Source organism: Panthera leo, chromosome E2 (genome assembly GCF_018350215.1).
Source record: "Panthera leo isolate Ple1 chromosome E2, P.leo_Ple1_pat1.1, whole genome shotgun sequence".
Classification (NCBI taxonomy): domain Eukaryota; kingdom Metazoa; phylum Chordata; class Mammalia; order Carnivora; family Felidae; genus Panthera; species Panthera leo.
The window spans coordinates 3462486-3579900 of record NC_056693.1 but is presented as its reverse complement, the minus strand read 5'-3'; the positions used below and the strand labels follow the sequence as shown (position 1 = coordinate 3579900).

Sequence of the window (117415 nt, the reverse complement as noted above, 5' to 3'; positions counted from 1 at the left end):
CTGACATCCCCCTGTATTTTTGCAACTTACTCTTAAGTTCTGACTGAATATTTTTATTTGACTCCTGCGTGGAGACTATATAGGAGGACCAAAGATAGGGGCTCAGTAAGCCAAGCTTGCCAACTGAGGTATCAGAATTTGGCAAATTTGTGCCCCCCGCCCCCAATAGACTCTGGCCATGGTGCTGAAACGTACCGAATAGGGAAGTCCCGATCAGCACCATGGACAGCAAAGACAGAACCCACCCATTGGAGGTTGGGTCCTGATGGGTGAAATAGGGAGGGTGCTTATACACAGGTCCAGGGTGCTGGGGACACCCAAAGAAGGAGACAGAATTTTGCAGGAGAGAGGGAAGCTCAACATGTAGATGCGGATCACATTGACCACAGAATGCTGTCGTCTGGGGAACATAATTTCTACTCTACACTGGGGCAGGCAGAGAGACAGCAATAAAGAAAGTACTCTGGACTTTGGTCGTAATGTTGTCTTTTCTGGATACGTGTACAATCTGAGTACACGCACCCATAAAGTGTCAAGGCTGTTCTGCCTGCTTTAAAAACAAACATTAATTACATCATAGCTGTTTCTTCCTGTTGCAAGAAAGTTCATATAGCATAGAATTGACCATTAACCATTTAAAAGTGTACAATTCGGTGGCATTTGGTACATTCACAATCTTGTGCAGCTGTCACCTCTAATTAGTTTCAGGGTGTTTTCATCATCTCAAAAGGAAGCCCTGTTCCCACTGTTATCAGTCAGAGTTTGTCCCAGAAACAGAACCAAATAAGATGTGTGTATATATATAAACAGCTTTATTATAAGGAATTGGCTTATACCATTATGGAGGCTAGTAAGTCCACAATGTGAAGGGTGGGCTGGCGGGCTGGAGACTCAGGAAGGCTGATGTTCAGGTCCAAAGGCTGTCTGCTGGCAAAATTCCTTCTTGCTCAGAGGAGATCAGTTTTTGTTCTATTAACTGATTGGATGAGATCCACTCACATTATGGAGAGCAACCTGCTTTACTCAAAGTTCATCAAATAATTTTTTTTTATTTCAAGTTTTTATTTAAATTTTAGTTAGATAACATATATGGAATTGGTTTCAGGAGTGGAATTCAGTGACTCATTACTTCCAACACCCAGAGCTCATCAAAAGTACCCTCCTTAATCCCCATCACTCATCCAGCCCATCTCCCACCCACCTCCATCTATTAACCCTCACTTTCTTCTCTACTGTTAAGAGTCTCTTATGGTCTGCTTCCCTCTCTCATTGCCCCCCTTCCCCTTTGTTCATCTGTTTTGTTTCTTAAATTCCACATATGAGTGAAATCATATGGTATTTGTCTCTCTCTCACTGACATATTTTACTTAGCATAATGCTTCCTAGCTCCACACATGTTGTTGCAAATGGCAAGATTTCATTCTTTTTGATGGCTGAGTAATATTACATTGGATATATACACGACATTTTCTTTATCCATTCATCATTCGATGGAAACTTACCAAATAAATGTTAAAGCATCCAAAAACACCCTCACAGAAACATCCAGAATAATGTTTTACTACACATCCGACCATGGGCCCAGCTAAGTTGACACACAAAATTAACTTTCACAAAGTCCTTTGTCAACTTGCCACCCATATGCATCTCAAACTATAATTAATCTCCAGATAAACATGATGATGAGGTCATACTTCCACCCGATATGATACAACCACCCTTCATACAGCTGGAAACACACCAACCCTTTCCTCAGAATAGGATCAAAGTCCTTGGGTGATATTCACTCTTTTCCTTGTATCTCATAACTCATTACTATGGTGTAAAGTTGATAGTACTTAAATAAATACAATGATATAAACTAATACATTTTATGTTAGATGTTAAGAGACAGGAGAGGGAAGAAAATAGAAAACAAAGATACGTATAAAGATATAATATAATATAATAATATAATTTAAAATAAAATTAGGAGGAAATGCTAATGACAATTGCAGGCTTCATGTCTGTAACTGGTCACGTGGTCATAGCTGGTATCTATAACTACCTTTTCTACCACCCATTCCATATTTTCTTTGTCCTGGGTAAACACCTCAACTGGTTGTGGTTCTTTGCCTGGTATGATGACTCAAATCTACCCTGCTGAAGGGACTGGGCTGTTTAGTAGTCCTGTCTGGATTAGATTGTTGTGATTTCTCATTGATCTTATTCACAGGGCAAATGGTATTAAGAGACACCCTAAGGGATCTGCTGTGTTCCAGACATACTCTTTCTCACCTCTGTCACAACAGAGCAGCAATCCAGTCTCCCGTTGGTAATCAATAATTCCTTTCTGTGCCTGTGGATTCAGAGGCAGGAGGAGCCCAAAGTGGCCTGGAGGCATTCTTCGCTTCCAGGTGAATAGAATCATGGTTGCATCTCCTAGTGGACGCATTTGGAATAAGAGCTCTAGGCCAGTAAAGCGTAAGGTCACAGGAAGGAAAGCATAAGGCAGGAAGGAACAGTTTAGCTAGTGTGTCATTAGGAATAATAGTGTCATTCCCATTTGTAGCCCTCGATTGCTGGAGTCTTGAATCCTGGCTACTGGAGAAACAGAACCATACATTAGACACTGATTCAGAGCATATACAGCGTCCTGGAAAACAATGCCTCAGCCCTGTGATGTATTGCCATTTAGCTGATGCCGTAGCTGAATCTTCAAAGGCCTTTCCAGCGTTCTATCAAGCCAGGTGCTTCAGGATGGTGGGGAACATGGTAAGACCAGTGAATTCCCTTTTTTCCTCTTTATTGCACAGCTTTTTACTATTGCTGGAGTTAATAGTCTTTTTTTTTTTTTTTTTTTTTTTTTTTTTTTTAGTAATTTATTGTCATGTTAGCTAACATACAGTGTACACAATGTAGTCTTGGCTTTGGGAGTAGATTCCCGTGATTCATCACATACATACAACACCCACTGCTCATCCCAACAAGTGCCCTCCTCAATGCCCATCTCCCATTTTCTCCACCCCAAGCCCCCACCCTCATAAACCCTCAGTTTGTTCTCTGTACTTAAGAGTCCCTTATGGTTTCCCTCCCTCTCTGTTTTTATCTTATTTTTCCTTCCCTTCTCCTATGGTCCTCAAGCACGAGGCCATTGCCACACCTCTTTGACTGTGAAGTGAGTTCCTTGGTCAGATGCAAGGATAGCATGATAGCAGTCAAGACATTCTGTAAATCCACCAATGGTAGTTTCAACAGAAGCATTGTGTGCATGGAAGGCAAATTTGAATCCAGAGTAAGGCTCTACTGAAGTAAGGACAAAATACAGCCCCTTCCATGATGGGAGAGTCTCAGTGCAATCATCCTGACACCAGGTGGCTGGCTGATCACCCCGAGGAATGATTCCCTATCAGTGTTGGTCTCTGCTGCTGGCAGATTGGGCACTCAGCAATGACCAAAACCAGGTCAGCTTTATTGAGTGTCAGTCCTTGTTCCTGAGCCCATGCACAACCCTCATTCCTGCCACTGTGGCCACTTTGTTCATGCACCCAATGACAGGGGTGGCTGGGGAAAGAGGCTGACTGGTATCCACAGAACGGGGCATCCCATTCACGTGATTATCAAAATTCTCCTCCACTGAGGTCACTCTTTTGTGAGCACTCAGATGGGACACAATTATCTTCATGGTCTTTTTTCTTTGCCCCTACTTCTTCCCTAGGCTTCTTTGTCACCAATTTCCTAATTGCGTTGCTTCCAAGTGCCCGACCATCCAGCCAAACCATTGGCCACAGCCCACGAATTGGTATATAATCCTATTTTTGGTCATTTCCTTTTCCAAGCACAGTGGACAACCACGTGCACTGCTCAAAATTCTGTCCACTGGGAGGATTTCCTTCACCATGTCCTTCAGGGGTGTCCCAGGGAGGGGCTACAGTGGTGCAGCATCCACTTTCAGGTGCTGCACGCATATTGTGCAAGACCATCGTTAAACATGTCCAAGCTTTCCCGTCCTCTGTAAGCTGATCATACGGAGCACCCCATGAGCATAAGTGCAGGCTGTGAGACAGATAGTGTAGCAGGAGTGGAGACCGTGTGCATCTGGGCCACTTCTTCATGTAACTTGCTCTGCCTGTGGGGCCGCTGGACCTCTCTCTCTCTTCATCTTTCTCTCAATTGATCCATCACTGCCAATAGCTATGAATAGCCTTCAGTAATCTGAACATCCCACACATGTTTTTCTGAGATCATGTCGAACCCCCATGCAGACACTGTCTCTGTATTTACAGTTGAAATGATAATCACTTCCCAGCAAGGAGGTGACCTTGCTAAGTGTCCCAAGCTTAAAAATTTTTTCTTTTAAATGTTTATTTATTTTTGAAAGAGAGACAGAGACAGAGACAGAGTGTGACTGGGAGAGGGGCAGAGAGAGAGACATACACAGAATCCAAATTGGGCTCCAGGCTCTCAGCTGTCAACACAGACCCCAATGCGGGGCTCAAACTTGTGAACTGTGAGATCATGACCTGAGCCGAAGTTGGATGCTTAACCAACTGAGCCACCCAGGCACCCCCCTCATTGTGGTTTGATTTGTATTTCCCGGATGATGAGTGATGTTGAGCATTTTTTTCATATGTTGGTTGGTCATCTGGATGTCTTCTTTGGAGAAGTGTCTATTCATGTCTTTTGCCCATTTCTTCAGTGGACTATTTGTTTTTTGGGTGTTGAGTTTGGTAAGTTCTCTATAGATTTTGGATACTAACCCTTTATCTGATATGTCGTTTGCAAATATCTTCTCCCATTCTGTCGGTTGCCTTTCAGTTTTGCTGATTGTTTCCTTCGCTCTGCAGAAGCTTTTTATTTTGACGAGGTCCCAGTAGTTCCTTTTTGCTTTTGTTTCCCTTGCCTCCAGAGACGTGTTGAGTAAGAAGTTGCTGCGGCCAAGATCAAAGTCCATTTGAGTTTATTTTTGTGTATGGTGTAAGAAAGTGGTCCAGGTTCATTCTTCTGCATGTCGCTGTCCAGTTTTCCCAGCACCACTTGCTGAAGAGACTGTCTTTTTCCATTGGATATTCTTTCCTGCTTTGTCAAAATTAGTTGGCCATATACTTGTGGGTCCATTTCTGGGCTCTCCATTCCATTCCGTTGATCTATGTGTCTGTTTTTTGTGCCAGTACCATATTGTCTTTGATGATTACAGCTTTGTAATACATCTTGAAGTCCAGAATTGTGATGCCTCCAGGTTTGGTTTTCTTTTTCAACATTCCTTTGGCTATTCAGAGTCTTTTCTAGTTCCATACAAATTTTAGGATTGTTTGTTCTAGCTCTGTGAAGAATGATGGTGTTATTTTGATAGGGATTGCATTGAATATGTAGATTGCTTGGGATAATATTGACATTTTAACAACATTTGTTTTTCCTATCCAGGAGCATGGAATCTTTTTCCATTTTTTTGTGTCTTCTTCAATTTCTTTCATTAGCTTTCTATAGTTTTCAGTGTATAGATTTTTCACTCTTTGGTTGGATTTATTCCTAGGTATTTTATGGTTTTTGGTGCAATTGTAAATGGTATCGATGCCTTGATTTCTCTTTCTGTTGCTTCATTACTGGTGTATAGGAATGCAACCAATTTCTGTGCATTGATTTTATATCCTGCAACATTGCTGAATTCATGGATCCATTCTAGCAGGGTGTGTGTGTGTGTGTGTGTGTGTGTGTGTGTGTGTAATCTTTTGGCTTTTCCATAAAGAGTATCATGTCATCTGCAAAGAGTGAAAGTTTGACTTCCTCCTGGCTGATTTGGATGCCTTTTATTTCTTTGCGTTGTCTGATTGCAGAGGCTAAGGCCTCCAATACTATGCTAAATAACAGTGGTGACAGCGTACATCCCTGTCTTGTTCCTGATCCCAGGGGGAAAGCTCTCAGTTTTTCCCCATTGAGGAAGATATTAGCAGTGGGTCTTTCCTATATGGCTTTTATGATCTTGAGGTATGATCCTTCTTTCTTGAGTTGTTTTTTTTTTTTTTTTTTATCAAGAAAGGATGCTGTATTTTGTCAAATGCTTTCTCTGCATCTATTGAGAGGATAATATGGTTCTTGTCCTTTCTTTTATTGATGTGATGAATCACATTGATTGTTTTGCGGATATTGAACCAGTCCTGCATCTGACGTATAAATCCCACTTGGTTGTGGTGAATAATTTTTTTCATGTATTGTTGGACCCAGTTGGCTAATATCTTGTTGAGGATTTTTGCATCCATGTTTATCAGGGAAACTGGTCTATAGTTCTCCTTTTTAGTGGGGTCTCTGTCTGGTTTTGGAATCAAGGTAATTCTGGCTTTATAGAAAGACTTTGGAAGTTTTCCTTCCATTTCTATTTTTTTTTTTTTGAACAGCTTCTAGAGAATAGGTGTTAACTCTTCCTTAAATGTTTGGTAGAATTACCCTGGAAAGCCATCTGGCTCTGGACTCTTGTTTTTTGGGAGATTTTTGATTACTAATTCGATTTCTTTACTGGTTATGGGTCTGTTCAAATTTTCTGTTTCTTCCTGTTTCAGTTTTGGTAGTTTATATGTTTCTAGGAATTTGTCCATTTCTTCCAGATTGCCCATTTTATTGGCGTATAATTGCTCATAATATTCTCTCATTACTGTTTTTATTTCTGCTGTGTTGGTTGTGATCTCTCCTCTTTCATTCTTGATTTTATTCGGGTCCTTCCTTTTTTCTTTTTGATCAAACTAGCTAGGGATTTATCAATTTTCTTAATTCTTTCAAAGAACTAGCTTCTGGTTTCATTGATCTGTTCTACTGTTGTTGTTGGTTTTTTTAATAGCATTGATTTCTGCTCTGATCTTTATTATTTCCTGTCTTCTGCCTGTTTTGGGCTTTATTTTCTATTCTTTCTCCAGCTCTTCAAGGTGTAAGGTTAGGTTGTGTATCTGAGACCTTTCTTCCTTCTTTAGGAAAGCCTGGTTTGCTATATATTTCACTCATGACTGCCTTTGCTGCATCTCAGAGGTTTTGGGCTGTAGTGTTATCATTTTCATTGGCTTCTATGTGCTTTTTAATTTCCTCTTTAACTTCTTGGTTATCCCATTCATTCTTTAGTAAGATGGTCATTAGTCTCCAAGTATTTGTTATCTTTCCACATTTTTTCTTGTGGTTGATTTCGAGTTTCATAGCGTTGTGGTCTGAAAATATGCATGGTATAATCTCGATCTTTTTGTACTTGTTGAGGGCTTATTTGTATGTTATCTATTCTGGAGACTGTCCCATGTGCACTGGAGAAGAATGTGTATTCTGTTGCTTTAGGATGAAATGTTCTGAATATATCTGTTAAGTCCATCCAGTCCAGTGTGTCTTTCAAAGCCATTGTTTCCTTGTTGATTTTCTGTTTAGATGATCTGTCCATTTCTGTAAGTGGGATGTTGAAGCCCCCTACCATTATGGTATTATTATCAATGAGTTTCTTTATGTTTGTGATCAATTGATTTATATATTTGGGTGCTGTCACATTTGGAGCATAAATGTTTAAAATTGATAGATCTTCTTGGTGGACAGACCCCTGAATTATAATATCAAAAAATATAATTTTTTGTCAAATTGGTTTCCAGTGCTTACCCAACAGGTGCTCTCCTCAATGCTCATCACCCACTTTCCCCTCTCCCTCACCCCGCATCAACCCTCAGTTTGTTCTCAGTATTTTTTTAATGTTTATTTTTGAGAGAGAGAGAGAGAGAGAGAGAGAGAGAGAGAGAGAGAGAGACCATGAGCAGAGGAGGAACAGAGAGAGAGGGAGACACAGAATCTGAAGCAGGCTCCAGGCTCTGAGCTGTTAGCACAGAGCCTTATGCGGGGCTCAAACTCACAGACCGCGAGATCATGACCTGAGCTGAAGTTGGATGCTTAACTGACTGAGCCACCCAGGTGCCCCTGTTCCCAGTATTTAAGAGTCTCTTATGGTTTGCCTCCTTCCCTCTCTGTAACTTTTTCCCCTACCCCTTCCCCTTCCCCATGGTCTTCTGTTAAGTTTCTCAGGACCCACATATGAGTGAAAACATATGGTATCTGTCTTTCTCTGCCTGACTTATTTCACTTAGCATAATACCCCCCAGTTCCATCCACGTTGCTGCAAATGGCCAAATTTCATTCTTTCTCATTGCGAAGTAGTATTCCACTGTATATATAAACCACATCTTCTTTATCCATTTGTCAGTTGATGGGCATTTAGGTTCTTTCCATAATTTGGCTATTGTTGAAAGTGCTGCTATAAACATTGGGGTACAGTGGAGGTTCTTCAAAACAAATTTTTTCTTGGCAACGAGAAAGAATGAAATCTGGCCATTTGCAGCAACGTGGATGGAACTGGGGGGTATTATGCTAAGTGAAATAAGTCAGGCAGAGGAAGACAGATACCATGTTTTCTCTCATATGTGGATCCTGAGAAACTTAACGGAAGACCATGGTGGAGGGGAAGAGGAAAAAAAAGTTACAGGGAGGGAGGGAGGCATAAGAGACTCTTAAGTACTGAAGACAAACTGAGGGTTGATGGGGGGTGAGGGAGAGGGGAAAGTGGGTGATGGGCACTGAGGAGGGCACCTATTGGGATGAGCACTGGGTGTTGTATGGAAACCAATTTGACAATAAACTATATTTAATATTAAAAAAAGAAAAGAAAAAAGGAAAATGTTTGAAAATTTTAAAAAATGAATACAATGAAAGAGAATAAAATGAAATGATGGAAGTAAAAAAATAGAATTTGAAAAATTTACAAAAAAGTAAAAAACATAGTAGAAAAAATTAAAGAAAAATATTTTTAGTAGAAGTGGAAAATAAAAATAATTTTTTTCTCTTTCTGTATTGAAGAATAAGAAAAGAAGAAAAATTGAATAGATGGACCAGCAAACAGACTGAAGTACGATTGAAATTACATCAGTTTCCCCTAGAAGTTGAACTATGAAGCACTTTGTAGTCCATAAACTAAACAGGTGGAGAGACTAGTGTTGTTCCTGAAGAGCGTGATTGGCAGTTGGGTGGGGCTTAGTGTAACAGCCTGGTTCTCCACTAGATGGCGCTGCTTAGCTTACTGGGGTGGATGTTGCCGCGCACCTAGGAGTGTGTGCGCATGCGCGGAGGGGCAAAAATGGCGTCACCCAGGTAGCGGGTCTCTTGTATCGGAACTCTGTTCTCTCCCGCCAGCAATCGCGCACTCATTCTCTGTGTCCGGCTTCCGTCCACTCCCCGCTTCCACACTGTCCGTGAGCAAGCTGTCAGGTTGCCAGGCGGCTCCTCCCTCCTGAATTTTATCTCAGACGCGGCTGTTTCCCGCCGGTCACTTCTGAGGGACTGCGGCTTTGTCCCCGCTCAGACCTTCTGCAGGAGGGTCTCACCTGCCGGCCGCCCCGGGAACGTTCTCGAGACTGTGCTGCTGCCAACGCCCATAGACCGCAGCCGGGTGCCAGCCCGCCCCAGAAAAAGTTCACGGGGGCATGTAGCAGCAGCGTTTCAGGGATTCTGGAAAATCACAACTCACATCTGGCGCCAGGCTTCACCCCCAACGGCCCTGTTCCAGCACCAGCGAATGTGGTTGTTTTCCAAGATCCGCTGGGACCTTTGCCCGTGGGGATTCCTCCCAGAAGGGGAACAGCGTCCCATGTGGCCTGAGGACCTCGCTCTCTGCTCCTGGGGATTCGCCCCTCCCAAAAGAGCTCCACCAGGTATGCAGCTGCGGAGTTTTGGACTCTGTGCCCCCCCCCCCCCCTTTACAGAGTTTAATGGAATTTAAACCCTCTCCTTCTCCTTTCTCCCTTTTTTGTTCAGCCCCTTACGTACACTTTCTTTTCTCTCCAGCCGCTTTCGGGCATTGGGGGTGGGGGGAAGCGTCCTGTACTCTCCCCTAACTCCGTCCTCTCTCCGCAAGCACAAACAGCTCCCTGCCCTCGGTGACTTTCTCCCCCAGTTCAGCTCTCCCCGCCGCGTACCTGCTGAATTCTGTGATTCAGGCTGTGCAGATTGTTGTGTTAATCCTCAGATCAGTTTTCTAGGTGTGCAGGATGGTTCAGTGTTGATCTGGCTGTATTTCGGGGTTGCACAAAAACCTTCCATGCTGTTCCGCCATCTTGCCTCTGCCCCCTCCCCCCCCCCCTTCACAAGAGACACTTCAGGATAGAGAACAAACAGAGTTGATGGAGGGAAGTGGGTGGGGGATGGGCTAGGTGGGTAATGGGTACTGAGGAGGGCACTTGTGATGAGCTTTCTTCTTCCTCTTAACGTCACTTAATTCCTATAATATCAATTCATGCTTGGCATTTAGCTGTAACTTAAATAATTTTCCCTCATCACCTTCAATCTGGAATCCATAAAACAGGTTATCTCTTTACCTTATGTTGTCCTATTGCTTTAAAACTTTCCACCATGGGACTAATCCTGGTTCCTACATTAGACTTATTTGTGTAATTGTTTTATTAATTGGGCTTTCTCAGTGACACCAGATCTTCCACGAGGGCAGAGAATATATCCACTTTGCTCAACATTATCTCTTCATTTGGTGGCTGTGGGTTGACATGTTTCGATATTTCTGAAATGAACAGGAGTAAGACTTACTGAATGGTGAATGGGTGAATAAATCAGTAAGAAGACGTCTTGGGCTAGTTATGGTGAGGAATCTTGAGCAATTAGAGAAGCAGTCATGTCACTGGGGGGAGAAACCTCATGGAATTTTCTAGTTCTTGAATTAGTGTTAGTGATTCTAAAATCAGCGCCTAAGGCAAATATGTTAGTGCAGGTAGTTTCTTTGGCATCAAGGATGATGGGGCACCTGAATGGCTTAGTCAGTTAAACATACAACTTCAGCTCAGGTCATGATCTCATGGTTCGTGGGTTCGAGCCCCATGTCAGGCCCTGTGCTGATAGCTCAGAGCCTGGAACCTGCTTCAGGTTCTGTGTCTCCTTCTCACACACACTCTCTTTCTCCCTCTCAAAAAAATAAACATTTAAAAATAATAAAAATAAGTAAATAAGAAAGAAAGAAAAAAGAAAGAAAGAATAAGATGGGGAAAGGGGTTCCTGAATTAGGGATTCTTTCCTAAGGTTGCTACAGTAGGTCATGTGGACCAGACTTTATCAGCATCTCCAAGAGAGAACAGAATACCATCCAGAGTTTTCCTTCCAAATGATGAGACACTTGGGAATATATTTATGGGCTCCCAGCCCCTATTGCTTTAAGGTTCTCCCCAGCTAGGGATTGGGGTTGACATTGCTTCAGAGGAAGTCCCCACACCAAATGTGAAGATTCATGAGTATCCTTGGGATGGGGTACCCATGGACATGCTTCTAAAACCTGCAGATCTAATATGAAGTCAGCAGTCAACCAGAGGGAAATGAAATAGGGCTGCTTTAACATGTAAATTCAGGGGATTTCATGCAGTGTCTGCTCATTGGACTCCTGGACCTTCTACAAATTTCCTTTTTTTATTCATACATTTGTATCTTATTATTATTATATAAACAGTTCGTTCATCACAGAACACTCAGGAATCACAGAAAAGTAGGAAGAAGAAATAAAAACCTGATAATCTTACAATTCAAACCAACCTGTATTAATCCTGGTATTTGTTGCTAGTCTTTTCTCTCCATGGGAGTAATACAAAATTGAGATGACCCATAAATGCACATCCCTCTCTGTTCCCTCACCTCTTTGCTCAGTATGGTGTGTTTCTTCCCAGATGCTTAAATGTCCTTAATTCTGGTTTTAACTGGCTGGAGGTTGTCTCTAACCAGAGCTGACTTGACCATATCTTCACTGAAAGATGAGTATTGAGGGCATTTCCACTTTTCGGGGTTCATAAACAGTCACCTCAGGCTGCACTGAGCTCACTGGTCAATTGTTCCCTTTACTTTGAATGTCTTCAGAGACCCAGTCATTTCACCAAAGACGTTGGAATTTGCTCCCATAATCCTAGAAAGCTAAACCCTCGATTTCCACAGCCTTCTGAACCCAAAGATAGAATTTATTTCATTTTTGTTTTGAGCTCTGCTTCCTCTTCCCCCCCCCCCCCCCCAACTTCTGTTTCGGTTCTGAAATGGGAAATTCCCATCATCCTTTAGGGAGAATAGAGCTGAACGGTAGCCTGGAACAGACCACAACACCACATCATTTGAAGCTATCCCCGTTGGAACCCACATTCATCTGGCTAAGAATTTTCTGGAAGGCCAAGGTAAAGAAAGGGTCATACCCAAAGGGCCTCCTGCCTCAGCATGTTATTGGGTTCTATCAGCTCTTAAAGAAACTTTCACAGGGGCATCTGGGTGGCTCAGGTGGAGGAGCATGTGACTCTCAATCTTGAGGTCATGAGTGTGAGCCCCACGTTGGGTGTAGAGATTACTTAAAAAAAAGAAAGAGAGAGAAAGCACGTATTCTTATCATTTCTTACTATTTTGTACTTTTGGATTCCTATTTTGCAACATCACTGTCCAGATTAGACATGTATTTACAATTCTTGCATTTCCACAAATTTTTCATTGCATTCTGTGAGCCCGGAAACCAGGCTGGTTGCCAACAAAAACCAAGGGGGTGGGTATTAAAACACTTAGAATGGACTCTAGCCATTTTTTCTTGTTTTTTTTGTTTGTTTGTTTGTTTGTTTTTTACTGAAATTCTTTGCATTGCAAGACCTTGCCCTCACATGAATTATGGTGGTTCTACTCTGGTGGGGATATCAAGTGGAAAACAGAGTTGGAAAGGCGGGATGAGCCAGTTCTTTGAAGAATTTGAGGAGCAGGGAGAATTTGAGTGCGTAATTCTTAGGGAATTGGACAGCAAGGATGTGGGTGAGGAGGGCAAGATATTGAGCGAGAGTGCACAGCTAGAAGTGAAGTGACCTGGAAAGCCCTAGAGACCCGATAGTGAAAGTCACCCAGCAGTAAAAAATATCAAATGTGTTAGCTGTTATGAAATTAATTTGCAGGAACCAACAGCTTTCATACACACAAATAAATCCCAACTTTACCCTAAAGACCAATGACAGCAAGATGAGAAAATTCTAAGGAATGGATGTTTTACACCATGTGCATAACTTGAAACACACACAAATATATACCTTTCAGACATTTCTGAATGGTACCAGAAATTGACTTGCACAAAAAGAGAGACGTGCCTTTATCACTGGATGGAAGGACTGGGCATGGTAAGGGTGTGAGTTCCCTGTAAGCGAATTTATAAATGTGACTGAGTCCCCAAAATATACCCAGGAGCTCTCCTCAAACTAAGCAAGTTGATACGAAAGTTCACACAGATAAACGAAAACGGAAGAAGAGCGAGGAAAAAAGCAAAGTGCAGGTATGGACGTAGGAGTGGGCTGGCTCAACCAAAGTGACCACGTGATTAAAACAAGTTGCTGTCGACACAATGATAAACAGAAAAAAGCAACGTGATATAAAGTTCAGATGTAGACTCCAGGGCATATGGAAATTTAGTATGTGATAGATACTAACGAGATGGTGTATCAACTCACTGGGGCAAAGATGGGATTGGGCAGAAAGGAATGAAATTAGACCCATAGGTCACACGGTACACAGATTAAACTCCAGATAAAACAGAGATCTAAATGCAAACTAGGCGGCACCTGGGGGTCTCAGTCGATGAAGCATCAGACTCTTGATTTCTTTTCCGGTCATGATTCCAGGGTCGTGTGGGTTGCACGCTGACAACACAGAGCCTGCTTGGGATTCTCTCTCTCCCTCTCTGCCTCTCCCGTGCTCACGTACTTTCTCTCACTCACTCTCTCTCTCTCTTTCAAAATAAATAACAAACATAAAAAAAAACCCTAAACATAAAATAGGTGAACAAATGACCCACAAAGGCATGTGAAGTAAACATGACTTTCAAGATGTAATTCAGTTATATGCCAATTCTCAATAAAGCTGAGAAAAATAGAAAAGAAATATTAAAAAAAATAAAACATAACTCAAAATGCAGATGTAGTGCCAAGAAAATAATGGAAATAGAACTACATAAAAATAAACATATCTTAGGGCACCTGGATGGCTCAGTAGGTTAAGTGTCTGACTTCGGCTCAGGTCATGATCTCACGGCTTGTGGGTTCAAGCCCCGCATCGGGCTCTGTGCTGACAGCTCAGAGGCTGGAGCCTGCTTCAGATTCTGTGTCTCCCTCTCTCTCTTCCCTTCCCCTGCTTGTGCTCTGTCTCTGTCTCTCTCAAAAATAAGTAAACATTAAAAAAACTTTTTTAATTAAAATAAACTTCTTTTCATGATACAAAAAATAAAAAATCAAAACATAGGTGGAAAATCAAATATGTATAACATATATCAAAAATTCTGCATATATTTATATGTATATGCATACACATGTATATGAACATTATATATGTGGATGTCAATTATTGAAGAAAAATAGACACATGGCAAACTATGTGAATAGGAAATTAATAAAAAAGATTAAAATGGCACTTACTATGATGAGCACTGGGTAATGTATAGTAGTGTTGAATCACTATATTGTATACCTGAGACTAGTATAACACTGTATGTTAACTATTATGGAATTTTTAAAAATACCAAAATAAAAATAAAAATAACTTAAAAAAATAAATAATAAAAATAAATATTCAGAATATTTCACAACAACAAAAGGAATAATCCAATGCCTGTGCTCTATTCTTTTCCAAATTAATTTTAATATTTTCCATGAAAATGAACACTCTTTTACAGCACAAAAATTTAAAAAAAAGAAAATGGCACTTTAACACAAAAGTCTGTTCAGATTTACTTCTATAAAAAATGCAAATTTAAACTAAGCCGAAATGTTATTTTTTTCTATTTGGCAAAAAATAGAAACTTGCCAACTTGGTTTTACAAATCTGAGAAGGAACAGAAATGCTTTCATATTGTTGGTAGGAATGCAAAATTGAACCCAGACCCTCAAAGTTCTATATCTTTGGGAAATACCAATTTCCTTAAAATAAAGGGATTGTTGGGGCGCCTGGGTGGCTCAGTCGGTTAAGCGTCCGACTTCAGCTCAGGTCACGATCTCGCGGTCCGTGAGTTCGAGCCCCATGTCAGGCTCTGGGCTGACGGCTCAGAGCCTGGAGCCTGTTTCGGATTCTGTGTCTCCCTCTCTCTCTGACCCTCCCCCGTTCATGCTCTGTCTCTCTCTGTCTCAAAAATAAATAAATGTTAAAATTTTTTTTTTTTTTAAATAAAGGGATTGCTTTTTTGTGGAAAAAGAAATTGGACAGTTCACATTTAGGGGAAATTGTCATTATTTACCAAAACACCATATGCAAATTACGCTTTTGCCCAGGAAATGCCCTCCAAAATATGAGAAGATATATCCCAAGGTTACCAATTGAAGCATTATTTGTACTGGTGAGCTAGTGGGAAATCGAGCTAGATAAACTGTAAAGGTAAAAGACAATAGAAAATTATCTTCTTCTTTTATTTTTTTAGAGTATAGTTGACCCAGAACGTTATATTAGTGTCAGGTGCACAAGAGAGTGATTCAACTCCTCTGTATGATAGGCTGTGTTCATCACAAGTGTAGCTGCCCTCTGTCACCACATGATGCCATCACAACATCATTGACCAGATTCCCTACGTTGTACCTTTTATTCTATGACTTACTCGTTCCACAGCTGGAAGCCTGTGCCTCCCTCTCCCCTTCACCCCTTTTGCCCACCCCCCACCCCCATTCCCTTCCCCTCTGGCAACCACCAGTTTGTTTTCTGTATTTATAGATCTGATTCTGCTTTTTGTCTGTTTGCTTATTCATTTCTTTTGGGTTGTTTTTGTTTTTGTTTTTGTTTTGATTCTGCATATACGTGAAAGCATATGGCATTTGGCTTTCTCTATCTGACTTATTTTACTTTGCACAATACACTCTAGGTCCAACCATGTTGTGGCAAATGGTAAGATTTCATCCTTTTCATGGCTGAGTAACATCCCATTGTGTGTATCTGTCTATGTACACATCACAGCTTCCTTATCCATGATTGGGTTGCTTCCGTATCTTGGCCTTTGTAGATAATGCTGCAGTAAACATAGGGATAAATATGTCTTTTCAAATTAGTGTTTTTATTTTCTTTGGGCAGATACCCAGGAGCAGAATCACTGGATCATATGGTAATTCTATTTTAACTTTTTGAGGAACCTCCATACTGTTTTTCACGTGACTGCACGAGTTTGCCTTCCCACCAATAGTGCGTGAGGATTCCTTTTTCTCTGCATCGTCGCCAACGTTTGTTGTTTCTTGTGTTGTTGATTTTAGCCATTCTGACAGGTGTGAGGTGGTATCTCATTGTGGTTTGGATCCGTGTTTCCCTGATGATGAGTGATGTGGAGCATTTTTTCATGTGTCAGTTGGCCATCTGGATGTCGTCTTTGGAAAAGTGTCTACCCATGTCTTCTGCCCATTTTAATCAGATTATTTGTGTTTTTGGTGTTGAATTGTGTAAATTCTTTTTTTTCCCAATATATGAAATTTATTGTCAAATTGGTTTCCATACAACACCCAGTGCTCATCCCAAAAGGTGCCCTCCTCAATACCCATCACCCACCCTCCCCTCCCTCCCACCCCCCATCAACCCTCAGTTTGTTTATATATCTTGGATATTAACCCTTTATCAGAGACATTATTTGCAAATATCTTTTCCCATTCAGTAGGTTGCCTTTTTATTTTGTTGATGGTTTCTTTTGCTATGAGAGCTTGTTACTGTGATGTGGTCCCAACGATTTAACTTTCCTCTTGCCTGAGGAGACATAGCTAGAAAAATGTTGTTATGGCCAATTTTAGAGAAATTACTGCTTGCGTTCTCTTCTAGGATTTTTATGGTTTCAGGTCTCACAATGAGGTCTTTAATCCATTTTGAGTGTGTTTTTGTGCATGGTGTTAAGAAAGTGGTCCAACTTCACCCTTTTGCAAGAAAGTTATCTTTACATAAACTGAATTTTAGGGTGAACTGTTAAATGAAAAGAACATACTAGTAAAGAGAAGAAAAAATGGTGCTGTAAGAACATCAGATATCAATATGAAGATATGGGGGAATCAGAAAGCCCAGATGCCGCTGCTTATTGTGGAATATTAGGAGCGGCCCCTGGGTGGCTCAGTCCATTAAGTGGCCGACTCTTGATTTTGACTCAGGTCATGATCTCATGCATGGTTCATGAGTTCAAGCCCCACATCAGGCTCTGTGCTGACAGTGTGGAGCCTGCTTGGGTTCCTCTCTCTCCCTCTCTCTCTCTCTCTCTCTCTCTCTCTGTCTCTCACTGCCCCTACCCTGCTTGGGCTCTCTCTCAAAAATAAATAAATACACATTTTTAAAAAGAAAGAAATACCAGTAGCTCCAGCTATGTTTCATAGGCATTTAAAAACAGTGAAATCCACAATATTATTTATATAAAAATGAATACCTCTGGGAGAAGAGAAGGCATTTGCTTCAGCATGATGGTCAGTGGCTGACAGAATCAGCTGGTGGAAATTTCATGGGGGAACGTGATATGTACCTAGTCTCAAACTAGCTCCCCACAAATCAGTGACTGATTACAAAGGGCTAATGGCAGCTTCACTGTGGACAAACCTGGGGGGTGCCAAAGTTAAGCAAGTTCTGAAAGCAAAAATCCCAAGAAAAAATGAGGACAACGTCGCTGGAGTGGTACTCCACCCCAAAATGTACATCCCGAATCTAAATGTGAGGTGCCGTCCGACAAACTTCTTCTTTCGTGTGCACCATGGTTTCTTCCTCTGCAGAGCCTACCCCTTCTCATCAGCCCTCGGTCTTCTCCATTCACCACCCCAGCCGTGACCAGCAGCTGTGAGGAAAGGTACTCAACGTCTACCACCAAAGTGCAGGGGGAGCCGGTCACCTGGGCAGGAACCACAAACCTTCGGACCGTCCAGCTCTGAACCTGGCTCCGGGCACTCTTCACTTGATGGCACATTTGGACAGCGCCTGCAATGCACAACTGTGTGCTTATGACACGTAGAAATGGTTACCTGAGAAAGGAGAAGTCCACATCACATTTGGGACCACTATAGGGACTGACAAATGGGGAAATAGCTGTTCTGCTTCCTGTAAAATTTCAGTGTCAAAATGTGGACAGAGGCGGAGGGTAATGATGCCTACTCATGCACCCTCTTGCTCAGTGTGGCCTTCCAGGCTCTGTCCCCTGGCCCCTCCACACAGCCCGGGGCCGGCAGGAAAGTCACTGAGGTTGTGAAACTCACTGCTGTACTCTGTGGGGAAGGAAAGTGAGTCGTATTTATGATATCACTTTGTACTTTTAGAATGAGCCTTGAATTCCACTTTATTTTTTTTTTAACATTTTTATTTATTTTTAAGAGACCCAGAGAGACAGAGCATGAACAGGGGGAGTGCAGACAGAGAGGGAGACATAGAATCCAAAGCAGGCTCCAGGCTCCGAGCTGTCAGCACAGAGCCTGACGTGGGGCTCGAACCCACAAACCGTGAGATCATGACCTGAGCCGAAGTCAGATGCTTAACTGACTGAGCCACCCAGGTGCCCCCTTGAATTCTACTTTAAAATTCCCCTCAAATTTATCTTCTTGGTGGTGTGTTACCAATTTACTATTCATTCACAAATAGTCTTAACTAAGCATTGGCGATCACCTAAGCAAATATTATCCAAGCATTAATAATGTGTTTGTTTGCTATATAAACGTTCACGTATTATCTTTCACATGTTGGAGCACAGTGTGAGGTCTGCTGATGATTCAGCACTGAGAAGATGTGGCTTAGAATTCCGTGGCGGGGGTGGGGTGGGGCGCCTGCGTGGCTCAGTCGGTTAAGCATCCGACTTCGGCTCAGGTCACAATCTCACAGTCCACAGTCTGTGGGTTCGAGCCTTGCGTCAGGCTCTGTGCTGACAGCTCGGAGCCTGGACCCTGCTTCGGATTCTGTGACTCCCTCTCCCTGACTCTCCTCTACTCGTGCTCTGTCTCTCTCTCTCAAAAATAAATAAAGATTACCAAAAATTTAAAAACCAAGATTTCCACGGGGCAGTTTGTTGCTGAATTCCTTTTGTTTGTCTACAGAGTCATTATAACAAATTCTGAAATGCACCCGCTACCCTGTCAGGGACAATTATTTACGAGGCAGGGAGAGACAATCTATGTGTTAATAGCATAAAACACATAAAAAAAATCTATGTGTTAATAGCATGTTAATAGCATGAAGTGCAAAATTAGTCACTTCCATGAAAGTCCTAGACACCAGGTGAGATTATATTGGATCTGTAGGTGAAGGGGAGCCTAGCGGGGAGGGATTCAGGAGACCGTTAGGCCGAGATACGAGTGGAGAGTCACCAAGAGAGGCAGATTCAGATCTGGTATCTACCCTGAAATGGGAAGTAACAGTAAGAATTTCTGCGTAGGAGAAATGGGGATGAAGAGCTCTTCCCAGGAGAATCTGTTTCTCCAGAGAGGAGGAAGTTAGGACCCGCGCCTCATGCACATTCACGTTTTGGAACGTGTGTTGGAAGTTGAGAGCGGATGGTATCGCCATGCCCTACGTGCAAGCTTTTCAGTTTCTGAGCATTTTGTCTCCCCTCACTTAAGAACAATGCCATTGCCTTCTTTACTGGTAAAATAGTAACCTCTAGTCTCCTGCGGATTTTTTTTTTTTCCTAAAAATGCATTGTTGACCTTACCATTTGGTTATAAATATTCAATTACTTCTGGAGACCCCCAAACTACTGATGTCTGAGTGGGCCAGTGAGAGTAAAGGCATAAAGAGGAGGTGTGATTAGTGGGTCCCTGAACCCACCCTTGTAGTTAGTTTTCTAGTTCTGGAATCTTTTTTTTTTTTTTTTTTAATTTTTTTTTTAAACGTTTATTTATTTTTGAGACAGAGAGAGACAGAGCATGAACGGGGGAGGGTCAGAGAGAGAGGGAGACACAGAATCTGAAGCAGGCTCCAGGCTCTGAGCGGTCAGCACAGAGCCCAACGCAGGGCTTGAACTCACATACTGTGAGATCGTGACCTGAGCCGAAGTCGGACGCTTAACCGACTGAGCCACCCAGGCGCCCCTAGTTCTGGAATCTTTAGGCGGCACAGATATCCTCAACAACGGGCAGTGGTTTTCTGACACGTGGAGTAAGAGATTTGGCAAAGGAAAGGCCATGTGGAAGGCTCTGGAAACACGTCTCCCTACCGAAATAGTGGAACGAAGGTAATTCTGCACTCTTTTTTAAAAAATATTTATTTATTTTTGGGGGGAAAGCACAAGCGGGGGGAGGGGCAGAGGATCTGAAGCGGGCTCTGTGCTGACAGGCTGACAGCAGTGAGCCCAACGTGGGGCTCGAACTCATGAACTGCGTGATCATGACCTGAGCTGAAATCAGACGCTCAACCACCTGAGCCACCCAGGGACCCTGGTAATTCTGCACTCTTGAAGAGATTGCACAGAGTTGCACCGCTATCGAGGACTCAAAAAGATACAGAGGTAGGTGTCTCAGACATCCCCACTCAACTTGCCTACTTGGTTTTCACGGAAGGCATAGACGGGCCTTGGAGAAGCAGGCTCTTGTGTGTCAGGTCATTCCAGTTTCCACTTCTACTCCATCTGAAGACCCATAGAAAAAACCCACCAATCCCCTTGGCACCTGCTGTGCAGCTCCTGATTGGTGGGTTTATTTTCTTGGCTCTTTCTGTAAAAGCCATCAGGTTCAGTGTGTGGTTAGCCGTCAGGGCCAGTTGTACGCTGTCACTGTCCACATTCGGGGCCACGTTATGTCTCCAGCCCTGTGTTATCAAGGCTGTGGGGACCGCGACTGCCCCTCCATTACACAAGACATCACACAGGAACGCACCATGCTGATTGGATCTGTGAAACAGGGAGTAGCAACTCTTCTAGGTGCTTTGTAAGAGTTTGGGAAAGAAATCTCCCCAAATCTCAGGTTCCTGCTGCCTCGGTGAAATCTCTAGGAGGACAGCTGCCTGAGGCATGTTGAGAGATACCCCATCCAAGGTGAAGACTCATTGCTCTGTCTCATCCTCCTGCTAATGAGACAAAAATTCACTCCCTAGTGGGCCAACTTGGGAACGTGGAGACCACATACAGCTCCCTGGGCTTGCGACCTGCACCCACTTACTGAGTGTCTTGAGAGGCTGTTGGCTTTGAGTGGTGAGAAACAAGAGAAACCCTTGCAGTGGGCCCTGGCCTGAGTTGCATGACTGAAGACATGCAGTGGGGTTTGGAGCACCTGTGGCAGATGAGGTCAACATCCTTCAGCAGAGAACTATATGGAAGAAAGAGGGCATAGATATTAGAGATTTTGGAACCACACTATGCCATTTCCATAGAGAACTAGTCTCCTTTGTGAAAGACCTTCTGGGGTGCTCCTGGACTCCAGTAGACACAGAATGTCTGGACATGAGTCATCATAAAGGTCCTAATGAGTGAAAGAAGGAGGCAGGGGGTCAGAGCCAAAGAAGTGACCCCAGAGCAGGTGGAGTGATGTGATGTCCTGAAGATGGCAGGGAAGATGTGAATGGATTCACTCCTGGGGCCTCTAGAAGGAACACGGTCTGGGGCGCCTGGGTGGCACAGTCGGTTGGGCGTCCGACTTTGGCTCAGGTCATGACTCATAGCTCGTGAGTTCAGGCCCCGCGTCGGGTTCTGTGCTGACAGCTCAGAGCCTGGAGCCTGCTTCCGATTCTGTGTCTCCCTCTTTCTCTGCCCCTCCTCTGCGCTCTCTCTCTCTCTCTCTCTCTCTCTCTCTCAAAAATATACATTAAAAAAATAAGGAGCACAGCCTGAGGACCCCCAGATTTTAGCTCAGGGGTGTCCATTTCGGACTTCAACCCTCCAAAACTGTACCATTGTAAATCTTCACAGTTTTACCCACTAGCTTGTAGTGACTGGTTATGGTAACAACACAACAGGAAAATAATACACCAGATACTCCGTTTTAAATTATGTTTCTTTTTTAGTCTGGGGGTTTTGTTTTGGTAGTCTGAGCTCTGCAAACTAGTTTGAATCAGTCCTGTCCAGTGATGTATTTCTGGGCCAGATACATTGCAAATACTTAATAAATACGTGTTGAAGCTTGGGTCACAAGGGGGTGACCAGGAAGACAGGCCAGGAAGACAACAGTTTATGGATCAGGTGAGGCCTCGGATGTGGTCAAAATATCTGCAAAGCCTGCTGCCTTCTCCAGCCTCAGCCCTGGGGAAATGACAGCCAGGCTGTTCCCCTTCCTGCCTGGCTGCTGATGTGACAACCCCATGACCAGGCAGACCAGCCTCCGAGTGGCCACGCCCTGTGCTTCTGTCTGTCCTCCAAGCACCAAGGTCCCTCCATCTGCACAACAGGGACAGAGGCAGGAGACGCCATGACCCCCACCCTCACGACCCTGCTTCTCCTCGGTGAGATCTCAGGAGGGGAGAGGACGCCCTAGTCTGGGAGGAACCTGCGTCACAGCCAGGCCCTGGGCTGTTAGAGACCCCAAGCACAGGAAGCTCTGGGAAGGAGGGGTTCTGCTCAGGATTTGGGGCAACCCTCTCACAGGAACTCTTTTCCAGGGCTGAGTGTGGGACCCAGGACCCGAGCTCAGGCAGGTGAGTGTGTCCCCAGGTGTCCCATCCCACCTCCTCACTGAGGACAGGGGTCACCCACCAGGCAGCTGGGAATGGAGAACAGCAGTTCTGGGCGGATGGAGAGGGGACGTCTGGGGTTTGGGGCTGAGCTGGGAACTGGGGATGGGGAAGGTCTTGTGACCCAGCCTCTGTTTCCTTCCAGGGGCCCTCCCTGCACCCTCCCTCTGGGCTGAGCCAGGCTCTGTGGTCCCTTGGGGTAGCGCTGTGACCATCTGGTGTCAGGGAATCCTGGAGGCCCACGAGTTCCATCTGGATAAAGACGGACACTCAATGCCCTGGGACAGACAGAGGCCACTGGAGCCTGGGAACAAAGCCAAGTTCTCCATCACATACGTGAGAGAGCAGTATGCAGGCCGATATCACTGTTCCTATCGAAGCCCCGCTGGCTCGTCAGAGCGCAGTGACCCCCTGGAGCTGGTGGTGACAGGTGCGAGCCCCCTCAGGGTCCCCGCCCCAGGCTCTGCCCTCAGGGAGGGGGTCTGCTCCCAGAGCGTCTCCCTTTCAGAGTCCAGCGCTGGGCATACTGTGGGGGGATCTGGGTCCTATTTAACGTGTCCCTTCCTCCTCTCCTAGGTTTCCATGCTGAACCCACTCTCTCAGCCCTGCCCAACCCCATGGTGACTTCAGGAGGGAAGGTGACCCTCCAGTGCACCTCATGGATGGGATTCCATAGGTTCGTCCTGATGAAGGAAGGAGAACCCAGGCCCGTCTGGACCCTGGACTCCCAGGAACCCACCAGTAGACAGTTCCAGGCCCTGTTTCTTGTGGGCCCTGTGACCCCCCGCGCCAGGTGGACATTCAGATGCCATGGCTATTTCAACAACACTCCCCAGTTGTGGTCACAGCCCAGTGACCCCCTAGAACTGCTGGTCTCAGGTGAGGGAGTCTGATTTTTGTTGCATCCATGTTTTGACCACCAGACAGGTTATGGAGGCTCTGCTTCCAGGGGAGCCCCAGATCAGAGGGTGGGGGGAGGAGACACGGGGATCTCACAGGTCAGAGAGACAGAATGTGAGAGACACTGAGACCTGGGGGTCAGGACAGGAGAAGAGAGGTTTGGGGAGAATCTGCTCCTCAATCCACGACTGGTTGTCTCCCAGGTGTGTCCAGGAAGCCCTCCCTCCTGACCCAGCAGAGCCCTGTCGTGACCCCTGGACAGAGGCTGACCCTCCAGTGTCGCTCTGACATCGGCTATGACAGATTCGCTCTATACAAGGAGGCGGCACGTGACCTTCCCCAGCACCTTAGCCTGCAGCCCCAGGCTGGGCTCTCGGGGGCCGACTTCCCCCTGGGCCCAGTGAACAGCTCCCACGGGGGCCGGTACACATGCTATGGTGGACACAACCTCTCCTCCGAGTGGTCGGCCCCCAGTGACCCCCTGGACATCCTGGTCACAGGTGAGGGGACACGGGTTCAGTCAGGGCCCCAGACTCTGCACAGGACCTGCTGGGGGTGTCCCAGGTGGTGGTGGCTGGGATCAGGGGGTGTGGGGTCCCCAGGGAGGGAGAGAGACAGAGAGACAGGGGATGGGGAAGGGGAGAGACTCAGAGGACAGACAGACTCAGTTCAGAGCAAGGATGGACAGCCCTTCACCCGCCTTCCTCTCTCCAGGACAGCTCCTCTCCACGCCCTCCCTCTCGGTGCAGCCGGGACCCATGGTGGCCTCAGGAGAGAATGTGACCCTGCTGTGTCAGTCCTGGAGCTTTGTGGACACTTTCCTTCTGTCCAAGGAGGGGGCAGCCGACCCTCCCCTGCGTCTTAAATCAAAGTACCGAGTTGGATATTACCAGGCCAAATTCTCCATGAGTCCTGTGACCTCAGCCCAGGGGGGGACCTACAGGTGCTACGGCTCATATAGCACCTCCCCCCACCTGTTGTCACACCCCAGTGACCCCCTGGAGCTCCAGGTCTCAGGTGAGGGGCCCCAGCCCTGTCCCCTCTGTGTCCCAATGTTGTCTTCAGGGCCCTGTGCCCAAGAGAGCCCTGGGCTGAGACATAATGGAAGGGGCTCAGGGGAAGTGTCACCCGAGGGGTCCGCCCCTCAGAGCACAGGAGGGAAACACGCCCCTCCCTCCCTGCCCCTTCCCTTGTCCCCGTCACCACAATTCTCCAGGTGGAGGAGGAGGGCCCTGGGGGCCGCAGGGCACATGAGGGAGAAGACTATAAGCAGAGACAGGGTCTTGAAGGGAAACTCCAGCCCCCTCCTCTACTACTGCCTTTCCCCCAGGATCCTCTGGAGAGCCCGGCCCCCCAGCCACAGATCCCAGCTCAACAGCTGGTGAGTCACGGTGACTTCTGTCCAGGGCTTTCCTTCCTGTGTTTCAGAGATGCCAGGGCGGCCACCAGGCTCCAGGGGCTCTGAGGCCAGGGGGAGGAGGGCTGGGGTGGTCATGGCAGAGGGAGAGGGTGGGGGCCCAGCTGGGGAAGAGGCAGCCCCCTCTGCCCCCCCGCCCCCGACCCCAGGAGCCTCTGCGGGCAAGTGAAGGTCTCTGTCAGGAGGAGGCAGGTGGGTCCATGGGAGCAGGGATTGGTTACACCGTCAGTTCAGGCACCTCTGGAGACGCTGGCTTGGACACGCCCCTCCCCTGCCTGGGCCTCAGTTTCCCCAGGTGTAAAGGAGAGAGTCGTGGCCCAGATTAGATTTCCCCTCAGTTCTGGCCGTGGCTCTGGCCCCCTCCAGGGGGAGAGGAGGGCTCACGGGGAAGCCCCTCTGGGTCGGGATTCTATGGGGACCTGGCCCTCTGCAGCGATGGGATGACCCTGGAGGGGGAGGGACGGGAGGACAATGGCTGGGGGCCTTCAGGTAGTGAGGGGAATCTGGAAGGACCCTCGGCCCCAGACAAAGATGCTGGGACAGACCCGCCTGCAGATAAGGAGCCCAGAGCCCCAAGCTGGTGTCGGCCTGGGGGGGCAGCATGAGGAGAGCGCAGGGAACCCACAGCCTGGGTTCCAGTCCCAGCCCTGCCGCCTCCACGCTGGGCCACCTGGGACACGTGGTCAGCCTCCCTGTGCCTCACTTTCCTGTCTGTGGAGTGGGGGGGGCGGGGCGGCAGTCCCCTGCTGCGTGACCCTTGACAGGGTCAGAGGTGAATGCCCAGAGCCCAGCATGTGCCTGGCACACAGCAGGCGCCCAGTTAAATGGCATCACTGGCTCCTTCACGGTGTGGCTCTGCCCAAGGTCCCAACCGGTACCTGTACGTCCTCATCGGGGCCGCGGGGGCCTTCGTCCTGCTGCTCTGCCTCCTCGTCGTCCTCCTCGTCCGTCGCCGGCGTCAGGGCAAAGGCAGGAAGCCGGGTGAGAAGGGACGGGGGTGACCAGCCCCAGGGGGTGGTGGCTCTCCCGTGGGTGAATGGAGAGTGGCTCAGGGCACCAGCCAGAGGGAAACCAGATGTCGGAAAGGCCAGCGTAGAAAGACACTTCTGCAGAGTCTCATGTCGGAGAGGCTAGAAAGAAAACACGTAAGGTCGGCACCCATGTGCCAGTTGAAGGTGTTTTCCTCTTTTCCGTCTCGAGAGATGTTGAAACACGGGCAATATGTGTGAAGGGTTCCTTTCCTCTGGGATTATGTGGCGGGGGTCGTAACCTCCCAGCCCGGGGGAGGCTGATTTCCAACTTCCTGCAGGGGCCGCAGACCCAGAGCCCCAGGACAGAGGCCTGCAGGACAGGTAACTCGTGCCCGCAGACCCCCGGGCCCCCACCCGCCTGCCCGTCTATGCCCCCTAACACCCCATCTCCTCCCCAGCTCCGGGCCAGCTGCCGCCACCCAGGAGGAGACCCTCTGTGAGAGGAGTGGGGGCGCCCCGGGGGGTGGGGGCTGGGAGGGGCTGGTGGCTGGGAGTGAGGACCGCGTTCCTGCACGCGTGGCCTCGGCCCCTCACCCGCCACTGGAGCCCCTGGACCGCGGGGTGGGGTGTGAGCCCAGGGGACCTTGCCAAGAGACACGCCCCCCTTTCCGCCCCAGCAGATGCCGCCGTGCAAGACGCACAGCCCGAGGAGGGGGTGGAGCTGGACCAGCGGGTGAGACCCCTGCTCCCGTGCAGACCCCGAGGGCCCTCCTGGTGCCAAACGTAAACCAACGGACACTCCTGTGTCCTCACACCACCCGGTCGTGGCGGTGTCCCACGGGTGCCCTCTCCCTCCTTGGGCACCCCGGGGCCTCTTGCCGTGACCTCGCGGGACCTCCCGCATGCCCCCCGTGACTGGTCCTCACCCGCCGTCGGACTTCCGGTTGTTGGGGTGCTCGCTCAGGTCTCAAGAGGGTGCGTGAGCACCCGCAGGTCTCTAGGCCCCGTTCGTTCATTTGCCCGGCAAATGTGCACGGAGAGCCCACCGTTTACCAGGCCCCACCTAGTGCTGCAGGCACGACAGTGAGCAAACCTGACCCACGCTCGGCGAGCTCACCTTGTGGGCGACAGACCATATGCGAGGAAGTGGGCAGTGTCCTGGAGTGCAAAGCGTGGCTGGGGAAAATAAGGCAGGAGGTGGGGGTAGCAGGCGCAAAGGTCCTTAGGCAGCAACGTGCGTTTTCAGGAAGGTGGGGTGACGGCCATGTGGTTGGAGCCAAATGAGCAAGAAACAGTGTCAGGAACAGATTCAGAGCCGTAGGAAGCACCCAGATGCCCCAAGGCTCAGGAAGTCCCTGAGGAGTCCACCAGGAGATTGACCTAAGCTGCCTAAAAGTTCGAAAGCATCACTCTGGCAATAGTGTGGAAAACTCACCGAGGCTGTCGAGTGGGATCAAGGAGACGAATCTCCCCCTCACTGTCTGTCTCCAGCAGGACGCGGAGGATGGGGACCCCCAAGGAACGACGTATGCCCAGGTGAGCCACTCAAGATCAAGACTCAGTCGGGGACCGGCCACTTCTCCTTCCCCCCTGTCGGGGGGATTGCCGGACACAGAAGACAAACAAGCAGAGGAAGACAGGCAGATGGACAGTCAGGTGGGTCCTCTCTTCTCCAGGCTCCCAGGCTCCCCCCACGCTAACCACACACCTCCCCTCTCCCTCCGCCCACTGCAGGCTGCCGCATCTGACGCCCCCCCAGATGTGACCTACGCCCAGCTGAACCGCTTGACGCTCAGACGGGAGACGAGTGCACCCCATTCCTCCCAAGCCGGGGAGCCTCCAGCAGAGCCCAGCGTGTATGCTGCTCTGGCCATCCGCTAGCCCAGCAAGGACCCACACCCCACACTCCAGGGAGGGGACCGCGGGGACCCCAGGAGGCGCGGGAGCTGCCCACAGAGGCCGCCTAATGGCCCCAGCCAGCCTGGACTCCTAACATAGACCAGTAAGAACTCCTGGGACCCTCTGGGAGTGACCGGATTCTGCCATCAAAGATAGCTAGAGCCCCTACATTTTGGAAATAAAGCAACAGACTTCTCGATAATCCGTGAGCGAAATGAGAAACCCAAAATGGAAATGGGAGAATGCTTACGCTGAATAATGTAAATGTTACACATCAGACCTATGGCGCAGGAAAATTAACAACCAGGAACGAATATATTAGAAAAGAAAAAGCCTAAAATTAACAACTCAGGCAACAAGAGATGTTGGCAAGGATGCGGAGAAAGAGGATCTCTTTTGCGCTGCTGGTGGGAATGCAAACTGGTGCAGCCACTCTGGAAAACAGTATGGAGGTTCCTTAAAAAACTAAAAATAGAACTAACCTACGACCCAGCAATTGTGCTAGTTAGGTATTTAGCCAAGGGACAGAGGTATGCTGTTTCAAAGGGACACATGCGCCCCAATGTTTACAGCAGCACTATCAACAATAGCCAAAGTATGTAAAGAGCCCAAACGTCCATTGATAGATGAATGGATAAAGAAGATGTGGGGTGTGTGTTTGTGTGTGTGTGTGTATATATATATATATATATATATATATATATGTATATATATGTGTGTGTGTGTATATATATATATATATATATATATATATATATATATATATATATATATATATAATGGAGTATTACTCGGCAATCAAAAAGAATGAAATCTTGCCATTTGCAACTATGTGGATGGAACTGGAGGGTATTATGCTAAGCGACCTAAGTCAGTCAGAAAGACAAATATATTATTTCACTCATGTGGAATTTTAAGATACAAAACAGATTAACATAAAGGAAGGGAAGCAAAAATAATAATAAACAGGGAGGGAGACAAACCATAAGAGACTCTTAAATACAGGGAACAAACTGAGGGTTGCTGGAGGGGAGGAGGTGGGGGGCTAAATGGGCAAGGGACATTAAGGAGGACACTTGTTGGGATGAGCACTGGGTGTTATATGTAAGTGATGAATCACTAAATTCTATTCCTGAAATCATTTTTACACTATATGTTAACTAACTTGGATGTAATTTTTAAAAAAGAAGAAGAAAGGAAAAGAAAAAAGCCTAAAAAGTCAATGATCCAAGTTATCATACCAAGAATTTAGAGGAGGAAAGAAGCAAATTATTCCAAATGAAGATAGAAGGAAGGAAATTACAGTGATAAGAGTAGCTACTAATGAGGACAAACAAAAAATAAAGAAGAATCAATAAAGCCCAAAATGTTCATTTTTTAAAACATTAATCACATTTATAAATCCTAGTCAAAATGGCCAAGAGTGGGGGGCACCCATTATCATTTTCAGGAGGGCATCACATCCTACAGACTTTAAATCAATAATAGAACATGATGATCGATTGTATGCCAATATATTAGAAAATGTAGATGAAATGAACACAATCCCCAAAAATACAAGTTTCCAAAATGATGAAGGATAAGCAGAAAATATGTATCACCTTATGTATACATTAAATGCATTGACTCTGTGATCAAAAATCACCCCCCAACTGAAGTGTGAGGAAACTGACAGAAATGGAGAGCAGAATGGTGGCTGTCAGGTCTGGGGGTGCAGAAATGGTGAAGTGTTGGTCAAGATTATAGGTATAAGATTAAGAGATATATAGTTAGTTCTAAGATTATACATTCTGGGGATCTAATGTACAGCATGGTGACCATAGATATACTGTATCATCTTGAATGTGGCAAAGAGAGTAGATCTAAGATGTTCTCATCATATAAAAAAGGCAGCTATGTTATGGGATGGAAGTGTTAGCTAATCCCATAGTGATAATCATCTTGTAATATATACATGTGTCTGTTGAGGAGGCTTCATTGGCAATTTCCTCCAAACACTTACAAAACACACACACACACACCAGAATTACACAAGCCTTTCTTGAGAATAATAATAAAAAAAGGAAGTAATATTTTATCAGGCTAGGAAAATATTGACACCAAAGCCTGGAAAGGAATTTATAGAATGGGAAAGGCACGGAACGATGTCTCACATAAACTTAGATGTAAATCTCTAAACAAAACATTCACAAATAAGATTCAGCAGTATATAAAAAGGACAATACATCATGACCATACTGGATTTTGCAGGGGAGAGGAAGAACAGAGTAGCTTAAAGTATTAAAAATCAATCAATATAATCCAATACATTAACAGAATAAGTTAAAAAAAATGACCATCTCACAAACTAGTGGTTGCCAGAGGGGAAGAGGGTGGGGATGGGTGAAGCAAATGAAAGAGCTTAAAAGGCATAAACTTCGAGCTATAAAATAAATGAGCCACAGGGATGAAAAATACAGCATAGGGAATATAGTCAATAATATTGTAATAATTTTGTTCTGACACTAAATAACTACACTTCATATAGTGAGCATTTCATAATGCATGTAATTGTTGAATCACTATACTGTTCACCTGAAACTAATATGTCAACTGTACTTTAGTTAAAAATTAAAAAATGAAGAAATCTCAAAGGTGCAGACACAGCTTTTGATAAAATACACCAACAATTCATCATGAAAATAAAAACTCATCAGATATAAAAGGTTGTTTCTTAGAACTTACAGAGGCATATTTAGCAATCACCACTTAGCCAATCATTTTTAAAGGTGAGAACTTGAAGTCGTCTCTCTGATTGGAAATGATGCAAGTATGTTTCCTATGACCATTTGTATTCAGCGTGGCATTGAATTTATTTAATTGGAGGTACCAACCAATTAAATGAAGCAAAACAAAGTGATAAGCACTGAAATGGATAAGAATAATAATTGTATTGCTTCAAGATTATACAGGTGTGTGCACAGAAGATAAAAAGTAATATAAAGATGCATTATCCAAATTAAAAAGTTTCCTTGCCATTTGCAGTGACGTGGATGGAGTTAGAATGCATTATGCTAAGTGAAATAAGGCAATCAGAGAAGACAAATATCATATGATTTCCCTCATATGTGAAATTTAAGAAAGAAAACAGATGAACATATAGGAAGTAGAGGGGGGAGAGAGAAGAGAGGGAAACAAACCATAAAGACTCTTTAGAGAACAAACAGGGTTGATGGAGGGAGGTGGGTGGGGGATGGGCTAGATGGGTGATGGGTATTAAGGAGGACACTTGTTGGGATGACCACTGGGTGTCGTACGTAGGTGATGAATCACTAAATTCTACTCCTGAAAACAAGATTGCACTGTATGTTAACTAAATTTTTTTTTTTTTTAAATTCCAGATTTACTGGATACATGGTCAATATTTAGACATCAGTTGCATTCAGAGTTCCAGTTCTGGATGAAGATAGAGTAGGTGGATGCCCCCCTATTTCTTTATACCGGTGAGACTGATTATTTACTTCTGACCTCCAGAATTATAATAAATCTATGTTATCTTAAGACACCAAGTTTGTGGTCATTTATGACAACAGCAATTAGAAACTAATACAACCCCTTAAATTTTCTTTTGATTAATGTTTGCATAGTACATTTTTCATTCTTCTACTTTTTTATGTTTTTATTTATTTTTTGAGAGAGAGAAATAGAGTGTGAGTGGGGGAGGGACAGAGAGAGAGAGAAGGAAACACAGAATCTGAAGCAGGCTCCAGGCTCTGCACTGTCAGCACAGACCACGATGTGGGACTTGTACTCACAAACTGTGAAATCATGACCTGAGCTGAAGTCAGATGCTCAACTAATTGAGCCACCCAGGCACCCCTCTTCTACCTTTTCATGTGGTTACATTACATAAAATTCACCATTTTAACCATCACTAAAGCATATAATTCAGTGGCATGAAGTATATTTACCATCTTAGATAATCATCACCACTATCCATTTCCAGAACACTGTTATTATACCAAATGGAAACTCCCTACACATTAAATAATTACTCCCATGTCCCTTTGCCACCAGCCCTTGTCAATCTCTGTTCCAATTCCTATGTCTGTGAATTTGTCTACTTAGTACATCTAAGTGGAATCATACAATATGCGACTTTTTGTGTCTGGATTTTTTACTTAGCACAATGTTTTCAAGATTCATCCACATTGTTCATTCTTTTGCTTTTCACCCATTTACACCATTATATTTGAAGTGAATTTCTTATAGACTGCAAATAGAGTTTTGCTTATAGTTGTTTTCTTTTTTTCATCTTTAATTAATTTTTTAAAAATTTACATCCAAGTTAGTTAGCATATAGTGCAACAATGATTTCAGGAGTAGATTCCTTAATGCCTCTTACTCATTTAGCCCATCCCCCCATCCCACAACCCCTCCAGTAACCCTCTGTTTGTTCTCCATATCTAAGAGTCTCTTATGTTTTGTCCCTCTCCCAGTGTTTATATTGGGAAGCAAAACTAATATAGTTGTTTTTCTTAAACCCATCTTAAAATCTTTGTCTTTTAAGTGTTGTATTTAGATCATTTACATATAGTGTAATTCCTGATAAGATTGTTATTAGATTTCCCATTTTATTTTTGTTTGTCCCCTCTTTTGTTTGTTCTTCTATTTTTCCTCTTCTGCCTTTAAAAATATTTTATTGACATTTTAACAATATTTATTCTTCTAATCCATGATCATGGAGTGTTTTTTCCATTTCTTTGTATTTTCTTCAATTTCCTTCATAAGCTTTCTATAGTTTTCAGCATACAGATCTTTTACATCTTTGTTTAGGTTTATTCCTAGGTATTTTATGGTTCTTAGTGCAATTGTGAATAGGATCGGTTTCTTTATTTCTCTTTCCGTTGCTTTATTATTGGTGTATAAAAATGCAACTGATTTCTTTACATTAATTTTCTACCCTGCGACTTTGCTGAATTCATGTATCAGTTCTAGCAGACTTTTGGTGGAGTCTGTCAGGTTTTCCATGTGCAGTATCATGTCGTCTGCAAAAAGTGAAAGCTTGACTTCATCTTTGCCAATTTTGATGCCTTTGATTTCTTTTTGTTGTCTGATTGCTGATGCTAGAACTTCCAGCACTATGTTAAACAACAGCGGTGAGAGTGGGCATCCCTGTCGTGTTCCTGATCTCAGGGGGAAAGCTCTCAGTTTTTCCCCATTGAGGATGATATTAGCTGTGGGCTTTTCATAAATGGCTTTTATGATGTTCCTTCTATCTCGACTTTCTCGAGGGTTTTTATTAAGAAAGGATGCTGTATTTTGTCAAATGCTTTTTCTGCATCTATTGACAGGATCATATGGTTCTTTTCTTTTATTAATGTGATGTATCACATTGATTGATGTGAGAATATTGAAGCAACCCTGCAGCCCAGAAATGAATCCCGCTTGATCATGGTGAATAATTCCTTTTATATGGTGTTGAATTCGATTTGCTAGTATCTTGTTGAGAATTTTTGCATCCGTATTCATCAGGGATATTGGCCTGTAGTTCTCTTTCTTTGCTGGATCTCTGTCTGGTTTGGGAATCAAAGTAATGCTGGCCTCATAGTATGAATCTGGAAGCTTTCCTTCCCTTTCTATTTTTGGGAACAGCCTGAGAAGGATAGGTATTATCTCTGCTTTAAATGTCTGGTAGAATTCCCCAGGGAAGCCATCTGGTCCAGGACTTATTTGTTGGGAGATTTTTGATAACTGATTCCATTTCTTCACTGGTTATGCATCTGTTCAAATTTTCTATTTCTTCCCTTTGAGTTTTGGAAGTGTGTGGCATTCAATGCAATAGCAATCAAAATTGCACCAGCATTCTTCTCAAAGCTAGAACAGGCGATCCTAAAATTTGTATGGAATTACAAAAGACCCCGAATAGCTAAAGTATTATTAAATTTAAAAAGTTTTTAATGTTTATTTATTTTTGCAGAGAGAGAGACAGACAGAGCATGAGTGGGGGAGGGGCAGAGAGAGAGGGAGACACAGAATCTGAAACAGGCCCCAGGCTCTGAGCTGTCAGCACAGAGCCTGATGCTTGAACTCACAGACAGCGAGATCATGACCTGAGCCGAAGTCAGACCCTCAACCAACTGAGCCACACAGGTGCCCCACCAAAGTAATATTGAAGAAGAAAACCAAAGTGGGAGGCATCACAATCCCAGACTTTAGCCTGTAATCATCAAGACAGTATGGTGTTGGCACAAAAACAGACACACAGACCAATGGAATAGAATAGAGACCCCAGAATTGGACCCACAAATATATGGCCAACTAATCTTTGACAAAGCAGGAAAGAGTATCCAATGGAAAAAAGACAGTCTTCTAACAAATGGTGCTGGGAGAACTGGACAGCAACATGCAGAAGAATGAAACTAGACCACTTTCTTACACCATTCACAAAAATAAACTCAAAATGGATGAAGGACCTGAATGTGAGACAGGAAACCATTAAAACCCTAGAGGAGAAAGCAGGAAAAGACCTCTTTGACCTCAGCCGCAGCAATTTCTTACTCGACACATCTCCAAAGGCAAGGGAATTAAAAGCAAAAATGAACTATTGGGACCTCATCAAGATAAAAAGTTTCTGCACTGCAAAGGAAACAATCAACAAAACTAAAAGGCAACTGACAGAATGGGAAAAGATATTTGCCAATGACATATCGGATAAAGGGCTAGTATCCAAAATCTATAAGGAACTCACCAAACTCCACACCTTAAAAACAAAAAAAAATCCAGTGAAGAAATGAGCAGAAGACATGAATAGACACTTTTCTAAAGAAGACATCCAGATGGCCAACAGACACATGAAAAGAAGCTCAACGTCATTCCTCATCAGGGAAATACAAATCAAAACCACACTGAGATAACACCTTACACTGGTCAGAGTGGCTAAAATGAACAAATCAGGAGACTATAGATGTTGGCGAGGATGTGGAGAAACAGGAACCCTCTTCCACAGTTGGTGGGAATGCAAACTGGTGCAGCTGCTCTGGAAAACAGTGTGGAGGTTCCTCAAAAAATTAAAAATAGATCTACCCTATGACCCAGCAATAGCACTGCTAGGAATTTACCCAGGGGATATAGGAGTGCTGATGCATAGGGGCACTTCTACCCCAATGTTTACAGCAGCACTTTCAACAATAGCCAAATTATGGGAAGAGCCCAAATGCCCATCAACTGACAAATGGATAAAGAAGATGTGGTTTATATATACAATGGAATACTACTTGGCAATGAGAAAGAATGAAATCCGGCCATTTGCGGCAATGTGGATGGAACTGGGGGGTATTATGCTAAGTGAAATAAGTCAGGCAGAGAAAGATAGATAACGTATGTTTTCACTCATATGTGGATCCTGAGAAACTTAACAGAAGACCATGGGGGGAGGGGTGGGGGAAAATGTTACAGAGAGGGAAGGAGGCAAACCATAAGAGACTCTTAAATACTGAGAACAAAGCGAGAGTTGATGGAGGGTGGGGGAGAGGGGAAAATGGGTGATGAGCATTGAGGAGGGCACCTGTTGGGATGGGCACTGGGTGTTGTATGGAAACCAATTTGACAATAAATTACATTTAATATATAAAAAAGAAAGTAGGGGTAGAAGGAACATACCTCAAGATCATAAAGGCCATATGCAAAAGACACGCAACTAATATCATCCTCAATGAGGAAAAACTGAGAAATTTCCCACTATGAACTCCACCACGAAATATCAAGACACAGATGTCATGGATATACTGTGCACACCAGCAGTCTCCTGTCTCCATCTCTGCAAAATTCCCAGCCAGTGACCCCTTGATGGCTGCCCAATATCCTCCTCACTGCTCTCCTTCCAGAACTCACCATATCCACCAGACTCCCTGTTCCCCAAGTACTTCAGTCTGTGCATTGCACCTGACAAAGTGTCCTCAACATTGTTTTCCCATTTTATATTCTGTGTCTTTATATTCATCTGTGTCTTCTCAATGATGGTAAAAATAGTTTGAGACTGTTCCATCTAGTCTTTTTTTTTTAAGTTAAATTCAAGTTAATTAACATACAGTGCCGTTTTGGTTTCAGGAGAGGAACCCAGTGATTCATCTCTTACATATGACACCCAGTGCTCATCTGAAAAGTGCCCTTCTTAATACCCATCACCCACTCAGCCCATTACCCCACCCACCTGCCCTCCAGCAACCTTCAGTTTGTTCTTGGTTTTTAACAGTCTCATGGTTTGCCTCCCTCTGTTTTTATCTTGTTTTTCCTTCCCTTTTGCCATGTTCATCTGTTGTCTTTTTAAAATTTCACATATGAGTGAAATTATTTGATATCTGTCTTTCTCGGACTGACATAATTCACTTCGCGTAATGCTCTCTAGTTCCATCCACATTGTGGCAAATGGCAAGATTTAATCTTTTTTGTTCCCTGAGTAGTATTCCATTGAGTACATCTTTATCCATTCTTCTGTCAGTGGATATTTGGACTCTTTCCATACTTTGGCTATTGTTGATAGTACTGCTAGAAACATTGGGGTACATGTGCCCCTTTGAATCAGCATTTTTGTATCCTTTGATTAAATACCTATTAATGCAATTGCTGGGTTGTAGGGTAGTTCTATTTTTAATTTTTTGAGGAACCTCTACACTGTTCTCCAGAGTGGCCACACTGGTTTGCATTCCCCCCAGCAGTGCACCAGGGTTCCCTTTTCTCCACATCCTCTACAACATTTGTTATTTCCTGAGTTGTTAATTTTAGGCATTCAGACAGGTGTGAGATGGTATCTCATTGTGGTTTTGATTTGTATTTTCTTGATGATGAGTGATGTTGAGCATCTTTTCATGTGTCTGTTGGCCATCTGGATGTCTTCTTTGGAGAAGTGTCTATTCATGTCTTCTGCCCATTTCTTCACTGGAGTATTTGTTTTTTGGGTGTTGAGTTTGAGAAGTTCTTTACAGATTTTGGATATGAGCCATTTATCCAATATGTCATTTGAGAATTTCTTCTTCCATTCTGTCGGTTGCCTTTTAGTTTTGTTGATTGTTTGCTTTGCTGTGCAGAAGCTTTCTATATTGATGAGGTCCCAATAGTTCATTTTTGCTTTTATTTCCCTTGCCTCTGGAGAAATGTTCAATAAGAAGTGGCTGCATCCTAGGTCAAAGAAGTTGCTGTCTATTTTCTCCTGTAGAATTTTGATGGTTTCCTGTCTCACATTTAGGTCTTTCATCCATTTTCAATCTATTTTTGTGTATGGGGTAAGAAAGGGTCCAGGTTCATTCTTCTGTACGTCGCTGTCCAGTTGTCCTAACACCATTTGCTGAAGAAACTCTTTTTCCATTGGATATTCTTTCCTGCTTTGTCAAAATTAGTTGGCCATAGACTTGTGGGTCCATTTCTGAGCTCCCCATTACATTCCATTGATCTATGTGTCCGTTTTTTTTGTGCCAGTACCATACCGTCTTGATGACTACAGCTTTGTAATGCATCTTGAAGTCCAGAATTGTGATGCCTCCAGGTTTGGTTTTCTTTTTCAACATTCCTTTGGCCATTCAGAGTCTTTTCTGTTTCCACACAAATTTTAGAACTCTTTATTCTAGCTCTGTGAAGAATGCTGGTATTATTTTGATAGGGTTGCATTAAATGAGTAGATTGCTTTGGGCAGTATGAACATATTTGTTCTTCCAATCCATGAACATGGAATAATTTTCTATTTCTTTGTTTCCTCTTCAATTTTTTCATAAGCTTTCTATAGTTAAGCAAACAGATCTTTTTATCTCTTTGCTTAGGTTCATTTCTAGATATCTTAAGGGTTTTGGTGCAGTTTCTAAATGGGATCAATTCCTTGATATCTCTTTTGCTGCTTCATTATTGGTGTAAAGAAATGCAGCTGATTTCTGTAGATTGATTTTATATCCTGCACTTTGCAGATGACATGATAGTCTTCATGAAAAACCTGAAAGTCTCCACCAAAAACAGCTAGAGCTGATCTATAGGTTTTTACCTCCAGCGTATTCACTAATGCATTTCTAAATTTATGTATCTTCTATAATATAATCTCTGTTATGGCTTCAAAACTTCAGTTTTCTTCTCTACTCTTTCAGATGTGTAACATGGATAACATAATGAGTTTCCTATATTCTTACTGTTCTATAATCTCAGCTATGATAAATGACTTATAGAGAGTCTGACGTCCATTCATATTGTACACTCACCTCCACACACCTATTTCCAGAGACAGTTGCTCCCAGGGCTGTCTTGAAGCTGTAAGGGGTGGATAGTCATGGAAACCTTGTCCTGTGGCCTCCACTCTCCCAACATAGCATCTGATGAGGGAAATTTGGGCACTGATGGCTCCCATGGGAGCCACACATTCACACATGCACTGACACCCATGTGGGGCTCCAACGGAAGGAAGCACTTTACACACAGACAGAGGGAACATGGCTCAGTGCTGACCTTGGGCTGGATCAGTGGGCAGAGACATGTCAGGTCCCACCCCAAACATGGTGGAGGGTCATGAAGCTTCCACAGTCACCCAGAAAGCACATGCCCTTCCTGCCTGTGAACACCTGGCTGCCCCTCCTGGCCACACAGAGGCAGAAGTCAAATTGGATGACCCCCAGCTGGATCCCAGGGACTGGTGGTCACTTGGCTTTGGCCTCTTTTTCCTCTTGTGGTCCTGTCAATTGTAGAAACGTTTGTTTCCCCTTTCTTGCAGTTGATGGATGCCAGCTACTTCAGAAACATCATAAATAGCATTTCTCCACGTTAGAAGCAGATGGGTCCTCTAGAGAGGGTGTATCCCTGGTCCAACCTGACTGTGGGGTCCAACACCTGGTCCTCTCCTGTCCCAACCACACCCCTCTTATTCAGGTTGGGAAACTAACAATGATTGACTCTGCCATGTTCTGGGTACCCCTGACCCCACACCCATTGTGAGGAGTGGGGTTAAGGACAAAGTGCTACAGACCAGGTCCCTCTGCTAAGGTCACATGGGCAGCAGATGATGGAGTAATATTTACATTAGAATTAGCTTTGTCCCCCAGATCAGGGCACTCACCCATGCATTGTCCCCTACGTCTTGCATGCAGGGTCCCAGAATGGAAAGGAGGACTCTGCCCCAGACACAAGGGGCACTGAGAGACAGGAGGGACTCATGGGCGTGTTCCCAGGAAGTGGAGGTGGATGATGACACAGGAAAATAGAGAAGTCCATGAAGGCTGTGACAGAAAGAAAGCCCACACTCTAAGGCCAGGAGAGGGTTGTGTTTCCTTCCCTATTTCCCTGTATTTCTCCTCTGTGTGCATTGCCATGGTGACCTTGACCTGAATCATGCAGAAATGCCACAGGTATGTCTGCACTGACATGAGGCCACAGAAGATCTAGAACCCTCATCACCTACAGCATCTCCGGAGCCTGGGAACCCCATGTGTGGTGGCACCCCCAGGATGTGGTGAGAATGACGGAGAACCCATAGGGGAGTCTCTGGGAGGGAAGGACGTGCCCTGGTCTCCTCACCTAGACAGGGCATCTCAGGAAAACTCGGGGGCCACTTACTGCACCTTCATGGACACCAGAGTCACCCCCTGGGGACAGGCTGTTCTCCTTCCTGTGGGGCTGCTGACGTGACAACCCCATGACCAGGCGGACCAGCCCCCAAGTGGCCACACCCTGTGCTTCTCTCTGTCCTGCGGGCACTGAGATCCCTCCATCTGCACAACCAGGGACAGAAGCAGGAGACGCCATGACCCCCACCCTCACAGCCCTGCTTCTCCTCGGTGAGATCTCAGGAGGGGAGGGGACGCCCTAGTCTGGGAGGGGCCCGCAGTCACAGCCAGGCCCTGGGGTTTCAGAGACCCCAGGCACAGGAGGCTCATGGGGAGGAGGGGTTCTGCTCAGGATTTGGGGCCATCCTCTCACAGGAACTCTCTTCCAGGACTGAGTGTGGGCCCCAGGACCCGAGGGCAGGCAGGTAAGTGTGTCCCTAGGGGTCCCTAGGAGCATGTCCCCTCCTCACTGGAGACAGGGGTCACCCACCAGGCAGCTGCAAATGGAGAACAGCAGTTCTGGGCAGATGGAGAGGGGACGTCTGGGGGATTGGGTCTGAGCTGAGAACTGGGGGTGGGGAAGGTCTTGTGATTTTGCCTCTGTTTCCTTCCAGGCGCCCTCCCCAAACCCACCATCTGGGCTGAGCCAGGCCTTGTGGTCCCCTGGGGGACACCTGTGACCATCTGCTGTCAGGGGACTCTGGAGTCCCAAGTGTTCCTTCTGGATGAAGAGGGAAGATTAGGGCTTCAGGATGTTCATATCCCAAAGAAGCCTGGGAACACGGCCAAGTTCTCCATCGCACACATGACAGATAGACATGCAGGACGGTATCACTGTTCCTATCGAAGCCCCGCTGGCTTGTCAGAGCGCAGTGACCCCCTGGAGCTGGTGGTGACAGGTGCGAGCCCCCTCAGGGTCCCCGCCCCAGGCTCTGCCCTCAGGGAGGGGGTCTGCTCCCAGAGCGTCTCCCTCTCACAGTCCAGCCCTGGGGGTATTGTGGGGGGTGGAATCTGAGCCCCATTTAACACGCCCCCTCCTCCTCTCCTAGGATTCCATGGCAAACCCCGTCTCTCAGCCCTGCCCAGCCCCGTCGTGACCTCAGGAGGGAAGGTGACCCTCCAGTGCACCTCATGGATGGGATTCCATAGGTTCGTCCTGATGAAGGAAGGAGAACCCAAACCCGCCTGGACCCTCGACTCCCAGCGACACACCAGTGGACAGTTCCAGGCCCTGTTTCCTGTGGGCCCTGTGACCCCCCGCGCCAGGTGGACATTCAGGTGCCATGGCTATTTCAACAACACTCCCCAGTTGTGGTCACAGCCCAGTGACCCCCTAGAACTGCTGGTCTCAGGTGAGGGAGTCTGATTTTTGTTGCATCCATGTTTTGACCACCAGACAGGTTATGGAGGCTCTGCTTCCAGGGGAGCCCCAGATCAGAGGGTGGGGGGAGGAGACACGGGGATCTCACAGGTCAGAGAGACAGAATGTGAGAAACACTGAGACCTGGGGGTCAGGACAGGAGAAGAGAGGTTTGGGGAGAATCTGCTCCTCAATCCACGACTGGTTGTCTCCCAGGTATGTCCAGGAAGCCCTCCCTCCTGACCCAGCAGAGCCCTTTCTTGACCCCTGGACAGAGGCTGACCCTCCAGTGTCGCTCTGACGTCGGCTATGACAGATTCGCTCTGTACAAGGAGGCGGCACATGACCTTCCCCAGCACCTTAGCCTGCAGCCCCAGGCTGGGCTCTCGGGGGCCGACTTCCCCCTGGGCCCAGTGAGCAGCTCCCACGGGGGCCGGTACACATGCTATGGTGGACACAACCTCTCCTCCGAGTGGTCGGCCCCCAGTGACCCCCTGGACATCCTGGTCACAGGTGAGGGGACACGGGTTCAGTCAGGGCCCCAGACTCTGCACAGGCCCTGCTGGGGGTGTCCCAGGTGGTGGTGGCTGGGATCAGGGGTGTGGGGTCCCCAGGGAGGGAGGGAGACAGAGACACAGGGGATGGGGAAGGGGAGAGACTCAGAGGACAGACAGACAGACTCAGTTCAGGGCAAGGATGGACAGCCCCTCACCTGCCTTCCTCTCTCTAGGGCAGCTCTCCTACACACCCTCCCTCTCAGTGCAGCCAGGACCCACGGTGGCCTCAGGAGAGAACGTGACCCTGCTGTGTCAGTCCTGGAGCTCTGTGAACACTTTCTTTCTGTCCAAGGAGGGGGCAGCCGACCCTCCCCTGCGTCTTAGATCAAAGTACCGAGCTGGACATTACCAGGCCAAATTCTCCATGAGTCCTGTGACCTCAGCCCAGGGGGGGACCTACAGGTGCTACGGCTCATATAGCAACTTCCCCTACCTGTTGTCACACCCCAGTGACGCCCTGGAGCTCCTGGTCTCAGGTGAGGGAAGCTGATTTTTGTTCCATCCGTGTTTTGACCACCAGACAGGTTATGGAGGCTCTGCTCCCAGGGGAGCCCCAGATCAGAGGGTGAGGGGAGGAGACACGGGGATCTCACAGGTCAGAGAGACAGAATGTGAGAGACACTGAGACCTGGGGGCCAGGATAGGAGAAGAGACGTTTGGGGAGAATCTGCTCCTCAATCCACGACTGGTTGTCTCCCAAGTGTGTCCAGGAAGCCTTCCCTCCTGACCCAGCAGAGCCCTTTCTTGACCCCTGGACAGAGGTTGACCCTCCAGTGTCGCTCTGATGTTGGCTATGACAGATTCACTCTGTACAAGGAGGGGGCACGTGACCTTCCCCAGCACCTTAGCCTGCAGCCCCAGGCTGGGCTCTCGGGGGCCGACTTCCCCCTGGGCCCAGTGAGCAGCTCCCACGGGGGCCGGTACACATGCTATGGTGGACACAACCTCTCCTCCGAGTGGTCGGCCCCCAGTGACCCCCTGGACATCCTGGTCACAGGTGAGGGGACACGGGTTCAGTCAGGGCCCCAGACTCTGCACAGGCCCTGCTGGGGGCATCCCAGGTGGTGGTGGCTGGGATCAGGGGTGTGGGGTCCCCAGGGAGGGAGGGAGACAGAGACACAGGGGATGGGGAAGGGGAGAGACTCAGAGGACAGACAGACAGACAGTCAGAGCAAGGATGGACAGCCCCTCACCTGCCTTCCTCTCTCCAGGACAGCTCCCCTCCACACCCTCCCTCTCAGTGCAGCCAGGACCCATGGTGGCCTCAGGAGAGAATGTGACCCTGCTGTGTCAGTCCTGGAGCTCTGTGGACACTTTCCTTCTGTCCAAGGAGGGGGAAGCCAATCCCCCCCTGCGTCTTAGATCAGAGTACCGAGATGGGCATTACCAGGCCAAATTCTCCATGATCCTGTGACCTCAGCCCAGGTTGGGACCTACAGGTGCTATGGCTCATACAGCACCTCCCCCCACCTGTTGTCACACCCCAGTGACCCTGGAGCTCCAGGTCTCAGGTGAGGGGTCCCCAACCCTGTCCTTACTGACTCCATCAGCTCAGGGCCCAATCCTCAGGAAAACCTGAGACAGTGACAAATGAAGGGTTCAGGGGACTCCGTAGAGTAGGGTCCAGCCCAGGAGAAGTTGGAAAGAGCAGGGACCTCCACCCAGGCTCCCCCATCCTTCAGTCTCAGCAGAGATGAGAGGTAGGGTGTGGGTGAGGGGTGGGTGAAGGATTCTGAGTAGACAGAGGCCTCCTACTCTCTTCCTGATGCCTCCATATCAGAATCTGAACTGTGGTGTCAGGCCCCATGGACTCTCCCCTAGAGGGAAGTCTCTATACCTGTGGGCTCTGCTCTGCTGCCCCCTATGCTTACCTGGGGGCCCCACTGCCACTGGGTGCACACCTGATACCAGGTTCAAAGCTTTTCAACTTTATTCGTAAAAATGGTGTCAATTCATAGCTTGTTTTAAGAATTGGTTAACTACTTTAATACCACAAAGTAAGTTGTCTGAATAATAGCTAAGTATGCCTAAGGGAGCTATTGGTTTGGGCATATTTTTATGTGCCGTTAACTCACTATGCAGTCTCTGACTTCCCATTGCTTTTTTTTTTTTTTAATTAATTTATTTATTGGGGCACCTGGGTGGCTCAATCAGTTGAGCGTCCAAATTCAGCACAGGTCATGATCTTGTGGTTCGTGGGTGTGAGCCCCACATTGGGCTCTGTGCTGATGGCTCAGAGCCTGGAACGTGCTCTGGATTCTGTCTCTCCTCCTCTCTCTGCCCCTCCCCTGCTTGCACTCTGTCTCTCCTTCTCTCTCAAAAATAAGTAAACATTAAAAATATTTTTTAATTCAAGCTAGTTAACACACTATGTAGTATTGGCTTCAGTAGCATAACCCAGTGATGTATCACTTAAAATCATTCTCTATTTTTATCTTATTTTCCTTCCCTTCCCCTATGTTCATCTGTTGTCTGTCTTAAGTTTCACATGTGAGTGAAATTATATGATATTTGTTTTTCTCTGACTCACTTATTTAGCCTTAGCATAATACACTCTAGCTCCATCCACATTGTTGCAAATGGCAAGATTTTATTCTTTTCCATCGCAGAGTAGTATTTCGTGTGTGTGTGTGTGTGTGTGTGTGTGTGTGTGTGTATCCTACACACACACACATACACACCACATCTTCTTTATCCATTCATCAGAAAATGGACATTGGGCTTTTTTCATAATTTGGCTATTGTTGATAGTGCTGCTATAAACCTTGGAGTGCATGTTCCCCTTTGAATCAACATTTTTCTATTCTTTGGATAACACCTACAATTACAATTTCTGGGTCTAACATACTTCTATTTTTAGTTTTTTGAGGACCCTCCATACTGTTTTCCAGAGTGGGTACAACAGTTTGCATTCCCACCAGCAGTGTAAAGGGTTCCCCCTTCTCCCCATCCTGGCCAACATCTGTTGTTTCTTGAGGTGTTAACATTAGCAATTCTGACAGGTGTGAGGTGGTTATCATTCTGGTTTTGATTTATATTTCTCTGAAATGAGAGATGTTGAGGATCTTTTCAAGTGTCTGTTAGCCATCTGGATGTCTTCTTTGGAAAATTGCCTATTCATGGTTTCTGCCCATTTCTTCACTGGATTATTTGGTTTCGTGGGATTGAGTGTGATGCGTTCTTTATAGGTTTTAGATACTATTCTTTATCTGATATATCATTTGAAAATACTTCTCCCAGTCCATTGGTTGCCTTTTAGTTTTGTTGACTGTTTCCTTCATTGTGCAGAAGCTTTTCATCTTAATGAGGTCCTTACAGTTCATTTTTGTTTTTGTTTCCCTTGCCTCCAGACATGTCTAGTAAGAAGTTGCTGTGGCGAAGGTCAAAGAGGCTACTTCCTGTGTTTTCCTCTGGGATTTTGATGGTTTCCTGTCTTATCTTTAGGTCTTTTATTCATTTTGAATTTATTTATCTGTATGGTGTAAGAAAGTGGTCCAGTTTCATTCTTCTGTATGTAGCTGTCCAGTTTTCCCAGCACCATTTGCTGAAAAGACTGTCTCTTTTGCATTGGATACTCTTTCCTATATTGTTGAAGATTAGTTGGCCATAAATGTGTCAGTCCATTACTGGGTTCAACTGATCTATGTGTCTGTTTCTGTGCCAGTACCATACTGTCTTGTTGATTATAGCTTTGTAGTACAGCTAGAAGTCCAGAATTGTGATGCCTCCTGCTTTGTTTTCTTTTTCAACATTACTTTCAGTATTTGGGGTCTGTAATTTTTATCTCTCTCTCTCTTTTTTTTTTTTTTTTGCTACTTTGATTTTCATATTAAAATGAGGTAATAGCTTTTCATGATTTCCTTGTCTTTGTGTTCACTCGATATTATAATTCCACTGAACTTCTCTGTTCCTTGAAGTTGAAAACCATACATAGGGACTTCCTCAGTTTGACCCTGTGAAATAGTGGGAGCAAAGTTTGTCTTTGACAATGTAAATAAAATGATTAGCTATCCTTACTGGAAACATCACCAGATTTCTAGAGTTTGTCCCAAAACACCAAGATGATGATGGAGCCTCCCATTATGGGCATGCCTCCCTGAATTGTCTCCATTCACCAAGCCTGAGACCAGGTGTTCCTGTCGTCTTCCTGCCCCCAGGCCACAGACGTGACTGCAGTTCTGTTGAGGAACAGACAGACCACACCTCTCTGTCTCTCCCTTTCTCTAGACAGGAAGATCTATATATCTATACAAATACATGTGATTATGTATTCATATATCTATAATATTTCTGTTAATATAAATATATATGGTTATATATGTATATACAAATGATCTATGAATATATAACATATATATACAGATATTCATCTTCATGGCCATACTCTTCATTCAATAGCTTTTCACGATAGGATCTCCCTGCCTAGACCCACACACAAGCAAGGAATAATGGTGTTTATGTGACCCAGTAAATGCACATCACCTTTGGGAAATACATACTAATGTGTTTTGTATAGATGTGTGCACCTATCTATGTGTATATCTATCAGCCAGTGTGGGCATTTCTAATTATATGAAAAATGAATTAATGGAAGCACACGAGGATGTAAAGTTCCAGGTACAGATTAAAATGCAGTCCCAGAAAGATGGGAGCTGGCTGAGATGGAGGGAAGGAGACCCTGCCCCGGAATATCCGGTCCCTCTGTGCTCCTAACCTTCAGGAGCCCCTGATACCAACCCCTCATCCATGGATGCTGGATCCTTGGCTGTTGAATAAATGGGAACTCTCAGCTGTGGGGACATGAGCACATGGGGTTTTGTATCCCAGACTGAACAAGGGACGTATAAGGACACAATTATTTCTGTGTTGGGAGGATATTTTTCTCCCCAACCCTGAGCTCCTAGGGCACAGGTAGCATCTACTCCAGAGTGACTCATAAGCAAAGTCTGAATTCAAAGAAGACATGGATATGGAAGAAATCCAATGAGTATGCCAGAGGAAACCCCATTACTGCAGAGAAGGGGTTGTTCAGGAACTGTATAAAAACTATGTAATGAGGAAATGACGGATATAGAACACAAAGTCAGAAGACAGGCTGGACAGTGGTCTCAGGCTCCTGAGCATCTGCTTCTATTTTCCCCACAGTAGGAGCTGACACCATCAGCCCACCCCAAAACAAGTCAGACCCCAACATTGGTGAGTAGAAGAAAATCTCAGTTTTGGGACTGGCATGGAGGGTAAAGTCCTATCAAGAGGAGGTGGGTGACTTTGGTGGACATCCAGGATCCGGGGTGATTTGGGTCTCCCCTGACCTCTGTAACCTCTTGGTCCTCATTCCTAGCCTCCAACCCCAAAGATTACACGATGGAGAATCTCATCCGCATGGGTGTGGCAGGCTTGATCCTGGTGGTCCTCGGGATTCTGCTATTTCAGCCTCGACACAGCCACAGAAGAACCCCAGATGCAACCAGGAGACAAACACAATGAGAAAATGGAGGCAACCCACCACTCTTTGTGGCAGAGCTCTGGGAATGAACCTAATGGTCCAGGGGGTTCTGGAAGAAAATCTGCAGCTTTGCCAGCAGAACTGTCTGCTGAAAAACTGTCTGGGCTGTTGCCTGGCCAGGACTCTTCGTCCATGAACTGTGGTACTTTCCCTCCTGCCATTGATGGATTCCCTTCACTGCCACCCTGTCTTTTTTCATCCCTGTGACAGGAGGGTACATCTCACACTGGTTTAGGTTCATACCTTCCTACAGTGTCATGTTCTGGTCCACTTTATTGGGATACATTTTCCTTTATTTTCAATTTTCACATTCCCTAATGTGTGCTGTCTACTTCCATTCCTTCAGCACCAAAAAAAAAAAAATATCTGTTTTAATAAGTGAGTAAGTGGGTGAAAATCAGATCCACTTTGTGACAGAGAAATCCAAAACTAATGCCTTAACTCCCTCCGGACTCATAAAGCTCTTTGCTCCTCATCCAATGATTCCTGGGGTATTTTCCAGAAATACCTGTAGTTGGACTGAGCACAGGGTTGTCTGAAGTGACAGCCTGGTGCTGTGCTGTTACACTGGTTCACGAAATAACCATTTTTTAGAAAGCTGCTTCCCACGGCATTTGCCCATTTCTTCTGTGTAAACACGCCCTTCATGGCCAACATCAAGATGTCATGTGAATGCACTGTGTGCCCAGCATGGACACAGTCGTCTTTCACAGGTGAGTGTGATCCAGCTGTGGGACACCTCACTGGTAACCCCAGCATGTACATATGCTTCCTTCTATTTGTAAGATCCTTGGATTTACCACCTCAGTGTAATGCCACAGTTTCAGTGAATTGTAATCTCCATTCCTAGTACATTCACATGAGAGGCAAGAGAACACAATTGCAAAATCGATTGTTGGAGAAAATACCGTGTACTTAGAATTCCAATACATTACTGGTAGGAGTATAAATTGTTCCATTCAATTTGGGGAGTAGGTCAGATTCACCTGGTCAAAGGAAGAGACACAGCTCTGTCCCACAACTCTATGCCCTAGAGGAAACCGTGTGCATATGCATGCTGATATATGCATGAGAATATTGACAAGGGTGTCATTTAGTGTAGATAAAACCATACAAACAAATCAACAGTTTCAAACACCACATTAAATAAAATGAAAGAAAACATCAAGAAGCCTGTATGTAGGATTATTCCATCACATACTTAATGTCAAGAAGAGACCACAGTTATTATTTAAGCAGGCATGACTAACTTCAGCCCTATAAAGAATGGAAGGAAAAGCTTCCTATGCAATCCATTATGGTGGTAACCATATAAATGCCTGAGCTTCATATAGGTCTGTCCTTAAGAGTCTGCCTGTTCCACCTCACTACCTCCCCCTCTGCCCTATCCAAGCACTTTCCTGAGCAGCTGGCTCAGCTGGACCATCACTCCCAGCTCATTTGTGGACTGTCTTTCCCTCAGTCTCAGTAATTTTAGGGCAGGCAGCTGTGTTCAGGGATGCTGGCATATGGGGACAGGGTCTCTGCACTCCATTCCCAGCAGAAACTTACTGGAGGCTTGACCTTGAAAACAGAGGCAGATTCCCTCAGCCTTAGTGTTGTCATGAAAAGTGGAAATGATATTTTGGTGGTGGAGAGTTTCTGACATAAGGAAATCTCCAATGACAGGCTTTTGAAATAATTTATGCTCCACAGACAGTAGTCCTTCCTTTATTGACCTTCCTTGTGGAGAAGAGAAAAAAATTAGGGCCCCTTGAAGAGAGGCTCCCATTCCTTCCTGGGCTTTCCTTGCAGCAGGGTCCCAGATGTGCTGGTCCCTTTCTATGGCAGTGATCATGTGACCCTCCACACCTATGGAAAGAGCGATGCTCTGAGCTCCAGAATAACCAGGTTCTCTGAGGTCCCAGAACAAGACAGTAGACCCCAATCAATAACTGTGGGCATTGCAAATGCCGTGAACAAAACAGCTCTGGGAGACTGTAGAGTCCACTTAGGAAGTTTTAGCGACACAGCAGAACAGAAAGACTGAGAACAGTCTTACAAGAAAGGAAGGACAATATCGTCATCAAATTTAGTTGCTTTGATTCAGTGAGCCACAATAGTTGGAAACAAGGATTATCAGAAAATTTTTGGATGATATCTATGTTTCTGAAAAAGGAACAGTTCAGCAGGCTGATGAACAATATCTAAGTTGTCCAGCTACAGAAACAGCAAGATACCAGATTATTTTTCAGACTTTTTTTGTGATATTTTAAAGATTCAATAAAAGCTGTACTGATGAGAGGAAAAAAAGAAAATAATTTCATTTACAATGACATAAAAATAATAAAATAGTTGGGAACAAATTTAACCCAAAAGGTGAAAGAGCTGTACTCTGGAAACTGTGAGACTTTGATGAAAAAAAATGAAGATGAAAACACATGGAAAGATATCCCATGTTCATGGACTGGAAGAATATTATTGTTCAGATACCTATATCACCCATATTACCCAGATGTCCATGTTAGCCAGATGTCTATAATAATGAGAATGGATAAATACATGTTGATATATTTATGCAAGAAATCTTATATTGCAATCCAATGAAATAGAGCTAAAAAAATCATTATGTGTATATCATAGCAATATAAACTGAAGTACAAAAAAGATAGATGCGAAGCCGGTAATTTATTTTTTATTTATTTATTTTTTTTTGTAGAGCTGTTTTAATGTTTATTTATTTTTATTTATTTTTATTTATTTTTATTTTTTTTATTTTTTAATATATGAAATTTACTGTCAAATTGGTTTCCATACAACACCCAGTGCTCATCCCAAAAGGTTCCCTCCTCAATACCCATCACCCACCCTGCCCTCCCTCCCACCCCCCATCAACCCTCAGTTTGTTCTCAGTTTTTAACAGTCTCTTATGCTTTGGGCGAAGCCGGTAATTTAAAAAATTTGAAAGAATTATGTATTTGGGTGCATATATGTATGTGTGTGAAAATATATATGTTTACATTTATTACAATTACATATTTTACAAAGAGAGATAAGTGCCTTAAAACCATATTCACAATTACATATTTTACAAGGAGAGGTGAGTGCCTTAAAACTGTATTTCCAACAAATATCAAGATATGAAGTTAAAGGAGGAGATGGGATAAGAGAAAATATGTAGATGGATTAGGTTATGTGGTCATTGCAACCTTCTTGTTTTAAGTTGGAGAGTATTGCTGTTTTGGGTTTTTGATCATAAAATGTTTTAGGGTGAGTTTTTTGACATTCTTAATTGGCTATTAGAAAGTGAATTTCCTATAGCATCATGTTAATGGATATTTATATATTTATATAAAATTTACAGAGAGATACAGATAGATGAATCTCTGAGTTTGGATTTCTGGGTCATAAGATGAATTTCAGATAAAACCATAAGATCCAGAATTTACATGCATTATTCTTTGCTAATAAAGTGAAACTCTATGACTCTAAATAACTGCATATTCCTTCTACAGGGAAATTAAATAATTTTTGACAAGTATTAGCTCAATACTAAAAATATCAGCTTAGAACATCATTTTGATTTATACAGTGTAATTCTTTTTTTTAATTTTTTTTAATTTTAATGTTTATTTATTTTTGGGACAGAGAGACAGACAGAGTGCAAGCAGGGGAGGGACAGACAGAGGGAGACACAGAATCTGAAGCAGGTTCCAGGCTCTGAGCTGTCAGCACAGAGCCTAACGTGGGGCTCGAACTCACCGACCGTGAGATCATGACCTGAGCCAAAGTCGGACACTTAACCGACTGAGCCACCCAGGGGCCATAATTCTTTTTATGATAGTATCTACTACAAATGTTTCACATTACATATGAAAGTTTTGCAGCTTAGATTAAAAAAAAACTATCATTTCATCATTCTGAGTATGAGGGATTGTGTCTGTGTTTCAAGTCTGACCACAGTAAATGATGCGACACAACAGCTCTGAACAATTTCCAGGAAGCCTGGCTTTACCCTAAGCTGAACCACCCCACCCCATCCCACCCCCCCGCCCTGCACCACCCATAGGCAAAGCAAAAAGAGCCTGTATGCATCACCTTCCCTTATTGCAGTCAACTTATAAACATGAGCTGGGCCCCATTTCATGGCATCCTGTGTACTTCTCAACTTTGCTGGGTCACCGCTCAGCAGAAGCAGCGTCATACCACCCATAGTCATCAGCCTGGCATGTCTTGGTGAGTCCTGGAAGGGGATGAAGGGAGGGGACACTATGGTGGAAATATTGGCCTGGAAGGCTGGGCATCCCCACAGCAGACTGCTCCCTTGGAGGCAAGGTGGACCTTGATGGTAAGGCTCAGGCCAGGCAGGGGAAAGAGAGGGAGGCCAAGTCTTCTATCGAGATGGACCACCTATCATGAGTCTTTCTTTCCAGAGTTCTTCATCCAAAGGATCTGGACACAAGTGGGTGAGTCTTTCCCTCCAAAACTTGGGTTGCCATGCACTCAGGATAAGAGTATCCCTATAACAGGAGGGCAGATGGCACAGGAGGCTGGGTGATGGGTTGACTGCAGGAGGCCTGATGGGAGAATCTCTTGTGAAATAGAAAGTGGGGGCCCAGGGAAACCTTAGTCTTAGTTCTGGTCCAGAGACCCTTCCTAGACTCTCTTCTCCTTGGCTGAGCCATGCTCTAAAGCCATCTGGAAGACACTGCTGCTCAGAGCTGAGATGTCTGGGAGAAGCCATCTGTAGAGCAGGGGATGCAAAAGGTGCCAGGAACAACAGAATGTCTGAGGACAAGACAGCCACTAAAGCTCCTCAGCACGCCCATGAGAGTAGGAGCCCCATGCTGCTGCTGACATTGTTCCATGGCAGAGGTACAAAATCCACATGCCAGAACCCCTGGAATTCCAGCATGTTCTGACATGGCTCTGTCGTGTAACATGCCTCATGTGTTCGCTGACGTGGCATTCACATAGGTCATTACTCTCCTCTTCAGTGTCTACTTTGTCTTCTTTTACGTAACAAACTTCACACTATCAACACCTACTAAGAGCCCACTATTCAGTGCTCACTCAGAATTCTCGGTCAACAGGTTACTTGTAAGAGATGCCGTGTCTCTGTGGTGTGGGGAGTCTTTGTGTGGCATGGGCACCCTTGGATTGGAAAGGAGACTTAGAGACATGGAAGGAGGGGGAGCCTCTGAGCTTAGGGAGAGGAGACCAATGCTGTGCTTCCTTCTCCCCCAGGTGGTCCTCCTGTGCTGTGCTCCTCCCTGTCTGCCTGGCCAAGCCCAGTGGTTCCTCAAGGACAATGTGTGACTCTTCAGTGCCACTCTCATTGCAGGTTTGGCATGTTCAGACTGTACAAGGTCACTGGTGCCCTCATTCCTGAACTCCACAGCATAATTTTACAGGACAGCTTCCTCGCTGGCCCTGTAACCCCAGCACATGCAGGAACTTACAGATGTTGTGGATCCTACCTTGGCTCCTCCTCTGTGTGGTCACCACCCAGTGACCCCCTATTGATTGTGGTCACAGGTCAGAGAGTGCTTCTCTAGAGGAACTATTTCCTGACCTGATCTTCCTAATCTCAGAGTTTCCTGGTGGGAGTGTCAGTCAGGTCCAATTATAACAATAGGAGCTGCTCCAAGGGCATTTAATGTATGTGGGCAGAATAATGGCCCCCAATGATGTCTACACCATAATACTCCAAATCTATGAATAGTCCAAGGCCAATTAAGGTTGAATATGGAATGAAGGTCATTAAGCAGATGACCTGGAGATGGAGAGATTATCCTGGATTATCCAGGAGGATTTACTGTAATTATAAGGGTAGAAGGAAGCAGAAGAATGAGCTTCAGAGTCATGCAGCATGAAAAAGACTCCACCAGCCATTGCTAGCTCTGACGTTGGAGGAAGGGGTCATAAGACAAGGAATACAGGCAGCTCCTAGGAGCTGGAAAAGACACAGGAGCAGATTCTCCCCTTGAGCCTTCAGAAGGAAACAGTCCTGTCCACGCTGTCCTTGATCCCAGCCCATAAGACCCATGTTGGACTTCTGACATCCAGAACTATAAGACAACAGATTGGTGCTCTTTTGAGCCATTATGTTTGTAACAATTTATTACAGCAACAACAGGTAACCAATAAAGATACCTAGGTGAGGAACAAATTAGGAAGCCAAACAGGGAAAGTGAAGCTACTCCCAGTGATAGGTAAGGGCAGGATGTTGATGCCACCACTAGACTGCAGTGACATAATGGGGGGAGTGTTCCCAAAGCCAGGCTCAGGGGTGCCCTGTGGAAGCTGGGGCCTTGGAGAAGTCACAGACATGGCAGAAGATGTGCCCATCCCCACTAGGCACAGGCTTGGTAGGCACTGGGAGTTACTGTGGTACCTGCTTTACTGCTTAATTCCTGTCTCCTACCAGGGATTCCAACTCGTCAAACAGAGCAGGAACTGGTCTGATAAAAGAGCCTGGAAATGCACCCTGCAGTGTCATTCTCCCACCCCCACCATACAAAGCAGAAAAGGGGTCTGTGGGAAACAGGTGCAACAGTTAATGTGTCAAGGATGAGAACGGTGGTAATGGAATCTGGTGCTGTTTCTTCTGATGGAGAAGCAGAGCAAAGGAGGGGCAGAGACAGAGGGGGACATGCAGACAGAAAAAGACACAGAGACACAAAGAAGGAGGCGAAAGACAGACACAGGGGCACCCTCACTCATTTAGGGTCCCAGGGAATGGGGTGAGGCAGCGTCGCTCTTTGTAAACTTACAATGTCCATGTTCTTAGGAGTCTACAGAAAACCTTCCCTCTCAGCTCAGCCAGGTCCCCTGGTGAAATCAGAAGGGAACATGACCTTGCATTGTCGCTCAGAGATCTAGTTTGAAAGCTTCGTTCTTCACAGTGAGGAGCTATCCAAGGCCCCTTGGCACCTTCCCGGGCAGCCCCATCGTGAGGGTTCCCATGCTAACTTCATCATGGGTCCTGTGACAGCTGCCCATGCAGGGACCTACAGGTGCTTCGGTTTTCTGAATCACTCCTTCTATGAGTGGTCTACCCCAGCGACCTCCTGGACATCATGATCACAGGTGAGAATGTCCTGCTCCCATCCTCTTTGGGATACAGACAGGGTGTTCTAAGACTTGGAATCCCCGGGTGGTGATGAGGGACACGCACACAGGTTTTTATGCAGAGAGATAGCCTTGGCAAGAGCTACACCAAGAGAGACAATGACAGAAGGGTGACAGTACAAACCATTAGTTATAACATAAAGGACAGATAAGGGGCAGAAATAGGGAGTCAGTAGTGGACACAAAGAGTGAAGGAAGGGACACAGATGGGTACATTCACATCAGAGACAGGTGCCCTTCCACTCTGACTTTGTTCAGAAACCTGGGACAGTTTAGAACGTGGTTTCCAGTTAATCTCCACACCCTCTTCTCTACCAGGAGAACCTAAAGACATAGCACGTATATGACCAAGTTTTGAGGCCAGGTTGGCCTTTCTCAGGCTGATTCCCCATGGGCCCTAGGTCCTCTCCTCACGTGGCACCCACAGGTGTGGTATTCCCTCCTACATGACTTCATCCCATGTAGTTGAACCACAATGTGACCCTGGATACTATGGTCCCAGGTGGAGGAGACAGTCACTAGCTCCTATATGTGGTATGTTTTATGGGTTCCCAAAGCTGTTTCTTGGGCCAATGTTCAAGGTTGCTCGAGATGCTACAGGATTACTGAGGTCAAAGCCCACAGAAAGATGCAATCAGAGAGAAAGCAGAGTCAATGTACATCAATGGCCATATAAAGTCTTTCATGTAAAGAGACACAGAAATGCAATGTGTACACATGCACACACACACAGACACACAATGGAGGGGAGACAGAGAGAGACTGACAGATTGATAGACAGACACTGGCTCAGTGACACATAAAACAGAAGAAAGAAAAAGGGATAGAGAAGTAGACATAAAGATGGAGGGGACAGATAAAAGCCCTAAAAGACAGAGACCTGAGCGGGAGCACAAAGATAGAGAAAGACGATAATGTGGGGTAGATAACAGAGATCCCAAAAGAGAACTAGGGATATAGAAGCGGAGAAAGTCACCAAGACGGTGGTAATAGAGACAGACAGGTAGATAGATGATAGATAGATAGATAGATAGATAGATGATAGAAAGATAGATAGATAGATAGATAGATAGATAGATAATAGATAATAAACAGATGGTAGATAGATGATAGATAGATAGATAGATAGATAGATAGATAGATATGGTTTCACTCTTATGTGGATCCTGAGAAACTTAACAGAAACCCATGGGGGAGGGGAAGGAAAAAAAAAAAGAGGTTAGAGTGGGAGAGAGCCAAAGCATAAGAGACTGTTAAAAACTGAGAACAAACTGAGGGTTGATGGGGGGTGGGAGGGAGGGGAGGGTGGGTGATGGGTATTGAGGAGGGCACCTTTTGGGATGAGCACTGGGTGTTGTATGGGAACCAATTTGACAATAAATTTCATATATTAAAAAAAATAAAGGATAAATCATAGGAAAAAAAGATATATAGATAGATAGATAATGCAGAAAGAGACAAGATGAAATAAGAGACTCATGAAAGAAAAAGACAGATCAAACCGACAGATCCCACAGAGGCAGAGAGAGTAAGCCAACACAAAAAGGGAAAAGATGGAGGAAGGCAAGAACAGGAAATAGAGAGGTGGACACGAGGGGACAAAGTGGACATTAGGCTCTGGGAACAGGAAAGAGAATTCTCAGTCCAGGTGTGAAGTACCCTGTGAGCAAGGAAAAGCCTCTCTAACTGAACTGCCTCCGTTTCCTCCACGTCTACATAAGAAACTTTCTCTCTGGGCCCAGCTGGGTGCCGTGCTGTGTTCAGGAGAGAACATGACCCTGTCCTGCTGCTCAGAGAGCAACTTTGACGTGTACCATCTACCCAGGGACGGGCAGCTCCGTGGGCACCAGCTGGCTGAGGGGCTGAGGGGCAGAGGCGCGATGGTGCATCCTGGGCCCACTTCCTTCTGGGTCCCGCAAAACCAGCCCTGGGCGGGACCTACATATGCCATGGCTCTTTCAACTCCTCTCCCTGTGAATGGTCAGGCCCAAGTGACCCACTGTACCTTTCTGTCACAGGTGAGGAAGCACACAACCTGCTCTGTGCCCAGTGATTCAGGATATATCTGAAGGCTATATGTGAAGGGTGTTCTACTGATAATGGGAGGATGCTTAGGAGTTCTGGAGAGAGAGAAACATAGATAAAGAAACAGGAAAGGAGAGACTGAGGACTCACCTCCAGCCTCCTCCTGTGCATCTTGCACAGAGACCCACACTGGGGGGTCTGTGTACAGAGGAAGATGGAAAGGGGTCAAGGCGGGCCCAGGAGGGGGAGAAAAGGGGCTCAGTTTGGGGATATCATAGCTTACATTGGCCCCTCACCACTACTCATTTCCCAGGAGCCCCTCCTGACCTCCCACCCACAGAGAGATCTCCAAGGTGGTACAGGTGACTTTGGGGAAAGATCAAGAAACCTCCTCTTAAGTAGAGAGGCCCCTTTCATCCCCAACCTCTCCTGTTTTCTCTCTGCATCTTGAAGTCTCAGGGATTCAGTCCCCAGGGATTATGGGGAGGGGTCCCAGGAGCTCCCAGGAACTCAGCGTTAGATGACAATGAGCTTCAGTGGGTAGAATATGGGCAACTCCACATCCCCACCTCTCTCCTGACTTGTCTTCTAGGAAACCTGTCAAGTAGTTGCCTTCCATACAGAGAACCAAACTCCAAAACTGGTAAGTGAAGGATCTCTTTTATCCTTGTTTGTAGACAAAGAGAAGCCTTGGGTTTGAGTGTTGGCTCAGCCACCTTCCAGCTCTGTGATCTTGGGCTCATTACCATGCTTTTCTGATCCCCAGACTCTACAATGGCAGAAGGGGTTGGGGTCAGCATGAGGCCAGTGAGGACTCTTAAACTCTAATTTTCTGCAGCAGAGACCTCCTCCAAAAGAAGAGAGTGAAAATAAACCTGATCCGCTTGCCAGGAATAACGCCATACCTGCTCTTTCCCCATTCCTAAGTAGAGATGAGAATCTGTTGCGACCGGCACAACAAACACCGAGATCAGGGTCCTGAGGGTAGGGGAATGTAAGAAAAAAAGAGAGAAGAGAAAGTTTGGGAACAGGAGTGTCCCCTGGGCTGATGGCCCAAGTGATGGCTTTATTGTTGCTGTACACAATCTTTTATAATATAAGACTCTTATGGATCAGGTCATTCTAAGAATAATCAGGTTTCACATAATCGCTGTCAACCAAAACATTTAGTTCTGTGTTTCTTGTGAATTTTCTAGACGGGTCACAACAAGACCTTGTTGATAAGATTGCTAGCAAAACACAATTCCCATGTTTGTTTCTATCTGACTCGGGGTAGAAAAAGGGAGGTAGCATTACTGCCAACACCTGCAGACCACAGGCTTCAGGAATTAACTTTCTCAGCCTTGATGAGGCTTTCGTATGCCATTGAAAGTGGGGGAATGGGAGGGGGAACCACCGGGTTGGCTGAGTCAACAGGGAACCGTTGCTCGACCCGGTCTCAGCCTGGCACCGGGGCCCGGCCCCCCACAAGAATCATGGGATCTTGGAGGAGAGAAAGGAAGAGAACAGCTGGTGGGGGTAGGTAGTGCTTAGAGAAGTTCCATTTGCCAAGAAATGAGCTCCTGTCTGTCAGGATGCAACACGGATATGCTTAGTAGAGTGAGGGAGAACTCAGAACCCAGTCTCCCACCCATACATGTGATTCCTTCATTTATTTGTTCATGCACTGTTCCAGTGCACATGTATGTCCATGTGCTGGATATGCCATAGGTAGTCATTTCCTATTGGTGCTATAACAAATTTCCACAAGCTCAGTACATTAAAACAACACAGTTTTGTTTTTTTTTTAGAAAGAGAGAGAGAGAGGGAGAGAGAGAGAGTGAGTGAGCATGAACAGGGGAGGGGCAGAGAGAGGGACACAGAGGGACCAAAGTGGGCTCTGCACTGATAGCAGAGAGACCAATGTGGGGCTTGAACTCACAAACCATGAGATCATGACCTGAGCCCAAATCAAGAGTTGGATGCTTAACCAATTGAGCCACCCAGGTGCCCCAAAACAACACAGTTGATAAAATGATCTCATAGTTCTATAGTTCATAGTTCTGAAATGGGTCTCATGAGGCTGAAACCAAGATGGCAGCAGGCTGCGTGCCTTCTGGAGGCTCTGGGGGACAGTCCACTTCCTTGCCTTTCCAGCTTTTAGAGCCTGTGTTCCTCTGCTCATGGTCCCTTTCCATCTTCAAAGCCAACAATGATTGGTCAAGTCTAACTGACATTGAACCACTTAGACCCCCCCCCTTCCTTCATCACATCTTCTCTATTAAGGACTCTTGTGATTACATTGGGGCCATCCAGATAATGTGGGATAACCTCTCAATTTTAAAGCCAGTGGATTAGCAACCTTAATTACATCTGCAACCATATTCCTCCTTGTCATGTAACATGACATAATTGCAAGTTATGGGAATTAGCACATGGAACTTTTGAGGGATGCATTCTTCTGCCTACTACCAATAGTAAACAGGATACCTTGGGAATGCATCTTGGGAAGCTGGTATTGCAGCTTAAGTGGAAGGGAAGAAAATGAGAGCATGAATGGATGAATGATCAATTATAAGGAAACTATACATGAAAATTTAAATAAAGTGATAGATAGTGCTTTGTGGATGGTTTAGAGTGAGTGGCAGAGACTCACTTTTGGGCAGTATTAGGTCATGACCTTAATGACAAGAAGCGTTTAATTCTTTGAAGATTGTTGGAAAGATATCCCAGAGCTATCACCCAAGAAGACACTAAGGTGAGAATAATCTTATGCTCAAGGAAGAGTCTAAATGCTGCAGGGGAGGTGGAGAGAGTGACAAGATCAATGGAAGGAGACAGAGAGGAACCAGATTGTATAAAGGAGCTGAGTAAGAACAAGGAATGTGTGCTACATGTTCAGTCCCATTGCAAATCGTCTAAGCATCTACTGGGAATCCATATATGATTAATAGTGACTTATATGAAAATGGGTTGTAAGGCATATAACTGGGAGCCGAGAGACCACAGAAAATGCAATTGCCACCCTCCTGGTGAAGTGTGGTGCCAAGTTAGACACCAAATGAATGAAGTAGATAAATACAAGACATGTTCTTGAGGTAGAACCATTTGGAGGAGGTTCTGTTGGATCTGGTTTTTCCTAGTTGCTTGCTCTTGGATTCATTCATTCCTTTGTGCAATTAATTTTCACTGCAACTAAGCCTATACTTGTCAGGAGAGAGGAATCATGTGGGGGGAAGTGTGTGCAAATGAGGATGCTTAGTGTGACAGTATAGTATACCAGAAAGACAAAGGCACTTGGCTTCAAATAGTCATTTTTCTACTTCTGTATGATAAGCTCATTTATCTTCTATTTTATCCACGATAAAATGAGGTTAAATCTCCCCGTTTTAGGTTCTCTGTGTGGATGAGGTCAGGACAAAAACGTGAAAGCATTTCACATGCTTCTGCAACAGAGAAAGTGCTGTATACATGATGTAAATTGCCCCCACTCCATTCCGCTCACCTCAAACCTCTACCTCACCCCTACTTCCAGTCATCTGTGAACATATGATAGATCCCTTGGAGGTGAATACCAATACCCTTTTGAGTCAGTTCAAATCTTAGAGACAGGAACAACCACTACTTAATTAAGACTGCTTAATTAAGAGTCAACTTTCCTCTTAATTCCCAAAAGGACTGGTTTTGTTGGATGAATGTACAACAAAATATGTTCAGTAATAGCTGGTAGAGAGGATCAGATGAGCAGTAACCTAATATATGACTCATGAGACCACGCAAAGCAAACACATCGCACTGTGCAGCCCTTGCTCACCCATTTTGTTATCATTTCCTGCCTGTACAACATAAAATAACTCTACTTACTTTTACTTTGGTTTCAACTTTTTCTTTTGTTAAAGAATTTAGTCTTTCTTTTGTTAAAGAACGTTGTTCAATTCAGGGTTGAGGTAGAGATACTGTATGTATTTATCCAACAATCAATAGATGGGAGGCAATCAATAAAGGAGAGCTACTGTGATTTTCTCCTTCTTAGATTCACATCTTCCTGCAGGTAACCCCAGACACTTGCATGCTCTGGCTGGGCCCTTTAGTGGCCATCATCTTCCTCACCATCCTTCTTTTTTTCCTCACTCATCGCTGGAGCCATGCCACAAAGAGTGAGTCTTGGGAAGAAGAGGCCAGTTTCCATCTAAGCAGAGCAGGGAGCTAGGATGAGAGTGCTCAGGTGTGAGTTCTCTGTTTGCAGGCTGATGCCTGGTTCAAGGCAGGAGCCACAGAGGTCAGGTTTTCTAGAGAGAACACCAGTGCCCTCCATCCTTATCAATGGAATGGAAATAGGGAGATATTAATGGGATGGGTCTGTGAACCTTTCGAGAGGTAGAATTTCTTTTTTTTTTTAACGTTTATTGATCTTTGAGAGACAGAGAGAGAGAGAGAGAGAGAGCATGAGTGGGGGAGGGGCAGAGACAGAGGGAGACATAGAATCTGAAGCAGGCTCCAGGCTCTGAGCTGTCAGCACAGAGCCCGATGCTGGGCTCAAAGTCACGAAATGTGAGACCATGACCTGAGCTGAAGTTGGATGCTCAACTGACTGAGCCACCCAGGCGCCCCTAGAGAGGTAGAATTTCTGACTCTACTTTTTGGTAGTAATTCCAGGCAATACTGCACCTCTCTGGTTCCATCCATGTTGCTGAAAATGGCATGATTTCATTCTTTCTCATTGCCAGGTGGTATTCCATTGTGTATGCTGAGTGAAATAAGTCAGTCAGAGAAGGACAGATATCATATGTTTTCACTCATGTGGATCTTGAGAAACTTAACAGAAGTCCATGGGGGAAGGGAAGGGGAAAAAATAGTTACAAACAGAGAGAGAGGGAGGCAAACCACAAGAGACTCTTAAATACAGAGAACAAACTGAGGGTGGATGGGGGAGTGGAGGAGAGGAGAAAATGGGTGATGGGCATTGAGGAGGGCACTTGTTGGGATGAACACTGGGTATTTTTTGTAAGCCAGTTTGACAATAAATTATATTTAAAAAAAATACTGCACCTCTGTGCATGGGTATCTGTATCTATTAAATGAAGACCCAAAAATGCCCTTCCATGTGTTTTTGATGACTTCTATTCCCTACAGATGCTGCTATAATGAACAGAGAGCCTGAGGTGGACATAATGGTGAGTAGGGAGGTAGGTCCTCCTCAGCTCACCCTCTTCAGTGCAGTCTCACTTCCTCCTACTGCCCACAAATGTGTGCACACCGTCCTTCCCATTTACCATTATGCAGGATCCTCCAGCAGAAGACCCACAGGAGGTGACATACACAGAGTTGGGTCATTGCATTTTCACACAGCAAAAAACCACCCCCACTTCCCAGGGGCCCAAGGAACACTCGAGTGATGCCAGTGTATACATGGAATTTGTAAGGCCAATCAAGGCTTGAATCCTATGCCTGAGCACACCCAGAAAGACCCTGAGGAGGCTTTAGACCCATGGACGCCATAGCTCTTTCTGAAACCTCGCTTGACAACTCCGTCCTAACAACAAATTATGTCTTCAGATTCATCTCACCCTAAGATGAGATAAAAACCTCAGGACCCCCTAGAAAACATTCGTAGGATTGTTGTCCTTGTTATTCTCATCTCTACCATCTATTCCCTAAGTTCTCTGCCCTGCTCTGTGCTATGGTTGTGTTATGGTAAAGGGTAGGAGCTGATCCCTATTGATTTTGACTTTGGCTTCCTTGCTGTCTGGCTCCATTGGACCCTGTCAATAGAGACCTCCCTGTAATTATGCTGAGTCAATTTCTTACTTAGTGCTATCTTTAACTGCTACCATTTATATAACTCCACCTTAAAGTGAATTATCTACATACTGCCAAAATCAAGAATTATGATATTAAGAATTCTCCAAGACCATTTGCCTGTGACAGGACCAAATATCTTACCCATGAATTAAGACACGATGTATAGTGTGAAGTAATGTGTCCCCAGGCTAAGACTGTAAATAATTTTGTTCTTCATTGTTTACAGGGTAAACAACTGTATTGCTCTCACAGGCTAAAATGTGAAACACACTAGGGGGTCAGAGATGTGTTGTTTTTTTTAATGTTGATGGTCTTTTCTCATTACAGAAAAGACATTCATTCTTTGTATAAAAGTTGGAAAATAGATACAGAAAAAAGAAAAATCACCAATAAATTTATCATCAGATAATCATTTTAAACACTTGTTGCTTTAATTTTGGCTTAAAGTACTCATGTGTGTGGTTCGACAGAATTTTACGCATTTGCACCTTTGCAACCACTACCTGTGCCAAAATGTAGAATATTCTTAACACCCCAGAAAACTTTCTTGGCCCTTTTTGTGGGTAAGTTCTGACTTCCGTTACTATGCTACTATAAACAAATAAACAAAGCTATCATCTATCTACTATTAATCATCTTTCTTCCTAGCTATTACTGAATTTCACCTACATGGAATCATATACTATGTATTTTTGTGACTGGCACCTTTCGTTCAACATTATATGTTTGATATTTCATCACATCTTTGCATGTGAAAAATTATTTTCCATCCTGTGTAAGAATCCATTGTGTGACTATGTCACAATTAGGTATCTAGTTGTGGTGAGTGTCCCAAACTCTGATGCCTTAATTTCTCACACTCTTACGTCCTTCCAGAACCATCCAGATAGATCTACCCAATCTTACTGGAATCCGGGAAGCCATGCTGGGGCAGGTCCAGGCATCCTCAAGTGAGAGATACTGGAAGCTCTGGTGGCCAGAGAGCACCTGGCTGGTGTCCTCAGCATGGAGTCTGGCTCTCGCCCATCACCTTTGCAGCTAACTCCTTCAGGGCACATTAGGGAGTCCCACGCACCCCATGTTTCAATTTAGTATAGACGATTGCCCCCAAGGCTCAATCAAGGAAATCCAGTAGCAGGATGTGGATCTATCAGGATAATTCTGGAAAAAACAAAACAGTGCAAGAAATTAAGACATCAGAGTTTGGGAGACTTGGCAATATTTTGGATGCAGAACTAGCATCAAAGTTAACCTTGTTAGAGATCAACAGTGAAAATGACAGTTTCTGTGCAGCAATGACAGGAATTCACATTTTTGAGCACCTCTTCAACAAAATCTGTTTCACATATATTTCTTCAATGAATCTTTCTGTAAAATTTATCAGGGCTCCTTGTTATCTGTACTTTGCTAAGTAGGGAAATTCAAAGAGATTAAGTACCTTGTCAAAGGTCACACAACATGGCATGTTTGTTGACCATGATGGGGCCCCAAAAAGAAGACCCCTGAACCCAACCACTGTCTGGTGAAACCACCTCCTGTAAACATATATCATACCTTGGATTTAGGGGATTGGTCCAGGTATGGACTTTAAGACACACTTGGGTTTTGGAACCAGGGGAGACCTTGGGCTTGGCTCAAAAATATTTCCAGGAAGTCAGATATTTTTGTTCAGCACATGTTGCAGGGAAACCAAAGCTATTATTGAGAAAGGAAGTTGTTCAGCTTTCTCTATCAACAGTTTGTAGAGGGACCTAAACAAGGATGAGAGGACCTAACAGACAGACAGCACCCGTGCATGGGTCAGTTCTGTGGGGCTCCTGGTTTCTGCACAACAGAGGCGTACAATAGCCAAGGAAGGAAAGTAAGTGTATTAGGTCCTACTGAGATCTACAAGGGGAGGCATGGGGGAGTTACCTGGAACTCCCCAGAGACTGGGGCATGGACCCATAGCAATCACATGGACATCTGAGGTTTTCCACAACCTCAGTTTGAACACAAGGTTTCAGCTTGGATGCTAGGGTTAAGGCAAGAATTTGGAAAAGAGTTTAAGTCTCCATGTGACTTCTCTTACAGTGTTATGAATGAATATGAGAAGGCGAATCCTTCTCTCAGACCACAATGTCCTCTTTCTCAGTAGAGAAGTAAGAGGCTCCTTCCAGGGCACCTGGGAGGCAAAAAAAAAAAAAAAAAAAAAGGTGTTTAGGGATAAGTTTGATTCTGAGAACAAGTTGGCTGTTGAGATCCCAGGGAAGAGAAGATTAAAGAAAGGTTTTGGGGATTTGTGCCTAGAAAGATGTTTTAGAGACCTTCCCACTGGAATGATCTAGGTTCTGTGACCCTAAATGGGGTCTACATTCTGTAGAGCCTGAATTCCTCAAGGAAAGGATGCTGTGGAATGCATGAAGTTCAGTAATGTCCCAAAGCAAGTTCTGGTTCCTCAGCCTACACATGCCAGCAGACAACACAGGACACTTGTTCTCAGCTGGGGCAACATGGCTGTGTCCACACATGGACCATTATAATAGTGTCTGGAGACATTTTTAGTTGTCACGACTGTGGAGGGGGTTCTACTGGCATCTAGTGGACAGAAGCCAGGGATGCTTGTCAACATCCTGCAATGCCCAGGATGGTGCTCCCTGCCCCCCACCCCCGCACACACAGCAGAGAATCACTATCTAACCCTGTCAATAATGTTAAAGTTGAAAAAAAACCCCAAAACCTTGTCTAGGATGCAATGCTGGTCACCATTTCAAAAAACTAGCTGAAAAATGTGCCATGAACCCCTGGAAAATGTGTTATACCCTGAGATAAACTCATTTTTTACAGCGATAAAGCCATGTTTTATTAGACAGTGACTCTGTGTGTGTGTGTGTGTGTGTGTGTGTGTGTGTATAGTAACATTTCCATATACCCTCTGATATACAATATCAAATATTTCACATATCAGAATATACTAAGAAAAGTAGGTTTTGCCATTTATCAAAACATATCCCTCATCTCTTTTCAGTTCCGCATTTCCCTCAAGAGTAAGTTCTATTGCAGAGGGCATCTGTTGGGATGAACACTGGGTGTTGTATGGAAACCAATTTGACAATAAATTTCATATTTAAAAATAAAATAATTTTTTAAGAAAGAGTAAGTTCTGACTTCTGTCGCTATGTTACTACAGACAAATAAGCAAATTCACCATCTGTCTATCACTGGAATATAACGTGTTTGTCATGTTCATTTTGTTCCAGGATGAAGTGACCAAGTAACCCTAGCATCTCCCCTGAAGGGTCCAAAACATGCTTCAGAGATGGATATTTTTTGGAGGTTTAGCATTCAGATTTTGCTTTGTGCTTTCTTAGGTGCAGTGTCTTTGGCAAAGTCACTTCTCTTAAAGACTCATTTTCACTATTTTTAAAATCTGTCAGTGGTGTCTTCCAAAAGATGGGAGAAGCCCAGGACACTTGGTGTATTGAAAGGCAAGAGTGATGTATTACAGTTAAAATGAAGTGTACTTGGTAGAGAATTTGATTTGGAATATTTGGCTTCCCATTCTTGAAGAATTAGTGATGCCAGGAGTCTACAGCTAACTACAGCTAGTCTACATCTAACTATCTATATACCCCACTATCTGTATCTACATGTATAGATAGATGGAGATATGGATATACGGATAAGTATAGGCATAGGAGTTTCTTTCTTTACAGATGATGAATAGCTCCTGAAAAGATTCCCCTACATGCTGGCATTGAGAAAATCCCAGTGCAAGAGTATACTCTCTTGCTAGTCAAGCCCAGGTGGATATACTCAGTCCCTGAATTCCAGAGAAGGTACATGGGTCCATAACAGGCAAGGCCACATGGCTGTTGACTAATGGTCCAATGGAGAAGAACCTCTGTCTCTATGGCACCATCTTACATTCTGCCCCAGAGCCTTCCACTTGGTTGTGGGATCTGGTTTGAATAAGGATTTGAGCCCATTAGACATTGGTCAAGGAAAACACTCACTTCTCATCGGAAATTTAAACAGGACGTTTGGTCTCCTTCAGACCCCACCCAAGAGCTATCCAGAGCTAAGTTCTTTAGGAAGGAACCATTACTTGTGAGGCAATAGATGTAGGAATTCTCCGACAAGGAACTCTTACCTCATACTTCCTGCTGATTTATCTTACTGTTTTATGAGGATCTGTCATTCTGCTAATGTGCCCCAACAAGAGACTAACTGGGCTGAGGTTCTGACAGAATCAGGGCCCCCAGAGACACCATCCATCTCTGTCTCGGTGAGTCCTGTAATGCAAGTGGGTCAGGGGGGGAAGATGTCCCAAAACTGTCCATGTCCTCTTACTATGAGGACTCAGTGACTTTAGTGGCTGCCAAGGAGATTCTGGCCTCCTTAGTAGAGAGTTGGGCCTTGTTCAGATGTCTGTAACTGTGTCTGTTCAAGTCCAAGTGGCTTGTGGGGCCTGTTCAACCCACATCATGCTGTCTAGAGATCCATGGTGGGTCCAGGGTTCCTATAGATGAGAGCCTTGTGTCCTGGAATCTAGGAGGTAAAACTAAAAGATGAACCTGAAAACTATCCTTTCTGTGGGGGGAAAAAATTGACACCCTGCATGTCATTAGTCAGCATGAATTGGAACAAGGACTACTGTTGAAACTGGAAAACTGATCTTTTGTGAATCTCTCTCTTCCAGTGCTCTGTCTGAGCCAGAATCTTTGGGCACAGGAAGGTAAGTGTTCCCCTAAATCTTTCCCAGACACCTTCTACTTTGGAACAGAAGGGTTGAAAAGACAGTCAAAAGCCCAAATGAATTCCAATTTTATTCCCTATTTAAGCCATCTCTGATGTGCCCCCCTCTCCAGACCCCTCAAAAGCATCATACTCAGCCCTGGGTTTAGTGTTTGCTTCCATGAGGCTGTCTGTTCCATATCTAAGACATGTATTTCACTGAATGTTCACAACTCCAAGGGTGAGGAAGTTGGGAGCCATCAGTGATTGCCCAATATCTGTCCCTATGTCAGACCTACTTGTTTTCACAACCTGATTCTCTCCACTCTCTCCACTTTGCTTCACTCAGCAAGATGTTGCCTTAGTCCTGCCCTCCTGTGCAGTCTGTGTACTAGTATGAAGTAGCTCTCAATTACAACTGTATAGTCAGTCACCTCTGTTACTGCCTTGGATGGAATCCCATGTCTATCCATGTCTTTTCTCTTCCAGTTCCTTCTAAAGACTGTAGTCTGAATTACTTGTGTGTTTAAAACACAAGTATGTTTATCACCTTCATAGAACCCATCAGGGGTCTAACTTCAGATAAACCTACTGACATGGCCATGGCCGTGGCTCCCTAGCTGTGCTGGGCTGCTTCTGCTCCCCCAAGCCCATTTTCCATTCTCCCACCGAGTCTCTGCTTCTCAATCACTCTGACCTTATTTTCATGTGTCCCATACTTATTTGTACTTTATTATCCAGGACCTTCTCCTGTTGTTCCTGTGATCCACAATGCTCCTAACCTGTCTGTCCACATCGCCTAGGCTACTCATCTTCATGTATCAGCTGAACCCTCACATCTGTTATCAGATTTCCAAGATCTGTGTCTCTGTACTGCAGACTGTGTGTCATGACCTGTGATTATATACTTGCCTATTTTTTTAATGTTTATTTTTGAGAGAGAAACAGAGCACAATGGGAGAGGAGCAGAGAGACAGGGAGACACAGAATCCGAAGCCTCCAGGCTCTGGGCTGTCAGCACAGAGCCCGACGCAGGGCTTGAACTCACAGACTGCGAGATCGTGACCTGAGCTGAAGTCGGACGCTCAACCAACTGAACCACAAGTGCCCCTACACTTGTCTATTTTTAAGAGTAGTACCTGACATTTCCCATATTATCATTCCCCTAAAGGTCTTAACCAGGTTGTTTTGGTCAGGGTTTCCCAACCTCAGTCCTATTGACATTTGGGAGCCGGTGTTGTTTGGAGGGAAGTCCTGTGCATTGTAAGATCCCTGGCCTTTACCCAGAAGATGCCAACAGTGCCTTCTGCCCCCATGTGACAAACAAAAATGTCCCTAGGCATTACCGAATTGTCCCCTGGGAGGCAAAATTGCCTCCTGTTGAGAACCACTGGTTTAGGTCATTATATTAAATAAACATTGTATCTGCATTAATGGAGATATCCATGATCTCTTCATCTGTTTTGGAAGAACAAAAGCATGGAGGTATTGGTGAGTGAATACTGTTAAATAAAAGGAAGTCCTGCAATTTTTGGTAAATACAGTCAACACCTTCCACAGCCACCTATAGCAAGTTGGTCTTCCTTCACAGCAATCCTCATGGGAATGGCAAATTCCCTTTCTACCCCCCCAACCCCTCCTCACAGAGCTGCAGTTGAGCACACCACTATCAGGTCTAAAAGAGATGATACACCTTGATAAAGGAACCAGCAGGCTTGGAGTTGTTCATGAGGGTTGCCATGGCAACGGAACACCAAACAGACTTTGTGGCAGACTAGTGGTTGCTAAGGGCTGTGGGAAGGTAGAGTGGGGAGTGACCTCTTGGTGTATACAGGGTCTCCTTCGGGGTGATAAAAATGCAAGAAGATAGAGGTGATGATTGGACAACATTGTGAATGCGCCAAATGCCACCGAATCATACACTTTAAAAATGGTTAATTGTATGTTATGTGAACTTAATCTCAAAAAGAAAATGAACATGTGAAAAGGAAGGGGTTCAGTTCCTCAAAAGGCTAAACATAGAATTATCATGTGATCTAACAATTCCACTCCTACATATACAACCAAAGGAATTGAAAACAGGAACTTGAACAGAGATTTGTACACCAATGGTCACAGCAGCATTATTCACAATAGCGAAAGATAGAAACAATCCAAATATTCATTGGCATGAGTGGATAATCAAAATGTGGTCTACACATACAAGGGAATGTGACTTGGCCATCAAAAAGAAGGGTATTCTGACACGTGGTACACACGCATGAACCTCGAAGATATTATGCTAAGTGCAGTACACCAGACATGGAAAAACAAATACTGTATTTGATACGGGGTACCTTGAATGGGCAAATTCATAGACAGGAAGTAGATCAGATGTGGAAAGAGGGAGTTATTGCCTAATAATTACAGAGTTTCTGTTTGGAGTCATGAAAAAATTCTGAAAATAGAGGTCATGGTTGTGCAATATGATGAATGTAATTAATTCCACTGAACTGTACATTTAAAAAATGGTCGAGAGGCACCTGGGTGGCCCCGTGCATTGAGCAGCTGACTCGATTTCAGCTCAGGTCATGATCCCAGGGCCATGGGATTGAGCCCCGGGTTGGGCTCCATGATGAGCATGAAGCCTCCTTGGGATTCTCTTTCTCTCTCCTTCTGCCCCTCTGTCCCACTCGTGCTCTCACTTTCTCTAAAATAAAAAAAAAAATTAATGGTTGAAATGGTGAATTTTATGTTATATATATTTTACTACAATTGAAATATACCAAAAAAAGGAAAAGATTTTAAAAAGGAAGGAATCCTGGGTCTTTCAGACCTTAACTTATTTGCATTTCCCCCACAGATAAGAAAAGCACTATAGTTTCTCCATGGCCAGCACCTGACTCTGGGCTCTATTTTCTTCCAGGGTGTTTTCCCATTCCTATTATATCTGCCACACCTGGTTCTGTGATTCCCTGGAATGAGTCTGTGAAGATCCTGTGTTGGGGGACTCCTGAGTCTTACTTGTACCAACTGGAAATCCTGAGAAACTCCACATTTGAGGTGGTAGAGAAGAAATTGGGATTTCAGGAGAAGGCTGAATTCCTCATTAGCCACATGAATACCAACACTGCAGGGCGTTATCAGTGCCAATATAGGAAAGAGTACAAATTATCGGAGCACAACAAAACCCTGGAGCTGGTGGTGACAGGTGAGGACACATCCAGCGTCTCCAGCCCTTGGGTGTTGTTTCTTTCTTATTCTTTCAAAGGCTTTACTTTTAGAACAGTTTGGGTTTACAGAAAAGTTGAGAAGATAAGACAGAGGCATTCCCATAGACCTGTCACCCACTCTCCCCTGCTGTTAACATCTTCCATTAGTACGGACTTTTCTTCCTATTAATGAACCAATATGGATAACTTAGCATGCACTGAAGTCCACAGTTTATTTAGATTTCCTTAGCTTTTATCCAGTGTCCTTCATCTGTCCCAGGATCCTATCCCACGCTGCATAGAGTTATCATGTCTGCTTAGGTTCCCCTAGGATGTGGAAGTTTTAAGGAGTGCTGGTCAGGTATTTTGTACAATGCCCCAATATTGGAAGTTGTCTGGTGTTTGTTTTGTTTTTTTTTTTAATCTTAGTTTTTTTTTAAACCTAAGTTTACTTACTTTTTTTTTAATGTTTTATTTATTTTTGAGACAGAGACAGAGCATGAGCAGGGGAGGGGCAGAGAGAGAGACACACACAGTATCCAAAGCAGGCCCCAGGCTCTGAGCTGTCAGCACAGAGCCCGACGCGGGGCTTGAACTCAAGAACTGTGAGATCATGACCTGAGCCGAAGTCGGACGCTTAACCGACTGAGCCACCCAGGTGCCCCGTTGTCTGGTGTTTTAAGACAAGGGTCATTAGATCACTGTGAGGGAGACCACAGAAGCACAGTAACATTTTCACCACATCACACTGAGGGTACATACCATGCAAATGAATATGGCTGTTGATGCTGAGATTGAGCACCTGGCTGAGGTGGCATAGGCAGGTTTCTCTCCCAACCCTTTCCATATGGAAGGAAATCATTATATGCAGCCTGTACCTGAGGCGGGTGAGGTAGTTATGCTCCCTATGCTCCCTGCATGAATCCAGCCCTTGGTTTTAAGCCCTCTCTATTCAAGGTGGCTTGACCCCGTGCTTCTAGAAGCATCTTTTTTCTAGAAGAGTCCACCCTGAATTTCTACCTGCTGACATTCTTTTTACATAATGTCGACTCTCTCTGTCCCTGACATAGCTCCTCAAATTCTTTGGATACTATCCGCCCTTTTCCTTAACATGTGGCTTGTGATATTGTGATTTATAGTAAGAACTATATATATGGTCTTCATTCCTGTTCCTGGCACAGAGCTCCTAAATCCCTTGGAATTTCCTGAGTTATATGAATGACAAAGATGTTTTGATATTCCTAACAACCCCTTTTTGACCACTCCTGAGGTTATGTCAAAGAGATAACTTTTGGACTACCTCCAAGGAGAGGAGAGGGGGTGGAGATTGAATCAATCACCAATGGCCAAAGGTTCAATCAATCATGCCTATGTAATGAAGCCTCCATAAGAACCCAAAAGGAAAGAATCCAGGTTGGTAAGCACAAGGAGGTACTGGTAGAGCAGGGAACAAGGATATGGCACCTGGGCCTTATTTACCTCTACCATTTGGCTGTCCCTGATTTCATCCTTTAGAATAAACCAGTGATCTAGCGGGTAAACTGATTTCTTGAGTCCTATAAGCCATTCTAGCAAATTAAGCGAACCCAAGGAAGGAGTTCTGGGAACTTCTGATTTATAGCCATTCCGTCAGAAGCACAGGTGACAGCAAGGGCTTGTGATTGGCATCTGAAGTGGGGGTGGTCTCATAGGACTGAGCTCCTAACCTATGGGATCTGAGGTTATCTCCAGGGAGATAATGTCAGAATTAAGTTGAATTATGGGATGCCCATTGGGTGTCTCAGAATTTCCTGGTGGTGTGGGGGAAAGCCCCACAGGTTGTAATTGGGAACAGAATCATGTGGGTCTTGTGGCTTTAGAAACAAGATCTCTATCTCTTGAAAATGGTATCTCACCCAAGTCTCACAGGCTGCTTGTTTGCTCAGCCCTGTCTGCAATAATTTGGGACAGAGTATATGTCCTGGGGTAGGAAAATGGGAAGTTCCCAGCTCCCATTCCTTTGAATCAAGGAATATCAGCACCTTGCCTTCCCTTAGGATGGACCCAACATGAGTGTTGAGGATAAAGGGAAAAGGATGAAAAATCTTGCTAATAGCTCACTCTCTTTTCTTTAAGGCTTGTACGACAAACCCTCCCTCTCAGCGGTGCAGGGCATGGTGGTGATGCTGGGAGAGAATATTTCCCTGCAGTGCAGCTCAACAGACATCCCATTTGATAGATTTTTACTGACCAAAGAAGGAGGAGCCACCCTGTCACAGCACCAAAATGGGGTACACCAAGGCAACTTTATTCTAGGCCCTGTGAACCACAACTTCTCAGGGAACTAAAGGTATTATGGTTGGTACAGTGGCAGCCCTTATGTGTGGTCAGCCCCCAGTGATGCCCTGGGGCTTGTGGTCACAGGTAGGTGCACCCCAGCCCAGCCCTGAATCCTCCTCTTGGGGCCTTGGCATTAGGCAGGAATATGGAAAAGTACACTGAGAAAAAACAGTGGGGTACTAGAGGGCCATTAAGCAGAGGACTGTGAAGAGAAAAAGACTTTCATCCACATCCCATTCAACATTCACATCCTCTCCTAGAGTTCTGTAGACAGCGCCCTTTAAAAACGTGGTCTGGGGGCACTTGGGTGGCTCAGTCAGTTGAGTGTCTGACTTCGGCTCAGGTCATGATTTCACAGTTCATGAGTTTGAGCTCCAAGTCTGGCTCTGTGCTGACATCTCAGAGCCTGCAGCCTGCTAAGGATTCTGTGTTTCCCTCTCTCTCTTTCTGCCCCTCTCCCACTCATGCTCTCTCTCTCTCTCTCTCTCTCTCTCTCTCTCTCTCTCTCTCTCTCAAAAATAAATAAACATTAAAGAACAATTAAAAAAAAAACATGTGGTCTGTTGAGAATGGAGAGTCCAACGTTTAGAATCATGTTAAGGGGTGTGGTTGAGACATAGATCCCAGACACCACCTTAGACTAACCCACTTCTCTTTTTTCATATGCTTAGCTGCATCTGGGAACCCTTAAACTGACCTTCAGTACTAGACTCCACTCTGAGTGATTGGCTAGAAACTCTAGCATAAGCCAAATTATTATACTGTTTGCATTACTCAGCTCAGCGAGAGAAGACAAGTTCGAGCAAAAGAAAGTAACTGCAGACCACTGAGTGGGGCGACCGCATTCATCTCCTGTGGCCACTTTGTCCAATCACTCCACAAGCTGAGCAGATACAGTAGTCATGGCTCTGTAAGATCATGCAGGCTAGAGTGCTCTTTTCATTTAACAGTGCATGGATAGTTGGGCATCGATGGAGGAGGAGCGAATCAATTAGCCTTTTTCTTTAGATAGTCACCTTGTCTTGTTTTAAAAATCATCTGTCCCAGTGTTGGGATGATACTATCTTGTATTATCTTCTAATCTGAAAATCCAAATCCGTTTGAAATTAATTTCTGTATTTATTAATGTCTATTTATTTTTGAGAGAGGGAGAGGGAGAGCACGAGTGGGGGAGGGGCAGAGAGAGAAGGGGACAGAGGGTTTGAAGCAGACCCTGCTCTGACAGCGGGGCTTGAACTCACGAACCATGAAATCATGACCTGAGCTAAAGTCGGACTTAACCGACTGAGCCACCCAGGTGCCCCTAATTTCTGTATTTTAACCAGAGAGAGTTACTACAATTTATGAGCACTGTAATCTCACAGTACTTTATTAATTCCTGGCACATAGGCCTATGAAGCCCATATAACAAATGAAGAAAATTTTCTTAAAGTTTCAGTGAACAGCAATGTCTAGTGAACAGTCACACAAGAGTGGAGATAAATTTTACCAAAGATTATATGAAGACTTTCTCCTAGCTACTTCCCAGATACCAACAGTACCATATCCTTTGTCACGCATGGAAGAGGAACACCAATTGTTATGTGGGGTGAGGAAAGTATAGAGAAAAATGTACTATTCTGAATACATGAAGGTGTTGCAAGGCTGTGGGTTTTTAAATTTAATTTATTTATTTAAATTCAAGGTAGTTAACATACATTGTAGTCTTGGCTTCAGGAGTAGAACCCAATGATTCATCACTTACATATGATACCCAATACTCATCCCAACAAGCGTTCTCCTTAATGTCTATCACCCATTTGGCTCACCACCCCACCCCACAACCTCCTCTCCAGCAACACTCAGGTTGTTCTCTGTATCTAAGAGTCTCTTATAGTTTGCCTCCTCTCTGTTTTTATCTTATTTTTCCTTTCCTTCCTATATGTTCATCTTTTGTGTTTCTTAAATTCCATATATGAATGAAATCATACGATATTTGTCTTTCTCTGACGGACTCATTTCGCTTAGCATAATACACTTTGGTTGGATCTATGTTGTTGCAAATGGCAAGATTTCATTCTTTTTTATCACTGAGTAATATTCTATTGTATATACATACCACATCTTTGTATCCATTCACCAGTCAATGGGCATTTGGGCTCTTTCCATACTTTGGCTATTATTGATTGTGCTTCTATAAACATTGGAGTGCATGTAGGGGATATAGCTCAGGAGCAGAACATTTGACTGCAAGGCTTTGACTAGACTTTGAGGGAAATTACTACATGAAGAGGGATTCAAGAGCCAACACAACATCCCCATAATCACCTCCTTTCCTGTTCACAAGATGCCCCTTGGATCCAGGCTCACAGACTAAGTATGGCACTCGTGAATGCATGAGCTTATTGGGCGGGGGGGGGGGGGGGGGGGGGGGGGGTAGGGTTAGTGGAAGCACAAATAGGGAAATGAGCTCCTTTTCAGGGCTCTGTGTTGGGATGAAATGGAACATGACCAATGATTGCTCATCTCCTTTGAATTATGTCCACAGATATAATGAACCAAGATTACACAATGGAGAATTTGATCCGTATGGGCATGGCAGGACTGGTCCTTGTGGTTCTCTTGGCCATAGTCATTGGAAATTGGCACAGCCATAAGGTTCCAAACAAGGAAGACTGGCCAGATTTTCCTGAACTGAGCCAGAGTAAACACAAATGTCAGACTGGACCTTTGCACAAAGCCTTAAGAGACACCAGGTAGCCACCTGTCACTGGAATAGAAATGAGTCAGCACTTGTGGAGCCCTGCAGAACTACTGGGAGAACATAAGGGAGAAAGAGGCACTGACAATTTTGGATCCATTTTCAAACCAATCCAATCGTATTCTCTTATATGTATCTAATACAGTTGTACACCACTTTTCTAGATTTGGTGATAAAATCCTTGGTACAGTCTTGTCTGTGATAAAAATTATTCAACGTATTCCTAGTTCTCAATCCTGACTTTTTTTCCAGCCTCTACAGAAGGTCTGGCTCAAGACTTTAATCTGTCTTAAATTTATCAGCCAAACCAGGTACCCTTACATCCTCCTAGGTAAGACCTTAACATTCAGAATGCCATTAATTATTAATACCACCAATTAATTATTAATACTGTCCATTCAACATACCATATTTCCCATGACATGAGTGCTTCTAGTTTTCCCTACGATGACATCTGCGTATTAACACATGCTTTCCCTGTTGTTAAAAAGACTTTCCTGTTCTTATGAAACTAACATTTCAAGATGTCTCATGCCTCCAATGCAAAGTTGATAGACTTGTGAAAACAGCCCCAACAAGCATCTCCTCTGGGTTATCTCAGTCCTTTGAGCTGCTTAGTCTATGGAATCATCTCTTTGTAGTATCTATCATGAGGTATGCAAAACATAAAATACTGGAAATATTTATTGAGATTATGAACAAATAAGTTGATGAAGGACATGTTAGATATTGGGCCAGATAAAACCATGAGGAAGTGCCACAGTTTCAGAGGAAGGCTAATCAGAGACTTTACATCAGAGCCAGGATTTGGACCTGAGAGATGCAATGAGATTTGATTCCACAGAGAGATAGGATCAACCTCACACACTTGGTTGTGTCCACACCAGGGCCTTGTGTGGAAAAGCATACTGTAAACCTGGGAATAAAAAGACCCTCCCCTCCTAGAAAAAGACTACGTTGTCTGGTAGCCATGATGACAAAAAGCCGCCGGAGCCAGTTTTTCACCCATCAGCAATGACCACTCCCCTCAATGAAAAACGCCCTGGTGATTCAACCAATCAGCTCCTTGCTTCTAAATGTCAGCCAATCAGAAACGGATTTACTTCAGTAACTGCACCTGTGAGTGACAGCCAACCCTTCAGAAGGGAAACAAAAATAATATAAAAACAGGGAGGGGGACAAAACATAAGAGACTCTTAAATACAGAGAACAAAGAGTTACTGGAGGGATTGTGGGAGCAGGGATGGGCTAAATAAGTAAGGGGCATTAAGGAATCTACTCCTGAAATCATTGTTTCACTACATGCTAACTAATTTGGATGTAAATTTTACAAAATAAAAGATAAAAAATAAAATAAAATAAAGTCCCCCTTCAAGAAACATCTTTTACAGATGATGCCAATCCACAAGAGGCCCTGAGAATCCATATTTCCCAAAAACCCTGTAGGCTCTGCTCAGAGACTCAGAGGCATCATGTCTAGCCAGCGTAACTCCCTTAACAGAGTAAAAATAAATTCTGCTTTGCCTTTTTTATTCCAGGCACTGAATGGTGAGTGCATTTACCTTTGATAGTTCATATATTGGGCTGATTTAGGTTAAATGGAAGGCGTGGCTTGGGGAAAAGAGTATGAGGACTTATATTCCATGACCTTCACCTCTATGTTGGGCTTTATGTTAGTCATTTCATTTACAAAAGCTTACTACAGCCCTGTGAATTTTATTTTAATCAATCCATGTGTCACATGAACAAACAGAGGCTTAGAAATGATATGATTTGAAGGGCGCCTGGCCGGCTCAGCAGTGGAGTGTGCAACACTTGATCTCAGGGTTGTGAGTTTGAGCCCCATATTGGGTGTAGAGATTACTTAAAAATGAAACGTACTGCACACTACTGAACTGTACACTTAGACTTGGCGAAGATGGTGAATTTCATGTTATGTATTTTTTTGCTACACTAAAAAAGTAGTTAAAATGGTAAAATTTGGTTATGCATATTTTACCACAATTTGCAAAAAGTTGACCCATAAATGACCAGCAATAAAATATTGCAAACTTCGTGAAGAAACAAAGAACCCTCAAAATATAATGGGAGAACTAGCACGCCAAAACACTTGAGATATAGAACTGTCATTATGCATGTGTAAATTATTAAAATAGTAAGTAGAGAGGAAACCCATCAGGAAACTGAGGCTAGACCCATTCTCTAAAGTCCAGATCCCACCCCAACTAGGGCCATGCCATGGAGATGTTAGCCTGATCCTCTCTGGTGCCAGCAGGTTGACTTCAATCCCAGGGAGTTCCCGCCAACTTTGAAAATAATTTCAAAGGAACATGTTGTCAGGCAACCAGCCTCTTGAAGAGAATCTAGAAATCTCTGAAGCAAGGGGTAGCAGAACTTTCACAATTCCAAGAGAACTACTTCTCTACCCCTGGTCACTTTGTCCCCAAAGGATGACCACCTCTTTCCTGACGCAGGGACCCATTCATCAGGAGCCTTACCTTCATGCTATGGATGGACTTTAGGCTGACAATGATGAGCAAATTAAGATGTATCGTGGAAGAGAGGTGAGACAAGATGCCCTCTTGGCCTAGAGACATCTTTGTCATCTACAGATGAGCCTGCCTCATTGTCTCCTGTGGGCTAGCAACCACTGCCCTCCCTCTCCCATGCTTTGGTATCTAAACATTTCCACAAGCCAAGAGTGACTTAAAAACAAAAAACCCATAGCACACAGCCAGGTTTCTCACATGTGTAGGCTGTGTCCTCTCTCTAGAAATGTGGTCAATGTAAACATTCCGGTAGGTGGCCCTTGGTCCCCACCCACTGCTTCTTCTGCACTCGTTCTTCCTGTAAGTCTATCGAGGCTAAGTTCCCTAAATGATGCAACACAGGAAGTCAGCTGGAAGAAGCCCCCAACTGTGTCCTTGGCGAATCCTCTATGGGAAGACAAGACAGTGGCAATCCAGTACATGACCTTTTCACAGGGAGAGGAGAGCTACCGATTTTAGGTCAGAATCTGCCCAAGAATTGGATGTGCCAGCTACCATCTCAATCAACAGTGATCATCTTGCTTGATCTTTTCTTTACCCAAGAGAAAGATGTTATAGGCACATGAGGACAGTGCCTTTCCTCCAAACGTTATAAGGATATTTTGGTGGAGACCATCTAGACAGGGGAGCATGGGTGAACGTTGGCTGGCTAGAGAAGAGGGGTCCTGGAATTTGGAGCTGAGGACTGGAGGCCACAGAAAAGAATGGAATAGAAATCCTGTCATTTGCAACCACAGGAATGAACCCAGAGGACACCATGCTAAGTGAGATAAGTCAGACACACAAGGACAAACACTACTGACACCACTTATATGAAGGCGAAACTGTCCTACATTTTGACTTAGGTGTCGGTTACATGACTGTATACGTTTATCACAACTCATACAGAACTGAACAGGAAAAGAGTGGATTTTGCTATATATAAATAAGAAAGTGAATGGAATATGTTCAACCACAAAATCAAGAAATAAGAACAAAAGATACCAGATTGAGAGAGATTTCCTCATAGAACGTAAGACACAACATAAATTGGCATAACATTTCATTTTCGAACATCGTTTAGACCTTTGGAAGGAAAAATATGAACACATTTTGAATTTCAAAATATGTTAAAATGTTAAATATTTTAATATTTAATTTCTGCTTTATAACAGACTAAAGGAATATACTCGTGTAAAAAACAGGACATTTTCATTTAAAAAACAGCATTTTGTTGAAACATCGTAATGAAACTTTGGAGAAGATAGTGTTATCATTCCATTCTGATGACACCAATTAACTTTCCCAAGCACATGCACAACAAACAGAGGGGAGCCAAGGCTAAGCACATATTTAAAAAAACTTTCTTTTAATGTTGATTTATTTTTGAGAGAGAGACAGACAGACAGACAAAGCATGAGCGGGGGCAGAGCAGAGAGAGAGGGAGACACAGAATCTGAAGTAGGCTCCAGGCTCTGAGCTGTCAGCACAGAGCCCGACGCGGGGCTAGAACCCACGGACTGTGACATCATGACCTGAGCCAAAGTTGGACACTCAACCGACTGAGCCACCCAGGTGCCCCTAAACACATATTTTTTAAATGATTCTAAGGTTTCTTCTCTGTACATCGTCTTCTGCCTTCCCTGGGTGTAATGTCCACATTTCAGATTTTAGAAGTGGGCCCTGAAACGAATGAGTTTCAGGTGGGGCACACAACTGTCAGAGGATCTGGTTAGACCACAGATATGATCAGATGTGTCTTTATACCTCATGGTCAGAGGTAGAGGGAAAACCGTGAACCTTCTCTTGTTTAAAAAAAAAAAAAAGGTCAGGTGAAAGCCCCATGGCAATTAGTGCTAGGCTTTACCCACCACATCCTGTGGCATCTTCCTGGCCTGCTGGCCTGCTGGCCTCCATCTCCACATTCGCCTGGAAGAATCTAGGCTATGACCTCCACATTCACTGCCCTGCTCTGCCTTGGTGAGTTCTCTCCTGAGAGGGAGACACAATCCTGGGGTCTGGACATGGGTGGGGTGGCATGGCTCACTGTTCCTGTCTTCCAGGGCTGTATCTGAGCCAGACCATCGGCGCCCAGACACGTAAGTCCCTCCGTCAGAGCCCCAGGGTCTCTTTTCTGGGCTCAGGCTAAGTATCCACCTACAAGCAACCGGAGGAGGGGACAGGGGCTATGGTTTGCTAGGAAGGCTTGAGGCCAGCAACCGGGTGGAAATGTGGGTGGGAAGGGGCTTTATGTAGAACTCCTGCCTCTGATTCCCTTACAGAGATTCTTTCAAAACCCATCATCTGGGCCAAGCCCAATTTCATGATTCCGAAGGGAAGGCCAGTAAAGATCTTATGCCAGGGGATTCCTGAGGCCACTGAGTACCAGCTGTATTTCGAGGGACGCCTCTCTGCCTGGCAGAGCCCAAGACAGCCTGGAATAAGGAACATAGTCTCATTCCCCATCTCAGCCATGACCCTGCTCACTGCAGGGCAATACAGGTGCATTTACCGAAGCGGGGAGCTCTGGTCAAATCCTAGTGACCCTCTGGACCTGGTGGTAACAGGTAAATGTCCCATCCTCTATCTGTGGTCATCCCCCAAGCCTGAATCCCGGGGAGGGTCATCATTTATTAATCTCCTTTAGTGTCATCCAAACCTCACTCCTTGGTTATCTGTGGTCTAGGAGCGGATTTGTCATAGGTCAGGCCTCTCCAGGTGAGATGTTCTGAGATGGATGTTTGCATGTATCTGGGGAGTATCCTCAAAAGTGACCTCTGTGATGAAAAGTGAGGGAAACAGGCTGGACAGGAGGCGAAGGTGGACCCTGGGGTAGTTTCAACCGACATCTCAGCCAAATCAATGTGGAACTCCGGACCCGGGATGGCCATTCCTAGCAGTCTCGAACTGAGGCTAGGGGCTCTGTACCCACCAGGGTCAACCAGGGAGTGGATGAGAACCCCTCCTCTGGGGGTTCCATGCAAACATCTGCTTTTGTGGCACTTGATTTCTAGCGGGAGAAGACAGACCATGAGTCAAGTTTTAGGGTAAATCTATCAATCATAAGCACATGAGGAGGAAATAACGGTATGGAAAAAGACCAGATAGAACGGAGTTGGGAGGGAAGGCTGTCTCAGTTAAGGAAGCTGAGGGATGCCATTCTCCCACTTAAGCAGGTATCAGAACCACTGGGAGGGTTTGTGATAACACAGACGGCTTTAGTGCACCCATGTGCACCAAAGCCCTAGTCACAGTGGCCAAAAGGTAGCAACAACCCCAGTGTCTATTGACCAAGGAACAGATAAAACGTGGTCTATACACACAACGGAATATTGTTTGGCCTTAAAAAGGAAGGAAATTCTGACACCTGCTACAATATGGATGAACCTTGAGGATATCACGCACGGTGAGATAAGACAGTCACACACGGACAAATACTGTCTGGTTCCACTTCCGTGTAGGACCCAGGATGGTCAAATACATAGAGACAGAAAGCAGAATGGTGGCTGTCAGGGGCTGGGGGACGGGGATGGGGAGATGGTGTTTAGTAATGGGGACAGAGTTTCAGATTTGCAAGACGAAAAGATTTCTGAAGACCGAGGGTGAGGATGCCTACACAAAGCAATGTGAATGTGCTTAGTGCCACTGAACTGTACCCTTAAAAATGGTTAAGATGTGGGGCGCCTGGGTGGCTCAGACGGTTAAGTGGCCGACTTCGGCTCAGGTCATGATCTCGCGGTCCGTGAGTTCGAGCTCCGCGTCGGGCTCTGTGCTGACAGCTCAGAGCCTGGAGCCTGTTTCAGATTCTGTGTCTCCCTCTCTCTCTGCCCCTCCCCTGTTCATGCTCTGTCTCTCTCTGTCTCAAAAATAAATAAACGTTAAAAAAAAAATAAAAAAAATGGTTAAGATGTGGGCAGGGGCGCCTAGGTGGCTCAATCGGTTAAGTGTCCGACTTCGACTCAGGTCATGATCTCACGGTTCGTGGGTTCTAAGCCCTGCATGGAGCTCTGTGCTGACAGCTCAGAGCCTGGAGCCTGTTTCAGATTCTGTGTCTCCCTCTCTCTCTGCCCCTCCCTGTTCATGCTCTGTCTCTCTCTGTCTCAAAAATAAATAAACGTTAAAAAAAAAATTAAAAAAATGGTTAAGATGTGGGCAGGGGCGCCTAGGTGGCTCAATCGGTTAAGTGTCCGACTTCGACTCAGGTCATGATCTCACGGTTCGTGGGTTCTAAGCCCTGCATGGAGCTCTGTGCTGACAGCTCAGAGCCTGGAGCCTGTTTCGGATTCTGTGTCTCCCTTGCTCTCTGCCCCTCCTCTGCTTGCACTCTGCCACTTTGTCTCTCAAAAATAAATAAGTATCAAAAAAAATTTTTTTAATGGTTAAGGTGGTAAATGCTATGTTATGTGTATTTTATAACAATTGAAAACAATAATAGTTTTTAAAAACAAAGATGGCTGCCCTACCCCTGAGTTTCTGATGCAGCAGGTCTGGGGTGGAGCCTGGTAATCTGCATTTCTTAAAAAAAAAAAAAAAAAAAAAAGCTTCCAGGCGATGCTGATGTCACTGGACCCAAGGATCTCTAACTCAGAACCACTGATGTGGGGCAATTCCCAGAGAGAGATTCATATTAATGCTCCTGAAAGCTGGAGGAGGGAGTGTCTCAGTCTTGAAGGGAGACATCGGGGAGGGTGTGCCCATGACCAAAACAGAAGAGAGAGAGATTGTGGCAAGTGACGTCCCAGTCTTAAGGCGAAGGGGGGATGGGAGATATGGGAAGCGGGATAATGACTTTTAACCTACCTGTCTCCTTCTCCCACAGAAATGTATGACACACCCACCCTCTCTGTTCATCCCAGGCCTGAGGTGAGCTCAGGAGACAATGTGACCTTCTATTGCCGTCTGGAGACTGCAACAAACATGTTCTTTCTGCTCAAGGAGGGAAGATCCAGCCGCCCACAGCCCAGATACGGGAACACCCAGGTGGGGTTCCCCGTGGGCCCTGTGAGCACAGCCCACAGAGGGACATACAGATGCTTTGGCTCTTATAACAACCACGCCTGGTCTTTCCCCAGTGAGCCTGTGAAGCTACTGGTCACAGGTGAGGAAGCTCTCAAATTTCCCCCACGTGCTCTTTGGAACCCCGAGTGAACCCCAACCAGAAACGAGGGAGGCAGCTAAGGGACAGGTGGGAAGATTTAGAGTGTCCTCCCACCAATGCCCTCATCCACATGCATTTTCCGGAGGCTCTGTCGGTTGTTCCTGAGGAAGAAGGCCAGAGGGATGGGGGGAGGGTACAGAGACCAGGTGGGAAGGCCAGAGGAAACCCCAAACCCTTACTTGCTTTCTTCATTTCCGTTACCCGAAGATGCTGGGGACACCAGGCTTGCACCCACAGAACACACCTCTTTTTCTGGTAAGTAACAAGTACTTGTAAACTTGGAGGAGGGGGGGCACCTGAGTGGCTCAGTCGGTTGAATGTCTGACTTCGGCTCAGGTCATGATCTCACGGTCCGTGAGTTCGAGCCCCGCGTCGGGCTCTGTGCTGACAGCTCGGAGTCTGGAGCCTGCTTCAGATTCTGTGTCTCCCTCTCTCTGCCCCTTTCCCATTCATGCTCTGTCTCTCTCTGTCTCTCAAAAAATGAATGAACGTTAAAAAAAATGTAAACTTGGAGGAGGGATCAGAGCCTCCCAGTGACAGCACAAACATGGCGTTCACCCAAAATATCCATTGACTGCATAGCACTTGCCGTGACCTGCAGCACCAGCGGTCGAGCAGACAAGCATCCTTGCTTTCATCCCAGCGGGAGACAGACCATAAGTCAAAGTCAGATAAAGAAGCCAATCACAGGGGCGCCTGGGTGGCTCAGTCGGTTAAGCGTCCGACTTCGGCTCAGGTCACGATCTCCCGGTCCGCGGGTTCGAGCCCCGCATCGGGCTCTGGGCTGATGGCTCAGAGCCTGGAGCCTGCTTCCGATTCTGTGTCTCCCTCTCTCTCTGCCCCTCCCCCGTTCATTCTGTGTCTCTCTCTGTCTGAAAAATAAATAAACGTTAAAAAAAAAATTAAAAAAAAAAGAAGCCAATCACATAGCACATGAGGAGCAAACAGTGGTGTGGACGACAGACAAAGAACGAATGGGGTTATAGTGACTTGGGTGGGCGTGGGCAGATGGCAATATTGAATAGAGTTGTCTGAATCAGACTCACAGAGCAAATATCTGAGAGAGCTGAGGGCATTGGTCCTGTGGCTATGCAGAGAAAGAACATTCCAGAGAGAGGGATCAGCCACTGTGTTTGCCCCAAGACAGTGAGATGGCCAGTGGGATGAGGAACGAGAAGCCATGTTGATCGACTTAATGAGGGAACTGAGGCTCAGACATAAGACATGCCTCGCTCAAAGTCCTGGGGCTGAATTCCCCCCTCAGGGTTCACCTGCCCCTTGGCTCTTCCTCTCTACCTGCCAGATGAATCCACGAGGACCAGAAGCATGGGGTGGGGACCTAGAAAAGCTGCAGAGGGCCATGGGGTCCGTCTGAGGGCAGGAGAGGCTGGGACTGAAGGGGTCAGTACCATCTCTCTCTTGCCCCCCTTCTTCACTCTCCTTGTCATCCGCAGACTCTTGGGACCCCCACCTGCTAACCACGAACACAGCAGTCCAGCAAGGTAGGCAAGCAGGGGGCGGGGGGCTGCAGGCTGTGAAAGTGTGTGATCTGGAAAGGACATGAGGGACAGAAATGAGGTGAGGCGGTGTTTGACAGTGTCCACTCTGTGTTTCTGCCCCCAGACCCTGCCCTCTGGAATCACACTGCCCAGAATCTCCTTCGGATGGGTCTGGCTTTCCTGGTCCTGGTGGTTCTTGGGTACCTCCTGACTGAAGGCTGGCTTTGCAGGAAGAGAATACAACAGGAACTTCAAGGAACAGGGCTTCAAGTCAGGAACACAGGAGAAGGTTCAGAACACAGTGACTCCTGGGCAAATGACCAAGGGATGGGTTGGCCACAGGTAGAGCTGAAAGCTGATCTTGACCTCGGGCTGTGTGAGCTCTGTGTTGTGCCTGCGGAGGGGGGTTCACCGCAAGACAGCTGCGTTGGGTTCGGAGAAACTTCCTGGGGGAGGCAGGAGGCAGATGTTAAATTTCTCCCGCAGACAGATTGCACTGTCTCTTCTGGGCTCTAAGCATTTTTGTGCCTGCCTAATGCAAAGCAAAGTTTTAACCTCGCTGGCCTTCCCCAAAAATATCTCCTTCATTAACAGCATGGCCACGGAGTATTTCTTTCCTACTTTGGTCTTTATCCATATTTCTTCTTTCCTTTGCTGCAACATGTCATTGAAGACATTTAACAACCAGTACAGAATAAGCATTTATGAGCTGGACCAGGAGCCAGAGAGGCAACTGCTGGCCGACAGAGATGTGGGCTGTGAACAAATGGGCCAGCCATCTGAGTGTGTATCCTGGCTGGGTGTCAGCCTTGCCCCAACTCCTCTGCCCCTACGCCACCACAAGGTTCTGTCTTCTTCACTTCTTTATCCATACTTTGCCTTGTTCCTCAGGGCTCCTCCAGAAAAGTCCCCCAAACCCTCCAGTTTGACTTAAGATATCTCTCCCATGCCCCCAAAGCACCTATTTTTATCTAGAACAGCACTGAGACTGTCACACTGCATACGTATCCATTTTCCTGTCTCTACAGTCAACTTGTGTGAATTAAGTCCGTGTCAGGTATGACGGCTGTGCTCACAGCTCCCGCACAAAGAGAGTTCTCAGGAAATACGTGTCAGATCAATGGATATATAAGTGAGGCTATGGCACAAGCTCAGAACTTGAGATTCCTGATTACGGTCCTTGAAATGCTGTCCAGACCCTTTGTTCCTTGAGAATTTCTACTTGACCAACCCATTAATATAAACATTTTATGGGTCCCTGTCCCCCCTCAAGATTCTGACACCTCACATGGGTCAAATCCATTCTCTAAATCTTGAGTTTTCTGTTATATATCAGAGAACTTTATTTCCAACCTCAAAAGGGTAACATGCATATTTAATGAGATAAAGAATATCAAGAAACCCAGCATAGGCTCTGAAACATGTAAGTTAACTCAACATGTGGTAACCCTTATCATTCCCAACTACAGGAGTTGAAAATAGCACCATTTGCTATCTCACTACCAGTGGACAAATATTGAACGTTCTTTATTTTTGTTGTTGTTCCTCATCTGCTGGGTGTGAAGGGCCAAGAATTTCTGTTGATGCTGAATCATAGACTTCATCCCAAGATGTGATGGACTTGAGTGGAGTATGTTTGTGATAGTCCAAATATTTCATATTCTGATGGCAGGAAACCTACAATTTCAAGGGGGGGTGTCATGTGTCAGGTGGAAGAATTTTGGGTCTCCAGATATAAATTCAGGGGCTTGAGAGCCTCCTTAGAGGAATGGAGGGCTCTCTTCCACACAAGGCTGTTCTCCCCACTGCTCCAAGGCGAAATCTTCCAAAACTGGTGAACAGCACAAAGCCAAATGGCTAAGTAGAGCATTACTCTTTTTGAAATGTTAAACCTGGTTTGTGCTCCAGACAGAAAAACGAAGCACAAGGAGGAAGGGACGGAGGGAAAGGGGATGTAGTACTGGTGAATTGTGTTATGAGGTTTATTGGAAACACTCAAAAACATTTCCATTTATTTCTCAATGGTTAGAGCCTAATAGCTTGCATCCACTTGGATGCAAGGGAGGTTGGGAAAGATAACCTTTATTCCAGGTGTCTCTGTGACAAGATAAATGCTGGTATTTCTGTGGAGTGAGGAGGCATGTGACAGAGCTGTGACAGGCACCTACAGTCTCTGTTACAAGACCCTACTGTGTGCCGGGCACCGATGAAGGGACCACACATCAAAGCAAACATCCTTGTGAGAACAGAATTGATTGTCCACAGGTGCTAGATCTTAAAGAAAGTGAGTAAATGCAGTGAAAGGGGATATGAAGAAATACAGGATGCCAATGGAGCCTCTTTCTGTGCAGAATTCCAAGACCTAGAGGGGTCCCTGGGTGGCTCAGATGGTTAAGCATCTGACTTCAGCTCAGGTCATGATCTCATGGTTCATGGATTCAAGCCCCGCATCGGGCTCCATGCTGGCAGTGTAGAGCCTGCTTGGGATTCTCTCTCTCTCTCTCTCTCTCTCTCTCTCTCTCTCTCTCTTTCTGTCTCTCTCTCTCTCTGTCTCTCTCGCTCCCTTTGTTTCTGGCCCTCAGCCAGTCGCACTTTCAATCAATCAATCCATCAATCAATAAGTAAATAAATTCAATGACATAGAGACATTGAACAAGGTGTATAGATGAGGAAAGGATTATGCAGGAGAAAACAAAACCACGGAGAAACAGACAACAGAAAAGTTGAGAATATCACCTCTTTCTGGGCTTGACAACCAGGAAGATGACTAAAACAAATCCTGGTAACCCAGAGGGAGGCCCAGCGATGGGTGATGGGTACTGGTCCTAAGATGGTTAATATTCAGCACTTTTGGTATTTCTTGGGATGGCCTAGGTTATTCTGGGCCCTTTAGGTTCCAATATTAACTTTAGGATGCCAGCTTTCACAAAAGACCAGCCCGGGGTTGTGCGTGAGATTGTACTAAAGCTACAGATCAATTTAGGGAGAATTATCATCTCTTCAGTCTTCCAATCCGTGCAAGCCCGAATCCTCAATGTGTTATATTTTTGCCTGTACTTACAGGTTCCCTGATTTCTCTGAATATATCCACCAGATTATGTCCTTGGCTATATCACCTCCAGATCCCCTAGTTACGTGACTTTTATTTTGTAAGCGGTATAATTCTTTAAATAATCTTACCAACATTGCTGCTGGTACTATAATATTTCATGAAAACACAGGTGTGTCTTCCTTTTTTCTTGTCTTTCATATGTATCATATTTTACTATAGAATGTTTTAGTGTTGCTATCTTTAGTATCTGGAAGAAAACATATTTAAAGGATGATATGATGAGTAAATGTGTTAAAAGCTTAAATAAATAAATAAATAAATAAATAGCAATAGCACTGCTAGGAATTTACCCAAGGGATACAGGAGTGCTGATGCATAGGGGCACTTGTACCCCAATGTTTACAGCAGCACTTTGAACAATAGCCAAATTATGGAGAGAGCCTAAATGTCCATCCACTGACAAATGAATAAAGATGTGGTTTATATATACAATAGAATACTACTTGGCAATTAGAAAGAATAAAATCTGGCCATTTGCAGCAACGTGGATGGAACTGGAGAGTGTTACGCTAAGTGAAATAAGTCAGGGGGAGAAAGACACATACCGTATGTTTTCACTCATACGTGGATCCTGAGAAACTTAACAGAAGACCATGGGGGAGGGGAAGGAGGGAAGAAACAGTTACAGAGAGGGAAGGAGGCAAACCATAAGAGACCCTTAAATACTGAGAACGAGATGAGGGTTGATGGGGGGTGGGGGAGAGGGAAAAGTGGGTGATGGGCATTGAGGAGGTCACCTGTTGGCATGAGCACTGGGTGTTGTATGGAAACCAATATGACAATAAATTATATTTTAAAAGATGGGGAATGATGAAAAAAATAAATTAATAAAACCTGTGTTCCTAAGCCAAGCTATGTCCTCTCTGTTTCTACCTTCCATTTGCCAAAAGGAAAAACAGTATCTCCTTGTTAGCAATGTCATCAGGACGGGGTACTCAGTCCCCCCAGGGCCCAACTATTCCAACCCTGAGTTAGGAATGAGAGCTCAAGCTTCAGAACACAGACGGTTATGTGGGGAAGCGCCCACCCCCTCTACTCTTACTGGCCTGTGGCTCTAAAGACCAGCGTTCTGCTTAGCCTCTCGCACTCAGGTGTCAACCCTCTGAGATCTGGTTTCTCCACCTCCATACTTCCGCTGAAGCTGTTGTTGTGAAGAAAACACCAAAAACGCTATTGGGCCTTCTGGAACTTGCGGTGGATGCCTCCCAGCTCACCTTTGTTCCTTTGCCAGTGGTAGGACCACTTCCTCTTTGAAAGGATCTCCACCCTCAGGGCTTGTGGGTTCCACGGTAGACCCGCCTTTCTCTGGACACAAGTATGGGTGTATCTCACTTAATGCCACAGTTTCAGTTTCTCTAAGACACATGCTCAAATCGAATCCGTCTCTCTGAACCCCATTTTTTTTGGCGGGGGGGGGGAATCTTTGGGTTATTTTATCGGTATCTTCTAACCAACCTGGACTCATCATTTTCCTACCACCAAAGTTGTTCTAATTTGGAAAAATCCCAGCTCTGTTCACAGTCGCTTTTCTTTCTTTTTTTAAAAATTTTTATTTATTTTGATAAAGAGAGCATGAGCGGGGGAGCAGCAGAGAGAGAGGGCGACACAGAATCAGAAGCAGGCTGGAGTCTCTGAGCTGTCAGCACAGAACCCAAGGCGGGGCTCAAACCCGCGGACTGCGAGCTCATGACCTGAGCTGAAGTCAGACGCTCAACCGACTGAGCCACCCAGGTGCCCCAGTTCACAGTCGCTTTTCTATATCTATGCTTGTGCCCTGCTCGCTGCTGAATGAAGTGCTACACAAATCAGCAGGTAATGATACATTTATGATTCATGAGTTTATTGGTGGAGATATACAGACTTTTATTATTTCTCCTAACAACTGTCCTTTCTGACAGTCAGTTTGCCTTTTGGAATTCTGATCAGGTAAAGAGCTCTTACACATAAATATTTTTAAAAGATTGCCTTATAGATTTTAAGAGTGTTCAATGCCCATATTATATGTTATATGTTATATGTTATATGTTATATGTATAATTTCTTTAGTTGTATTCAAGTCACGGTGTTTTTCTGATATATGTTATACTGCAACTTGCACTTTGGTTTATGAGTCATAGTCGGTAAATGCCTTTTTGTGTTTTGTTTTTTGGGTTTTTTGCTAAATGCTTTTGACCTCTATATTCCTATAATCCATTTAAAAGCCCTTGGAAACTCCAACACACAATGTCCTCGATATTTCTGTCAAGCACCTTTATGTTTAGATTAGCTATTTCCTTACATACGCACATACCATACCTGCATCTAAATCATATGTTCACACGGTGGTAGTTGTTTAAGGTAACAATGTAACTGTTATATAAATTGCTACCTAACATTGTGGATAGTGTGAAACACCAGGACGGTCACCTGCCTGCAAGTCAGACACCCACCAGGACATCTCGGCTTGCACATGCACGTCTGAGACCCCCAAATGCAGCATGTTAGGGGCACCTCTCAACCTCTGCACCCCTCTAATCCGGGGCCAGATGATCCTGTACTGTGGGGGGATTCCCTAAATCAGCTCAGCTGCTATAACAAAATACCACAGATTGGGTGGTTTAAGAACAGAAACTTATTTCCTTGTAGTCCTGAGACTGGGAAGTCCAAGATTGAGGTGCTGGCCAACATAAGGGCCTCTTCCTGCTGGGGAGATGGCCTTTCCTTGGTGTGGGCACAGGGAGACAGAGATCTCTCCCTTCCCGTTCTGGTAAGACTGGCACTCCTGTCAGATTAGAAGCCCATCATTATGGTCTCATTTCACCTTCATGATCTCCTAAAAACCCTAGCCCCAAATGCAGTCCCATGGGGATTAGGGCTTCAACTTATACCTCTGGGGGAGAGGGGGCACAGTTCAGTCCATAGCAGTGACTGTCCTGAGCATTATGTTTAGCTGGATCCATGGCCTCTATCCACTAGATGCCAGGGGCACCCCCCTACCTGCGACCCCGGATAATGCCAATGTCCCTTTGGGGACAAAACTACCCCTAGTTAAGAAACTCAGGCCCAGAAGGATATAAACAGGGTGGTGGGAGGAGCTGGGGGGGGAGCTGCATGAGCTCCGGCCAGGGGACAGCTGGTGACCGCCCCCCACCTCCAGGCAGAGGGAACAGTGCATGCGGAATGAAGGAAGCATGCTTGGGAAAATAGTGGGCGCCCAGCGTGGCTGCAGGAAGTGAGCTCGGGGAAGGGGGTGATGAAGTCAGCAGGGCCAGATAGAGGACTTTTAAACTTCCTTCTTTGTAAAATGTATCGTTTTTTGTTTATGCATCATTTCCAGCTTTGATTTATCTCTTCTCATTGACATGAGACCTATGGCTAGTCCTCTACAATACAGAGATGTCTGACTCAGCTGAGTCTGGAGAATTGCCTTGGAGTGCAACCCTGCATCTGTTCCAGATTGAATGGTCCAAGGTGGTTCTTACTTTCTGGCAGAGAATCATCTAAGCCAGTGTTTCTCAACCTCAACACTACTGATATTTGGGGCCAGATCATTCTTTGTTATAGGGGTAGGGAGTACTGACCCTGTGCACGACAGAATGTTTAACAGCATCTTAGCCTCTACTCGCCAGACACCAGTAGAACCCTCTTTCCCAAGGGTGACAGCCAGACAGTGTCTCTGGACATTGATGGGGTGGGAGAAGAATCACCCCAAGGTGAGAACCACGGGGGCTAGAGAGAGATCCGGGAGGTTAGCCTGGGCGTCAGAGCAGGACTTTGGCAAGCTCTGAGAGAGTCTGAGTGAGAACCCCAGTGGGCAGAGATGTAGGAAGGGATATTGGGCAGTGGATCTGATGGAGAGAGCCCAGCCCAGCTCTGTCCCAGTGAGTTCCACTCACCCATCAGCATAGCTGTCTGCTCCTGGGGTCCTGAGCTATGCACAGGGGCCTCTGCCTCTTCAGGAAGAAGGGCATTTCCCTAGTCTGTCTGCATCCGTCCTCAAGGAGTGCATTGTACCTGTGCTCTGCATACTGCGGGTTTCTCCCTACCCAAGTGTGAGGGCTACAACTTTAGTCTAGGTTGCAATGTTCCACCTCTGGCTCCTCCCTGGGTCTGTGATGGAATGCTCCAACTCTGGCTCCCCCTTGGGTCTATGATGGAATGATCTACTTCTGGCTCACCCCCTTGGCCCATGGTGCAATGTTCCACCTCTGGCTCCCTCCTGGGTCTGTGATGGAATGTTCCATTTCTGGCTTCCCACTGGGTCTATGATGGAATGTTCCACTTTTGGTTCCCCCCTTCATCTATGATGGGATGATCCACTTCTGGCTCCCCGCCTTATTCGAACGTTCTACTTCTGGCTCCCCACCCTGGTCTGTTGTGGAACATTCCACTTCTGGCTTCCCCCCTTGTCCGTTGTGGAACATTCCACTTCTGGCTCTCCCCCCACTTGTCTGTTGTGGAATGTTCCACTTCTGGCTCCCCCCCTGTATGTCGTAGAACATTCCATTTCTGGCTTCCCCCCTTGTCCTAAGATAGACTATTCCACTTCTGGCTCTCCCTCCCCATTCTGTCTATAATGGAAGGTTCCATTTTTGCCTCCTTCCTCTGTCCATGATGGATGTTCCACTTCTAGCTCCCCACTTAACCTATGGTGGAATGTTCCACTTCTGGCCCCCCCTTGGTCTATGATGGAATGTTCCACCTCTAGCTGCCCCCTAGGTCTGTGATGGAATGTTCCACTTTTAGCTCCTCCCCTTGGCCCATGATGAAATATTCCACTTCTGGCTCCCCCCCTTAGCTAGTGATGGAATGTTATACTTTGGGTCTCCCCCCCCCCCGGTCTATGATGGATTGTTCCACTTCTGTCTCCCCCTGCCCAGGTCTATGATGGGTTGTTCCACTTTTGGCTCCACCCTGGTCTGCCATAGAACATTCTACTTCTGGTTATCCCCCTTGTCTGTTGTGTAACATTCCACTTCTGGCTCCGCCAGCACCCCCTCCCCATCTATCATGGAATGTTCCACTGGCTGTCCTAAGATAGACTGTTCCACTTCTGGCTCTCCCTCCCCACCCTGTCTATGGTGGAATGTTCCATTTCTAGCTCCCCCATGGGTATGTGATGGAATATTCCACTTCTGGCTACCCCCCCCCCGGTCTGTGATGGAATGTCCCACTTTTAGCTCCTCCCCTTGGCCCATGATGGAATGTTCCACTGGCTCTTCCCTTGTCCAAAGATAGACTGTTCCACTTCTGGCTGTCCCTCCCCACCCTGTCTATGGTGGAATGTTCCATTTCTGGCTCCTCCCTGGGTCTGTGATGGAATGTGCCACTTCTGACTGCCCCTTGGGTCGATGATGGAATGTGCCACCTCTGGCTCCCCCCTGGGTCTATGATGGAATGATCCACTTCTGGCTCACCCCCTTTGCCCATGGTGGAATGTTCCACCTCTGGCTCCCTCCTGGGTTTGTGATGGAATATTCCACTTCGGGTTCTCCCCTACCCCTTCTGTCTATGATGGATTGTTCCACTTCTGGATTTCCCCCCCCCCTTAGCTCATGATAGAATGTTCCACTTCTGGCTACCCTCCCCCCCCAAGTCTGTGATGGATTGTCCCACTTTTAGCTCCTCCCCTTGGCCCATTATGGAATGTTCCACTTCTGGCTCCCCCCCCCCCCTTAGCTCATGAAGGAATGTTCCACTTCTTGCTCCCCTGGGTCTATGATGGAATGTTCCAGCTCTAGCTGCCCGTGGGTGTATGGTTGAATGTTCCACCTCTTGCTGTCCCCTGGCTGGGTCTGTGATGGAATGTTCCACTTCTGGCTCCCCCCCTGATGCATGATGGAATGTTCCACCTCTGCCCCCCTCCCAGGGTCTATCATGGATTGACCCAGACACGTGGCATTCTCAGGTAACCTGTTTGCAATCATGAAATTGGGATGAGCTGAAAGAGAAGGTCTAGCAAGTGTCTGGGAAGGAGGATCAAACCCTGAATCTTCCTGAGGATTCAGCTTTCCATGCCAAATTCTGCACTCTTTTCATAGGAGAAGTGAGCTTCTAACCCACATCTGTCTTTCCCAGCTACTCCGTGCTAAGCAAGAAGAGGGTCAACAAAGCGTGCGGTTGGGGACAGGACTGACCCTCCGACGCCGGGATCCTCCCCTGGGACTCAGCGCTGGAAGAGAAGCCCAGGTGAGATCACCCCACACCTGCAGGGTGTCTGTCCTTTCCCGGGCACAGGATGGTCCTGCACTTTCTGTTTCGATTCCCCAGGCTCTGCAGGCTTGGAGGGTAGGAGGTGCAAGGTTCAGCCCAGAGGCCCACTGGCGCCTGCAGAGCTGAGCTAGTGAGGGGCTGAGGCTGGGGGCGGGGGTCTGCTGGAGGCACAGGTGTGGGCAGTGCCCCCCCCACACACACACACCTGCTGTCTGAAAGATAGAGAAGGAAGAGTAGAGTCCTCCTCCTTGGTGTTTTTACCCAGCGTGGTGCAGTGCCCTGAGGACCTCAGATCAGCCAGGAGGCCTGGCGGGCTGTCCGCTGCTGCGGGGGTTTCAACCTCAGAAAGATGGAGTGAGTTTTTCTATCGTTATTATTGAGGAATGATTGACGACGTTTGATTAGCTTCAGGTGTGCAACACTGGGCTTCAATTCTATGCGCTTCGATGCTCACTGCGAGTGTAGCTACTATCTGTCAATTTCTGTTACTGCAATATTGTTGATCATATTCCCTCTGCTGGACTTTTCATCCCTGTGACTTATTTTGTAACTCTAAGTTTGTACCTCTTAAACCCCTTCACCTATGCTGATCATCCCCCCTCCCCCACCTCTCCTCTGGCAACCACCTGTTTATTCTCTGTGTTTATGGGTGTTTCTGGGTTTTTGTTTTTTTTTTTTTTTTGGTTTTGTTTTATGGGGCTGTCGTGTGTGTCGTAGGATGGTTAGCAGAACTCTAACTGCTGCTAAATTGTACACTTTTGGCTTTTTTGTTTTTTAATGTTTATTTTTGAGAGAGAGCACAAGTAGAGGAGAGAGAGAGAAGGAGAAGGAGACACAGAATCCAAAGCAGACTCCAGGCTCTGAGCTGCACAGAGCCCAATGTGGGGCTCGATCCCATGAACTCTGAGACCATGACCTGAGCCGAAGTTGGACGCATAAGCTGAGCCACCCAGGTGCCCCTAAATTGCACACTTTTAAGTGATGACAGTGGTAAATTTGATATGTGTATTTTATCACCAAAAGTCTACAGACATTGTGAAGTATCCCCTGGTTGAGGACACTTAGTCTGTAGTAATGAATGCAGAGCCTGTAGAGGGTCTCAATTTTAGCACAACTGAAATTTTGAGTGGCTCATTCTTTGTTGCAGGGACTGTCCCGTGCCTTGTAAATGTCCAGCAGCATCCCCGGGCTCTGCCCACTAGATGCCAGGAGCACCCTCTAGTTGTGACAATAAAAATATTTGCAAACGTTGTCCAATGATCCATGGGTGGCAAAGTCACTCCTGAGAACCACTAAAATTTTATGCTGTTTGACCCCAAATCCTTAAGACTTTTAAATTCCTGCACAAAGGAAGCTAAACTTTACGATGTAGCTTGGTTTCGAGTCTGTCTGCTTCTTTTTTTTTAATTTTTTTTTTAACGTTTATTTATTTTTGAGACAGAGAGAGACAGAGCATGAACAGGGGAGGGGCAGAGAGAGAGGGAGACACAGAATCTGAAACAGGCTCCAGGCTCTGAGCGGTCAGCACAGAGCCCGACGCGGGGCTTGAACTCAGGACCGTGAGATCATGACCTAAGCCGAAGTCGGACGCTTAACCGACCAAGCCACCCAGGCGCCCCAAGTCTGTCTGCTTCTTAGATGCTATGTCATAGTGGACCGTTGAATCCAACGTGTTTATTTACAAATAGGTAAGATAATAGGACCTTTTGGGGGGCGTTTGGAGGGCTGCAGCAACGTTTCAGCAAAAACGTATTTTAAATACCCAATATCCAACACAGGGTCTGAGCCAGACGTGTTCAGTCGGGACCAGCCGCCACAATGTTTGTATCTTTTTTTTTTTTTTTTTTAAAGGCCCCGTATCCAAGTGGAAACTTGGATTCTGACTCAGCACTGCCTCCAATAACTTGATCACTTCTCCTGAGCCCGACGCAAATCCTCCACGGCCTCTTTCCCTGAAATCCTTGTCTGTCCACACCCCAGTAAACACAGTTATGCAGAAGCCTAGTGAACTGGTATCTGCTGGGTGGAACACCCAATACTACAGCAACCTTGAGCACGGAGCAGATTTATCTTAATGAAATGGTCATGCCAAATAGTTAAAACAACAAAAACAAAAAAAAACCCAGGTCCTTCCTGGTACCACTGAGTTGCTACATTAAGCCACACTGTTTCCACCCTTGAGATAGAAAGAAGAATGCTGTGTTGATTTGTGGACTTTAACTTCTGGCTGACTAGTTCTCTTTCAACGAACTAATGTGATGCTTAACCCACAACACAGCCCAGAGAAAAATGCACAAGAGAGATGAAAAGATGAAACGAGGAGACGATCTAGAACTTGGAAGGGGGACAATACACAAAGAGATAAAGGGGCTGAGCTGAGGTTTTTTTCCCCCCAAATTCTGAATCCCTACAGCATAAAGCAAATAAAAAGTAGGAAATGAAATCCCTATCAAAAACATCAGTGTACATGGGGCGCCTGGGAGACTCCATCGGTGAAGCGTCTGACTTCAGCTCGGGTCATGATCTCACAGCTTGTGGGTGCGAACCCTGCGTCGGACTCTGTGCTGTCATCATGGACCCTGCTTGGTATTCTCTCTCTCCCTCTCTTTCTTCCCCTTCCTGCTTGTGCTTTGTCTCAAGAATAAATACATATTTTTTAAAGTTTTTAAAAAGAAGTCAGTGTGCAGACAGGAGATCATCTCGACAACAGCCAGGATGAAAGGAATAATCAACTACAAAGTAGCGGCAATTAGCAGAAATCCCAACACCCACAATAAAGGACAAAGCATTGAATGGTACCTTCAAAATGCTGAGGGACAACACCTGTCAGCTTTCAATTATATGGCAGGCAATCATTCTTCAAGAATGAGGCTTTAGAAAGACCTTTTTGTCTCCCCTAAAAATTTGGGATTTTTTAATAGATCCATCACGTGAAAATGTCAGGGAAGAAAACTTCACCAAAATATTATCCTAAATCCAAAGGAAGCAGTTCTGTGTTATTTAAGCTCTCCGCTTAAGTCACCAACTGTAGGTCACTGTTTTTGTAACATCCCCATATCAGTGTTGTCATTCCTCAGAGATACGTGATTGGACTACTTTAAGTTTGGTAGAAAAATCAAGTGAGGATATAGATCACCCACTTTTGTCAGTGCCTGGGGATTAGTGCTAAATGGTGATTCTGCATTTTTTTTTCAAGAAAGTTCGAAAGTGGCCTTTGCACCCTCTCTGAGTTATCAGCAATAGGGATGTGGTAACAGGGAAAGCTGTGGTTTCTAATGCAATGGATTACACACAGACACACACAATCACTGAAAGGTTAAAAACAACAATGATGCGATCAGATTTGTATTTCATAAGTATTAGTATAGATTAGAACATGGGTTGGCAAACTATGGCCCATAGGCCAAATCTGGCCCCTTGCCTATTTTTATAAATAAAGTTTTATTGGAACACAGCCATGCCCATTTATTTATGAATTGTCTATGGCTGTTTTCACCCTACAATAGCAAAGTGGAATCATTGTGAGAGTGACCTAACATTTTAGCTATCTGGCTTTTTACAGAAAAAGTTCTGGCTTAGAATATCCTAAAACTGACTAAGGAGGGTACACACCACACTGATCATGTAGACCCATCAGGCACCTATTAAATTTGGCCAAGAGAGGTGCCTGGGTGACTCAGTTCGTTAAGCATCTGACTCTAATAAAAATATTCTTCCAATTAAAAAAAAAAGCGTCTGACTCTTGGTTTCAGGTCAGGTCATGATCTCGCGGTTCATGAGTTTGAGCCCTGTGTGCTGGCACAGAGCCTGCTTGGGATTCTCTCTCTCCCTCCCTCCCTCTCTCTCTTCCCCTCCCCTGCTCGTGCTCTCTCTCTCTCTCAAGATAAACATTAAAAAATTTTTAATTTGGCCAAGAAATACCTGAGCGAGGGCAGAAAAATGAAAGAAACCAACATAACCATCGGTGAACTAAGTAATATTTCTTCCTAGACAAAGTATACCAAGTATAAAGTTAAGTCTAAGTTAGGTCTCAGGCGTATAAGCACAACCTCAAAGTTCTTTGTCTTTTATTATGCTTGTGTCCTTGTGAGATAGACATTGTGACATAAAGTCGGTATGTGACTTGTGCAGAATTTACTGTGAAACCAGAGAGGGAAAGCCAGCACTAAATTGTACCTATTTGACCCAGTGATTAACATTTGACCCTCTGGTCTTCATTCATGGTGGGTCTTAGAGCTCTCAGATCACCCCCGTTAAGACAGGTAGTCATTAAGAAGGATCTCAGGGTATTAAAGACAAAGTCGCACCGTGGGGATCTGGTGGTTCTGGCATCACTTCTTTCGATTGTCAGATTTGGATTGCTGTCTTTTACATCCTTCAGTAGCTTCTGGACTTCCATGCTAGATTCATCCATCTCCAACCTGAGTATCTTTAAGGGGCCGTTATTCTGTTTTAAAGCCTCAAAGAGCATCATTATTCCGCTCTGCCCCAAGGTATTCCAGCTCAGGTCCAGAGTTTCCAGCCTCTGAGCGCTGACTACCACCAGTGCAAGACCCTGACAACAGGAAGGGGTGACAGAGCAGCCACAGAGCCTGTGGGGAAAAAGCACAGAGACCCAGTCAGTACTCACTTAGAACCTACCGTGTTGCTAGATGCACTCGTTTTGCTGGCTGGGGACCTAGTAGTGAAGATAGGAAAGAAAAAAATTATTTTCTTCATGGAGCTTATTTTAGTGACATCAGACTTCCCTCAGAACGTGGAAGACAGTAGATGGTGGTAGAGAAGCCACGTTAGCAGGATTAGGGTCAACTGGCCAGAGAAGCATTCGGTAGCTTTATGGTGGTTGGTGAATCCCTCATTGGGGAGATGATAGGAGAAAAAAAGTAAAAGGAGGAGAGTGGGCCATTATGGTAAGTGGGGGACCTAAGCCACTGATACAATTTCACTGTAGCTGAAATGCCAAGCTGGGGGAGGGTCTTGTAGACTCCTGGAAAAACCTTCAGATTTGACCTGCAGTGGCACAGGGAAGGAGCTTTTGGGTCTTTTGAAACAGCTGCCTGTGGTCTGGCTTGAAGCTTGACAGGTACTTCAGGGAGATGGGTTGAGAACAAACTTCAGGAAATCAAGGGCCATCTCAGGGATCATGCCACACTCCACGGGAGAGTTGGTGGCCTCAATGCGAGCGTTAAGCAGTGGAGGCGTCGATGGTCATCTGCTAGGTGTCTGGAAGGAAGGGTCTCAAAATGAACGTGAGGTGCGAAAGGAAAGCAGGAAGAAGAGGACAGAAGCCTTCTAGTTGGTGAAGAGATGGACTGTTTTGTCCTAGACTTTCCAGTGAATCAATTATACTCAGTAAGGCATGGTATGTGAACATCGCCTCCGTTCCTCGCCTCCTTGTTCTAGAGCTCTTCCTAGACTAAAAGATGTGTTTGCCAGTGGGAAACAGAGGGTGGGACCCTTTATGGTTGATACGGTTCATGCTAGCTTATAAAGAGCCCAGTGGGCTGACTCAAGCCAGACCGCCCCCTCAGCCATGTACCCTTGAGTTCTGAACCATCTGCACGTCTATGCCCCACATCGCTAACCATCATTCTGCTGCCCCAGGTGCTGTAACAGGCACTGCAGATACAAGAAATAAATTCCATCCCCCTCGGAAATAAAACTCACAATGGATAAATGGATTAACAAATTGTGGTAGATCCCTACAATGGGCTATTGTTCCGCCATATAAAGGAATGAAGGATTTATACCTGCTTCAGTGTAGATCAATCTTGAAAATATACTCACTGAGCACTGGGTGTTGTATGGAAACCAATTTGACAATAAATTTCATATATTAAAAAAAAAAAAGAAAAAAGAAAATATACTCACTGAAAGAAGCCCAACACGAAAAGCTACTTACTGTATGTAGGACTCTGTTTATACGGAATATACTGAATTGTATATGGATAGCAAGATAGGTATAGAATGGAGACAGAAAATAGATGTCACCAGGGGCCAAGAGGTCTGGAGTCCCCATTTGGGGTGATAAAACAGATAATAAGTATAGCAAAAGCCACCAAGTTATACACTTTTAAATGGCGGATTTTATATTTGTGTGAATTTTCAATTTAACAAATTATAGGGGCAGCTGGGTGGCTCAGTCAGTTAAGCATCCATTTCTTGATTTTGGGTCAGGTCAGGATCTCACAGTTCATGAGTTCAAGCCCCATGTCAGGCTCTGAGCTAACAGCGCAAAGCCTGCTTGGGATTCTCTCTCTGCCCCTCCCCTACTCACACATATGCACACACTCCATGCCTGACAAAAATACACATTTTTTAAGAGACTTATAGACCCAGTGACTGGGTAGGAAAATGCCATGTGTGTACCATGGTAGGATAATCAGGAGATCTGGAATGATCGAAACTAGTTTGTTGCCCCCTATAATAGCCAAGCTAAGAAGTGAAATGTTAGCAGATATCTCTGCAAATTGAAGGGTCTGAGTGCTCTACCCAGAACAAAGGAAACCAAAGAGTAAGAACAAAGACTTTGCACAGTGGGAAGGAGCTGGGTGTGTTCTGGGAACTGAAAAGTCAGTTGAAGATGTGCCCGAAGCTGGGGAAAAAAGCCTGAGATGAAGGTAGACACAAAGAGCCTTGGTCACAGGGAACACTCTGAGATTCTGTAATAAATATGGATTCACGCGCCTGCTGCATGAAACTTTATCGCGAGGTTGGTGAGCCCACAAAGTAACTCCATAAATGCGTTAGGTGTGAAATCGTGAGGAGGAATCCTATAGAATCATGCATTCCATAAAGGGGAAATTGGAACATCGGATGTCACTGCCAATGAGTATCAGATGGCATCTGAACCCCAGTTTGAGGTCAGAGCCCCTGTTCAATACCTCGGCTAGGATGCCAGGTCCTCGTTCCATGATCAAAAAAAAGATCAACCCTAACCTGTGGACACTGGATTTGCTTGTTCAGCGTCTTCCCCAACGTCTAATTCAAGGGAGCTCAAACTTCGTGAAAACTGGAATCGTCTGGAATACCTCTGAAGACTTGGATGCCGGGTTCCACTTCCCCTAAATTTCATCAGTTTTGGGAGGCAGCCTGACCATCAGGAATTTTAAGAGTTCTCCAGTACAGCCAAGATGTTAAACAGAATCACCCTGCGTTCTGGTGTACTTTCTCATCTCCGCAAGGGCAGAGAAGCTGTTACATGACCCAGATTCTCTTTCCAATAGTGTTCTAGTTGCAAAGTACTTTGCATCAGTGAGATGCAATTGACCGAGACGTGGGAGGGAGAAGGTGGTGTGGAGCCTACCGTCCCATCGATGGAGTCACCGCCTTTCCTGGGGGCAGTATCCATCCATGGTCCCCTGATCACTGAGTTGAGGCAGGCCCACTGTGTCCTGCTCACTGGATCCTGCTTACACAGAAGCTGTGTGCCCCTGAAGCCCACTCTACTGGGGGCTGTCCACACCTCTAGCCTACTCCTCCAGGCCCTCTGAATGACTGTCAATACAGGTAAACCGGGTGCTTAGGATTTCTGCAGGGATTTGCCTCCTAAATTGGAGGGGAGAGACTATTGCAGTCTGCATTCTAAAACACCTCAGGAAGATTACGTATCTCCACAGCACCTTAAAAAACGAGCCAAAGTACCTACCCGCGACATCTTAGGTTACAATTTGGCTTCTTCAAGGCCTCGCAGAGATACCACGGTCCCGTAGCTATGGGGCTGAACCCCAGATCCAAGTTTGTTAAGCTGGAGTCTTCCTGGAGCAGCTTTGAGAGGTGTCTACAGCCACGTCTGGTTATGTTGCAACGTGATAACCTGCAAAGACCGTTGGATCCTTCTGACTTACGCCCTGCAAAGTGGTTGCTCCTTCCAACAGCACACACCTTCTACTGTGAGCTACAGACTTTCAGGCAGGCCTGTACGTGAAAACGTGCACGTGAAATCATTACATCATGCCCACCCTGCCTGAGTGTTAGAGGGTTCAACTGACCTTTGTCTGCCACCTTTTATTATGCAGACACAGACATACGCTTAAGATACAGATGTTCCTAGAACAGCAGCATGTCCTATAAGTCAAGAGCTTAGGCTCTAGGGTCAGACAGACCCAAGACTGAATCTGAGGTCCCATTTATTTTCTGTGTGGTTAGGCCACCAGGGTTCTACTCTTGCTGTAGAGAGACAGAGAGATTTTATTTCATGGCTTGTATTTAAATCATCCCAACAGGACTGTGGTGTACCAAAAGCTCAAGTTTCCGGATACCTAGTGACTGGGTTTGTGGCTTAAACTCTGTAGACTTTCCTACAAGCTTAGGCTTCTACAAAGCCCTCTGACTAGGAGGCCAGACCACACAGAAGGATGGTCACATGGTACATTTAGGCAGGTGGGTCTGTAATCAACCGTCCCAGCCCTGTGCCCCAACCATGGCATAATTGCAACCGCGGCCACAGACCCTGAAGTTCAGGGATGATAACTAGACCAAAAGACACCATGCTTTGTAGTATGTGAAATCCTAAAGTCATCGGTGAACCCGAGAAGTTTAGGGAGGGGAACTCAAACAAAATATAAGATTGAGTTTTGTAGGCTAAGTGGAGGCTTGGTCCAACATCAACTCTATGTATTTAAAGTAATGATCTTTGGCATTTCAGTTTCTAGAGGGGGCTTTATACCTACCACATAGATGTGACCACAGGCAAGCTAAGTGGTTAAGTGTTAGTTTTCCAATTAGTAAATCTGAAATAAAGGTAACTATCTCATGGGTTGTAAGAATTTTTTAAAAATCTTTGTAAAATTTAGTAAAGTTCCTCACACACAGTGAGTTAGCTTAACGAGCACTGGACATTTTTTATTTAAAATTTGACATTTATTTATTTTTGAGAGATAGCACAAGCAGGAGAGGGGCAGAGAAAGAGAGACACACACAGAATCCAAAGCAGGCTCCAGGCTCTGAGCTGTCAGCACAGAGCCTGACAAGGGGCTCAAACTCACGAACCACGAGATCATGACCTGAGCCAAAGTAGGATGCTTAACTGACTGCACCACCCAGGCGCCCCTGGACATTGTTTGTTTAGATGCCTAAGCCAACTCTAAAGACATGATGATGTCACTACACAGACAGCCTTGTAGAATTTTGTGTTCTTCCTATGTCCTACCTAAACAGTATTCATTAGATCTTTTCATTTTCTTTATATGCCACTATAAGCCGAAAACTTGTTTTCTCTTTTTAGTCTTAAATGACTGGAGCACATCTGGATTAAAGGAGAGCCTAGATTAATCCAGCTAGAAGCCATAAGCCTAATGGGCAGACAGAAGTGCCCTCAGGAGAATAAGGAGCTCAGGGAAATCAAAGCCAAGAAAAAAAAAATCTGAACAGAAATAAGCCTCTAACTCTGCCCAGTCTGTTGAATGTTACCCTAACTATGCTTCTAATGGGAACAGGTATCCCATGCTGGGATTATTCCCATATAACAAGGATCAGCAAATTACAGCCCATGGGTCAAATCCAGCCCACCACCTGTTTCTGGTGAATAAGGTTTTAGTGTAACACAACCACACTTCATTTCCTTACATGTTCAACTCAGCAATGGCACAGTTGAATACTTGCAAGAGAGACCCTATGGCCCATAAAGTCTAAAATCTTTACCATCTAGCCATTTTCAGGAAAGAAAGAAAGTATTGAACCCTACCACATAACTCAACCCCTTCACAGTTATAGGAACAAGTAGGTCATGTGGACTTTAAAAACATACACAAAACATCAGACCCGAGAACCAACTGTCTATCCCAAATTTCCGACATAGGAAGAGGTCAGAAGGTAAGCCCTGCTCTGAAAGGCATGTGAATATTCCTATCTGTTTCTACCTGTCCTTTCCCTAATTTGTACCAGGGTCTTGCCAATTTCATTCACGTAGAATCATCAAGTGCTCTCCTATCTGTCCTACCTGAATGCAGGTGCGCACACACACAGACTTAAACCAGGTTCTGTAGTTGACAGGGTGACTCAGACCCCCACATAAAAGTTTCACCCCACCATCCCCAAGGTTGTTGTTGGCCAAGCACAGGTATGTCAGCACCTGGTTGACGATCAAAGCAGAAGAGAGCTCCTCGCAATAGGCTTCTGTAAGATGACAGTTTTCTAACCTGCAAAAGCACCGCACATGTAGCAAGAACGTGAGAACATTTCCAAAGCCCAGCCTTCTTGGCTGACATCCCTTCTTGTTAATTCAGCACCCCCTATAACATGTGCTCATGATCAAAGCCCGAAGGACCAGGAATGGGAGAAGGGCAAGAAAGATGCTTGAATTATCCACCTGGGAGCAAAACTGAGAGCTAGGGGTCTATGTCGGGGGGAAGCCCCATATGGGTCGCCCAGCAAATCCAGGTGTTACCAATGCTGTTCCCCATTGTGGCCCCAGACCCAGTGTGGAGATGCTCCACGGGAATGGAGGCGGCACTTACCACAGCCTCTGCAGGAAGCACTTGGGGTGTCTCAGAGTCTTGCACAGCAACCTGGCACTCCCATCTGTAAGCTCATTTGCTGTGAGGTTCAGGCATGTGAGGGACTAGTTGACTTCAAGGGCTGAGAAGAAATAAGCCCACTGCTGAGTGGTGTCAGAACAGGATCCCCGCCTGTGAGATAAATGGGGGAAAGCCATTCTTCTGGGAGGACAGAGAGGCCACATCAGCTTACTATGCTTCCCTGAAGACTATATACTGGATTTCCATTTCATTCTACTCCAATAGGTGCCCAACCCTGACCTGAATTAGTACTGAGAATTGATCTCCTTTGCTTCTTCAAATGTCCCCATTGCCATTTGATCAACATCCAACCTCATGTAAGAGAAAAAAATCTATAATACAATTAGGCATGAAGTTTCACTAACGTGGCCTGTTACTGCTCAAACTCTGCCCTTTTTTTTAAATATGAAATTTATTGTCAAATTGGTTTCCATACAACACCCAGTGCTCATCCCAAAAGGTGATATTATTGAGAAACAGAGCATGAGCGGGGGAGGGGCAGAGAGAGATGAGACACAGAATCAGAAGCAGGCTCCACGCTCCGAGCTGTCAGCACAGGGCCCGAGGCGGGGCTCCAAATCACAAACCGCAAGATCATGACCTGAGCCAAGGTCAGACGCTTCACCAACTGAGCCACCCAGGCGCCCCATAGGGAGTTCTTAAAATTAGTACCTTTCTGGCCTCAGAGATTACCCTATAATGAAGAGGTTATAAATTTGCTTAAGTCATTGGAATACAGACAGGGTGGAATGTGAAGGGTCTCAAATCCTGTGAGCCTAAGTGGGAGATTCTGATTCAGACATTTGCCAAGGTTTAGTGTACCCACTTAGAAACATCACTTATCAAAACTTTAGAGTAACATTTTTTTCTAATTAAATGAGGAACAACATCAAAAATCATCCATAGGGAAAGAGCTACCCTTTGTGTCTTCCCCCTGTGCAAAACAGGTCATATTCCTGTTTCATTCAATGCTCAAGACCCCGTTTTATGGATGAGGAAACAGCTCAGAATCCTAGAGGTAAAAAATGGTATTTGGAAGTGAGCTCAAATCCAAAAACAAAACAAAACAAAACAAACCTGTGCTGCTAGCCTGTACCTCAGGCTGCCACCCAACTAAACCAAAGGAAAGAAAAACGGTTTCCTAGGTGGGTGATGATCATCAGAGTGCTCATTGGGTGGGGGGGGCGGTCTCTGAGGAATTGCTCAAATCAGTGAAATACCAGTGGCCAGGATACTTGATGCTTCTGTGGTATTGCTGAGTGGTCAGTTAGGGTTGATGGTTGCTCTGAATCCTACCATGTAGACAACCTGGAGTCTAAGACACCATGTCCCTGAGCCAGAGGACAGTGCAGAATTCTGGGCGTTTCTTTGCCCTCAGGGCTCGTTATTCAATGCACAAGACGAGCTAGCTGGAGAAAAAAGAATGTGGATGGGGTTTCTGCCTCTGTTCGAGACTACGTCCCCTGTTTAACGTGGCATCCGATCCGAGTAGGTCTGTCTCCTTTCCCGTTCACCCAGGGGCATGGGGTAGCTAGCGCACGGCATCAGATGACTGCTGAGAAAAGCAAGGACCGGGAGATCTATCTCAGATACTGCAGGTTACATCTGGAGTGTTTCAGTGGCTCACACAACAGCAGCAGCAGCTTGTCACTGTGGCTACCACCTTCCAGGACCAGGTAGGTCAGAGTCTTCTTACCAATGACAGCTAGACACAAGTTCCGATAAGCATCGGCAGGGGAGACCTTTTTGATCCTAGGGAAAAACAAAAAGGGGTTCCGTCTTGAGTGCTGTGGACACAGAGAGGTGAGCAGTCTCGGGGTCAAGGTGGACGGGGGAAGATGGTCAGGAAAGCGGACGAGGAGAGCGAGTCAATAGAGTGATGGCTGGAAAGAAGAAAAGCAAGGACGGCTGAAGGGGTCATCACCGTTGTCTTAGTTCATGCTGATGAAATGCGCTCTCCTTGTGTTTTTGTGTCCTGCCATGTGTCTCCTTCAGCTCACAGCCTTCTTCCCCTCACCCTCAATGTCTACTGACCTTCCCTAGCAAGAATAAAGGACTTCTTTTATTATTTTTTTAAAAAAAAATTTTTAACGTTTATTTATTTTTGAGATAGAGACAGAGCATGAATGGGGGAGGGTCAGAGAGAGGGAGACACAGGATCCAAAACAGACTCCAGGCTCTGAGCTGTCAGCACAGAGCCCGACGCGGGGCTCGAACTCACGGACCGCGAGATCATGACCTGAGCCAAAGTCAGACGCTTAACTGACTGAGCCACCCAGGCGCCCCAAGAATAAAGGATTTCTGACTGCCACTCCCGGTAGCCGTTTCCATTTCCACAAAGGTGTTTCCACTAAGGCTACAGCACGTTATGGTTTATGAGTTAGAAAACAAACTAGACTCCCTGAGGGTATGGGCCATGAAGAGTCACCCGATGCTTGCCACATCGGCTAAAGTTAACAAGTCGGGAGACCGCAGACATTGGCAAGGATGCCGAGAAAGGGGAACCCTCGTGCACTGCTGGTGGGAATGCAAACCGATGCAGCCACTCTGGAGAACAGTATGGAGGTTCCTCAAGAAGTTAAAAATAGAACCACCCTACGACCCAGCAATTGAACTATTAGGTACTTATCCAAAGGATACAAACATGCTGATTCCAAGGGGCACCTGCACCCCCGTGTTTATAGCAGCGCTATCAACAATAGCCAAATCATGGATTGTGGAATGTTAAATAGGATTACAAGAAATCTTAAACGGAGTAGAACATGAATTTCCTCCAATCCAACTGTGGACTTCAAGAAACAATTCAGCACTAAAAAAAAAAATGATAAGATTTTTTGTTTCTGGCATCTGGACTCTATGCCACCTTCTTCAGAGTAAGAGTTAATCAACCTGGTGTTATGCATCATGAAATCTAGCTCCTAAGTTATCCTGTGTGCACAGCAGGAAATAACTGGGGGAAATTTTTCTTTCAGGGCCTTTCTGAGGCATCATTAACGAATCCTAATTTGACATCGACTCAACACCCGCCACGACTGCCTCTTCTACCCTGTAATTGCAGATCTTCATTTACACTTATATTTTTAGAGGTTCTTCTCCTGTTTTTGTACCTCCAAACCTGGCACTCCATCCCCCTGTTGTAAAACACTCCCTAAACCCACAACTGGTCTAATAACGCATGACCCTTCATGTTTAGATAACGAACATTCCCATCAGTTTATCCAAAAGAGGCCTCAAAATGAAATTTTCAGCACCGAGTGCCAGAGTAAGGCGGATGCCGGCTGTTCAGGACCTCTGCTTACATTGTCCAAAACTCTTAGTGGAACAGGTTATGGGTGCCATCGAATTCTTGTTTTCTCATGTAAAGCCTTATAAAACCAGACCAATGTAAACTTTCAAGGCCATACAGAAGAAACTAACATCTTTCCAGGCACCAACCTATGTCAGATCACTTTGAACACACAAGTCCCGTGGCATTCTGAGAAAAGCAAGCTACCGATCTCCTGACATCACCAGGTACAGTCAACTGATGTTTGCCAGAGCTATTCCTTCCAAGTATATAGCACATTTCGGGTGGCTTAAGTAAACTTTCTAAGGCATGTTGGTTTGGAGAAGGTGATGGTAGGGAGTTTCAGCAGTGTAGCAGTCTGTAATTTTGAACACAACTTCTAAAGTTTATCACTTGCACATGTATTGGTTTTAAAGAATACCCTAACAGTCACCTGCCCAGGCGGCCCCATCATGATTTACTTGTGCCCCAACCTACCTCACTACCTGGACTCCTTTCTCAATCCCATCCCACATACCAGTTATAAATTCACCATTGCCCTATCAACGCTTCCTTATTCATATTATTTAAAACTGTTTCTCCCAAGAGGGAGGGAGCCAAACCGTAAGAGACTCTTAAAAACTGAGAACAAACTGAGGGTTGATGGGGGGTGGGAGGGAGGGGAGGGGAGGTGACAGGTATTGAGGAGGGCACCTGTTGGGATGAGCACTGAGTGTTGTATGGAAACCAATTTGACAATAAATTTCATATTTAAAAAAAAAAAACAACTGTTTCCCCCAATTTCCACCTGGGTCTCCTTCTGACATGCATGTACCTATATTTCCTATAGGAGAGTTTCAACTATGCCCATAGCAGATGTATGGAAACCTCCAAACACTTGGCCAAGTTTCATGAAAATAACTCAAGGTAACATACAATTCTTTCACTAGGAGCCATGTCAATATGTTGTATTCTGGGCACCCGGTTAGTCAGCCTGGTCAGGCATCCAGACTGCTGCCACATTAAAAATGCCTGGGGATTAGTTTCTACTCACACCACTTTCTGGAGATGACAGGTGACACGGGTTATTTGCTCACAAAGAATCCTCACGGAGGAGGGACTCAAGAAGCTTTGGCTCACATCCAAGAAGCACAGGCTCTTGTTTGAACTGAACACCGAGCAGAGATCCGCCCAGAGCTGGAGAGAGAGATGGTCATACTGTGACCTAGAAGGAAGGGACGGACAAGAGCGTCTGCTGAAAACCATGTATGGCAGCACTTTCAACAATAGCCAAATTATGGAAAGAGCCCACATTGTCCATCAACCAACAAATGGATACAGATGTGGTTTATATATACAATGGAATACTACATGGCAATGAGAAAGAATGAAATCTGGCCATTTGCAGCAACGTGGATGGAACTGGAGGGTATTATGCTAAGTGAAATAAGTCAGAAAAATACAGACAGCATATGTTTTCACTCACATGTGGATCTTGAGAAACGTAAGACCATGGGGGAAGGGAAGGGGAAAATAGTTACAAACAGAGAGGGAGGGAGACAAACCGTAAGAGACTTAAATACAGAGAACAAACTGAGGGTTGATGGGAGTGGGGGAGAGGGGAAAGTGGGTGATGGGCATTGAGGCAGGCACCTGTTGGGATGAGCACTGGGTGTTGTATGGAAGCCAATCTGACAATAAATTATATTTAAAAGAAAAAACAAAGAAAAGCATTTATGGGAAGAGTAGGAACTGGCAGGCTGTACCACAAAGGAAACCACCGACAAAATGAAAAGGCAGCCTATGGAATGGGAGGAAATATTGGCAAATCATATCATCTGATAAGGGGTTAATATCCAAAACATGTAAAGAACACCTACAAGTCAAAAAAAAAAAAAAAAGACTTAAAAATGGGTAGAGGATCTGAAAAGACATTTTTCCAAAGAAGACATTCAGACGCCCAACAGGCACATGAAATGATGCTCAACATCACTCATCATCATGGAAATGCACCTCGCATCTGTCAGAATGGCTGGACTCAAAAGACAATTTAAAAAAAGTGTTGGCGAGGATATGGAGAAAAGGGAATCCTCTCGCCCTGTTGGTGGGAACGTAAATTGGCACAGCCACCATGGAAAATGTCTGGAGGTTCCTCAAAACCTTAAAAATAGAACTACACTATGATCCAGGAATCCTATTTCTGGCTATTTTGCCAGAGAGAATGAAATCACTATCTTGAAAAGATATCTGCCCTCCCACGTTCATGGCACCATTATTTACAATACTCAAAATAGGGAAGCAACCTAAGTGTCCACTGATGGATGAATGGATAAAGAAAATGTGTGTGTATGCGACAGAATATTATGCAGCCACAAAAAAAAAAAAAAAAAAAAAAAAAAAAGGAAATTTTGCCATTTGTGACAACATGGATGGATCTCGGGAGCATTACGCTAAGTGAAGTAAGCCTGGCAAGGCAGAAAGACAAATACTGAATGGTCTCACTTATACATGGAACCCAAAAGAAACAAACACGAACTCATAGAACAGATTGGTGGTTGCCAGAGGCAGCATGTGAATAAAATGGGTCAAAGTGGTCAACAAGTACAAACTTCCAGACAGAAGTCCTGAGGGTGTGATGTATGGTATGGCGGCTCTAGTTTGAGAAAAAGAGAATCATTGGGGCGCCTGGGTGGCTCAGTTGGGTGAGCGTCTGACTTGGGCTCAGGTCATGATCTCCCAGTTCCTGGGTTCGAGACCCATGTGGGGCTCTGCGTTGGCAGCTCAGAGCCTGGAGCCTGCTTCGGATTGTGTGTGTCTCTCTCTCTGCCCCCCTCCCCACTCACAGTGTCTCACGGTCTCAAAAATAACCATTAAAAATTTTAATTAAAAAATTTTTTAAAAACAATTGTTAAGGAAAAAATTGTTAAGGAAATATCCAGATGGTCTAGGGATACCCTGAACCTGGTGCCATTAACACTAAGCTTCCATTCCTAACCTGAACATCACGACCTGCACCTTGAGTGGCAAGCTGGCAGGAGAAATTGTGGCCAGAAGCCCGTTCTGACCCTCAGCCACACGGAGCGGGAAGTCGGCCCCGTTCCGGGTGCCGCAGGGTGGGAGGCTGAGGGCGGGGGCAATTAACAAAGTGAACCTTGAGGCTCCTTACCCGGCAGCCTGGGCCTCGGACCCCGACGCGGTGTCGTCGTCCAGGAACACGCCCTTTTCCACCCGCAGACACAGTTTCTGCAGCCGTTCGCAATGCTTGAGGCAGAAGGACGCGTGCGCGAGGTCCGTGGGATCTTTCAAGTGCAGGGACACTTCCGTGACCTGGGCCACGGCTTCCTTCACCAGCGGTTCGTCCTGCGATTCGTAGAGACGGCACAAGGTCTCCCTCGTGTCCGTCACCGAGGAGAAGGGGCCGTTCTCGGGGGACCTCACGGTGCACGCCAACAGCTCGCGCTTGAGCTCCGTGGACACCGGGCAGCCGAAGGCGGCCCCCAGCTCCCTGACCCTGTCTTCGTTGGCGAGGCCGAACAAGAAGCGCCCCACGTGGGCCAGGTGGGGGTTCCGCCGCCCTTCCTCCTTGGAGAGCAGCCTCCGCACCCCGCGAGCGCTCCAGCCGGGGCCGCCCTCGCCGCCGCCCAGCACGTAGAGCGCGGCCGCCAGGAGGTGCTGCAGGCTCAGGTGCAGGAAGCGGTAGCAGCCCGCGCACTCGCCGCTCTCCTGCAGGAGGCTGCGGTCCACGAAGGGGCGCAGGTCGGCCTCGCGCACGCCCAGTCTGCGCAGGTCCCGGGGCTCAAACAGCGAGGTCTGCGCCCACACGCCCTCGGCCGCCAGGAGGCACAGGGCGCGCAGCGGGGCCCGGGGGCGGGGGCGCGGGCGCGGGCGCGGGCAGCTGCCCGGCGCGGGCGCGAACCGGCTGCACAGGAAGCGCAGCAGCAGCGACGTGGCGGTGCGGCACGTGCGACCCGGGTCGTCGCCCTTGTCCGCGGGCAGCCGCAGGCAGGCGCCCAGCATCCAGCACACGGCGGGCGCCGAGCCCAGGCGGAGCAGCGCCGCGTTGCTTCTCATCAGCTGCCAAGCGCGCCGCGCCTGAGCCTCGCCTCCCAGCTGTCGCCGCAGATACGCCCTGCGCTCCGGCTCCGAGAGCCCCTCGACCTCCACCAGGAGCGGCTGCTCCACCACCAGCCTCAGCTCCCCCAGGGCCTCGGGCCGCGTGGTCACCAGGAGCGTGGCCGCGGGGAGCAGCTTCCTCTTGAGCAGGCCCCCCAGGAGCACGGGCGCCGGCCGCCGCGCGCCCCAGTCGCCGCCCAGGTCGCGCGCCAGCGCCGCGGCGGGCACGTGCAGCTCCTCGAAAGCGTCGATGACCAGCAGGAGCGTCCGCGCCCGCGCGAGCAGCCGCGGAAGGGCCCCGCGCGGGCCCGGGGCGCTGTCGGCCAGCAGCTCCGCCAAGGTGCACGGCCCCCTGCGGCTGAGCGCCTTGCAGCTGAGGTAGAGGGCGGCGGGGCGGGCGCGGGCCTGGCCGGCCTGCGTCCAGTCCAGCATGCACTTCTTGGCCAGCGTGGTCTTCCCGACGCCCGCGGCACCGTGCAGCACCACCGTCTGTGACATTAGCTCTGTGGACGTCCTGGCGTTCAAGAGGGATAGGAACCCTTGGCTTCTCTGGGTCACATGGTCGTGAACGTCGTCGTCATCTCCTGGCCAAGGAGTGTCCTTCTGGATGGAGGATTTCTCCATCGCGTTCCTGTCTCGCTCCTCTGCACCTGTAAGGCTACGCGACGAGACAACGTTGGGGTGCCAGGGATTCAACTCAACTTGAAAACACACTTTGTAAAGGACCAGAAATGAGGACTATCAAGAACAGGCGAGTTACCTTCCGCTACCAGACAGTATTGACCCTCTGGCTCTTGTAACCTGCCAGCCCCCCCATCCCTTTTTTTATGTTTATTTTTTTGAATGTTTACTTACTTTTGAGAGAGAGAGTGCACACAAGTGAGCAGGAAAGGGGCAGAGAGCAAGGGAGACACAGAATCGGAAGCAGTCTCCAGGCTCGGAGCTGTCAGCACAGAGCCTGATGTGGGGCTCGAACACATGAACCGTGAGATCATGACCTGAGCGGAAGTCGAATGCTTAACTGACTGAGTCACCTCGGTGCCCCTAGAAGATTTTTTTTTAATGTTTTTACTTATTTTTGAGAGAGAGAGAGAGAGACAGAGCATGAGCAGGGGAGGGGCAAAGAGAGAGGGAGACACAGAATCCGAAGCAGGCTCCATGCTCTGAGCTGTCAGCACAAAGCCCAACATGGGGCTTGAACTCATGAACTGTGAGATCATGACCTGAGCCGAGCTGAAGTCAGACGCTTAACCAACTGAGCCACCCAAGTGCCCCATCCCAGGGCCCAATTTAAGGTGTCATTCACTTGATTCACCCTTGTGCTGACCCTGGCAAAGACTTACTACAAACTAGAGCAGATGATAGGAAACTGGTAGAAGGTAAACAAAGGACCCAGGAGACAGAACCACGAGCTCACTGGTGACTCACAAGGTCAACATCTTACAGTGCAGAGCAGTAGGGAAAGACCAGTCTTCCATAAACGGTGCTGCATCAATTAGATAGCCACATAAAAAGTAAACTCGGATCCCTACATCACAGCACACAACTAATTTGAGATCAATTATAATCTCAATTGTGAACAGCAAGTCCATAAAGCTCATAAGAAGAAAAATAAAAACTGTCCCCACTGGGGAGAAGATATTTGCCAATGACATCTCAGATCAAGGGTTAGTATCCAAAATCTATAGAGAACTTCTCAAATTCAGTACCCAAAAAACATAATCCAGTGAAGAAATGGGCAAAAGACGAATAGACACTTTTCCAAAGAAGACATCCAGATGGCCAACAGGCACATGAAAAGATGCTCAACGTCACTCCTCATCAGGGAAATACAAATCAAAACCACACTGAGGTATCACTTCATGCCGGTCAGAGTGGCTAAAATGAACAAATCAGGAAAATATAGATGCTGGAGAGGATGTGGAGAAACGGGAACCCTCTTGCACTGTTGGTGGGAATGCAAACTGGTGCAGCCGCTCTGGAGAACAGTGTGGAGGTTCCTCAAAAAATTAAAAATAGATCTACCCTATGACCCAACAATAGCACTGCTAGGAATTGACCCAAGGGATACAGGAGTGCTGATGCATAGGGGCACTTGTACCCCAGTGTTTATAGCAGCACTTTCAACTGCAGCCAAATTATGGAAAGAGCCTAAATGTCCATCAACTGATGCATGGATAAAGAAAACTGGTTTATATCTACAATGGAATACTACTTAGCAGTGAGAAAGAATGAAATCTTGCCATTTGCAACAACATGGATGGAACTGGAGGATATAATGCTAAGTGAAATAAGTCATACAGAGAAAGATACCATATGTTTTCACTCTTATGTGGATCCTGAGAAACTTAACAGAAGACCATGGGGGAGAGGAAGGGGGGAGGGAAGAGAGGGAGGGAGGCAAACCATAAGAGACTCTTAAGATCTGAAAATAAACTGAGGGTTAGTGGGGGGTGGGAAAGAAGGGAAAGTGGGTGATGGGCATTGAGGAGATAACCTGTTGGGATGAGCACTAGGTGTTGTATGGAAACCAATTTGACAATAAATTTCATATAAAAAAAAAGACATCCAGATGGCTAACAGACATGAAAAAATGCTCAACATCATTCATCATCAGGGAAATAGAAATTAAAACCACAATGAGATCCCACCTCACACCTGTCAGAATGGCTAACATTAACAACTCAGGCAACAACAGATGTTGGCAAGGATGTGGAGAAAGGATCTCTTTTGCACTGCTGGTGGGAATGCAAGCTGGTGCAGCCACTCTGCAAAACAGTATGGAGGTTCCTCAAAAAATTAAAAATAGAACTACCCTACGACCCAGCAATTGCACTACTAGGTATTTAACCACGGGATACAGATGTGCTGTTTCGAAGGGACACCTGCACCCCAATGTTTATAGCAGCACTATCAACAATAGCCAAAGTATGGAAAGAGCCCAAATGTCCATCAATGGATGAATGGATAAAGAAGATGTGGTATATATATACAACAGAGTATTACTTGGCAATCAAAAAGAATGAAATCTTGCCATTTGCAATTACATGGATGGAACTAGAGTGTATTATGCTAAGTGAAATTAGCCAGTCAGAGAAAGACAAATATCATATGACTTCACTCATATGAGGAATTTAAGATACAAAACAGATGAACTTAAGGGAAACAAAAATAATAACAAGGAGGGAGACAAAACATAAAAGACACTCTTAAATACAGAAAACTGAGGGTTACTGGAGTGGTTGGGGGGGGCATGGGCTAAATGGGTAAGGGGCATAAGGGAGGACACTTGTTGGGATGAGCACTGGGTGTTATACATAGGGGATGAATCACTGGAATCTACTCCTAAAATCAGTATAGCACTATCTGCTAACTAACTTGGATGTAAATTAAAAACTAAATAAATACATAAATAAATAAAAATAATGTAAATGAAGGGAAAAATAAACTTAAAAAAATTTTTTAATTTTTTTTTAACGTTTATTTATTTTTGAGACAGAGACAGAGCATGAACGGGGGAGGGTCACAGAGAGAGGGAGACACAGAATCTGAAACAGGCTCCAGGCTCTGAGCTGTCAGCCCAGAGCCCAACGCGGGGCTCGAACTCACGGACCGCGAGATCGTGACCTGAGCCGAAGTCGGACGCTTAACCGACCAAGCCACCCAGGCGCCCCAACTTAAAATTTTTTTAAAAAAATTTATATGGCACCACAAAAAAAAAAAAAAAAAAAACCAAGAACACAAAACACACACAAAAGCAAACAACAAGAAACACAACTATCTCCACTGCTTGGCAGTAATCAAAATAACGTACTAGCCATAAAGGTAAAAACCGATAACCTGAATTCGATTTTGAATCAGGACCTTAGGTTCCTCCAAAGAAAGGAAGACAAAAGGCACAGAAGGTAAAAGGGCAGCTGCAAGCTACGAGCTGAGAGCATATGCACTCAAAGTACGGATACTTTGAAATCCCTATTTTCAGAAGGAATGTTAAGGCATGCAAGGAATTCCAGCAAGCATGCACTAAAACAAGGTAACACTTGGTGGAAAGAAATCCGAAGACTGGAAAAGGCACCTCAAAGAAGAGAATGGCCAATAAGCACATTGAAAGGCATTCAACCTCAATAGACCTAAGGGAAATGCAAACGAAGACCCTAATGATAGAGATCGACCCCGCCCCCATCAGAATGGTTAAAATTAAGGAGGGGGGGGGGCGGTGGTGGTGGCCTGGGTGGCTCAGTCGGTTAAGCGTCTGACTTTGGCTCAGGTCATGATCTCGCACTCCGTGAGCTCAAGCGGCTCAGAACCTGGAGCCTGCTTCAGGTTCTGTATCTCCCTCGCTCTCTGCCCCTCCCCTGCTCGTTCTCGAGCTCTCGAGCTCTCTCAAAAATAAATAAACATTAAAAAAGGGGAGGGCACCTAGGGGGCTCAGTCGGTTGAGCATCCAACTTCAGCTCGGGTCATGACCTCACAGTTCTTGAGTTCAAGCCCCATGTCAGGTTTAAATTGAAAAAAAAAAACTTGCATTGCCAAACACAGAGGTTTCTCCTGCAGCCAGCCATACCCATGCATTCCGTGACGAGCAGCTTTACCCCTGGCAGTAAGTTAGTGCAGACATCTGCAGAAGGGGCATGCACATCCATTCACGGTGCCTGTCCTCATCGTGTCCCCAGACTGTAGCCATCCAAGAAACCACACAGAAGGAACCTTCAAATTGTATTGATTCAGCCCATGCAAAGTTCCTACTGGGGAAAACTGGTCTAAGGTGGCCTTGGTCAGCAGACTGGTTTTGAACAGAAGTCGGGCGTTGCCGGGCAGAAAAGAGCAGGCATCCGCAGTGTCCGAAGAGCCATCTGGTGAGTGGTGGCTTGGGTGTGTGACGACTAAGTGGATTATTCATATTAATTATGATGGTTAGCGTTGGTTTGTATAAACAGCTAGAAACTTCTATGTACGTACACACACACATGTAAACATGTTTTTAAAGATTAAGAGGAAGTTAGGGGCACCTGGGCAGCTCAGTCTGTTACGCCTCTGACTTGATTTCAGCTCAGGTCACGCTCTCATGGTTGTCAGTTCAAGCCCTGCGTCATGCTTGGGATTCTCTCTCTCCCTCCACCCACCCCTCTTCCCTGCTGGAGCTCCCTCTCTCCCTTTCTCTTTCTCTCTCTCTCTTGCTCACTCTCTCCCTTTCTTTCTCTCTCTCTCTTTCTCTCTCTCACTCACTCTCTCTTTCTCTCTTTCTCTCTCTCTCCTTCTCTCTCTCCCTCACTCCCTCTCCTCTCTCTCTCTCTCTCTCTCTCTCTCTCAAAAATAAACGTTTTTAAATCACATTTAAGCCTTGCAACAATCTGATCAGGTAAATTCTATTATCTGTGCTTTTTATGGTGCAGCTGAGGCATAGGGCAGTGGTGCTCCAAGTGTGGTGCTCAGACCAGCAGCATTGTCTGGGAACTTACGGAAAATGCAGATTCTGGGGCCCTATCCCAGACCTACCCATCAGGAAGTCTGGAGATGGGCCCAGGAATCTAGTTTAAGGGCGTCCAGGTGATTATGATAAATGCTAGTTTCAGGACCACCAGCCAAGGAAAGTCAGATCAAGGTCCACAAGAACACACCTGCTGATGGTGAAACCCAGATCATCATGAGAAGGAGTTTAACTCAAGAACTGGTGTTTTCAGTTACTGATACACTGCCTGAACCACTTAACTAAATAAAAAGCAAATCATCTCTACACCCTCAGGCATTAAATGGGCAACACTAGGGATGAGCCATTTAGTAAGTACATGGAGAAAGGGTAGAACACATCCAATCGTAAGTTAGATTAGGCAAATCTAAGTTGTGTTTTGTGTCCCAAAACACAAAGGATTATGAGGGCTCATGATTGGTATGAAATATTTAATATAAAAATATTCAGACTAAAATGCCAAGTCGAAAAGAAGCCCCCAACAACTGTGCTTGAATGTCAAGGTCACAGATGATTTTATCTTTATGGTCTTTTTTTCAATGCTGTCTTTGATCATCATGCCTTTGGGGTTGGGGAGGGTTGTTAAGTTTTTATTTAAATTCCAGTTAAATGGGTGATGGGCGTTAAGGAGAGTGCTTTTGGGGATGCGCACTGGGTGTCCTATGTGAGAGACCAATCACTGGGCTCTACTCCTGAAGCCAAGACTATACTCTATGTTAACTAACTTGAGTTTAAATTTTTAAAAAATACATTCCAGCCAACATACAATATAATATTAGTTTCAGGTATACACTATAGTGATTCAACACTTCCATCCATCACCCAGTGCTCATCAGGAGGTGTTTGGTTTTGCGGGAAAAGTCTTAGAAGGGGGTCACTGGGTCATAGTCAGGAAAGGAGAACACGCTATAT

General features: G+C 45.6%; 5 protein-coding genes and 2 long non-coding RNA genes across 7 annotated transcripts; 6 read left to right on the top strand and 1 right to left on the bottom strand.

The window, feature by feature from the left end:
- Positions 1-21896: 21896 nt before the first annotated feature.
- LOC122208806 (leukocyte immunoglobulin-like receptor subfamily B member 5) lies at positions 21897-42766 on the top strand. The gene is made up of 20 exons (XM_042920261.1): positions 21897-22377; positions 22534-22569; positions 22751-23035; positions 23182-23484; positions 23709-24005; positions 24220-24522; positions 24836-24886; positions 25732-25903; positions 26352-26389; positions 26571-26626; positions 26887-27000; positions 27385-27769; positions 39160-39250; positions 39442-39575; positions 39734-39769; positions 39959-40243; positions 40394-40696; positions 40921-41217; positions 41435-41737; positions 42473-42766. The coding sequence occupies exons 1-20, from the start codon at positions 22344-22346 to the stop codon at positions 42673-42675; spliced, it is 3726 nt and encodes a 1241-aa protein (XP_042776195.1). The 5' UTR covers positions 21897-22343; the 3' UTR covers positions 42676-42766.
- On the top strand, positions 28221-31332 carry LOC122208163. Its single transcript, XR_006197133.1, has 2 exons — positions 28221-28387; positions 31173-31332. It is a non-coding gene; the product is annotated as an uncharacterized LOC122208163 (long non-coding RNA).
- Positions 42767-50802: 8036 nt separating the features above from the next.
- KIR3DL3 (killer cell immunoglobulin like receptor, three Ig domains and long cytoplasmic tail 3) lies at positions 50803-61763 on the top strand. Its single transcript, XM_042918656.1, is given in 12 exon segments — positions 50803-50982; positions 51180-51212; positions 51994-52284; positions 53540-53803; positions 53806-53838; positions 55591-55739; positions 55742-55898; positions 56498-56548; positions 59936-59964; positions 59966-60041; positions 61018-61070; positions 61168-61763. Coding segments are annotated over 12 exon segments (1383 nt in total). The 5' UTR covers positions 50803-50891; the 3' UTR covers positions 61324-61763.
- Positions 61764-61844: 81 nt separating this feature from the next.
- FCAR (Fc fragment of IgA receptor) lies at positions 61845-75854 on the top strand. Its single transcript, XM_042920260.1, is given in 8 exon segments — positions 61845-61858; positions 62563-62636; positions 65906-65953; positions 66368-66403; positions 69308-69592; positions 71709-71996; positions 74440-74647; positions 75540-75854. Coding segments are annotated over 8 exon segments (1011 nt in total). The 3' UTR covers positions 75598-75854.
- A 3147-nt stretch (positions 75855-79001) lies between these two features.
- Positions 79002-84232, top strand: LOC122208089 (natural cytotoxicity triggering receptor 1-like). Its single transcript, XM_042918736.1, is given in 8 exon segments — positions 79002-79160; positions 79244-79279; positions 79463-79747; positions 82000-82278; positions 82546-82593; positions 83793-83840; positions 83962-84078; positions 84081-84232. Coding segments are annotated over 8 exon segments (909 nt in total). The 5' UTR covers positions 79002-79126; the 3' UTR covers positions 84143-84232.
- A 4397-nt stretch (positions 84233-88629) lies between these two features.
- Positions 88630-93485, top strand: LOC122208563. Its single transcript, XR_006197283.1, has 3 exons — positions 88630-88761; positions 93007-93117; positions 93407-93485. It is a non-coding gene; the product is annotated as an uncharacterized LOC122208563 (long non-coding RNA).
- Positions 93486-97023: 3538 nt separating this feature from the next.
- LOC122208804 (NACHT, LRR and PYD domains-containing protein 2-like) lies at positions 97024-111660 on the bottom strand. Its single transcript, XM_042920259.1, is given in 7 exon segments — positions 97024-97733; positions 100790-100957; positions 103110-103280; positions 103599-103769; positions 105231-105410; positions 107978-108148; positions 110090-111660. Coding segments are annotated over 7 exon segments (2832 nt in total). The 3' UTR covers positions 97024-97333.
- Between the last annotated feature and the right edge of the window lie 5755 nt (positions 111661-117415).

Bases quoted from the DNA above. Each gene is read 5' to 3' on its own strand.
- LOC122208806 (XM_042920261.1), top strand. From the start codon at position 22,344: ATGACCCCCACCCTCACGACCCTGCTTCTCCTCG. The intron at 26,390-26,570 runs GTGAGAGGAGTG...TTTCCGCCCCAG, and splicing joins CACCCAGGAGGAGACCCTCT to CAGATGCCGCCGTGCAAGAC. The intron at 40,244-40,393 runs GTGCGAGCCCCC...CTCCTCTCCTAG, and splicing joins CCTGGAGCTGGTGGTGACAG to GATTCCATGGCAAACCCCGT.